The sequence below is a fragment of the Balaenoptera acutorostrata genome, chromosome 9 (genome assembly GCF_949987535.1).
Source record: "Balaenoptera acutorostrata chromosome 9, mBalAcu1.1, whole genome shotgun sequence".
Classification (NCBI taxonomy): Eukaryota; Metazoa; Chordata; class Mammalia; order Artiodactyla; family Balaenopteridae; genus Balaenoptera; species Balaenoptera acutorostrata.
This window is the reverse complement of record NC_080072.1, coordinates 10068661-10201252: the sequence shown is the minus strand read 5'-3', so window position 1 is coordinate 10201252 and position 132592 is coordinate 10068661. Positions and strand designations below refer to the sequence as shown.

At 56.4% G+C, this 132592-nt stretch overlaps 1 protein-coding gene across 6 annotated transcripts; it reads left to right on the top strand.

The window, feature by feature from the left end:
* Nucleotides 1-66633: 66633 nt before the first annotated feature.
* Nucleotides 66634-129413, top strand: DAGLA (diacylglycerol lipase alpha). 6 transcript variants are annotated; one of them, XM_007174428.3, is made up of 21 exons: nt 66640-66770; nt 93673-93812; nt 102588-102726; nt 103122-103333; nt 104720-104821; nt 105513-105651; nt 109510-109597; nt 111578-111712; nt 112314-112391; nt 114133-114257; nt 118019-118172; nt 118754-118837; nt 119000-119077; nt 119555-119635; nt 120485-120627; nt 120948-121016; nt 121352-121424; nt 122632-122828; nt 123664-123793; nt 124324-124511; nt 125943-129413. In XM_007174428.3, exons 3-21 carry the CDS (start codon nt 102632-102634, stop codon nt 126892-126894), a joined length of 3123 nt encoding a protein of 1040 aa, XP_007174490.2. In that variant the 5' UTR covers nt 66640-66770; nt 93673-93812; nt 102588-102631; the 3' UTR covers nt 126895-129413. The 6 variants fall into 6 exon arrangements, with proteins under 6 accessions (XP_057409142.1, XP_057409144.1, XP_007174490.2 ...); XM_057553159.1 differs by lacking the exon at nt 93673-93812 and having other exon boundaries at nt 66634-66770; XM_057553162.1 differs by lacking the exon at nt 103122-103333.
* The last annotated feature ends 3179 nt before the right edge of the window (nt 129414-132592 follow it).

Here is a 132592-nt window from a genome sequence, read left to right as displayed (position 1 = left end):
CTCATTACCTCCTTGGGAAACAGCCCCTCCCTGGGATCACACCATGCCTGTTAAGGCCCCATCACTCTCCCAAACTCCAGATCAGTTCCCCAGAGACTCACCTGCTCTGCCCTCACATCTAATGGGCTTCCAGATCCTTCAGACCCTTTCTCTGTGGAGCTTCTCACACCCTCATTGCAAACTTGGTGGCTGCCTGCGTAAGTCAGACACTCACCCCCTCACCCCCCGCCTCAGCGGTGGCTCCTGACCCGTTGCCTGCCTTCTCCATTCCAGTCCAGGGTCCTCCTCACTGATTTTCTGGTCATCTGATCATGCTGACCTCTGGCCCCGAGGACTTCGATGGCTCCCCACTGCCTGTGGAGTCAGGTACAAGCAACTTTGCCTGACACAGAGTACCCCCCGTCTGAGGACCTTGCCCTCCTTGTCTTGCCCAGTGCCCTGCCTTCAGCTAAAACTGTTCCTGAGTTTCTGCCCTGTGTTTCCACCCTTCAAGTCCCATCTCAAATTCCACTTCCTCCAGGGAGCCGTCCCTGATTCTTCCAGGTGATTCTCCTTCTCTGTAGGCCCATGGTACTTCTTCATCTCTACCCTGATGGAATTGTCTACTTTAATAGTGTTTGTACACCTCTCCAGTCCTGCTCTCTACCCACCTTCCCCACCCATGGAACAGATGGAGAGCTCTTTAAAGGCAAGGATAGCCCATTCCTGTCCATCTTCATCTTCCTTCTTTCATTTTTTAATTGATCCGTTCAGCTGACATTATGCTGCTGTATGCTAGGTACTGCATATTCACAACCCCTATCTGGGCTCATCCCCTGGGTAACTGGCATTCAGTGGGACAAGTACACTAATGGAGAGATGCTTTGGGCAAGCATGCCCTGGGCAAGAATGTCTCCAGGCTCCCGAATGCCAGGCCCTGGCCTAAACACTATGGGAGAAAGCAAGCTTGAATAAGACCAAGCCCGCCCTCCAGGATTGTTGATCTATAGAAAGAGGATGACATGTGCACAGATGCAGGTTTGAACAAAGTGCTCTGAGACCACAGAAAACAGAGTAATGACTTTGACCCTGGGGAAATCCAGAAGCTTCTCAAATGCCCAGTCCTTGCACCAAGTGGGGGGCCTCTTAAATCTTTGCTGAATTAAATTGGATGGGAGAAGAAAGGAAATAATAGAGGCTGAAGAAGAAAAGGAAGGTTATGGAGGGGAGGGCAGTGACGGAGCGTTTTCGCAACATCTGCACGAAGTGGCCCTGCAACCCATCCCAGTGGGATGTCTTGTGGACAAATGAGATCACAGATATGCCCCACTCTGAACTCTCAGGAAGAAATGAGTTTTATATATATATATATATATGTCGATATTATTAGTCTATCTGCATCAGAGCAGTAAGTCCTTCTCTCCAGGAAGCCTCAGTTTCCCCCTGGGAAAACCAGATGTACCCTACAACAGCTCGCTTCTCCCTCTGGGCCTCAGTTTCCCCATCTGCAACGTGAGGATGTGAGATAAGATGGTTTTGAATATCTGGCTCCTCCAAGGAGATGCTCTGTCGGACAGCTGTGTCTGACCAGGAGATGCCCTCTGTCCTCTGCTATCCTCCACATCCTGGGCTGAGAGCTCAAGAGTCCCTGTGATGTCACAAAGGCCACTGCCTGTCCTATTTGTCTTTCTGTTCAAACAAGGCCAGGCAGAATGTGAGGCAAGTGTGGACTTTTCGGCCGGACATTCTCCTGTAAATTTAGGGGCACAGGCTTCAGGCCTGTGTTCTGAAAAAGCCCCCTTTGTGGGGCCCTCCCTGCCATCCCAGGTCCAAGGTCTGGATTCCTCTGGGGAAACCCCATCCTTCTCCAAATCCCCATGGGCTGCCCCCTTGATGGCCAGAAGTGTTGGGGTGCAAGATGCCCCAGTGAAACGGCATGGAGGCTGGAGCTGGGGGAGAGAGAAGCTTGTTCTATAAACCTCCTTTCCCCTGCGAAGTGTGATCCCTGCCCATTCCCGGTGCCTGGCCAGCTCGTCACCCCATCCAACCCTGTAAATCAGACACCTCGGCTGTGTTCCTCCCACCCCGAATTGGTGGCAAGGCCTGGCCTTTCCCTGCTCCTGGCCACCTCTCCAGTCCTCCTTGGCCTCCCCGCTGTCCCTCATCCACTGCCAGCGGGTCCTCTCGCCTCTCACCAGCTTCCTCCCTGGGTCCCCTCCTCCGCCTCCAGCTGGTTCCCCTCCCACCCACCATCTATGGGCATCAAAGCACATATGTGACCATGAAGCTCAAATCCCTTCCATGAATTCCCATTGCTCTTAGGGAAAAGCTCACTCCCTGCCTGGCAGGCAGGGCCCTTCCTGACCTAACAAGAGATGAAGTGTGTGTGTGTGTGTGTGTGTGTGTGGATGGGTGTAGGGGAGGGTACATTTCAGAGAAAGCGAACAAGTGCAAAGGTGGGAGATGTGATGGAGCCCGGTGGGGGAGAAGTCCGAAACCCTCCTGGGGTGGGTGTCCAGGGGGTATCAGACACTCCTACTGTGTGCCAGCCCTCGTCTCATGCTCGTGGACAGCAGTGACCAAACAGAGAGCCCCCTGGGGAGCTGGCATCCAGCAGGGGGAGATGGGCAATCAGCAATAAGCAGAGCAAGTAAATGTCATAGTATGCTATAAGGTGATGTGTGCTGTGGAAAAATGAAGGGTCTGGAGAAGTAAGGGTGATCTGGAACGCTGGGGACGGATTGCAACCTTAAGACAGGGTGGTCAGGGCAGGCCTCGTTGACAAGGTTGCATCTGAGCAAAGGCTTGAGAGAGGTGAGGGTTGTGGCTGTCTGGGTAACAGTGTACCAGGGATCAGGTACAGCTAGTGCAAAGGTCCTGAGGTGGGACTGTGCCTGGAGGCTTTGCTAGGAGGCTTGTGGGGCTGGAGCAAAGTGAGTGAGGGAGAGAGGAATAGCAGAGGGCTCAGGAGAGGAACGGGGAGTGGGGAGGGAGGACCACTGTGAGAACTTTGGGAGATGGGAAGCTTCTGCAGTGTCTGGTGGAGAGGGACATGCGCTGACTTACATTGTAAAAGGATCGCTCTGGCTGTGTGTCAAGGGAGCAGGGGCAGGGAGACGAGAAATAATCCAGGCGAGAAATGAGGCAGCTCAGACCAGGGTAGATTCTGTGGGGGTAGCAGGGAGGGAAGTGGTTGGATTCTGGATCTATTTTGAAGGCAGAAGCAACCGGATTTCCTGATGGATTGGATGTGGGTTGTGACAAAAAGGGAACAGCCAACATCCCTTCCAAGGTTTTGGCCTGAGCGAGGGAAGGAGGGGCTTGCCGTCCACTGGAATGAGAAATCTGTGTTAGAACAACACTGCTTCTCAGCCTTTTTAAAAATTATCACCCACCCCCAAGGAGCCTTTTTAGACTTTTTCATCTAATCACCCCCTCCCTATGAAATTTTAATTCCACAGCTGTGCGGTATATACGTTTATGTACTTTGGCCCTTTGGAGAGTCACAAACCATTGCAGTAGCTAAGTGTGAGGAGAGGAGATGGTGAGAAATAGTCCCCCATTGCAATAGCTAAGAGTTTTTGTCCCCCGCCCCGCAAAAAAGCAATTTTCGCCCTCTTAGGGGAGATGGCGCCCCCATGCAGAATGTGTGTGTTAAAGCAAGTTGCATGAGTGAGAATAGGACTGACACCTGACAGATTCAAGCTGTCTCTGCTGGTGGGGGAGCGGGGGGTTGTCCAAGAGACAGTTGGGCATTTGAGGTCCAGGCTGGAGGAATGGGTTTGGGAGTCATCGGCATAGAGATGGTTGGTGTAAAGCAGTGAGATGGGTAGGATGGCCCAGGGGAGTGAGTACTGAGAGAGACCAGGACTGGAGGCTGGGCTTGGGGTACCAAGGTCTGGGAGAAGAGAAAGAACCAGCAGAGGAGACCCAGGAAGAATGGTCCAGAGAAGTTGGAAAAAACCAGGGGAGCACAACAGCGGGGGGAGTGGTGCCCAACCGTCCGGTGCTGCGGGGAGCGCCAGTGCCGCCACACTGAACTGACCCCTGGATTTTGCCATGGGGAGGCCACTGGCGATCTGGACAGGAGCACTTCCGATGCAGTGGGGTGCGGGAAGGCCAGATTGGGGTGGCTTTGAGAGAAACAGGAAGAGAGACACGGATGATAGTGGATACGGACAACTCTGAAGGGTTCCCCTGCAGAGGGGAGCAGGGGAATGGTGGTAGCTGGCCGGGGGTGGCGGGAGTGGGATCAAGACAGGTTTGTTTAAGATGGGGTAAGCTGTGACAAAGTGAGAGAGTGGCATGGACATATATACACTACCAAATGTAAAATAGATAGCTAGTGGGAAGCAGCCGCATAGCACAGGGAGATCAGCTCCGTGCTCTGTGACCACCTAGAGGGGTGGGATAGGGAGGGTGGGAGGGAGGGAGATGCAAGAGGGAAGAGATATGGGAACATATGTATATGTATAACTGATTCACTTTGTTATAAAGCAGAAACTAACACACCATTGTAAAGCAATTATGCTCCAATAAAGATGTTAAAAATAAATAAAAATAAATGACAAAAAAATAAATAAATAAAAGATGGGAGGAAGAACAGCGAGTTTGTTCACCGATGGGAAAGATCTGGCGGAGAGGGCAAAACTGATGATGCGGGAGCAAGGGAGAGCGAGCTTGCAGGGTGGGGAGACTTGCTGGAGTGATGTCCTTGAGCGGAGCAGAGGCTGGGCTCCGAGTGGCAGTGGCGGTGGGAGCGTGGGTAGTCGTGTCTCCCAGGACGAGGGAGGCCGGGCGAGTGGGTACAGATGCTGGTGGGGGCCCATGTGCCCCTGTGGATCTGGAAGCACTTCTGAGAGGCTGGATTGTCTTTGGGGAGTGGGAAACAAGGTCACAGCTGAGAGTGAGGGTGGGGGAGGCAGGGGTGGGTGTGAGGAGAGGAGATCGTGAGAAAAAGTCCCCCTCGAGCAGCGGGTGGTAGTTGGCGAAGGGATCTGCGGCAGAGAGCCTTCCCGCCCTGGGCCCAGGTCAGCTGCCAACCTCCCGGCTCCTAGGGCTCCCCAGCTCCACTGAATTTTAGGTGTTTACTGCCCTGTTTCCTCCAGGAGAGGGTCTCTTCCTAAGCATTCCCGTTTCCAGCAAGGGCTGTGCAATCAGGCAGCCAGCGTTTGAATTCTCGTCCATGACTCACTTGCTGTGTAAACTTGGACAAGTGTTTTCTTGTCCCCATGCCTCAGTTTTCTCATCTGTGAATTAGGGGCAATGGTAAGAGTTGTTGAATGGCACACAGGAGGGCTCAGTGGATGAAGAGTGAAGGCGTGACTGAGGGGAGGGGAGTTTGCTCTGGCCCCCTGCATGCCAAGGAGTGGGGAGAAGAGGGCAGCTGTCAGGTCTGTGTCCCCCTGCTGACAGAGGACTCCACCCCCCATGCTGTGGCCAGCTCCCACCATGTGAGCTGGGGGCCCTGACGTAGCTCTCAGGTGGGCAGCGGCCAACTGGGGACAGACCCCCCTGCCAGCGCAGCCCATGACAGTCCGTAACTCAGCCCTCAGCCAGGGCCACACTGGCCACTCCCTGGCGCCTCTTCCTCTGGCCTGGCACCACCCCCAGAACTTCCTGCCCAGACTGGCCCTTCCTGTTTTTCTTCCCTGGCCCCTGGAGGCCATTTCCTCCAAGGGGTCAGGACGGAACGTTGCTTTCTCTCTCCAGAGCCCAGAGTTTTTTAGACTTGTAGACTTCCAGATGTGGGCCTTCGGGACCCCTAGAAAATAGCCCACTGGCTAGCCCCTCCTCTGAGGCTGTGATGCAGGGGGCTCTGCTGAGGGCGTGTTGTGTGTGCGTGTGTGTGTGTGTGTGTGTGTGTGTGTGTGTGTGTGTGTGTATGTATGGAGGGAGGGGATAGAAGGATTCATGGGGGTAACACACCAGGGAAAGACCTTGGGATGGGAGCTGGCATCCCTAGGCGAGGGCTCACAGCCCTGGCACGGGGACCTGCTCTACCATTCCCAGCTGGGGCCTCTTGCTCCTGGAATTTCACTCATCCTCCCAACCCCCTGTAATCTGGAGGTAGACACCCTCACCCTGCACGGAGCGAGTGCTAATCACCAGAATGGGCTCTGTAGTCTGTTATGAGATCCCCAACGTTCCTTACGTTCCCAAATGCCTGGTGGGAAGGGAGCTGCTAAGTGCCAGGTGGTGGTAAGGCTGACGTGGGAGTGGGAGCCGATGAAGTGCTCAGCGAGGCCCTAGCCCTGCCCCTCACCCCCTTAACGAACCAGGCAGCATCCACCATCAGCTTGGCTCTCAGGCCGGGCTGATGCCTGGCTTCCCTGATCACTCATGTGTCCTGCAAGCAGGCAGCCTGATAGAGCCCAGGCTCCCAGGACCCTCGCAGACTGGCTACTGCCTCACTCCCATCCCTCGTGTCCAGCCCTGCCCCTCGGCGCCCCCTCCAGGTACCCCAGAGGGTAAGGGTCAGTGCCCTTAGGCAAGGCCTAAGGACCTGGAGGACTTCAGTCATCACTTGGCAATGCCCACCCTGTACTGTGGGGAGAAACCAAACAGAAAGAGCATGGGACTTGCCTAAGGATGCACTGCCATTCTTTCTAGGATGCTGGCTGCTTCCCTCTGCAACAGCCAGATTCCTCCACTTTCCTTCAGGGGACTTGGGAGTTGAAGATGTCAGCCAGAAGTAGCGTGGCACACGGTGACGATAACTGCTCCCTTTTACCGAGGGCCTGCTGTGGGTCAGGTATCGTTCTGTGTGCTGGGAACACAGTGGTGAATGAGGCCAAGTCTACCCTTGTGGGGCTCGTGTCATTGCATTAAATCCTTAGAGCACCCTATGTGGTCAGTACTGCTATCCCCAGTTTACAGATGGAGAAACTGAGGCTCAGAGAGACTAGGGCGTGAAAGGAGGTCCCATAGCCAGTGAGTGGCAGAGCAGGCATTCGAGCCCAGGTCTGTCACACTCCATCCACAGCCTGGCCTCTTAACCACTGATATACCAGGAGAGGCTGGCCTAGAAGTCAGAAGACGGGCATTGGCCACTCACTAGGGTCTGGGCTTTGGGACAGTCTTCCCCTCCCTGGGCCTCAGTTCCCTCATCCATAGGTGATCCAGAAGGTTCCTTCCAGCATTTCTGTAATTCTGGAATGTCAAAAGGTCTGGAAGTTTGGCTTCTCGGAAGATCCAGGCACGAATTCCTTATCTCCCTCCTATTGCACCCCAGTTGGTGGGACAGGAACCCAGCCCACCTATGGACAAACCTTTTCAGCACAGGGGAGGCACAGAAGCCATGGTCAGGCTTGGATCCTGACCCTGCAGCAGCCTGGCCTGGCTCTGTCACAGTCCTCAAGGTGACCCTGCTTTCCATCCCCGCCGCTGGTCCCAGCCCTGGGACAGGACTCAGAAGCCCCAAGTTCTAGTCCTGACTCTGCCTCCTTTAACTTGCTGTGTTGCCTTGGAGAAGCCCTGGCCTCTCTCTGGGCCTCAGGTTTCCCATTTATTGGATGAGACCATTTCTGATGTCCCCCCCTGACTCTGCCAATCTGATTCCATAAGCTGTTTAAGCCCTTCATGGGGGCCCAGGCTTTCCGGGAATTGAGCCAGGCTCAGTGTGTCTGCTGGTCGTGGACTCCACTCCCTCCCCACACTCTCCCTATAAACCAGGAAGGGAAGAATGACCGGTGTCAAGCTGGTCCTAGGGCTCCCCTCTCCCCGCTCTGTCCTCCTCGCCCCGACACCTACACTCCGAGTCCCCAGCCCACCTTGAGGGATGCCTTTTCCACCCCTCCCCCAGTCAGGCAGGGGGCGGGCAGCCAGAAGATCATGACAGGTAGGGCTGAGTGGTAGCGAGGGCTCAGCAGAGGCTTTTCTCATCGTGGGCACGCCTGCCAGGTGGTAGGAGGACAATTTCTTTCATTTCTTTTTTTTATCCCCATCCAAAGGGGCTGGGAGGGAGGCGGGCCCAGAAAAAGAGACTCCTGAGACAGGGGTCCACAGCCTGTCCTCAGACTGGTGGGCACGATCTCCCCGCATCCCACCGCTGTGGACCCAGGCCCCAACCCAGGCTGCACCCCCTGGCCAGGCAGGGAAAGGACTGAGTCTGCTCTCTTCTCCTTTGAGTGTCTCAAAATATTAACCATGTGGGCCTGAGGGCCCACGCACCCCCCCCCCCCCCGCCATTTAACAGATGAGGCAACTGAGGATCAGACTGGAGAAGTGACCGGCAGACCAGGGGGCATGTGGCAAATGGCCAGCCTCTTGGGAGTCCTCGGTCTGTTCAGGCAGGGATAGGAGTTTGGGAAACTCATCCAATGGGAGAGAATGATCTCCCTTTCTTTTATTAGAGGAGTGGGAAAGAGCCAGAGAATCAGGGGGCTAGCCTGACTTCTGAGAGTTTCCAGAATAAACCATGCTTCCTTTACACTCCAGACTCTGTCTGGGCTGTTCCCTCTTCCTGGAACACTTCCCTCCACCTGGCTAACTCCTACTGATCCTTTGAGTCATAGTTTAGATGTTGCCTCCTCCAGGGAGCCTTCCCTGGTTTTCCCAGGATCAAGTAGCCCTGATATGTGTTCCCGCTTCTCCCTGGGCTCTTCTCCACTAGGGATCTAATCACCTGCTATGTAGTTGTGTTTCTCCTCAGCAGACTGAGGGTAAGGCTGTGCCTTATTAACCTCTAATATCCATATCCCATTACCCAGCATGGAGCAGGGTCCACAGTTTGCCCCAAGAGCTGTCTGTTGAATAACTGAAGGACTGAATGAACATCAGTAGAGATCAACCACGTCCCAGGCCTGTGCAGGGCGTCCAGGTGTTGATAAGACCCAGCCCCAGCCCCACGGAGCACCCACATGCACAGTGGTGCAGGACACTGTCCGTCTGAGCCTGGACAGGGCGTGCTGGGGGCTCAGAAAAGGGAAGGGCAGCATTGGAGAAGGGATCTTAGGAGGCTCTGCCTGGAAGAGATGCAAGGGTCCTGGAATGACAAATAGTTTGGGTCAGGGGTTATGGCTGAGAGTGGGGAGCTGGCTTAGTGACCCAAGAGTAAGTGGCTTTGTCCCAAGCTTGGGACCGCACCCAGGAGTGGACCGGTGAAAGGGCTGCTGGACAGAGAAGTCGGGTCACATTATGGAGAGCCATTTCCAGACCAGAAAGGGCACGCCTTGTGCTCAAGGTAACACAGCTGGGCAGTGGCTCCCAGCCAGGGCTCTGCACCATCCATTGCCCTGCCCCCCGACCTCCTGGCTCTGGGCAAACAAGCTGCCCCAGGTCCCGGGGATGCAGCACCAGAGGGAGGTGACAATAAAAGCTTATCAAACAGCATGTAGGAGGCAGCCACAGATTTCAGCAGCTAAGTAAGCTGTGTCTAATGTTCACTTAGCAGAGCGCGAGCCTCTGAAATGTCAATGCTCGCGGTCTGACCCTGCAGCAGCCAAGACTGTTGAAGCTGGGGAAATGGAGTCACTCAGCGTTCCTAGAGCTCCGGGCCCGGGCTACAGTGGAGGTAGGAGAGTTTTCAGACGCCAGACCGTCCTGGCAGCCTTAGCTGGCTGCTCCCCGGGGAGTGAAGAAGCATCTTTTTCGGTCCTGGGGAGGCCATTCAGGAGCATGGAGTCTGAGCTGGCCATTTACAGATGGGGAGATGGAGGAGGCTGGTGGGAACACACCGCGGAGTGACTTCAGAGCCTGGTTTCACCCAGGAGCCTCTGCTGCTGCTGAGTGCCCTGGAGCCCCTCCCACAAGGGGCGGAGGAGAGGGGTCCTGGGCTCATCCAGCCCCCACCCCCCAGGACCATAGAAATGAGGACCACATTGGAGTCAACCTCATCTCTGAGCCCACACACAGGGTCTTGGGGTCTGCCTCTGCCCTGTCTTCCTGGGCAATCTCAGGCAAATCCCTAGCCCTCCTGGGCCTCAGTTTCCACATCTGTCAAGGGACTGGAAAACACTCCAAGATTTCGTTTTTCTACAATATCTTTCAAATGATGAATAAGGCGACCAACCCACACCCTCCCTCACCCTGCTCTGCTTTTCCTGTTCCCCAAAGCATGGGGTCTTGTTTCGTTCACTACAATATTCCCAGCGCTGCAGCTATACCTGTCACATAGTAGGTGCTCAAAAAACTTAACCTCCCAGCAGGCATGTCCCTTCCTGATTAACTGCCCCCTCCCATCCCCCAGGTTCTGTTTAATCCCCTCCTGTGCGGGGCTGCTTTGCAGACCACTGTGCACAGGTTGATATGCAAATCTGGAAGCTTCCCCTGTTTCTATTCCACCCTCTCCTTTCCATAGTGGGTGCGTGGGAGCCAGCCATGGCTTCTTTTAGATCCCCCCGGCAAGGCTAGGACGAGTGCCAGGGCCTTGGTGGTACAGCCAGTGCTCTGTAGAGTTGTTTACAGTCTGCCCATGACTCACCCACAACAGCCCATAGAAGGCTCTGCCCAGGCTTGGGGAAATGAGGCAGACGTGGTCTGAAAAGCCCGCTGGGATCCTGGAACCAGGGAGCAGTGCGCAAAAGGTCTCCTGGAATGGCCGTGGCCAGGGGAGCCACCACGGGGGCTAGACGGGCCAAGGATGGGCCAGGTTGGACCAGGACTGAGAACCTGTTCTGACTCAAGCCCACCGATTCTCCAATGCCAATCCTTTATCAGGGCCTCACTCTGGGTGCCCTGGGCTGGGACTGGGGGCCTGGAGATGAATCACCCAGGTCTTGGCCTTCGGGAACTTGCAGGGTGATCTAGAAGGTAGTAGGCATTACTGGCTGTAACGGAGGTAACGTGGGGGGTGATGTGGAGATGCCAATGAGGTTGTCATTCATTTGGTGGGCTGAGGCCACACCGAGGAAGGGCTTTCCTGGCAAAAGGACCAGCACTTGCAAAGACACAGAGACGGAGCTCAAACGATAGTGAGCGGTTAGAAGCTGGCCCTGTCCTCCTGCGCTGTGACCTCGAGCCACTCCCTTCCCTCTTGTGTTGTTTCATCTGTCAAAGTGGAGGCGGTGTTGCTTGGGTAGGCAGTTAGGGGTTGTCCTAAGAGTTTTCCATGGGCCTCTCCTGCTCGGGCAGGGATTCTGTGGGAGCAAGAGGGGGGTGAGTCGCTGACGGAGCAGGGATCTGGGCGACAGTGAGGTCCTGGTGGCTGGGCAGACAGGACAAACAAGGCTGTGTGTTTAGACAAGGAGGGGAGCTGGGAGTAGGACACTGCCAGCCAATTAGACTGTCTCTCTAGGCCCAGTGTTTGCTGATGGAATAAGGGAGACGGGTGTGTCAACAGTGGGGAATGAAGTGGCCCTGACCTACACACACACATGGGCTGTCCCTGGAGTGAGTCATGGAGGGTACCACACAGGGCGTTGGCTGGTGGGAGCCCGGGAAGCCTGATACACCCACGGAGCCCTTTACGCCCATTAGAGGAGGTGCTCAGAGAACAGGGCACAGGCTGGGTCTCCAGCCCTCTTCTCTGGCTCAGCCCGAGAAAGGACCCGGGGAGCGGGGAGCGAGGCCATCCCCCTCTGGGAGGCGAGAGAGCCCTGAGTCTCCTCCTCGCTCCTCTGGGGCAGTCCCACCACTTGGGTCTAGTATTGACTCTGCCTCCAATATGATGGGTGACCCCGGTCAGTCCCTCCCTTCTCTCAACTTCAGTTTTACTCTCTGAAAAGGAGAGGCAGGGAGAGAAGCCCATATTCAATTTTCCGACGGGACCCTATCTTTGCTTCGGCCAGAGCCGTTCTGCTTTAAGCAGTTTGCTGAGGATTCCTTCCTATACCGAACAGTTGCTGAACGTCCCCTCAGTGCCAGGTGGGTATGAAGTCTAATGGGACAGCCTCACTGAGTTCCCACTTGAGAAGGGGAGCCCCTGCTCCCAGAGCCTGCGCTGGGCCCCGTGTGGCGCTATGGCTCGGTGAGGGGGCTTCAGAGTCACACAAGTCGTGGTTCACACCCCAGAGCTGCCACGTGCTAGCTGTGTGAACTTCTGGGGCCCTTTGTGCCTCAGGCCCCTCACCTGTGGATGAGAACACCCCACCTGTGAGACCACCTGGTGTAAAGCCTTCAAAGGGTGCAGGGTGGGTTCTCCATAAGCCTCAGTTGCTATTGTTATTCCTGAGGGTCCTGATGGCTCCTCCCAGTTCTGGGAAGGGGCAGCCGTGGAGAACAAGTCATGTGATCCAGGCAGGAGGGTACTGAGGGGATTGAGGACCCCAAAGTTGGAGAGCAGCCTGGGGTTGGGTGGAGCTAACAGGTGCCTCTGCCCTCCTCCCTCTCCACTGCACCCCATCCACACCCCAAAGGAGTCAGCAGTTCAGTGTCCTCTCCTGGACCCCAACACACACAGGAGCCCCAAGAAAAACATGTCGGGAAAACACCTTCACACAGTAGGTCCAGTTGGCTGGAGAAGCCGGGAGGGAGCTGGACAGCCATTCCATGTGCAGGTGGAGACCCTGAGGTTCAAGTGTCAGGGAAATGAGTCACTGAATGTCCATCAGGGGCCAGAGACAGACCCCAGCCTCCTGAGCCCCCAGCCTGGACCCCTGGCTGAACAGGGGAACAGAGCGAGGCTCAGAGGCCCCAACACCAGGCCAGGGGAACCTCGACTCCGCCCTGCCTTTCCAGGGGCACAAGCACCCGGGCACACCCTCTGTGGAGCCTACTCCCCAGGGGGAACAGATGGTGCTGGGCCTGCTGAGAACGGGCTGTCGCGGAGCCCAGCTGTTGCACAGATGTGAGGGGTGGAAGGAGGGTGGAATGGGGGCTAGGAAGGCAGGGACCCTTGGCAGCCTGGCAGAGGTAATGAGCGGGTTAGAGTTATCACAGCTGGAGGACTCGGAGCACGCTTGCTCACCGCAGCAACCGCCAGCGAAGGGCTGATGACCGCGACTGCCGCAGCCATCACGCCGGGCCCACCTCGCCCCTGCCCTCCCATAACCTTGACCCCGAGGCAGCCTCTGTGGCCCTCACACGCCTCATTAGAGCCTCCTGGGCGTGCCTGCCGGCCCTCTGCGCAGACATCACCTGCCCCCCATTGCTCTAGCCTTGCAGGGGGGACACTGGAGCCTGCCTTGGAGCACTGGTAGGTGGGCACAGGACCCCTGTCGAGGGAAGCTGGTATAAAGTCCCCCCATCCACTTGGAACTGGGCAAGGACAGAGTGTGGCAGGGCCAGTCCTTGCCTGTCTGGTCACCTTCACCAGGCATCTGAAAACAGTGGGGGCCACATAGATCTGGGTCAGGGACACCACGGTCTGCAGTGAGGGCAGTTCCTCCTTTCCCACTGGGCTTCATGTCTTCCCATCTGCTTCCCCCCAGAGCAGGAACAGAGAACCGACATGTCACGTAGCTTAGGGCTGAGTACCAGGGTGACAGTAATAACAAATAACAGCTGAGACTTAGTGCTTACTATGCTCTAGCAGGCTCTGCTCTGAGTGCTGGACATGTTTTAATTCACTTTGTCTTCACAGCAGCCCTAAGAGGTGTGTTACCACCATCCCCATTTTATAGATGAGATGGCTTAGGCCCAGAGTGGTTAAGTAACTGACCCAAGGTCACACAGCTGGCGAGCAGTACAACTGGGCTTCAGTCCAAGAATCCTTACTCCAGAAGCCTCTCTTTCAACTCCCATGTTCTGCTTGTCACTGCACCCGCCCCAGCGCCTCTCTTCCTGAGTTGGTGCCCCACTGGTGGCCTGATCACCTCCTCTAGGAATCATCTTCTAGAAAGACTCTTCTCATCGTGCCTGTCCCCCAATCAGAAACCTCCCATGGTGCCCCAATGTTTCTCTCCTGGCTTTCGAACTCCATCCTTCTTGACTAGCCTCCCAGCCTCCCTCCATTCCCCACGCTCATCCTTCACACTGTCGAGACCAAGCTCACATGTCGCACTTCTTGTCCGCTTTCTGAACGGTCCCACCTCTAGATACTTTTGAGTGGGCTGTGCCCTCTTCCCGGAGTGCTCATTCCTGTAGGTTCTACCTGGCTCCAATGCCCCTGGCCTGTGTATCTGAGCTGACCCAGGACGTACAAGCCCCTCCAGAGGCACGGCGGGAAGAGACAGTGGTGGGGCGGCAGAAAAGAGATCAGGGGCTTTGGGGGCAGGTAAGTCACCATCCCTCTGAGCCTCAGTTTCTGCAAAATGGGAATATTCATCCCAGCTTTTCATGAGGTTTAATCACGATGCAGGTGAAAGTCCCGACACAGTAGGTCTATAACCACCTGTTGAGATAAGTGTACGGCAATCCCTCCTCCATTTGTGGAGTCCAGCAAAGACCCTCTGGTGTTGGCAATGCTGGAAAAGCCATCACCTGAGGTCCTTGTCCCTAGGGAGCCACCTACCCTCAGTCCCTCTCTGCTCTGGTCCCACCACTAACAGACTGGGAAGGGGTTTCTCCGTACACAAGGCAGCCCCCAGTGACCAGTCCTGGTGGAGGGCCCACCCCCCATCTCTGAGAGCCCAGCACCAACCATCCCCCGCTCTGGGAGGGGGTGGGCGGCACCCTCCCTCCTCCACATCGCTGCCGCCTCAAAGAGTCAGAATCCAGGGAGACGGTCTCCTGGCAGCACAGCTTCTGCTGCTCGCCCTGCCTGGGTGTCTGTGATGCTGTCACGCCCGGGGGCCACAGGCGCTCGGGCATCAGGGCTGACTAGACCCTGGGAGTGGGCCGGGGGTCTGGCCAGGGAGGCTGGAGACAGGGCCAGCCCCAGGTGTGCACTGGCCAGGGTGCAGGTGACAGCATGGCCCACCCCGCAGGGAGCGTGGGCAGGTGAGGCAGCGGTCCTGGCTGCCCCAGGCCTGTCCCACGACGAGCGAAAGCACCTGGCACAGGGACACGGCAGGTGCTCGGTGAGTGGGAGGAGATTCCCTGATGGGATTCTGAACACTTCGGGTGCCAGCAGGGCCAGAATCCCCAGGGGAAGGGATGGGCATTTGACAATGGCTGTTGGGAAGATGTGGCATGTTCATTGTTTCTGCACATGAGGGGCAGTAGTGGTGACCTCAACCCCAGGACCCTCTCGTATCTATCACATCCACCCACTGCCCCCTCAGCATGCCCGCTCTGTGCCAGCCTCAGCCAGATGTGGGCAGAATGTAATGAGGGCCGACCTGTCCTCTAGGGCTTTACACCAACTTTGGGGCCATGGCTGAGCAGGTGCCAATGTAGCTCCTTGGTCCCAACATTTTCCTGCCTTTGGGGTGGACTTGAGGTCACAGGCCTGGCCCACCCAACTCCTGGGGGTCCCACCACACTGCCCAGACCCCTGGGCCCAGCTTCTGAGGTTCCCACCCCTGGAAATATGGAGCCAAAAGCACACCTAAAGCTCAGTCTCAGCCAGGAGAGTCTAATTTTTAAAACGAATATTTAAAAAGAAATTACAAAAAAAATTTTTTTAAATAATTTACCTTTGTATTTTGAATGGGTAATGCATTCACATGATTCAAAATTCAAAAGGACATATAGCTGATTTACTTCATTGTACAACAGAAACTAACACAACGTTGTAAAGCAACTACACACCAATTAAAAAAAAATTCAGAAGGGACATACAGCGGAAGGTCATTCCTCTACTCCCGCCTGGCCACCCAGGTCCCCTCTCCAGAGAGGAGCACTGTTGCCAGCTCCCGTGTGTTCTTCCAGAGATATTCTATTCTATGTATCAACCATCACCTTCATAACCTGTTCTCATTTGCTCTGCTTTTAAAATGCATACACATCCTGCTCTGTACCTGGCTTTCTTCCCTTAAAACTATCTCTTGGTTATTGTTGTATGTCAGTTGAAAAACCGTTCCCCATTCTTGCTTTATGGCTGCATATTACCTCATTGTATGGAGGGACCACAAATTATTTAACTGATCTCCTACTGATGCACGTTTAGCTTGTTTCCAGTGTCGGGTAGTTACATTAAATATTGTAATAAATAACCGTGTACGTATGCCACTTCAAATGTGTACTAGTGAACCTATAGAGAAATTCCAACGAGTGGGATGTGGCTACAAGCAGCCATAAAGGAAAGGAGGGAGTGAAATCGCCCTCATCAGGGCTGCGTCATGCTACCCTCCCGCCAGCTGTGTCTGCATTTGCCTGTTCTCCCATAGTTTTGCCAGCACAGTGTTTTATCAAACTCTGTGAGCTTTGCCAATCAGATATTTGAATAACGGTACATCACTTTGGTTAGAAATTTTAAAACAGCAATTATGGGACTTCTCTGGTGGCGCAGTGGTTAAGAATCCGTCTGCCAATGCAGGGGACACGGGTTCGATCCCTGGTCCGGGAAGATCCCACATGCCGGGGAGCAACTAAGCCCGTGCGCCACAACTACTGAGCCTGCGCTCTAGAGCTCGTGCGCCACAACTACTGAGCCCGTGTGCCACAACTACTGAAGCCCACGTGCTTAGAGCCCGTGCTCCACAGCAAGAGAAGCCACCGCAATGAGAAGCACCTGCACCGCATTGAAGAGCAGCCCCCATTCGCCGCAACTAGAGGAAGCCCGCGCGCAGCAACGAAGACCCAACGCAGCCCAAAATAAATAAATTAATTTATATATATAAATAAATAAATAAATAGAACAGCAAATATACTGGTGGCTGTTTACTGAGCAGGAAGGCACCGTGCCAAGCACGTGTTGCATGTGACGTTATGTTCATTTCTCACAAAGAACCGTTGGAAGCTGATAGCAGTTGTCCCATTTTATACAGGAGAAAACTGAAGCCCAGAGAGGTTAGGTATTTCCCTAAGATCCCACAGCCTTGAAGAGGCAGAGGAGAGATCTGAACTCAGATTGTCTGCCTGGAGCCCATGTTCCTTCCTCATTTCTGGCTGCCATCCAGTGCTGGGCTGCTGAAGATTCCCCAGGGTGAGGACCACCCCCTCCTTGCCTTCCCCAGCCCCACCTGGGCTCTGGGCCCACCCGTGGATGTTCCTCCCCAGGAGTAGGTGATGGACAAGACCTGGTTCCCCACAGCCCTGGCTGGGGATGGGGCCTCCCTGAGAAGGACTCCCAGAGCCCCAGCGCTGCCCTTCGAGGGCAGGGGCTCAGCAGGAGGTGGGCTCCGCTGGTCCTCAGCTCCAGGCAGGTTGGCATCCCCGGAGGGCAGAGCCAATACTAGCTCCCGTGGCCCCCATGGGGGTACGTTTCGCAGCAGCAACTTCTGCGGGCGTTCAAATTCCCCCAGGCCTCTCTCTTTCCAGAGCCCTCCCCTCCTACCCTCCCCAGGCAACCCACAGCCTCAGCGGCCTGTCCACACTTAGCACTGGGTCCCTCAGCCCTGGCCCCTCTGCTCCCTGAGTCCACGCCCTCTCTCTGGCACAACCGACAACCAGCTGGTGAATGTTTCTGGATTCTCCCCAGCAGGCCCGGAGGTGGGGGAGGGAATGCACTGAGCCAGGGGTCAGGAGTCCACCTCACTGTGTGGCCCTGGGCCCTCTGCCTCCCGGCCTCACCTCACCCACACCTCCTGCAAGCAAGCGTCAAGTGCCTCCCTGATCTGCCCCCTCTTCCAGGCTGGCCTCCGTCCCAAGAAGGCTGAGGAGACTCCAGCTGCCCAGGAGGGGCAGTTGCCCTTATACCACCCACCAGGCGGCTCTGGGGAGACTGTGAGGCCTTCACTACTAAGGCCTTTTTCTCCTGCTCCCCGCTCTCAAGCCCCAAAGGCCCAAGAACAGCTCTGAACTCTGGGCTGGCCTGTCCAGCACTGTGGGGCAGTGTCAATAGGATTAGAGGCTCTAATGGTCCAGTGGCTGAGTGTGATGTGACGTGACATGACGGACGGTGGAGAAGGGCTCCCCGGGGCAGGGGTGTGCATGTGTGTGTGCATGTGCATATGTGCGTGAGGGCTGGGGAGAGAGAGAGAAAGAGAAAGAGAGAGAGAGAGAAAGAGAAAGGGAGGGAGAATGAGTAAGTTTGCAAACGAAGATTGAGCCCTGAGAAGTGTTCTGCCTGGAAGCCTTCCGAGGAGGCTGTGGACAGCCTCCCAGGGGACTCAGAGTGACAGGTGTGTCACTCAGGCAAGGATGAGCTATTATCAAGCACCCACGGGGTGTCAAGCTCTGCACTGGTTGCGGCTGAGGCGGGTGGGAGCTGGAAGAGCAAAGAGAGAAGAAGGTCGCTTCAGCCCTGGGGGGTTCCAGACACATGGAGGAGCAGGCAGGGGGCCAACTTAGAAAGATCTCTGACCATTGCCCTTGGGTCACTGCCGAGTCCGAGCCTCAGAGAGGCTAGGGGAAGGTCTCGAGGTCACTCAGCAAGCCCGGCGCAGATCGGGTCCTGAACCCAGGACTCCTGGCCCAGTGCTCACTGCAGAGTGTGACACAGGCACAGACTCTCGGTGCCTGGTGCAGGGTGAGGAGGACATCTTTTCAGGTCTTCTGGGCTAAGTGGCCAGGAGTGGTGGGGGCCGAGTAAAGCGTAGAAACCTGCTCCCTGCATGTCGGAGATGATGGAGACCCGGGTCTGAGTCCCAGCCCCGCAATTCCGTGCGTGTCTGATCTTGCCAAGGGACTTCCTTCTCTGAACCTCCGTTTCCTCTCCTGGGACAGCAGGATGATAATAACAGGATATTAGCAGGTTTAAAGGAAAGGCCCTGGCCTGTAGCAGGGCTCCACGATTCTGCCCGGGAAGGTCGGTAAAGTCTCATGGAACGGAATTGGCCCCGGACAGAATCTGAGGGAAGCCAGAGAAGCAGAAAGGAGGGCTGGTTAGGGTCCAGTTGTTCTTGTCTGGCCCCCAGGACCTCTCAGCTGTGGAGCCAGTAGAACTGGTGGTGGAAATCCCAGGCAGACAGCCAGGGTCCAGCAGGATGCACCCCACCCCAGCAGCCAGAGCAGCCCTGCCCGGGCCCTGCTGAGGCCCCTCCCCTCACCATACCCCGGGGCCCTCCTTGGGGAGGTGCCCGCAGCAGTGGGGAATCCCAGAGCTACCCGGTTCTGGGCACTGCCCAGGACATCTGTTGTGCCCGTGCTGCCCAGGCTGCTGGCTGGCATACAGACAGGCCGGCAGGCTGGCCAGCGGGCACTCAGGAGTGTAAATTCCACATTTGCATCGTGGATATTCCTGGCCCCAAGGGCTGACCTTTACAGCTGCTGCCTCGGTCCTCCTTCCCCTTCCAGGCCTCTGGGCTCAGCCTGGCTGGCTGGCCCTTGGATGCCGGAGTCTTGTAGAACAGCAGGAGGGGCAGGGGGCAAGGGTGCCAGGGGCTGCTGGGCAGGGTGCCTGAGAGGTGGGCCCCCCGCCTCTTCACCCAAGCAGGGGGAGCCCACTGTCCCCTGACTCAGCATCAGCTACCCAGTTACTCAGCCCAGTCACTGCCTGACTCACGGGCAGCTTGGGCCCCCAGATGAGCAATGTCACTGAGACATCATGCGCCCCCAGCTGGCACCTCCCCGGGGATTGCCCCGTCTGTGCTGAGTGACAGCGGTGCCGAGCACACTGTCAGCTTTTCTGGGCTCAGCAGTCAGGCCTGCCCTTCTGAGGGGCAGAAACCCTTCCCGGGCCCACCCCTACCCCTCCTGGCCCCAGAGGACTCTTGTCACGGGTGGCTTGGTCACCCAGCTGGCTGGGAAAATTCCCCAAGAAGCATCTAAATTAAAATCCGTCTAAGGCCCTCCAGGAAAGGTTCCTCTGCCCCGGGTCCTAGGAACATGGAGATGGGGATGCTGAGTCCTACCCCTGGGGGCTCACCATCAGAAGACCACATTTATTCATTTTTATTGTCCATCCCACTTACCTCTCTAGGACCAGGTGCTGGGGATGCTTTGATGAGTGTTATGGGTTGAACTGTGTCCCCGCAGAGGATACTTTGAAGTCCTTAACCCCCAGGACTTCAGAGTATGACCTTATTTGGAAATAGGGTCATTGCAGATGTAATCAAGTTAAGAGGAGGTCACACTGAAGTAGGGTGGCCCTTAATTCAATATGACTGTTGGTGTCTTTATAAGAAGAGGGAAGACGGCTGTGTGAAGACACAGACACAAGAAGAGAACACCATGTGACAACAGAGGCAGGGATTGGAGAGATGCATCTGCATGCATAGGGACACCAGTATTGCTGGCAACACTGGAAGCTAGGAAAAGGCAAGAGGGGATTCTTCCCCACAGATTTCAGGGGCACCAGGGCCCTGCTGACACCTTGACTTCAGACTTTTGGCCTCCAGAACTGTGAGACAATACATTATCGTGTTTGTAAGGCACCTAGTTTGTGGTGCTTTGTTACAGCAGCTCTGGGAAATGAATACAAAGAATGACAGGGTACTAAGCTACTGAAGCTTACAGTGTAGCAAGGGGAGATGGGACTCGTTAACAAACAGGTGTAGAATCAGACAGCGCACTCAACTAACAGTAGCTGACCTTTATGGAGTGTTAGCTACCTGCCTGGCATTGTAAAAAGACTTTTTAGATAACAATTTCAATCTCCACACCAAAACTATGAAGTAGGTACTCTTAGGATACCCATTTTACGGATGAAGAAACTGAGGGACAGAAAGTTTGGATAGCTTGCCTGAGGTCACACAGTTGGTGTATTGCAGAGAGAGGATTTGAACCCAGGCAATTTGGCTCTGGATCCCACGCACTTAACCACCACTCTACATCTCCATGTAGGAAACAGGAGGAAAATCAAGAATATGGACTTTGGGGGCGGTGTCTAGAAAGACAAACAAGGATCCTCTTAAATACAAATGGGACCATATCACCTTCCTCTTGCTCAGACCTTCAATGGCTCCCCGTTCTCAAAGTCCGGGCTCTGCTATTGGCCCCTCATCCTCCCTTCCAACTGCAGGCAGCCGAGCCATGTGGAGGCTAAGAGCGCAGACTCAGGAGGGAGGCAGATCTGAGCCTGAATCTCTGTTCTGCCGCTGACTAGCTGTGTGACTTCTGAGCCTCAGCCCCTTCACCTATGAAATGGGAGTGCAAAGAGGACCCCATGGTTGTTGGCGGGTTTCACCCCCTCGCAGCAGTTACTGCATAAGTTGTCCCCACCCCCACCGTGTGCCTCTAGCTGCCCCTCACTGGGAGTTGCAGCAAGACAGACCCTGACAGGCTGGCAGTGCCCCATGCCTTTGTTCATGCTGTCCCCTCTGCCTGGGATGCCTTTCGTGCCCTCCTTTGCTTCCTCCAACTTGAAGCATCCTCTGCCCTGCCCTCCGCCCCCATTTGGAGTTGGGTGGCCCCCATCAGGGCCTCCCAGGGACGTCTCCCAAGGAGCCTGGAGACCCAGTCGCAAGAGAAGTCCTACACATTAGCTCACTCTATCCCTGGGGCAGGGGTGTAAGCTCGGTCTTGCCTCAGTTTACCCATCCTGATGGTGCTGTGGAGCCTGGCATCCTTGCTCTGCCCCTAGCCCCACTGTCTTCTCTCACTTGTCTCTCTGCCTACCAGCTGGCCCCCCATCACCACCTCCCTCACTGGCTGCCCTGCCACCCCCTGCCTGCCAAGTGTCAGCCTCAGCAGGGGGTGGAGGAGGGGGGCCCCCCTCTCTCCAGCTGACAGGCAGATTATACGGCTGTCTCACCCAGAAAACAGTGGGTGACAAGAGTAATTAACTGCCTGTCAGCTAGCCACCCCGAGCAGCCGGCCCTGCCCCTGGGGGATGGGGACAGTAGGGAAGGCCTCCTTCATCTCCCACTATGGCCCATGTCTCTCCTCCTCCAGAACGATTCTGGGTGCCAGAGCCTTGGGGTCACCAGCTCCTGAGTCCTCTAATGGGGGCTTGTCAATGGAGTCATATCATGTTGGCCGGGGTGACAGTGGAAAGAGTTCTGCCTGTGCGCTTTGAAGGCCTGGGTTTCAGTACACCCTTGCTTTGCTGTATGACCTTTGGCAAGTCACTTCCCCCTCTAAATCCTGGTGCCCTAATATACACATGGGGGAGGATGAGCTTCAAGCCCCCTCCGTCATGTGACTTGTGGCAAACGCTGCTGACTGCCCACCTAATACCCATCGCCCCCGCCTTGCTAACCACACTCCAGTTTTTTTCAGGGTTGCCTTGTCCCCTATCCTCATGGATGGATCAAGGATTATCTGAGCTAATCAAGTTCCCCAATTTCCCAGCTTCCCCTGAGTCTATGGCTGACCAATGAGGCATAAACAGAAGTTGATTGTGGGAATTTCAGGAGAGTGTTTGCTTTTTTTAAAATAAGGGGCAGACTGGGCTGGTAGTGTTCCTTTTTATTCCAACCTCCCTTTTTCTTTTTCTAATATAAATTTATTTATTTATTTATTTATGGCTGCATTGGGTCTTCGTTGCTGCGCGCGGGCTTTCTCTAGTTGTGGCGAGCAGGGGCTACTCTTAGTTGCAGTGTGCAGGATTCTCATCCTGGTGGCTTCTCTTGTGGAGCACGTGCTCTAGGCACGCGGGCGTCAGTAGTTGTGGCTCGTGGGCTCTAAAGCATAGGCTCAGTAGTTGTGGCACACAGGCTTACTTGCTCTGCAGCGTGTGAGATCTTCCCGGACCAGGGCTCAAACCCGTGTCCCCTGCATTGGCGTGTGGATTCTTAACTACTGTGCCACGAGGGAAGTCCCAACCTCCCTTTTTCTTGCGAGGAACCTAGACATGATGCCTGGAGGTATGGCAGCCACTGTGGCACCATGAGTTTGAAAACCAACATCTAAGGATGGTAGAAGACATCATGAGGCCAGCCCTGGGCAGCTTACCTCTAGATTCCTTGTTATGTGACAAGAGGAAGCCCTGAAATGTTTAAGCCACAGTTTTTAGGTTTTCTTTGACTTGTGCCCTAATGTGTTTCTCAGAGATGCAGACTTAAATCTGTCTGTGGATGTCTCCATTGCTCTAGGCCACTGTAGGATATTTGGACCCTGTGTCTGGTGGCACTACTACATGCCTGTTGACTGACTGAGTGAGTGAATAGTAAGGATCAAGTTTATATAAATGTATGATAATAATAATAATTGTCATATCATCATCATCATCATCATCACAACCCCACATACTGAGGACTTGCTATACCCTCTATATGAAGCATTATCTCATTTAATCCTTACAGCAACACTATGAAGTAGAACTGTAACTGTTCCCATTTTATAGATGAGGAAAACTGAGGTCAGAATGGGTCACACAGCTGGCAGGTGGTGAGGCTGGAGTTTGCCCTGGGTCTGTGAGCTCCAGTGCACACTTTCTGTTCTCCTCACCTCACACCTTCAGGCTGAGGAAACCAGCTTGATCATTTTGTCTTTTGGCCAAAGAACAGTATGGGGAGAGAGGGTGGTCTTGCTAGACAGGGTGGCCTGGAGTTTCCCTGAATCTCAGCTGTCATGTGCAACTGTGCTGAGCTTGGGGAGCTGAGGGCTGGGGTGAGGGCTGGAAGTCAGGGGAGGCTGAAAGAGGGGACCTGGGAGGGAGGGTCTCAGGGAGCTCACGGTGGACCAGGCAATGAGGAGTCTGCCCCCAGGGCCTCTGGCCTCAGCGACCCAGATCATGAGGGGACCACGAGGTGCTGCCCACCTGGCCCCAGAGCCCTCTGGGAGGAAACCACTTGCTCTCAGAGATATCACCACAGAGGAAAAGGCTATGCAGGAAACCGGGCCCTGCCCCTCTCATAGCACTTTAGGGTGGTGCTTCCTTGCTCAGCCAACTTGGCCAACACCCTGTTCGGGGAAGGAACCCTGAGCCAGGCAGCAGGTTCCTGCCCTCTAAGGGCTTATCCTCTAGGTAAGAGGAGCGGGGCCAGGGGAACGTGAGAGCCACTGCCAGAGAAGAGAGAGGAGAAGGAGAGTTCCCGGGAGTGGGACCCGCATGGCAGAGGCCTGCTGGCTGGGCAGCGAGGGGGTTTCAGAACAGCAGTGTGAGGGGCAGAGGAGAGAGAGGAGGCTGGGGGATAAGCGAGGGCCAGCCCTGGGGCTTGAAAAGCCACACTGTGCCACAAGGAGGTGTGGGGTGTGGAAGTGCGGGGGACAAGCCAGAAGGGACAGGCATTGGGCTAGCTTTTGAAGCATCCCTCAGGTCTCTCCTGGCTTAGATGTTCTGTGTCTCTGAGGCCATAGTTTAGAAAACCATGCAGAATGGGTACCAGCCGCAAGGAAACATTCTTGAGAATGAACCCACAGGAATGGGAGACCCAGGGAAGGTCTGAAATTTCCCTCAGTCCCACCCTCAGACTAGGGGTCGAGAGTCATTTTCTGGTTCTTCTTCATGTACTAACTCTAGGGTCCAGCAGTTCTTGTGAATTAATGCGATATCCACAACGATGCCCGTGGTGGCTGAGGAACATTTATCTTGCAATATTTAAACAATTTCTATTACTCCTAAATCTGTACATATAAATTTAGATGTAATGTGCACGGAGTGTGATACCATTTCTTTACATTACCAGCTAGAGGGGCATTGAACACTAGAATTGCTAAGAACATTATTTTTTCAAAAATGTTTCGTAACATTTAATTAAGATTTCAAGAGATTAATAAAAATTCAGATTTGATTTTCAATGTTTTCTTAATTAGAATTTGTATTCTGCCTTTTGATTTCAATAAATATCTTTTTTGAAAAATATTGTTATATTTTTACATTTACTATAATTTATCATTTTCGTGAAAACATATTTTATTTCTTTAGTCTTTTCAGATCACTCCTTTCAGTAGAAAGCAAATTAGTATTTTTGGTGAAATGAAGGCATGAACATTTTTGTGGAATAAACCTATAATAATTTATGAATTATGTATGTCTTTATTTTATCATTTGTTCAAACAGAGCTGTTCTATCAACAGAATACCCAAACACGCCAGCTTTCAAGCACATATGAAACTTAGCTTTATACATACGCTTCAATTTTGCCACTATGGAGGTAGATTTGTCAAGGTAAGAGAAGGGAACATATTTTATTTGATAGCTTGTTTGCTTGATTTTTAAATATTTAGGCATATGGTATGTGTATCTCCATTTATGCTCTTGCAAATATTAGAGACAGATCTGGGTTGTTTTATTGAGATATAATTCACATACCATAAAGTCCATCCTTTTCAAGTGTACAATTCAGTAGTTTTTAGTATTTTCATAAAGTTGTTCATCTACAACCACCATCTTATTCTAGAACATCACCCTCCAAAGAAACCCTGCCCCCTTAGCAGTCACTTCCTATCCTCCTCGACCCCGAGCCCCTGGAAATCACTAATCTACTTTCTGTTTCTATAAATTTGCCTATTCTGGATATTTCATATAAATGGAATCATGTGTGTGGGCTTTGTGTCTGGATCTTTCACTTAGCATAATGTCTGCAAGGATCATTCATGTTGTACCATGTGCCAGAATTTCACCCTTTTTAAAGGTTGAATAACATTCCATCACATGGATACACCATGTTGATATCCATTTATCAGCTGAGAGGCATTTGGATTGTTTGCACTATTTTGGCTCTTATGAATAATGCAGCTGTGAACATTCGTGTACAATTTTTTTGTGGACATATGTTTTCAGTTCTCTTGGGTATATACGTATGAGTGGAATTGCAGGGTCCTATGGTAATCCATATCTAACTTTCTGAGGAATTGCCAAACGGTTTTCCGAAGAGGCTGCGTCATTTTTTTTGCATTCGCACCAGCAATGCACAGGGGTTCCGATTTCTTCGCATCCTCAGCAGCATTTGTTATTGTCTGACTTTTTGACTCTAGCCATCCTAGTGGGTGTGAAGTGGATCTCATTGTGGTTTCACTTTGCATTTCCCTGACGACGAATGGTGTCGAAAATCTTTCGTGTGCTTGTTAGCCATCTGCCGATCTTCTTTGGAGAAATGCTTATTCAATTCCTTTGCCTGCTTTTGAGCTGGGTGATTCAGGTCTGCTTTTAATAGTTGTAAAGATACAGCAACAGTTATTACCGATCCAACACAGAAGCCTTGTGCTTCCTTCCTCACCAGCCTGTGCTCGTCGGGATGCATAGACCGCCTTTTCTTTTTTTCTTTTTTCTTTTTTGTGGCTGCCCACGTAGCTTGCAGGATCTTAGTTCCCCGACCAGGGATCGAACCCATGCCCTCAGCAGTGAAAGCATGGAGTCCTAACCACTGGACCACCAGGGGACTCCCCAGACTGCCTTTTAGTCTTTGCAGAGTCAGTTCCTACTGCCTAGAATGCCTTCCCTTCTTACCTTCTCAGCAAAGCCTTCTTGGTAATCCTTCTCTGCTTCACAGAGTGATACCTGACCACACTGTAGTGGACCAGCATCGCTTGTAGCCCGTGGCTAAGAACTCAGGCTCTGGAGCCAACCTGCCTGGTTCGTACGTGCACCCCTAAGTCTCAGCTGTGCAAACCTGGGCAGCTAACTTCTCAGTGTCCTCCTCTGCGAGATGAGATTGCAATGCCTTCCTTATGGCCCTGTTGGAAGGACTTGCCGAGAACATACACGGAAATCCTCCTGCATGTTGTGCGTGATCAGTACTTGGTGGACATCTCCCTGGGCAGAGCACTGCCAATGACAAGAGGGTCACTACTTTCAGAGCAGGACTTGCCGTTTATGGATGATACGAATTGGAGGAAGCCGTTGGGGTATCTGGCTGAAAATCTCCTGCCTGTGATTTCCCCCCCTGCAGGGTCCTGGGGCAGCAGCCCCAGCTTCCTGAGCCTTCGAGTCTGGAGCGAAGGCTATGGGTCCCCTCACCTCTTCTGGCCCCAACTGTCCATCCACTCCTCCCCTCTGTGTCACCCACGCCTCCTCCCTCCTTCCCGAGTGGCGTGTGACTGCTCAGGGGACGGGAGAGGCAGCTGGAAATCAACACAACGTCCCTATTTACCCTTGTTCCTTCTGTATCCCAGCACCTAAATTTAGCCAGCAGAGCCTGGGCACTGGGGACCCGGCTCCTCCCCACCAAGCCCCCCACCCTCGGCAGAGGCAGGAAAATGAGCCCCAGGACAGGGTTTCTTACCCAGCACCTGCTCCTCACCGCCCTGGGGGTGGGTCAGGGACGTTGCTAAGAGGCTGGCTGGGGCACTGGGCTCCTAGAGGGATGCTTCCTGCCGCAGCTGCCAGCTGGGCCCCCAAGTCATGACAGAGCAGAGTGCCACTTGCCCACCCCCTGCCCTTCTTAATGATGGGGATGCCTGGGAGGGAGGGTCGGAGACAGCGGCTGGAGTGTTAGGGACACAGGTTTGGAGATCAGACAGCCCTGGGTTCTCAGCTTCTACTCTCCACCTGACAACTGTGTGACACTGGGCAAGTCAGCAAACCTCTCTGGGCGTGTTTCCTCATCTGAGAAATGGGGACAATCATAGGATCTCCCAAGTAATGTAGTTGTGAAATTGAAATGAGATGATGCAAATAAAGCATGTAGCACCAAGTGGGTGCCCAACAGACTGTTTCAAAGCCCACCCCCTCCAGGAAGCCTTCCTGGCTGGCTCCAGCACAGGTCCCCCCATGTTCCCCAGGGGCAGAGTGTGTCTGCTGCAGACCACGATCCCCTCCCAGGCTCCAAGACAAGTTCCACAAGGGGAGGGCTTGCTTGTTGCTTCTGTGAGCCTTTAAAGTTGCAGGACAGAGTTGCTGTGAACTACAAGTCACTGCTCTTTGGAAGAAATAGACAAAGGGGGAGCCAGCAGGTGGGACTAGAAAAGTGAGTTGGGGTAGAAGGTTGGAGCTGGAGGAAGAGAGTCAGCCGAGGAAGGTGTGCCCGGCCCACTCTGTATCCCAGGGAGGTGACAGTGGCTTCACCCCGGAGCCGGGAGGCCGGGATGTCCTGGTCGGGGTGGGGACCTCCAGGGTCGGTCAAGGCTGGGATCGACACCGCGTTTCTGGGTCTCTGGGCCTCAGTTCCTCATCTGCAGAATGGGGCAGTACACGCCAGCCTCCTAGAGGTGGAGAGAGGGGCAGGCACCCACCCTGTGCCCATCATGGGTGGGCCCCCCAGCGGGGTGGGAAATCTGGATTTAGCCTGAATGTCCTGTTTCACCTGAGGCAGGTGTGGCCCCTCTGGGCAACTTCCCTGAGTACAGCTCTCTCTCTCACACACGCATGCGCACACACACACACACACGCATGCACACACACGCGCGCATGCACACACACGAACACACACACGCACGCACGCACGCACACACACACACACGCACACACAAACACTGCTTCTTGGCCACGCTGGAGCTCCTGAGCACCATCCCTCAGGGGCACAGAGGGAGGTGCTGGGTTAGCCATCCCCCCTACTGCACTGGCTCCTGGTCTCCCCACACCACCAGGGCCGGCTGTTATCCCAGCTCATGTGGCACTGATATCTCACTGATTCATTATCCTGTGTCATCGGTGAGGAAACGGGGGCACAGAGGGGTTAAGGAATGTTCCGGAAGGACAGAACTTGGGTTCAGACCCAGGCAGTCTGGCCTCAGAGTCTGTGCTGGAAACTACTACACTCCTCCGCCTCGCTGGATGGATGAGACCTTCTCCCCTGCTGGGCTGGAGTAATTAGACAGCTTTACAAAGTGAGAGGTGACGTTTCAAGGTGTGTGCTAAGGTAGCACCTCAGGAGATAAATTCTTCACTGGAAGGTCCCTTCACTGAGGGGGCTCATTGAGTTTGAGCTTCTCTCTTGCAATATATAATAGTAATAATCATAATAATAAACTAGCGGCTGATATTCTTCCAGCCTGTTTCATACACTGTGCGCCCATCCTAAAACTTGACATATGTTAACTCATTTAAACCTCATGACAGCCCAAAGAGGAAGGTATTGTGAATTTCCTCATTGTCCAGATGAGGAAACTGAGGCTCAGAGAGGATGAATCACTGGGCGAATCCCAGAGCTGCTGGTGGAGCCGGGATCAAACCCAGGCATTCATTCATCCCAGCCCCTCTTAATCTCAGCCTCCTGCCTTCTCCTGCCATAGCTGGTGCAAAGAACCTCTCCCTTTCCCCCTGTCCACCCCCGTGTTGGGAAGCTGCATCCCGGCCACCAGGAGGGACCTTCCCCCAGCAGCCAGGATAATGAGGAATGGCCCAGGCAGTCCCCACCCACACCCCCTCTCAGGGAGGCGGGGTAGACTTGGCCCTAGTGACAGCCCCAGGTCGTCCTGGCAGAGCCCCTGCTGGCCCACCCCGGCCTCCCGCTGCAGGCGTGGCCTGGCTGAAAGCTCTGGGGGCCTCACAAGCCGCTACTGAACGCAAACATAAGTCTCAGAGACAGAACAACCTGAGCCGCGTAGCGAGGAGGAAAACGTTTTCCCAACTGCTTCCCCTTCTCAACAGGGCTCCTGCCTGGATCCAGTAAGTGGCATGACCATAAGAGCAGTGCCCAGGCCTTTAACAACTGCTGCCTCAGTCACGTAAGGAGGTTATTCCCGTAAAGGGCTCCATTAAATCCTTAGCCGAGGGCTGTATTCTCCATCTCAGCTGAGGGGGAGAGGCCACTTGACCAGTCCTCTCAGACAGAGCTGAACACTAGAGGGGCTTCATTAAGTGGCAACTTACTATCATCATTAGTTATCATTATCGTTTCATCATGGCAGAGATAAGACCACACAACCCTGTCTATTGGGAAAGGGGTTAAAAGGACCCACCCAAGCATGCCAAGGGGGCTATAACTAAAGTTTCTCTCATGTATTTACTCCTCCAACCGTGAGTGGCTCAAGCCTCTGGTGCCTCTCTGAGCATGTGACTCTCAGGCCAGGGGGTGGGGTCCCTGAGTCATGGCATCCAGAAGAACAGGTAGTCTGGCTTTCTCAGGATGTTGTATATTATCTGCAATAAAAGCAGTGAGCTTCCAAACATCTTATTGAAACTACAGGGAAGGGAGACTCTGGAAAGGGTCCAGTGGATGAGGGTTGACACCTGGAATGGAATTGTACCGTGCCTGTTGTTACTGCTTAACAGGTATAAATACCCCTGGGGTTTTCCTTTTTTGTTTTGTTTTGTTTACGGATTTATTGCAGCGGTAGAACAATTGGGTATAAGGGTTCTCAAGGTTCACTTCTGACCTGTGCGTTGTTTACAATTACGTTCTGCTGAATGAGACAGAAAAGCTCAAAGAAACAGAGTGTCAAACAATACAGAAGTCTCTTTTCTCCCAAGTAAACAACATTTGGACATATCTAGTCTAGGACTGATGTGGCAGCTTCACGAACATCAGAACCCAGATCACTTCCTTCTGGTTGCTCGTTGGGTCATCCTTAACACATGGTGTCTACCTCGTGATCCAAGGTGGCTGCTCCAGCTCCAGCAATCATATGAATAGTCCAGCCAGTGGAAAGAAGAAGAGGCAGAAATGGTGCAAACCTCTGTCTTTAAATAACATTTCTTACACCCCAGTGGTAGAGCTTATTCACGTGACCATAGCTAGCTATAAGGGAGGCTGGGAAATGTCTTTATTTCAAATGGTTATATGCCTAGCTAAAAATCAGGAGCACTATGGCAAAGAAGACGGGGAGCACAGATTTGGGGGAGTAGTTAGCAGTCTCTAGCACACCATAACGTTCTTCCATTCCACTGGGGAAGGATGGCCCTGTACTTTCTGGAACTGTGTTCCAGGCAGCCTGGGCTTGCCCTCAGCTTGTTCTCATGTGTTATTCTTGACTCCCCATCACAAAACCAGAACTACTCTGAGAGCAAGATGCGGCTCCCAGAACATAGCCCTTACCCTGGCATTCAAGGCCCTTGGGCATTGGGTTTCCTCACCTGCCACAACCCCCTACAGCCTTCGCCCAGCGACTCTGAGCCCCCCGCCTGCTCCATTTCTTGCTTAACCAGATTGTTGCCTCTGCCTGAATTCCTCCTCCCAGGCCTCCTCTGCCAGGGCGACTCCTATTCAACCCCGGAGACTCATCACGGAAATGTTGCCTTGTCATTGCAGCCTCACTGGGCCCCTCTGGAGAGAATCAGAATCCCTCTCTCCTGCCCTCCCTTGGGTTTCCGGAGCCTTCCGTCATCCCTCTATTTATAGCCTGTTCAAGTCAGGTGCCCCTGGACATGTTGCCCGGACGGAGGGAGGGGCCCGAGGCTGGGAGAGAAGGTTCTGTGACCTGCCTGGGGAAGGGCTGGGAGTTTCCAGGATGGCTCTTCTGGCCTGACATCCCCTCTCATTCATCTGTCTATGGGGGGGACGGAGCTCCCACACCTGGAGCAGCCCCGTCATGATGCATGTGGTGGTCGTGTGTCTCCCCAGCTTTGCCGCGTGTCCTGGGGGCTGGACTGTGCTCATCTCCATCCCCCGAGGCCAGAGCCCAGCCCAGGGCCTGACACTGGCTCCACCATTGCTGCCCTGAGTAACGGGCTGGGGTTAGATGTCTCCATGCTGGCGAGGGGACTGACTCAGGCCTGCTCTGGGGGAGGGTCCTGGCTGGGATGCCCTGACTGGGTGAGAGAGCAGGAGCTGGCTGTAACTTTGGGGAGGCTAGGAGGCTCTCTCCCCAGACACTCGGCTTCCTTCCTGCTTTTCCTGGCTGATCCAGGCCACCCGCCCTGGGTGGTAGAGAAGCATCCATGCTTCAGAAAGCCAAACAGGGAGAGAAGGGCCCTGCAGCCCCACACTCTGTCACTGTCACTTCCCCTCACCCAGCCTAGCCCCTCCTGTCAGCTCTGCACCAACTCACACCAGATCCGTTGCTCAACACCCTTCCCCAAATGACAGCCTTCTCACCCCCATCTCCGAAGGCCTCTCCCCACCCCAGTTCCCCAGTCAGCACCATCCTCATTACTCCCATACGCTGACAAATCTGAATTCTAAGCCAGAGTGACCTGGGGCTCCTGAGCCCGACGCACGCCCCCTCTGCTCCCACCTCCCACTTACGCACGCACTTTCCGTTAAAGATGCCGACGCCAGTGTCAAGGATATCCGCCAGCTGCCAGCTGAGTGCCTCCCCTGCCCTTTCACAAGCCTCCATGCCCGCCCCTGACTGCCCGGACCAAGGGACATTTTGGGGAAGGCTCAGCCCTTTTGTCACCACCAGGGCTCACAGGCCCAGCTGACAAGGACCTTCCTGCCTGCTGTGGGCCACCTGAAGGGCTGAGTCCAGTGCACCTGCCCAGAGCCTCCCCTGAACCAGGACTGGGCTCCGGCATTTAGAACCAGACGAACCTGGCTGTGTGGCCTCAAGCAAGTTACTAACCCTCTCTGAGCCTCTGACACTTGTAGCTGACCCCAATCTGGCACATGGGGCTCCCAAGGGACCCAAGGAAGGAACCAATGGGCCCTGTGGGTTTGAGACCCCTCTCTTTTCTCCCTCAGCCTTGGAAGGAGGCTCCTGCATAGGGGGTGGGTTGGGAGGGAGAGGGAGGACCAGTGTGCCTTCTGACCTTGCCCCAGGAGCTGGCAGTCCAGCCCCCCCAGCTCAGAGAGCACCCATTGGGCGGGGTGGGTGAGGGGGGAGACCACACCGGCTGAGGAAGAAGGTGCTGGTGCCAACCAGGAGGAGCAGCCTGGGGCGCCTCCTAGTGGACACCAAGGGAATGTCTACCTGGGCAGAGAACACTCACGGGGGCCTCCAGTCAAGCCGGGTAACGAACGGCTCTCAGCTTGGCGTCGGGGTCCAGTACTGACCCATCACTGCCAGCTCTGGCAAAAGTCACCTCTCCTCAGGGAGCCTCAACTTCTTCATCCCTCAAACGGAGCTGACGATAACAATACCACTCCTGGGACCACAGCGAGTCTTCAGTCCACCCCTCCTTGCACACAGCCATGTTTCTCAAGGTCCAGAGAGGCAGGAGCTTGCCGAGGGCCACAGCGAACTGGTGGCCAAGCCGGGGTGAGGAGCTGGGGGCTCAGACTCCTGGTCCAGTGCTCTTTCCACTCCTGGGTGCTGTTCAATGTGACCTTGGAGTCTCCAGGCCTATTCATTCCTCCGTGTGGCTCTGGGCGTTTTCAGATGTTTTAGTGCTATTAGCATGCCTGTCCCAAGAACAAGCTTGCGACCGTGTCCAATTAACCTTCCTGCCAACCATTATGGGATGTGATATCTTTTCCAGCACTGGGAGGGATATCTCTGTTCCCATCTCCTTCCCAAAAGACAGAAGCCTCACGTGAGCCCAGAGGCGGCTGTCATGTCCCTCCAGCTGGTGCTATGAGACCCCAAGCAAGGCTGACATGCTCAGCCAGGCCGCAGGTGGGACCTTGCTTCTGCTGCAGGAGAGAAACTGCGTGTGTCCGTTGTGGGGTCAGAGGAGAGAGGCCTCCCCAGGGGAGAAGCGGGATATGGAAGGGGAGACCCAGTCCCAGCCCCGGAGCACCAGTTTATTTGGTCTCTCATGAAAAGGGCCCTTCCTGAAACACACGCTCCTGAATTCCTCTACGGTGGGGCTCGGGGTGACCCTGGGGACATGGAGGGGACCGGAGGGGAACTGGGCCCAGCCTGATGCTGTGTTTGCACAGCAGGCTCTCTCTTTTTACTTGGGTTGTGTGCTTATCTGGGGGCGGCTGGAGACCGTCCCACACCCCACCCCCAGCTCCCTCATGCCGGCTCCATAATTCTGGGCCCCCAGAATCCCCTCTTTCATCCTGGGAAGGCCCTGGGGCCTCACTGAGAATCTGAAGGGGTTACATTCATACACCTGTACGCGCTGTGGCACACCCAGCTTTTAAGAAACACCCACAGGTGGGGCTTCCCTGGTGGCGCAGTGGTTGAGAATCCGCCTGCCAATGCAGGGGACACAGGTTCGAGCCCTGGTCCGGGAAGATCCCACATGTCGTGGAGCAACTAAGCCTGTGCGCCACAACTACTGAGCCCACGTGCCGCAACTACTGAAGCCCACACGCCTAGAGCCTGTGCTCTACAACGAGAGAAGCCACCGCAATGAGAAGCCCGCGCACCGCAACGAAGAGTAGCCCCCGCTCGCGGCAACTAGAGAAAGCCCGCGTGCAGCAACGAAGACCCAACACAGCCAGAAATAAATAAATTAAATAAATAAATTTATTAAAAAAAAAAAAAGAAACACCCACAGGTACACAGATGTACAGACAGGCAAAGACAGAGACTGCATGATCACATGACCCCGAAAAGACTCACACACACACACACACACACACACACACACACACACACACACACACAGGGTCCAAAGGATAGGGTCAGGCCCTTGGGAAGTGAGCTGAGCTAGGGGTGTGAGTGGAATGTTGGGGCGCTGTGGCAGTTCCAAGCAAACAGAGCCGCGCCCCTTCCCAGGCAGAGCACCTTGCAGAGGGAGGCCCCCACGGGCGCGTGGAGCAGTGAGGCCTCACTTAGGCCTGAAGCTGGTAAACTGATCCACGCTGGGCGTCTGACGGCTCCAGGAGGCCAGGGTGGAGCCTGGAAGCTCTCCCCCACCGGGTCCCAGCTGAACGGACCTTTACCTTCTCCCTGCTCAGCCCCTCACAGACCTCTTCTCCCCTCATCTTTCGCTGTTCTCCCAGCTTCCCCCGCCCCCAATCCCCTCCCCTCAGGGCCTTCCCCTCCTGGCTTTTGCCTAGCTGGCCCTTTACCCCGGTCCTTGACAGACACCAGCTTACCCTCCAAGGCCCAGCGCCATGCCTCCTTCTCTGAGAAACTTTCCTGCCATCCCCTCCCTGAAGCAGGATTAATCCCTGCCTCCTGGTGCCCCAGGGCCCTTGCACAAACCTCTGCCATAGCTCCAAAGGCTTCCTGGTGTAATGCTCCATGAACACACCTAACTCCTTGACTCTGCTGAGAAGGCTGTGCTTTTTTCTATTTTGTACTAAGGGCAACAGGAGGCCGTGCAACGGTTTGTTTGTTTGTTTGTTTGTTTGTTTGTTTGTTTTTATTTATTTATTGTTGGCTGTGTTGGGTCTTCGTTTCTGTGCGAGGGCTTTCTCCAGTTGTGGCAAGTGGGGGCCACTCTTCATCGCGGTGCGCGGCCTCTCACTGTCGTGGCCTCTCTTGCTGCGGAGCACAGGCTCCAGACGCGCAGGCTCAGCAATTGTGGCTCACGGGCCTAGTTGCTCCGCGGCATGTGGGATCTTCCCAGACCAGGGCTCGAACCCGTGTCCCCTGCATTGGCAGGCAGATTCTCAACCACTGCGCCACCAGGGAAGCCCCGTGCAACGGTTTTAATGGAGCTGTGTAGGATCAGATTTGTGATTTGGAAAGGTCACAGGGCAGTTGCTTGGCAGAAGGAGGCAGGGAGAGAGGGCATATGGGACTTTTCATCATCAGGGTGGGTGGCCAAGGTGGGGGAGGTGAGCAGATTCGGGGGACATAGCTTCCCCGCCACCAAGGGTCCCCAAGCCTGGCTGTGAACCCGATCCCTGGGGAAGAGTTTAAAAAATAGATTGCTAAGCTCTACCCCAGCTATATCTAAATAGGATCTCAGGAGTCAGGGACAGAATCAGTAATTTTTTTTTTTAATTGTGGTAAAAAACATGCTACATAAAATTTACCATCTTGACCATTTCTCAGGGTACCATTCAGTAGTGTTAAGTAAATTCACATTGTTGTGAAACAGATCTCCAGAACTTTTTTTATCTTACAGATCTGAAACTCAACAGGCATTAAACAGCTCACACACACACACCCCCAACCAACCCCTGGTGACCACCATTCCTCTTTCTGTTTCTTTGAATCTGACTACTTTAGATGCCTCATATAAGTAGAATCATGCAGTATTTGTCTTTTCGTGTGACTCTGTATTTTTTCGAATCCCCAAGTAGCTCTGATCCAGGTGGTGTGCGGCCCAGAGTTTGGAAACCACTGTCCACGTTAACCAAGCTGAAAGGGGCCCTCTCCCTGTCTCTTTGCTCTTAGGAGCAAATTCAGATCCTTGTGACTTCTGACCTTCAGGGGGTGTTCCCCTTGACCTCTGGGGAGAATTGTCTCTCAGACAGGGCCCTGTAGTCTACTAAAGTCAGACCAGATAATAACTCAGTCACCCACATTATTATTAATTTTCATGACCTATGTTTATATAATGTTTTGGATCCTGGCTCCTCGAGTCTGGTCCCAAACCAGCAGTGACGGCATGCTTGGGGGCCAGTGAGAAATACAGGGTCTCAGGCCCAGCTTTAGGGTTTACAGAGTGGGTCGGCTGGGGGCCGGGGGAAGGAGAGGTAGTCGAGAGGCTGGGGAGGTGGCCCAGGCTGAAGTGGGCTTGGTTTGTCTCTCCCACCCCACGGCCACAGTCTTGAACTTGAATAAGTTCCCCACACCAGGCTTAGCTCCTCAGTCACCTGCCTCACGGTCAGCTCTCCAGGGCCTCGGCTACAAATTCCTGGGGCTTGGCCTCCGTGTGGGACATAGTCTGTCTCCTTCGCAGCCCAGCTGTGGAATGATGCCCTGGGCCTCTTCCTTCCCTGGCCTGGCCTGACACTGACTCTTCCAGCAGGCCACCAGCTCTTGTGACGTCCCAGCAATCCCATCTGGTCTTCACAATGACCCTGAGAGGTCACGGTCGTCATAATGGCTTACTGAACACTTATTAAGCCCCAGACACTGGGAAAAGGGCTCAGGCCTCCCAGGACTCCATGAGGTTGCCACAGGGATTATCTCTACTTGGCAGACAAGGAAACGGAGGCTCAGAAAGGTGAAGTGACTTGTGCAAATTCCCATCACTCAGAACTGCTAGAGTTGGGGTTTGAATTCCCGTCAGTGTGTCGCGTCTGAGTTCCTAACAGGGATGCCTCTGTTCTTTCTGTCTTTTTACAGAAGGAGACTCTGAAATTCACTTCTGTAACTTGCCCAAGGTCATATGGCTGGTAAGTGCCAGATCTGGGACTTGAACTCAGGACCGTATACGCTCACACCCTGAATTCTTCACTGATGGGCCTGCTCTCTTTATCCCAGTAGCATCTCCGAGTGCTGGTCCGTCCACCCCATTTCCAGCCGCATCAGACCCTTCCGCTTGGGTTGTCATGTCAACGATAACTGGCACCGGCAGACCAGGGTCCCTGGAGTCACAGCTGCAGCCCAGAATGCACGGGAGCTCAGCACTGCGAGGAGAAATGGAAAGTGACACTTCCTGGCCTCATGGCTCTGTGCCTGGGCGGGGGAGCAGATCGCGCACCTGGGCACAGGAGGTGGCAGAGAGCAGCAGTTGTCAGAGGATAAGGAGGCGGAGGGAATGGAAACTGACAGCTCACCCACCCGGGCACCGCTGGGCACTCACTGCAGCTGGGATGGAAGCTGGCAGGGCCGGGGCTGCAGAGCTCCTGGGATGGCCCCTGGCTACCCAGGCAGGAAGGGGCAGGGGCTTTCAGAAGGCGCCCCATAAACATGGCAGGAGGACTAGGGGCTACAAGCATGGATTCAAACAGCAGGTGACCCCTCACAACTAGCTCTGCAACTGCAGGCAAGTTGCTTAACCTCTCTGGGTCTCAGTGCCTCATGTATCAAACGTGGATGGTAATAGTACCTCTGGCACCGCTAAGAGCCTTAGGAGTATCAGCATATATAAAATGCCTAGCAACCAGCAAACATCATCATCCAGGCTGACCGAGTCGAAGAGAGGCAGTTTACACCTGGGTGCTGTGGGGAACAGATGAATTATAAATAGGAGAAGCAAGTAGTAGCTGGCATACAGCAAGCTTTTTATCAGTAATAGGTATTATTATTAGGAGCAGGGCAGGCTACATAATTCGCAGAACTCAGTACAAATGAAAATGTGGGGCCTCTGTTAAAATATGATTAAGAATTTCAAGATAGTGACAGCAGACCATTAAACCAAGCTTGGGGCCCTGAGCCACTGCACAGGTTAGACCCCCGTGAAGCTGGCCCTGATCAGGAGATAGGACACCCAGGTCCTTACAGTGGCTCAGCGGTCTTTCTTCGGGAAGATTGCCCATCTGCTCAATGCTGGAGCTGGATGGGGGCTTCCCTGACTCTGCCTTCCACGGTCTCCAGATTATTCCAGGAGACCCCCTTGTGACCGGGAGCTCCTGACAGCCCCCTCTCATTTAGCCCAGGCCCAGATTCACTTGTCCTGCATGAGAGGAGGGCCTTGGGGCTGCCCTGGGCTTTGAACCCTTCCTGACAGCCCCAGAGTCTTTGAGTGTTAGGGCCCTTTGAGATCATCCCTGTGCCCACCCCAAGACAGGCAGGCACCTGCCCAAGGACACACAGGGCCCAGTGGCAGGATGAGGACCCGGCCTCTGACCGTCAGCCTGGGAGTTCTTTCTCGGGGAACCAGCTCAGACACAACGGGGGGTCCCAGGGCTGTGGTGGGAAAAGGGTGTGCTGGGGAAGGACATTCTTCCGTCGGGGAGGGGGGAGTTTCAGGATGGGGGAGTTTCTGTTCTCTTGGCTTCTCTGTGTTTTCTGCAATGGCACAAACTCCTTTTGTAATACCAGGAAAAAAATGAAACATAAGTGAACCTGCAGTTAAGGAAAAGCACAGCGTTCTCATAGGAACCAAGAAGAAAGCCCTTGATGCAAAGTATATTCAGAGGGAAGAAAATTTAAAAAAAAAAATAGAGAGATGGTTAGATTAGAGCAACTGATCTTGTTGTAATAGATCCTCAACGCTCACCCCGTCTGGTGTGAGGGGCTAAGACATCTTGGCCAGTCTCTGAGATTCCGGATGGGGGCCCGTCCCGTGTGTGTGTGTGTGTGTGTGTGTGTGTGTGTGTGTGTGAGTGACTGAGTGTGTGAGGTGGGGGACAGTCGGTCCCTCCAGAAACCAGGCATGAGGTGCCCCAGGGGAGATGAGGGAGGCAGATGGCCCCGGAAAGCACACAGGCTCTGGAGCTAGGCCTGGTAGAGCCAGAATCCAGACCCATCAATGACTCTGGCACTTCATTTCTCTGAGCTGCAGTTTCCTCATTTATAAAATGGAGAAAATGACGTCTGCTTCACAGGCTGGCAGCTGTGGGGATTAAAGAAAATGAGCTGGCACAAAGAGTTAGTGCATAGTAGGTGTTCAACCACCATGAACAACCCCCACTCCCAACAGAGACCCCTCCCTCTTACACTGACATTGTGCTGGACAGTTTCAGAAGCTGATCCTCACCGTCATCTGTGATCTGACCCAGGAGGGATCAAGGGGTACGGGTGGCATCCTGGAGGCCAGGGCATGGCATCCCAAGCGGTTCGCCATCTAGTCTGTGCTCAGCGGGGCGGACCCTTCTCCCAAGTTAGCCAAGGCCAGCGGAACCCTTGAGGGACCCTAGAGGAGCCATTGTGTGGAGAGTGGAGACCCCTAGTGGCCTCATGGGGGACCGCAGTCTCCTTGTGAAACCCGCCAGAAGTGGGGCAGCTCTGTCCAGAACTATCCTCTGTGGCAATATTTCTTGAGTCCCTATTAAGTGTCAAGGCTTGTGCTAGGTGCTGTGGAAGCAAAGAGGAGAGAAGCCCACCACCAGGAGAGTTGCAGAGGCTGCCTCCACCCCCTTGTACTCCCACATCCATCCACAAAAAAGAGAACGCGGGGGTCAGTCAGAGACCTGGGGCAAAACACCCCCTCTCCCACAAAGCACCTGGAATGAGCAAGATTTTTAAATTATTATGATTATTAAACGTATAAAAGGGCAAATGCATTGGGTTAGGGGTTATGCTCCCTTGCTTTTCTCAGAGCATGCTGGAAACTGCTAGATACTTGCATAAAACAAGTGCTTACGCTTATGGCATCTGTCTGATCCCTGAGGAACAGATACTACTAGCCTTTGGATGAGAAAACCGGCGCTTGGGGAGGTTTAGGTAATTAAGTAAGAGTTGGGATTTGAACCCAGGTCTACCAGGCTCCAGAGCCCATGCTCTTATGCAAGAGGTAATATGTCTGCCAAGTGAGGCAGCCTGTGACTTGTCAAGAAAATTGACTCACCTCTCTGGGTATCAGAGCCCTCCTCGGACAGGCCAGATGTTTCACTTTGTTTGTTTTGTTGTTGTTGTTTTTCAAGCTCACATGGGCACCTGTTCCGAGTCCCGGCTGTGCGTGGGATTCACTGGATTTCCTTGGTCTGGGTGCATCCAGGGCATTGGGATTATAAAGCTTCCCAGGTGATTCTAAGGTGCAAGGAGGACTGGGGAGAGCCTTGCTGGCCATGACACAGAGATTAAACTTTATTCTGCTTGGTATTAAGCCTGTGGGGCTCCCTCCAGCTCCCTGTGCCCAGTTCTACTGAATTGCCTTTTATTATTTATTTATTAGAGAAAATTCCTCCTTCTAAAGTGTACAGTTCACGGGTTTTAGTACGTTCACAAGGTTGTGCAAGCATTCCATATCAGATTGCAGGAAGTTTTCATCACTCGAAAAAGAAACCCTGTACCTATTAGCAATCCCTCCCCATCAGCTCTCCCTGGCAATCACTAATCTACCTTCTGTCGCTACAGATTTGCTTCTTCTGGACATTTTATGTAAATGGAATCATATAGTACGTGGCTTTATGTGTTCAGCTTCTTTCATTTACCTTTATAGCTTCAAGGTTCATCCTCGTTGTAACGTGTACCAGTTCCTTTTTATTGCTGAATAATACTCCATCGTATGGCTAGATCACATTTAAAAAATCCGTTCATCAGTTAACAGATGGTTTTAAGGCTCTGATGTTCTCTTGGGCAAGAGAGGTGACTTGATTTACCCAGGTGGAGGGGCCAAGAGAGGAAAAAGGGAGGCTGGACGCTGTTTCTCATTCCTGCATGAAGGAAAACCCAGAGGGGCAGAGATGTGAAAATCAACCCTCAGAAGCTCCAAGGGGGCACAGTGGGACAGAACCTGAGCAGCCGTGAGAGGTGGGTCATACCCGGTCCCCCACTTCCTTCCACAAAGATAACCAGGGACCCAGGCAAAGCTGTATCCACAAAGCTGCATCATTGCCACATAGCTGAACAGTGAAAAACAGAAATAACCTGGGTGTCCAACAATAGGGAACTTGTTCAGTAAGCAGTGCTACTTCTATTCAAGGGGATACCATGTAGTCAAAAATGATGCAGTTATCAGCTCACTTTTATTATAGTGCCAAACCCTCCTTGTACATTTCACATGTGCTGACTCACTCAATCCTCAGGGCAACCCCATAAGGTAGGTGCTCTTAGGATCCCTGTTTTAAATGAGGAGATGGAAGTAGAGAACAGTTAGGTAACTTGCCCAATGCTGTGGAGCTAGAAAGCGGTAGGGCTAAGATTTGAACCAGGGTCCGCTTGCTTAATATCTCAGCTCTACCACCTCTCCGAGGGTAGAAAAAAATATTTACCAACAAGAGAAACCGTTCACAAAATATTGGTTCAGTGAATAAATCAGATTATGGAATAGGATGCAGGGTACGAAGCAAGACTTGAAGGAAATATACCAGACTGTGGAAAGGAGAGATCTCTGCACAGCTGGAGCAAACATAATTTTTGCTTCTGCTTTGTGTTTGCATTTTCCCAGTTTCACACAAGGAGCATGTTTTCGTTTTTAGGAAGAAAAGTATTTTATTTGATTCGCTTAAAAAAATAAACGACTTTCATATATTCCTGGTGGGAATTCAATATGGCGCATTCCCTACGAAAGGCAACTTTGCAGTATTTATCAAAGTTGCAAATGCATTTGCCCTTTGACTCAGCAATCCTGAATCTACATTTTATCCTATAGGTAGAGCTGTTCATGGATGACATATGAGGCTACTCCCTACACCATTGCTTATTCTATAGCAAAAGATCGGAAACAAATTAAACATGCACTGTATAGGGGTTTGGTTAAATAATCTTTGAAAGGAATACTATACAGCTGTAAAAAAGAATGAGGACCCTTTCTAAACTGCTAGGGAAAGGGCACTGGGATATTTTTTAACGAAAAGGGCAACATTCAGAACAGTGTATTCATAACTTCTGTGTGAAAGAAAGGAACGGAGAAAATATATTTTGTGTCCGCTTGTACTTTATCATAACGATGCTGAAAGGCAAGGTGATAATGAGAATATTTAACAGCTAGTACACAACAGATTACAGCTGGCCTTATAACCACTGCTGAAGGGGAACCCAAGAAACTAAAGAAGTAGCTGCCCTTAGAGACGGGAAAGTGGGGTGCACAGGACGGGGGTGGGGACAAGATTGACTTCTCAGACTCTGCCATTTTATACTGTTTTAATTTTTGAACCATGGAACTGTATTACCTGGTCAAAAAATAATAATTTCAAAAACACCACACACAAAATAGTGGCTTTCAGTCCCTGTTACCCCACCCCTGGGACGTGAGGAAGGGGAGAGGGCTCGTTGGATTGCGTGAGCAATGGGTATCAGGGCATCCCCTGTTGTACTGGCCCAGGCATGTAGAAGACGGCATAGGTAAGGGTCAGGGATGTTCCTCCTGTCCTCAAAGGCCTCCGCAGGCTTCCTGGTGGGAGCAAAGGCCTTGGGGCTTTCTCGGCTGCCTCAGCCTGGCACAGTGCCTGGTTCACAGTAGGCTCTTAGTAAGCGTATGTCTAATTAATTGCTCCGCCGCTGGCCTGATTATTTCACCCTTTGGGTGTAGGTAAGCCTCTTACCTACACAGATCTGCCCCCGTGGCTTAAGCCGCGGAGTTGCTGGTACGCGGGGCCATATTACTTTAATCAGATAATCAGATTACTCTTTCCTCTTGCATCTGGCAGAGACCAGGGCATTACTGAACGGGAAATGAAAGCATAAAGCGTCCATCCCATTGGGCAGATGTTTATCAAGTACCTGCCATGCACGGGCCCCAGGCCTAGGTTCTGCAATACAACATGCCCTTGGACTTCCTCTCCCAGGGCAGCCGGTCTCTGTGCACCCCCTTGCGGCTAATGTCTATGCAGCACTCACACGCAGCGTCTCTCTTGGTCCTCCCCCTAGCCCTGCATGAGAAGCGCTTTCATTATTCAGTGCCTGCAGGTGCAAGCGACACAAACCAGACTCGAACTCACTTAAGCAAGAGGAGATTCCTTTTTTTTTTATTTTTATAAATTTATTTATTTTATTTTTGGCTGTGTTGGGTCTTAGTTGCTGCGCGAGGGCTTTCTGTAGTTGCGGTGAGCAGGGCCTACTCTTCGTTGCAGTGTGCAGGCTTCTCATTGCGGTGGCTTCTCTTGTTGCGGAGCACGGGCTCTAGGTGCGCGGGCTTCAGTAGTTGTGGCACGTGGGCTCAGTAGTTGTGGCTCGCAGGCTCTAGAACGCAGGCTCAGTAGTTGTAGCGCACGGGCTTAGTTGCTCTGCAGCATGTGGGATCTTCCCGGACCAGGGCTCGAACCCGTGTCCCTTGCATTGGCGGGCGGATTCTTAACTACTGCACCACCAGGGAAGCCCAAGAGGAGATTCTTATCGGCTTGTATAACTGAAGGTTAGTAGGTTTCAGGTATGGTGAGATCAAGGCTCTGGCTGTTTCTGTTTTCTTCTGTATCCCCTTTGTCCTGAGGCCGGCTTCCCTCATAGCAGCGAGATGTCACCAGTAGCAGGGGGCAGTATGTTTCCCTGTTCGTGTTCATCAGAAGAGAGACTGAGCTTTCCAGGTCTCTCTCTCAAGAATAAGGAAGATTCTTTCCCAAAAGCTTTGAGTAAACCTAACCTCACATCTCATTAGCACACATTGGCTTAGACTTTCCCACCCCATAATCCAGTGGTTCTCAACCCTGGGGCTGCACATCAGAATTAAACAGGGAGTTTTTGAAAAAATATCTGGTGCCCAAGCCCTTCTACCCTGGTCCTATTAAATCAGAAATTTTGTAGGTGGGGCCCAGGCATCAGCATTTTACGAAAGATTCCCAGGTGTTTCTTTTCTTTCTTTTTTTTTTTAAATTAATTAATTAATTTATTTATTTATGGCTGTGTTGGGTCTTCGTTTCTGTGCGAGGGCTTTCTCTAGTTGTGGCAAGCGGGGGCCACTCTTCATCACGGTGCACGGGCCTCTCACTATCGTGGCCTCTCTTGTTGCGGAGCACAGGCTCCAGATGCGCAGGCTCAGTAGTTGTGGCTCACAGGCCTAGTTGCTCCGCGGCATGTGGGATCTTCCCAGACCAGGGCTCGAACCCGTGTCCCCGTCATTGGCAGGCAGATTCTCAACCACTGCGCCACCAGGGAAGCCCTCTTTCTTTTTTAAAAAAATATTTATTTAAGCTGCGCCGGGTCTTCGTTGCGGCATGAAGGATCTTTAGTTGCAGCATGCAGACTGTCAGTTGCGGCATGCATGTGAGATCTAGTTCCCCGACCAGGGATCGAACCCGGGCCCCCTGCATGGGGAGCATGGAGTCTTACCCACTGGATCACCAGGGAAGTCCCTTCCTAGGTGTTTCTAATGCACAATGAGGGCCTCAGGATTAGGCTTGGGGAATTGTCTCCCAAGGAAGTCATCTGTCCAGTGACAGAGAGCCTGGTCTGACTGAATCAGAAAACTTCACACCTGTGGCCCATTGCTGGACCCTGCTGCCTGTCATACCAGCAGTTAATAATTTTAAAAAATCCTATAATTTTCTTGTGAATAGTGTAATTATATTGCTTAGCAATTTGTGTGTGTACTAAAAGCATTAATTTGTTAAATGTAAACATCTAAAATATGCCACAATTATCGTAAGCTCTGTTAACATGTCTTGGTTTTTTAATAAGCTGGGAGCTTCCAGAACTGGGTGTAGCCCAGGCCTCTAGGCTTCTGGGAGATTCCCAGCCTGATGTCCGGCCCCAGGCTGAGTCACCCAGACCCGGACCCTTCCCTTTTTTGGAAATTTGAAATTTTGATCCCAATTCTTCATTGCCCTGTAGTGGTTTTGGCAATACCCCTTCACAGGGGCCTTGTGGTGGGTGGGGTGCCCTCCCTGCTCTTGACCGTGAGCTTGATCACGTGACTTGCTTTGACTGGTGGGGGAATGAGGTGAACCGAGGCTTGAAATGTGCTTTCCTGGCTGAACTTGCTCCCTATCTTGCACATCTGTCACAGCCCCTGGAAAACCACATCCCAGATGCGTGGCCCCTTCAGTCTGGGCCAAGGATGAGACATGCATCTGAGCTGAGCTGGACCTGCTGCGTGGAGCAGAGCCACATAGCCAAGCCCAACCCTGCTGCAGACCCATGAGTGTGAGAAGTCGTGATTGTCCTTCTAAGCCACTGAGTTTGGGCGTGTCTTGTTATACATCACGATTGCCGCATTCATTGCCTGATACAGCTTCTCAGACTGTGCGGTGGACAGACATATCAGCCCCAAGCTCTTTTGGCCCCAGAGGACATTAGGGACCAAACATGGTGACAAGGAGAGTCTGAACAGAGAGCATTTCTCTTCTGCGACCCAGTGATAGCATCCAATGCTTATGAAGGTTATGGCCAAGCCTTAGTCTAAGTGTAGTGATTACAAGCATAGGTTAATTTGGAGCCAGTTTGCCTGGGTTTAAAGCCCAGCTCCACCACTTACATGCTGTGTGACCTTGAACAGGTCACTTAACTTCTCTGGGCCTCAGGTACCTCATCTGTCAAATGAGGATGTTAATAAGAGTACCTACCTCTGTTGTGAAGATTAAACAAATTAATTTGTATAAGATGCGTAAAGCAGTGCCTGACACATAGTATACAAGCGTGAGCTCCTATTATTAAGCACTCTCCGTGCGTTTAATTCTCTCAACATAGCAACCAGAGGATCTTATCACTGTTTTGTGGATAAAGGAACTGAGGTTAAGAGAGGTCAAATAACTTGTCCAAGGTTACATAACATGTGAGTCACTGAGCCAAGGTATGAAAACAATTCCATCTGATTCCAAAACATTCTTTTATCTCTGTATCCCCACATTTAGTGCGAACTTGGTGCCTGTCAGGAAACGATGCATGGTGATGAATGAATGAACAGGCATGGCTGGTGGGCAGCAGGCTGAGCTGTGACCGGAACTCCTTATCCACTGCTCTCTTTACTTCTCCCAGTTTTTAATTGGGCTGGGCCTGGTTGATGAGCGGGAACCTCCCCCAGGATGGAGTGGGGGGATAGGGTACCATGGAAGCTGCCCCAAGTTGGGAGGCCAGGTCCCACATTCCAGTCCTGGCTCTGCCCAATCCAGCTTTGCCCAATCCCAAGGCCAGAGGCTTTGCAAAATCTCTGAGACTCGGTTTACTCTCCGCTTAAAGCAGGATCCTGCGGGAAGGAGAGCCAGGGAGCAGCAGGGCAGCCAAAGCCAAGGTCTCCCCTCTGTCCTCTGCTGCCTGCAGAAAGGCTCTGTCCTCCGAGGGAAATCTGAGCCCTGCTGAGCTGGCACATTCTGGGGTCCAGACAGCTGTGTCCCCTTTACCCCCAGCCCAGAGTGAAGGCCTGTGCCTCCAAAAGGCAAGGACAGGCATGGGGCCTTCTCAGGGTAGCAACGTGCCCTGGGCTGGACCCATAGGCTGAGCCCAGAGGGCTCAAGGGCCAGATACACCGAGGTGTCTCCTAATGGAAAAGGGAAGGCCGAGCCCTGTGGCCTGGTGTAGGGGAGAGAAAGGACCCAGAGGCAGAGCCCAGGGCTCACATCCCAGCTCTGGTCTCTTAGCCACATGGAGCCTGAGTTTCCTTGGAATGGGAATCATAATTCCTGCATCTCAGGGTTGTGCCGAAGCTACAAAGGGGGTTCCTGGAGGGAGAAGGCCCTCTGTAAACTGTAAGGTCATCTGCTCCAGGAGGCTGCTTTCTGGATCTCAGTTTCTATGTCTTAAATGAGAGCAGGGAGCTCAAAGGATGCTTCTAGCTGGGAAGACCCTCGGCCCAGCCCTCTAAGAAATGGTGACCATAAGTCAGCATCCCTTATGAGATATTAGGTGGCTTCTGGTGTGATGCACTGCAAAGGAGACCACCACCAACCACCCTCCAGGCGTCCTTGTCCAAAATGCCTCATAACTGGAGTCCAACAATTTTCCTGGCAGTACAGGAGACAAAGGGATGAACTTAACAAGGCAAGAGGAAAACAGGGAAACAAATCCTGAAGGTGGAGCATTTGGCAAGACAACCAGTCTAGTCCTCACAAATCACTGTCATAAGAAAAGGACCTGCCAAACCCAAAGAGACCTAAGTGCAGCCAACCAGAGGGTCCTGATAGCACCCTAGTTTACACAAATCAGCTTAAATGACGTTTGGAGGACAATGAGGGAATTTGAAAATGTGCTGTGCCTTAGATAAGATAAAAATGTATTGATGGAGAGGTCGAGATTGTTAATTTAGAAAAAAAGCAGGGCTTCCCTGGTGGCGCAGTGGTTGGGAGTCCGCCTGCCAATGCAGGGGACACAGGTTCGAGCCCTGGTCCGGGAAGATCCCACATGCAGTGGAGCGGCTAGGTCTGTGCGCCACAACTACTGAGCCTGCACTCTGGAGCCTGTGTGCCACAACTACTGAAGCCTGTGTGCCTGGAGCCCATGCTCCGCAACGGGAGAGGCACTGGGACGAGAGGCCTGCGCACTGTGGCGAAGAGTGGCCCCCACTCACCGCAACTGGAGAAATTCGCGTGCAGCAGCGAAGACCCAACACAGCCAAAAATATAAATAAATAAATAAATAAATTTATTAGGAAAAAAAAAAAGACTAGGTAGAGGCTGACCTACAAGGCAGCAAGGACATTTTGAGCTTGTCTTAATAAAAATATAGGGACTGCCCTGGTGGCGCAGTGGTTAAGAATCCGCCTGCCAATGCAGGGGACACGGGTTTGAGACCTGGTCCGGGAAGATCCCACATGCCGCGGAGTTACTAAGCCCGTGTGCCACAAACAACTGAGCCTGCGCTCTAGAGCCTGCGAGCCACAACTACTGAAGCCTGTGCACCTGTAGCCCGTGCTCCGCAACAAGAGAAGCCACCGCAATGAAGAGTAGCCCCTGCTCGCTAAAACTAGAGAAAGCCGCTCACAGCAATGAAGAACCGATGCAGCCAAAAATAAATAAATAAATAAATAAATAAATTTAAAAATATATATGTATATATATTCATAAAAAGAGATCTGGGAAGACAGACAAGAAGGTGTTTACAGCGATCCTTCCCAGATGGTAGGAATAGAGTGGTTTGTTTTATTTTTGCTTATCTGCCTGTTCCAACTTTCTACAATGCACATATACAGCTTTGGTGATAATCAAAGGTTATTTTCTTTTATTTATTTATTTGCCGAGTCGTGCAGCATGTGGGATCTTAGTTCCCCAACCAGGGATCAAACCCACGCCCCCTGCACTGGAGGCATGGAGTCTTAACCACTGGACCGCCAGGGAAGTCCCTCAAAGGTTATTTTATTTAATTTATTTATTTATTTATTTTTTTAACATCTTTATTGGAGTATAATTGCTTTACAATGGTGTGTTAGTTTCTGCTTTATAACAAAGTGAATCAGTTATACATATACATATATCCCCGTATCTCTTCCCTCTTGCGTCTCCCTCCCTTCCACCCTCCCTATCCCACCCCTCAAGGTGGTCACAAACCACCGAGCTGATCTCCCTGTGCTATGCGGCTGCTTCCCACTAGCTATCTGTTTTACGTTTGGTAGTGTATATATGTCCATGCCACTCTCTCACTTCGTCACAGCTTCAAAGGTTATTTTAAATTAGAGAAGTTCTCTGCACAGTCCCTGACTCTGATGGTCCCCTCTGGCCTCAGCCTCCTCTCCGAGCTCCTGCCCTATCTGGGACCTGCTATCGACACCGATCAGACACTGGTGTCTCCCTCCCTCCCTCCCATCGTGTTTCCCCCGTGGAGGAGTGTCCATTGAATTACAGTAACATTCCAGCCTCTCCCGTGAAGCTCACTCCCTCCTTCTCCCCTGCAGAGAAGTGACTTATCTGATGGTCAAGTTTCAGAGGAGCTCTTGGGCACACCCAGCCCAGCCCCTTCTCTTTTGGAAGCCTTTACTGCATCCCCACTTGGGCCAGGGACTGGGTAGTTTTGGTGGGTGAATGTCAAATTCAAGGGTGGGATTGTAGGAAGCCCCCTTGGTCAGCAATCTGAAGTCACAGCCAGAGGGAAAAATTTTGACCTCTGTCTGGGTGGCTGCTGTGTGTTTCTCTCAGTGGGTTCCAGGCTTGGATGGGGAAGAGGAATGTTCTTTGCTGAATTCTCTAAAACCCGCATCTTGCTCTCCCTCCCCCAGTGGCCACTGCTCCCCTGCTCAACTTCAGGCCTCAGAGGAAACCCATCTTCGACCAGTGGAACTTCAGGGCTGAGTTTCTACTGAAGAGGAGAATAAGGCATCCCTGGGTGTGAAACCGTGCACCTCAGATTGGGACTTGAACCCACGTGCCGGGCCTCTAACCCAGCCTAAACCCAGATTGGGACTCGAACGCAAGCAGCCAGGACTCGAACCTGGCCAAAACCCACGGTCTTCCAACTGAGATCACACGCCTGCTTTCAGGACTTAATGCAGCTCAGGTTCTTGATATCTCATGGCAGGAAGAATTCAGTGAGAGAAAGTGATAGGGAAGAAGTGGATTTATTTAGAGAGAAACACACCCCACAGACAGAGAGTGGGCCATCTCAGAAGGCGGGAGTGGCCCCAGGGTATGGGGTTGTCAGTTTTTATAGGGGTGGGTAATTTCATAGGCTAATGAGTGGGAGGAGTATTCCAGCTATTTTGGGAAGGGGCGGGGATTTCCAGGGATTGGGCCACCGCCCACTTTTTGATCCTTATTGTCTGCCTTGGAACTGTCATGGCGCCTGTGGGTATGTCATTCAGCTTGCTGACATGTTACAATGAGTGTATACTGAAGTTCAAGGTCTGGTCGACTTGTCCGCCATCTTGGACCCATTTGGTTCTAATCCGTTTATGTCTTGTCCTCGGGCTATGTCATTTTTTCAAAGGTTGTGCCCTCCCCCCTTCCCTCCTGTTTCCAATCAGAGTTTTGATGGGTTTGGGTCCCGGCTGCGTGGGTTTGAGTCCCAATGTGAGTTGCACGGTTTCAGGTGGATGGAGCTGAGAGTGGTGGCGAGGCTCCGGCATCCAGACAGAGGAAGCAGCCTGGGCCCAGGTACAAAGGCTGGATGGCAAGGTGGGAGGGAGGAGTGAGCAGAGAGGAGGCCGTGCCCTGTGCCCAGGCTCAGTGGGCACCCTGCGGGCCAGGCTGAGGGAGTCGAATGTGGGGCCACAGACCAGTTTTAGGTCCAGATGTGGCACAGTCACCTTCAGATATTGGGACCATCCCTTGGGGCCACTTTGTGAGGACAGACCAAGGAGGAAGTGGCCTAGGAGTGAGGGGACCAGCAGTGGGATGGTTAACCCAGAACATTTACAGGGAAGGAAAAAAAAAAAAGAACATTTACAGGGGAGAGGAAAAAGAGCTGTTTTAAAAGAATAAATGATGGCAGCAGCCTCCACATTCAAGTGAGCTGAGAACTTCATTTCAGAAACAAATCACTCCTGGTTGGCAAGAGCTCAGGAGTGGGCTCTTAATTATGCAAAGGTGGGCCCTTGAGCAGTGGCTGGCAACCCCGGCAGACCCAAGCCCCCTTTGGATGACAAATATTTTGTAACTACCCCTGTTGCCAAGCCGAAATGAAATTCCTAAGTAAACACACGTGCCCTCATAAGTGCTTTTTTAAAAAAAATCAGTGTAATATCCTAACTATAATACGAAGGAGAAATTAAAGGAAAGTAATTTATAATAAAATCATTTCAGGGACTTCCCTGGTGGCGCAGTGATTAAGAATCCACCTGCCAGGGCTTCCCTGGTGGTGCAGTGGTTGAGAATCTGCCTGCCAATGCAGGGGATACGGGTTCGAGCCCTGGTCTGGGAAGATCCCACATGCCGCGGAGCAACTAGGCCCGTGAGCCACAATTACTGAGCCTGCGCATCTGGAGCCTGTGCTCCGCAACAAAAGAGGCCGCGATAGTGAGAGGCCAGCGCACCGCGATGAAGAGTGGCCCCCGCTTGCCACAACTAGAGAAAGCCCTCGCACAGAAACGAAGACCCAACACAGCCATAAATAAATTAATTAATTAATTAATTAATTAATTTAAAAAAAAAAAAAAGTATCCACCTGCCAATGCAGGGGACACAGGTTCGAGCCCTGGTCCGGGAAGATCCCACACGCCATGGAGCAGCTAAGCCCGTGCATCACAACTACTGAGCCTGCGCTCTAGAGCCTGCGAGCCACAACTACTGAGCCTGCGTGCCACAACTACTGAACTCCATGTACCTAGAGCCCGTGCTCCGCAACAAGAGAAGCCACCGCAACGAGAAACCTGCACACCGCAACGAAGAGTAGCCCCCGCTTGCTGCAACTAGAGGAAGCCCACGCGCAGCAACAAAGACCCAATGCAGCCAAAAATGATTAAATAAAATACAAAATAAATTTATAAAAAAAAACATCATTTCAGGGTGAAAACGCACAAGCCGACTGCAGAGGAGATGGGATGACGTGGCCCTGACACTTGATCCCAGTGGGACCACTGGGAATACGACAGCCACGGAGGCAGACGGACCCAGGTGGTCCTGATGGTGACTCAGACACCACGAGCCGTGCTGTGGCTGGTGGTGTGAAATGGGCAACAAGTCTTGGCAAAATTCCGAACAAAACAAAGGACAGTCTTTTCCTTCCGTGTACGTAATAGTCGTGTTACTGGAAAATTCTGTGTGTATTAGAAGCATGCAGAATTACTTTGTGTTTATATATAATAACTGGTTACACACACATTGTGACAAAGAAAAATGCCCTTACAGATTTCCCTGACCCCTCCTAACAGGGCTGTCTTGGTCTCACTGAGCATCATTGTCTTAGAGCCTCTTCTACAACGACAGCAATTGAAGCCAAAATGTAGATGCCCTGAAAAATCAACTTTGCATCTTCTGGTGGCTGAGAAGGGGGCAGAAGCCTAGGGAAGTGGGAGGAGGGTATGGAAAAGGGGATGGTGAGCAAGCCCCAAGAAATGGCATCAGATCTGGGCCAGAGGAGGCAGCGGGCTGGTGAGACACTTCCTGAGATGGGCATGGACAAGAGATGCTAAACATGGTGAGGTCCGCGGTTCAGCTGTAAACTGTTCTGCGGCTGCACTGTAATCCCCCTCCTCTGTCCCCAGACCTTCCATAAAATCAGTTATAAATAGTAATACTCAGTGGGGGATAAATAAAAATGATGGCTCATGCCCTGTAACTGCCAGGCACTGGAGGCTTTACCCACATCAACTCATGTGACCTTCAACCAGCCCAAAGAGGAGGGGCCACACCTGCCCATATTTTATAATGAGAAAATCAAAGCCCAGAGGGACAGAGAACCTTGCCCAAGGTCAGGCAGCTGTCTGTCAATAGCAGAGCTGGGCTTTGAACCTGGACAGTCTTGCCCTTGTGGTCCCGCTTGATCACCCCATCAGCAAGGGCCAGGCCTGTACTTGGGTGAAGCACAATGCAGAGAAATCGCTGCAGGGGGACCTGAGACAAGGTTGCAGAAATCTGGACTAGGAGGAACCAGGAGAGAGATCATGAGCATCTATTGGAGATTCTCAGAGACGCAGAGAAGGATGCCAGACTTCCCCAGTACAAAGAAGAGGGACTCAAGCCACTTCAGCTGGATCTTCTGGGAAAGGGTGACTCAAGGGAGGTGGAAGACTTGAAACATTCCACCTCCCCCCACATTTTGGTTACCCCCAAATGGTCATACTGGCTGACATCCAGGGCCATCTGATCTCTTTTGTTTTCTGAACTCCTACATTTCAGTTTCACCTATTCCCACCCCGTTTATCAACAGTTGTATTTCTGTGAATTCACTGAGAAAATATAACACAAAGACGACTGTGAATACTGAAAAGCTTTCAGTAAACTTGAATGTTATTAATCACAATGGGATCCACATACATTGAAAAACATTACATACGCAGAAGCTGAATGCTTTCCAGCTACAATGCTTGAGGACCTCCAGATGATGCTGGGTTAAGGGCACAGGTGGGAACCAGGGGCATCGTAGGGGCAGGCGATGCATCAGTCACGCAATTCTCCCAGGCCCCAGATCACCCCAAGTTCGGGGGGCGCTTAGGGTCACCACAACAGTCCTGATGCATATCATCGGCTCCCTGCTGGTACTGTACGTCCTGAGGAAGGGCTTTGACTGGGTGGTCCTAATGCCACACTTTTTGAGATTCCTGGACCCAATTTCAATGTGTGTGGGGGGCTTCCCTGCACCAATAAGCAATTCTGCCGCACCATCAGGGTGTCTGAGAATTCAGCTCAATCCTGACACCATCTACCCAGATAGCATCAGTTTCCGCAGGTTAAGGGCTCAGTCCCACAAGACTGCCAGTCACAAGCCCGGGTTGTTGCCTGTGCTTCTGGCCGACCAGCTATAAATCAAAAGTTCCTCCTTGGGTTCAGTTAATTTGCTAGAGCGGCTGCTCACAGAACTCAGGAAGCCAGTTCACTCACCAGATTACAGCTTTATCACAAAGGCTATTAAAGGACACGAATCAACAGCCAGATGAAGAGGGTGAGGTTTCAAACAAAGGAGCTTCTGTCCTCGGGGAGTTTGGGGCCGGGCCTGGTGGCACGTGGAAGCATTCTGGTTCCCCAACCTGAAAGCTCTTCCAACCCCCATCCCTTTTGTTTTTTTAATGGAGACTTTATTACTTAGGCATGATTGATTAACTCATTGCCATTGGTGATTGATTCAACCTCTGGCACTTCTCCCCAACCTGGGAATCAGCCCCACCTCTCCCTCTACTCATGGTGGTTCCCCTGACAACCAGCCACCATTAAGCACTTTCCAGAAGTCACCTCATTAACATAAACCCAGTTGTGGTGGAAAGGGGTTGGTTATGAAAAAACAAAACACCCATTTCACCTTTATGTATGTGGAGAGATTTCAGGAACTGAGGAAAAGAGACCAAATATTATTATTATGACTTTTAATAAAATTATTTATTTATTTATTTATTTTTGGCTGCATTGGGTCTTCATTGCTGCCCGTGGGCTTCCTCTAGTTGTGGTGCCCAGGCTTCTCATTGCGGTGGCTTCTCTTGTTGCGGAGCATGGGCTCTCGGTGCGTGGGCTTCAGTAGTTGCAGCACGTGGGCTCAGTAGTTGTGGCTTGTGGGCTCTAGAGCAGAGGCTCAGTAGTTGTGGCATACGGGCTTAGTTGCTCTGAGGCATGTGGGATCTCCCCGGACCAGGGCTCGAACCCATGTCCCCTGCATTGGCAGGCGGATTCTTAACCACTGCGCCACCAGGGAAGCCTCAAATACTATTATAAAAGATGCTCCCATTGGTCTTACTGCAAAGGAAATTCCAAGGGTTTTGGGAGCTGCGAGTCAGGAACCATGGACAAAAGCCAAATATATGAGAAATATATGTTTGGCCATCTGAATGACCAAATATATATTTCTTATGTTATCTGTCATAGCATCAAATACTCATTATAGTGTGACTTCATGGGGTGGAGCTTAGGTCAACCCCCACCAGGGGATTAACTGACCTTCTGTCCAGTCCGTATAGAGGTGCCTTCAGACTGGGGGCCAGCCCAGGGCAATCAGCTCTGACCAATGGAGTCACTGCAGGGAGTGGGAAGGGGAACAAGTTGGGTCACATTAGCTGGAAAGTTGGCTAAAACTGAAAGGAGAGACCCTACCAAATGTTGGCAAGGATGTGGAGCAACTGGAACTCTCATACATGGTTGGTAGGAGTGTAAATTGGTAAAGCCACTTTGTGAAACTGGAAGAATTGACCAAACCTAACATACATATATCCTATGACCCAGCAAATCTACCCTTTGGAATATACTCAACAGAAATGGGTGCATGCATATGCTCACCAAGACATATAAACAAATGCTCATAGCAGCAAATATCCATCAACTATAGAGTAGATAAATATTAGATTGAACCTTATGAAATGGTCTTTTAGACTGTAGATTAAAAGGCTGAAGATTTGCAATTTCATATGATTAATCCTAATAGATTGTAGTATAGCCATGCAATGGAATACTACACAGCAATGAAAAAGAATGAGCTACTACTATATGCAATGATATGAATGAATCTCACAGATATAACAAAGAGTGAAAGAAGCCAATAACAAAAATAAACACACTCTATGATTCCATTTATTTGAAGTTCTAGAACAGGTAACATTATCCATGGTGATATACGTCAGAATGGTAGTTTCCTTCATGGAATACTGACTGGGGGGAACCTCAAGGACTCTTCTGGAATGCTGGAATGTTCTAAATTTTGATCTGTATGATGGTTACCCAGTTGTTTAATAAATTACTCAAGCTGCACACACTGAAGATTTGTATGTAACTTATACCTTAATAAGAATAAAAAAGAAAAAAAAACTACTTAGAAATGGCCAATAAGCACATGAAAAGATGCTCAACATCACAAATCAAAATCACAATGAGAGGGACTTCCCTGGTGGTGCAGTGGTTAAGAATCCGCCTGCTAATGCAGGGAACACGGGTTCAAGCCCTGGTTGGGGAAGATCCCACATGCCACGGAGCAACTAAGCCCGTGCACCACAACTCCTGAGCCTGCGCTCTAGAGCCCACGAGCCACAACTACTGAGCCCGCATGCTACAACTACTGAAGCCAGTGTGCCTAGAGTCCGTGCTCCGAAACAAGAGAAGCCACTGCAATGACAAACCCGTGCACCGCAACGAAGAGTAGCCCCTGCTCGCCGCAACTAGAGAAAGCCCACGGGCAGCAATGAAGACCCAACGCAGCCATAAATAAATAAATAAATAAATGTTAAAAATCACAATGAGACACCACTTCACACCCATTAGGATGGCTATGATAAAAAATAACCAAACAGGGAATTCCCTGGCGTGCCAGTGGTTAGGACTCCGTGCTCTCACTGCCGAGGGCCCAGGTTCAATCCCTGGTTGGGGAACTTAGATCCCACAAGCCATGCCGTGTGGCCAAAAAATAAACAAAAAACAAAAACAAACAGAAAATAAGTGTTGGCATGGATGTGGAGAAATTGGAACACTTGGGCATTACTGGTGGGAAAGTAAAACGTGTAACTGCTATGGAAAACAGTACGGTGGTTCCTCAAAATATTAAACGTAAAATTACCATATGATCCACCAATTCCACTTCTGGGTGTTAAAAACAAGGTAACAGGCTCAAAATAAAGTTGCTTAAACCCCATGTCACCAAACTGAGACTTAATTAGTTCTGGCTTTCCCAGAAATGGAATCTTAAACCAGTCAATCAGGAATCGCCTGACCAGTATTAGTTAGGTCTTCTGCCTGATAGACCCCTAGCAACCCCTAAAGGAAAGTAGTTTTGCAATAACCAACCTCCTTTTTTGCCTAGTGTAATTTGCTTGTTCCCATTCCCTTCTGCCTATAAAAGTCTTTCCTTCTGTCCAGCTCCTCAGAGCTCCTTTCTATCTGTTAGATTGGACGCTGCCTGATTCGAATCAATTTTTGTTCAAATTATTAAAATTTTTAATATGCCTCAGCTCATCTTTTGACATAGGTATATACCCAACAGAATTGAAAGCAGGGGCTTGATCAGATATTAGTACATCCATGTTCACAGCACTATTATTGTTATTACCAAATAACAATATTACCTATTACCATAAGGTAGAAATAACCCAAATGCCCATTGATGGATGAAATGTAGTCTATACATACAATGGTATATTATTTGGCCTGAGAAAGGAAGGAAATTCTGTCGCATGCTATAACATGGATGAGCCTTGAAGACATTATGACCAAGTGAAAAAAGCCAGACACAGAAGGAAAAATATTGTGTGATGCCACTTATAGGAGGTACCTAGTGTAGTCAAATTCATCCGGACAGAAAGTAGAACAGTGGTTATAAGGGGCTGGGGAGAGAGGGAAATGGCGAGTTCTTGTTTAATGATACAGAGTTTCTGTATAGGGTGATGAAGAAGTTCCGGAAATGGTTGCACAACACTGTGAATGTACTTAATGCCACTGAACCGTACACTTAAAAATGGTTAAAATGGTTAATTTTAGATCATGTATATTTCACCATACACACACACACACACACACACACACACACACACACACACATTTTTTTAAACTGCTAAGAAAAGGGTGTCTGAGAGCAAAGGCCAGTCCTGAAGTTTTCTGAGTTTATCCTGCCCACTGCAACCCATCAGGTTCTGTCCCCTCTGATATCTGCCCTCCCAAGAAGACCCATCACAAACCTGCCTCCAGTGCCCTGTGGTACAAATGCTAGCTTACCCTTCTTGACGTGGCTTCAAAAGGCAAGGAAAACAACAGGGTCCTACGGTATAGCACAGGGAAATATATTCAATATCCTATGATAAACCATAATGGCAAAGAATATGAAAAAGAATGTATATATATGAATAATTGAATCACTTTGCTGTACAGTAGAAATTAACACAACATTGTAAATCAATCATACTTCAATAAAACAAATTTTTTTTAAAAAAGGTAGGGAAGGGAATTTCCTGCAGATCCAATGGTTAGAACTCTGAGCTTCCAGTGCCGGGGGCCCGGGGTTCAATCCCTGGTCGGGGAACTAAGATCCCACAAGCCACTCCTTGTGGCAAAAAAAAAAAAAAAAAAAAGTTAAAAAAAAAAGGCAGAGAAGTCTCTGAAAGGTGCCCCATCCCCTTAGAGCCCGTTGGGAAGCCATTTTCATTCATGAAATTACCACCTTCTGACTCACAGCTCAGGATGAGGATGGATGACATCGGTTTGTCCGATCAGGGGATCAGCCTTGAGTTCCTGCTCACTGTGCTCATGTCCAGCCTGGAATGTCGCTGAGACCCCAGGGCAAAGGCTCCAGGAAAGCACCTTGGCTGAGCACCTAATAGGGTGCCCAGCGCCATGCATGGCATCCTCACCACCCCCAAGCCGGGCAATGTTATTAGACTCATTTTCCTGATTAGGAAACTGAGCCTCATTGAGGGTTTTACAGCCAGGAAAAGCAGGGGTGGGGGTTGTTTAGCTGGCTCTACTTGGCTCCAAACCCTGCTTGCGGACTCTCCAGCTTGGGACTGGCCTGGCGAGAAGCAGGTTCCTCGAGCTTGGGGCCAGCTCAGTCCTTCCTCCGAGGTGAGAGGAGGCGGCGGGGAGGGCAAGGTCCATCCTGTGAAGCTCGTCCACATAGATTTCCCTCCACACCTTGCAAGTCTGTTTGGTAGAGGAGGCTTCAAGCTAGAGGGACTTCTGGTGTTTTCTACAGAATATATGTCTCCTCCTCCCTTTGCCTGTCTCCTCATCCACTGCGAGGGTCACCCTGACCCTTCCCAGAAGGGAAGCCTTGGAAGAGGATGGAGAGAGAGAATGTGTGTGTGTGTGTGTGTGTGTGTGTGTGTGTGTGTGTGTGTGTGTGTGTGTCTGTAGGGGGAGAGCTTGAAAGGAGGAGGAGCTAATGACTCAGAACAGGGCTGAGAGGGGTGGGGCGGGCGGGCGTAGAGGTGGGGCACTCCTAAGTTGTACTGAGTGGAAAGAGCCCTGGAACAGGAATCAAAGTCTTGAGCTTTAGTCCTAACTCAGCCTCCACCATGCTGTGCAACCTGAGGCAGGTCCCTTCCCTCTCTGTGCTTCTGTTTCCTTATCTGTACAAGGACAGGGTTAGAGTTCATAATTGCTAAGGGTTCATCCACTAGTCACACAAATATTCATTGAGTCCCTGCTTCAGCCACCAGCCAAGGTCCGGGAACACAGAATACAGACCTGTCCCCTGCCCTCCTGAAGCTGAGTCTAGTGGGGAAGACAAACATGGCGTGACGAGGAAGTACAAGCACACTGCGCGCTCTGGGAGAGAAGTATGAGGGTGCTACAGACACCCACAGCCGGCAGATCCAACCCAGCCACGAGGATTGGGCTCAAAGCATAAAGAATCAGCTCAAAGAACAACCTGCTTTCTGCCTGGCCTTGACCCTGGATCCCCAAGAGGCTCCCCGGGTGCTCCAGATCCCAGCAGGGGCACAAGGATCCCAGACGGGGGGGGGGGGCTCCCACCCCTGCTTTCCTAATGAGCCTGGGGGTAACAGGAACTGTCATTCTCTGAAACGGGAACTCTTCAGAATCAACCAGAAAGGGCTGAGAGGAGCTGAGAGCAGAAGGGCCTACAGCAGAGTGGTTTGCAAAGGGGAGCAGCTGAGACTGCGGGGTTTCCCAAGGCTCTTCCAGGAGACAAAGGCAGCATTATCGTGCCCTTAGCAGCCAAGAAGCGAGTTCTGCTACACAGTGGTTCTCAACCTCAGCTGCCTGCTGGAATCGCCAGGGGAGCTTTGAAAACTCCTGATGCCTGAGTCCAACCCCCAGAGATTCTGCTGTAATTGGCCCGCGGTGCAGTCTGGGCAGATAATTCTAAGGTTTTAAGTTGAGAACCAGTGTCCTGGCAGAAGGCTGGGGTCTGCTCAGAGGCTGAAGACCGTGAGTCAAGGAGGCCATAGAGGTCAGAGGGTGGCCAGCTGTGTCCAGGGGACAAACAGGTCATGAGGACTCCGGTCCCCAGACAGGCCTGCTTAGTAGTGAAGCAGGGATTAACCCTCACCCCACTCCCGCAGCCCCATTGCCAGATAAAATATAGGGTGTCCAGTTAAATTTGAATTTCAGATGAATGACAGTAATTATTTAGTATAAGTATGTCCCATATAATACTTGGGACATACTTATACTAAAAAATTATTTGTTGTTCATCTGAAATTCTAATTGAATTGGGCATCCTGTTTTTTAATTTGCTAAATCTGTCATCCTTACCCTACCCCACTACTGAACTAGGAATCAAGAGCCCCAGTCTCAGGTCCCAGCTCTGATTCTAACATGTTGGGGAGCCTTGGGAAACCCACTGCCTCTCTTGGAGTCTTGGTCATCTCCAGACTCATATATAACACCTCTCCTGCCTCAGGGGCCAGGCTGACTGTTTCCAAGGCAGTAAGTATGAGTCACAGGTCCCTGCAAAGGCATCAAGCTGTCTGTAAAGGAATACAGGGCCTTTCTCACTAAGAGATCAGCATTTCCCTCCTGAGGGTTTGATTCACATGAATAGTTTTCAAGAGTCTTCTTGCCCTGGGGATGCTGGTGAAATGAGACTGAAACTGAGGGCAGAATCTGGGCCTTGGTGGTCTCCAGGGTGTGTGTTTCTGTCTTTCCTCCTGTCTCCTTTCTTCCTCTTCCTTCCTCTTCTCCTCACTTCCTCTGACATCCTCACTGTACCCAGACATCTCCCCCTCCTTATCAAACAGAAGTTCATTCATTCAATAGGGAGGAGGTAGCTGCTGTGGGCCTGCTATGTGCCAGGCTCTGGGGCTATGTGCTAAGGACATGGGGGTGACCCAGTCCCTACCCACATGGAGCTTCTAGTCTGGGGATGGGGTCTTGGGGAGGGGATGGGGGGCAAACTCAACCACCTAAATGAATATGTCATGGCAAACCTTGACAAGTGGCCTGGAGGAAAAGAAAAGAGTGCTTGGATATCACATCAGTAACTGGGAACCTGACCTTCTTTCCCTGAGGAAGCATCCTGGGAACTGACAGCTAAAGAGTGGGGGAGGGGAGAGCCTTCCCAGCAGAGGGAACGGCACATGCAGAGGGCACCTCCGAGGAACAGCATGGCTGGCTTGCCTGATGTGGCTGGAGGGCAGAGAGAGGAGCTGAGAGTGGCCCAGGATGGGGCTGGACAGGTTGGCAGGGCCAGACATGCTGGGTGGTGGAGATCACAAGAAGAATTTGAGGCTTTTGCCCATCCTACGATCCAGCAATTCCACTCCTAAGCATCTACCTGTATTAGTTTCCTATTGCAGCTGTCATAAATTGCCACAAACTTGGTGGCTTAAAACAAATCTATCTTTTTTTTTTTTTTTTAAACATCTTTATTGAAGTATAATTGCCTTACAATAGTGTGTTAGCTTCTGCTTTATAACAAAGTGAATCAGTTATACAAATCTATATCTTAGAGTTCTGAAGGTCAGAGGTCCAGAACGGGTCTCACTGGGCTAAAATCAAGGTGTCGGCAGGGCTGTGTTCCTTCTGGAGGCTCTAGAAAGATGATCCGTTTCCTTGCCTTTTCCGACTCCTTGGCTCATCTTCAAAGCCAGCAATGGCTTGTTGAGTCTTTCTCATGCTGTCATCTCTCTGGTTCTCTCACCTAGCTTCCCTCTCCCAGTTATAAGGACGCTTGTGATTACTCTGAGCCCGCCCAGATAAGCCAGGATAATCTCCCATCTCAAGGTCAACTGATTAGCAACCTTAATTCCACCTGCAATCTGAATTCCCCTTTTTCATGTACTCGAACACATTTACAGGTTCTGGGGATTAGGACGTGGACATCACTGGGGGACCATTATTCTGCCTACCACCCAACCTAAGAGAAATAAGTGCAATATCCACCAAAAGACTTGTACAAGAATGTTCATAGCAGCCTTATTCATTAGAGCCCCAAGCTGCAAAAAGCCATATATCCATCAACAGCAGACTAGACAAACAAATCATGGTATATTTATCTAATGAAATATTATACAGTAATAAAAAGAATGAAATATTGATACACATAATAACATGGATGAATCTCACAGACATAATGCTGTGCAAAAGAAGCCAGAAACAAAAGAGTATGTCCTCTATGATTCCATTTGTAGGAAGTTCAGGAATAGACAAACCTATGGCATAGAAGTCAAATAGTGTTTACTTCTGGGGGGTGGCTATTGACCATTAAGGGCACAAAGAACTGGAAATATTCTGTATCTTTGTCTGGGTCTGGTCACAGGTATATACATACGTAGAAATTCATTATCTGTACACTTTACTGTATACCCAACAAAAATTGGGGTCTGTATTTTCAGAGCGATAAGAAACCAGAGCAGGGTTTTAAGCAGTGACATGATATAATCTGATGTTCATTTATAGAAGGTCACTCTACCTGTTTGGTGCAAAATCGAGGAGAAGTAAGAGCAGTTAGGAGACTATGGCAGTGGCCCTGAAGAGACAAGTGTGTCCTGGACTTGGGTGGTACTGGTAGAAATGGACAGAAGTGGGTAGTTGCAAAGATATTTAGGAGGAAAAATCAACTGGACATGATTTAGGACATAGTTGGGTAGACGGATGGGTGGATGGATGGAAGAGTTGATGGATAGATAGGTGGATGGATGGATGGATGGAAAGATAGGTGGATGGATGGATGGGTTGATGGATATATGGATGAGTAGATGGGTGGGTAGGCGGATGGAGGAGTGAGTGGATGGGTAGGTAAGTGGGCAATGGACAGACTGGGTAGAAGAATGGGTGAGTGGGTGAATGGGTGGGTGGATGGATGGGTGGGTGAAGAGGCAGGTGGGAGAATTAGTTGTTGGGTGAATGGGTGGATGGATGGATGAACACCCTCAAGAGTACTCTCTACTCTTGTTATTATTGTCCAGAAAGTGCAGATGAATCACACTAGTCAGTAAGCAGGCACTCTTTCCCCTGAGACATCTGTGTTTACATCCCATAGCTCCCTAGCGCCCCAAGGAGAAAAACTAGTTACTACAATGCTCATTAGGGAGCAGACACTTACAAATAGGCTGGTTTAATGAGATGCAAGGATCCCCCAATCCTCTGGGCATTACAGTGAAAGTGCTGGTGATACCCAAGTGAATGGAGGATGAGGTGGGAATGGAAAAACCCCTTGGAAGCCATCAGTCCTCTTTCTCCTCCCTATCTTCACCACCACCTAGACTACCATCACTCTCACCTCCTCCAGCATCTCCACCATTATCACTCCATCACCCCATAGATTTGTCGAGACCCTGACGGCAAATTATGCTTACTCAGGCAAAAGGTATGGGTTGTAGGCTCCCCTCTGGTGGGAGGGGACAACTTGCTTCTTGTACAGGACCTCAGCACATCCCAATGGTGGCTGATCTTTTAATCCCTGGCTGGTCCAGCCCCTACTTCCAGGCTATTTGCCCCCATGACACATACCTGTATCTCACAGCAGGAGGAACAAGAAGGCAGGAAAGAAGCTGTTTTCAGAGGGAAGGAGGATTGAAATCCTGCCATGAGATAGCCAGGATGATCCCTAGCTGGGTCCAGGTGTCCCAAACCCCAATTCATATGCATTGTCTAGACCTCGAAACTGGTTAATTTCTCTCCCTGTGGGAGTCTGACAGCTCAGCCTCCAGAGCTTTTCTCTCGCCTCCCCAGGCAGGCTGAGTTTGTGCTATGTGGGTAAACAACATTCCCCTTGGTTGTGAGATGCAAACATTTACCTGGTGGTGGGACTGAGTGATTCCTTCCCATCCACCCCGTCATGGGTACCAGGATTCTGGGTGAGAGCCAGCACCGTACAACACTCAGAGATGGGGGACCCAGCATCTGGGAGTGGGCAATGATCTCACACTGACTACTGGGAAAGTCACATTCACTATTTCACTCAGGGGCCTCCCTGGATTTTTGCATTTGGGAACAAGCCAGGCTAAAGTCGCCATGCACAGAACTATGATTTCATCCATTATCTGATACCTTGCATCCAAGCTAAAATGTAGTCATTGGATCTCCCACGGCCATAAGCAGATACTATATACTTCAAAACACTGCATGCTTTGAATTCCCCCAGCCTTAAGCCAGTATGCCACATTGGCTTTCCTTCCCTCGGGCTGTGAGGAAAGGCGGTCAATCGCTGGGACCACGGGGCAATGCCGTCAGGGGGTTGGTACCCAGCTCAGGAATTCTGCAGTTGTCTTTCTGCAGGCAGCTCTAACCTGATGCAATCACTAGCCAAGCCATCCCATCCTGCAGCTGCTGGGAGCTGAGAGTCTGGGGCAGGGCACAGCTGTGCCAGCTGTCGGAGACAGATTACTCTACGAAGCTGGGCCGTGACTCACGTTCCAGTACAGGGGAAATGAGCAAAAGTTATACACCGTCTTTGGGGGTGCCAAAAATCATCTTGGTTTTGCCTTGCAAGATGTTCAGCTTGCAGAGCATGGGGCAGACGGAGGAAGGGGGTGGGGAGGAGGCAAGGGGAGCAGATCTGTCTCCAGTCTACTCTGCCTGTCACACACCCCCCATTACTCCAATAACAACGCTCAGCATTTAATCAGCCCCTTTGTGGAAGCAGACGATGTCACACTCATTAATTAGTTAATCCACACAGCGCCCCTGGGAGGAGGAGCCATGTTATTATCCCCACTGGGACCTAGAGGGAAACTGAGACCAGAGTGGGAATTCGGCACCGAGCTGAGGGAACACAGCCTGGCAGCTGGACCTGGACCAATCTGTGGCTTGTGGCCCATTCTGGAACCTTCACGCTTGTCTCCCTCCCCTGCTCCACTCTGCTCACAACGCTCGTGGCTGTCTCCAAAGACACCTGGTCAAACTCTGTCAGAATTGGGCCTGAGGGCATTCAGAGGGGAGGACAAACATGTTGTTGGAGTGGAGGGGGAACAGCCTGGTGGCTGGACCAGGTAAGGCCCCCAGTGAATGTGTGCTCTGAACCAGACATCTGTTATGGTATGTTTCCTCCAAAGGGTCTGGGAACTAGGGATGCAGGCGGTGATGTGAGTTTCACCATTGTCAAAATGCCTGCTGTCTGCCTCCTGTTCAGGCAATTCTGAGTTTTGATTGTCTGGTGGTCTTGGAACTGAAGGGAGGAACATTTCCACCAGGAGGCACAATAACGGTTCCACTGAATTGGACACTGGGACTGCCACCTGGTCACTTGGGGATCGTCATCTCACACACACACACAGACACACACAGGAGGGATATGGGTGGAACGCAGGGTCCCTGTGGAGTACCTCCTACACCATCATGCCCAGTGGTAAAGGCAGACAGAATTCTGCTGTGATGCTTTACAGCCAGGATCACCAAAAGCTCAGGCCCTCAAGGATGGAGACTCGGGTCAGTCCACCAGGAAAATGAGACGCAGGCAGGAGGCAAGTGAACCAAGGAATAAAGAGTTAGAGGAAGAAAGTCATAAACATACCTTTTAGGAGTTTGCAACTGGTTGCAAAAATAAAGACTGCAGCCGCTACCTTGATGGTTACTGGAGTCGGTTATTTCCTTGTTGGTTACTGGAGTTGCTGAAGATTAAATAATTAACCCCTCCCCCTTTTCTTTTTAAACAGCAATGATTACCATTGAAAAGCATTTTTCATACATTTCCTTTTCCTTTCCATCCATATTTATAATAGCAGTGCTTCTCCAACTGTAATGTGCATACAAATCACCGGGGGATCTTTTCAATCTGCTGAGATGTGGGGGCCTGAGATTCTGCATTTCTCACAAGCTCCTCGATGGTGCTAATGCCACCCTTTGAGCAGCAAGAATTCGAAGGACATGTTTGTGGTAGTTAAATGCACCCTTTAATTCAGTTGTTAGATGCCCAGATGGGATCACCATAAACCTTGAGGAAAAAGAGACATGGACATCACCTTGAAGACCTTGAACTTGGATCTTGATCATGACAGCAAGTCTGGAGGTGGCCGACCAGGGAATATTGGAACACAATATTGTTTGGTGAAGATGGCTTTGGATGAATGGGAGGAAGATGTGTGTGTGTGTGTGTGTGTGTGTGTGTGTGTGTACATGTGTGAATTTGTGTGCACTGGGCAGCTAAGGGGGTAGAATGTAGCTGCTATGATTGACCATGGCCCAAGCTGGACCAACAAGATTCTTTCTTTTGGGAATCTAGAACTTTGAACCAAGGGACATTACATTTGGCAGTTTTGATTCTGATTAATTGCAATGATCTAGACAGAAGGTCCCCAAACTGCTATGCTACAGTCAGTCCTTAAAGCCTCCCTGATACCCTGCCCTTCCTGAGGCTGGGAGGGTCCAACTCTTTCTTGAATCCCCTGTGGTATCCCACCCAGTATTTGCCCTCCCCACCCCCATTTTTCTTTTTTTTAAAATAAGCCGGAGTTTGCCTTCAAAATAACCACAGGTAATACAGAACTCCTTCCAGAAGTAGGTCCCACCTGCTTCAACAGAGGGGAAGACTGCCCTGGACTCAGAGTCTCACTTTAAACCCAAAAGTCCAGATAATTTTCAGGTGGATACTCCACCGCAGGCCCCCGTACACATAGCTCCTTACGCTCCCACTTACACTAAACTGCTGTGTATCACCCTGTTTTCTTGGGGTGACAACAGGGCCCAGAGAACATTTTAGAGGCACTCCCCCTGCTGAAACATGCTACTCCCCTTTTTGCCTCTGAATTCTACTCCACCTTTGAGACCCAGCTGGGTCATTTCAGCCTCCAGACCCAACTCCCTCCCCCAAGGCTTGCTTAAGTGCCCCTCAAAGAGCTCCACCCGCCCTCTCTGCTGAGCTCCTACACCACAAGCACCCTGTACTGTGATGGTCTAGTACCCCCTAGACTGAACCGAAGGGCAGGGCCTGGGTTCTGCTTGGCTTTGAGCTCACTCACTCACGCAGCTTAGCACAAGGCACGTGGACAGTGGCGCTCCCCGCTCAAGACTAGCTCTCAGGGAAGATGTGTTAAGTGAATGAATGGATGCGTGTGAAGCAGAATAGGAAGGGCAATTTTCTTTATTTTCCAGGAATTCAAAATTGACCAAGCGCCCTCTTGGATGCCAGGCACGATGCTGGGCCCTGTAGGGGTAGAGGGTGAGGGGAGGACACAGATGATTATGATGTGCTCTGAACCCCCCCCCCCGACAAAGGAGCGCTCAGCACCCCGAGGAGGTGGAACCCATCTCTCTCTTTCCTCCCCCCAAATGAACCAGTTCTCCAGTGATCCTACATGCTTTTTTGCCTCTCCCACGCTAAACCCGGTCACGCGGGGCCTGAAGGAGGGGGACCCAGGCAGCTCCCTTCCCCGCATGCAGCGCGGCCGGTCCTGCCCCTCCCGGCCGCCCACGAAGCTGCAGCGGCGGCGGGAGTCCTGCACCCACCGCCCCCACGCGTGGAGCCCCGCGAAAGACTCCGCTCACTCCGGCCTCGGCGCCGCTCCCCTCCCTGGCACCAGAGGGCGCTGCCGCCCCGCGGTCGTCGCCATGGTCACCGCTGGCGGCGGAGTGGGGTTTACGTAAAGGACGCAGCGTCCCCCGGGGGGCGGAGGCGGCCTTCGCGCCGGCGCCGGCGCCCTGCGGAAGCGGCGTTAGTGAATTGGGGCCTTGGGGAGCCCAGGATGGAGGTGGCGGTCGCGGTGGCGGCGGCGGGTCGAGCCCTGCGGCGGGCTGGAGGTAAGGGGGGCCGCGGGCGCGGCGGGCCGGGCCGCGGACTCGGGCGCGGTGTGAGCGGTGCGGCAGCTGGGCAGTGTCCAGGGCGCGCGGTGGCCCGCCCGACGGGTCCGCGGGCGGAGGCGCGGCTGCCACGCGCGCCCGTGGCAGGTGTGAGATCCGTGGAGCCCCTGGCACCAGTGTGGGAATGGTGACACCCGTGGCACGGGCGTGGGCAGCGTGGGTCTGGCACAGGCAGCGTGGTTTTCCTGGCACGGGTGTCAGAAGAGTCACCCCCACCTTGGTGCGGTGGTGGGTGCCCAGGTGTTAGGCGGGCGCAGCCCTCAGTGCAGGTTGGCGGTGGGCACAACACTTGGACTGGTTCTGGAGTGGCGGTGGCCAGCTTGTGGGCGCATGGTGGTGCCCCTGGCAGGGGTGTGAGGAAGTGCTCTCATTAATAAGGTGTCGGATGGCTCTGGCCTTGACACGGTCTGGAGTGATGGCACCCGGGGCTTGAAGAATTCGTGTCCTCAGCATGGCAGGAGTTCCTAGCGTGACTGTGAGAAATGGCCCTGGCACAGCGTGGTGCCGGGGCAGCCTGGCCCTGCGAGGGGAGAGTCCATGGCCCTCAGACCCTGGTGGATGGGAAGGGTAAACGCCCATCCTCCCACTCTGGTGATGATGAGGGGCATTGCCTCTGGCACTGCGGGCCCACCTTTAATATCTGTTGGGTGCACTGGACTGAGGAAGGCAGAAAGCTGAGAGAAGGTTGGTGTCCTTTATAATGGACGTGAAAGAGAGATGCCTGGAGATGCTTCTACCCTGAGGACGCCGATGGTGACCCAGATGGAGACCTGTCCCAGCATTGTCCTGGGCTCATGAATTCATCCAGCTTTGGGGAGGAGAGGAGAGGTGGACGGTTCTCAGCTCTGCTCACTCTCCCTGAACATGTGTCCTGAGGAATGTGCATGGCTGAGAGGTGGGCCGTGTCGGTGGGCGGGGGGAGGTGTGTTGCTCTATCCTTCTGTAGTTCCCGGGCCCTGCCTTTTCCTTCGCTCCTGGGTGTCTGGGAGTTGCCTCTCTTCTACGATGCTTGGAAGCCTTTGGGTCCAGAGGATCATTTGGGTGATGTTTGAAAGATGAGTCTGCAGCCACCAGGAGCGTGCTAGGATTGCGTCTGCCCTCATCAGTCCTTTGGGAAGCTCTGGGTGAGGGTCACACTCAGCGTCACATGTGTTCTACTTCACAGAGGGGCGATTTACGACCCCCAGAGTAGTCTTAGGATGTGGGGGAATTTGTTAGGTCTTTGTGGATCTCTCAGGGGCAGAAGAATAAATGAGGCTGGGCCTGGTAGAAGACCTTTAGGAGTCCAGAAAGACCAAGTTGAGGGTATGGGAGACTAGGGTGGGGGTGGCAACTCACTTGCCAAAGTGGGTGCTTGGAGATGCTTCTGAGTGTCCTCAAAGCTAGAGTGTTGTCCAGTGCATGCGGAGCCAGGAAACTTGAATTCCAGTCTTGCCTGTGTGACCTTGAGCAGGTGACTCTACCTCTCAGAGCCACATCAGAAGGTGGTCGCAGAGGATGAAAGATGGTGCCTGTGGAAACCCTTTGTGAAAGGCTGTCCAAAGGTCAGGGATTATCATCAGGTAAAGAGACCAAGGCAGGAGGCAGAGGAAATGGAGGCATGGAATGTGATTGGGGAGGAAGGCAGCCGGAAGGTCGAGGGCCTGTCATAGGGAATTAGAGGCCCTGAGCGTAAGGGCTCCTGGTGGGGAAAGTGGGATCTGTTGACATTGTGAGTCAGCTGCCGAGCAGGAACCAGGCCCCAGGGCTCCCGAGGACTGTCCGAGCGTGGCCACAGCAACTGTAGCGTCCTGCAGGAGTGGCCAGAGCAAGAGGGAGCCCTTCGCCGGGGCTGCAGACGTGCTCGTGGCCGCGCAGGGCTGGGAGGTGTCCTCGGCTGACAGGGCTGGGGTACCTGGGTGGGAGCGAGACTTGGAAGTGTGCACTTTCTCTTGAGAACTTCCTTTGGCTCTGGGTTCAGAGGATGGGGGTGGGGAGCAGTCGCATCAGAGTTTTGGGGGCTGTGGCCTGGAGAAAGCCCAGTGGGTCACAGTCACCAGAGCGATGCAGGGCTGGGGGGTCCTGTGAGCGAGGTTGAGGCTGGTTGGCAGGAGGCTGGGGCCCATGGGGGGCACCCTCGGATACACGGGGCAAGGAGAAGGGGTGATGGGTACCCTCATAGGGGGTCTCTGAGGGCAGACAGGTGTAGCAGGAATTCCCCGGGACGTGGGCCCACTTCTGCCTGAAGGGCCTTCCCAGGTGGAGAAGCTGAGGGTGGCTGCCAGTTGCTTTACTTTCTGCCACTGGGGCCTAGTTCCTGATAATGGGCTGCAGAGCCTGGATTACATACCCCACGGCGAGAAGGCTTTGCACTGGAAGGCCTGATTCCGTGAACCCAGGCCCGGTTTCTCCAGTATTCCATGTGAGTGTCTGCCTTAGCCAGCAACCCGTTTCACAAGCTTGGTCCCGAGGCAGAAAGTTTCTGTCCTGTGTCCATGCTGCAGTGTCAAGCCACAAGGGGAGAAAGAGGACACGACCCCCCAGGCCCCTGCCCAGGGGTTGCCGCCTGGACACTGCCTGGCACTGCAAGTGCCTCCTCGGCCACTTGTTCCCAGGTCATCCGCGGGGTGCCCGAGGCCTGTCCCACATGCTCCCTGGGCCCCTTTTGCTGCCTCCGCAGGAGTTGCCAGCACTTCAGCTCCTGCCTGGAAAGCTCTCCTAGTGCAAGTCCATTAAGAGGAAGCCTCAGGCCTCCCTGATATGAATATTCAGCATTCACATCCCCTCAGCTCACCCTCCACACCTCCGCCTGTTTGTTCTGATTTGTGGCTCAGCCTCATGGTTTGGGGATCCAGGAGCCAACCCTTGCTCCACCCCTTTGCAGCCACCCCTTGCCATCTGCTTGGGATGCTGGGACTCTGCACAGCAGAGCTGGGTGGCAGGCGGGGCAGATCAGAGACGTCGACAGGAGGAATTGGCCTCTGTTTCCCAAAAGCAGAGCAGGGCTTTCTTCCGAGTCCTCAGGGTTTGAGGCCACAGGGAGCCCAGCCAGGTCACCACCACCCCTCGTCGTGCTGCACAGCTGCTGATTTTGAGCAGATTCCAGCTGGGGCAGGGGGCTGGTAACACAGGAGTGACCATCGAGGGCAAGCGGCTCTCTGGAGCTGAGATTTTTTTCAACTCTGGTCTTCAGTCCTATTCCTATTTCTTTGTCCATGTTTCTCCAAAAGTTGCTTAACTCAGCTCCTGGCAACCTTTCCTTCCTCAGCCACCTCATAAATCATGGTGCCCGACGGCTCAGCTTCAGGGGTGCCTGGGAATCGGGCATCTTTGGACAGAGGCTTCCTGGGCCACAGCTGAAGGCCCAGACCCTCCCCGCAGTCCCTCTCGCCGGGACCAGAAAGGGATCCCCCTTAGGGTTTAATCGCCTGTTGGCCCACGTTCCACCTGAGTTCGGCTTCTCCCTGGAATAGCTTTACATTACACTCTAGTGGACCGGATGAGTGGTGCTGGGGAAATATCAATGAGCGTGCGGTCAGAGGACGATAAATCTTTTAGAGCCGTGGAGCCCAGGACATTGTGGGATGTGGTTACATCTCAGCGGGTAGGGCTAAAGACTGTCAATGTTGATTTTCCTTTTTCCTTTCTGATACAGACTTTGGCTGGACTGGATCTCCCTGGGTGGACGGGACACTGGGTGTGTAGGCGAGGAGGATCCAGGAAAGCCCCTACCCTGTGGGGTCCTCTCAGCTGCTGAGGGGGGTCCAGGGAGGTGATGTGGAGGGGAGTGGTTTGGCCACAGGTGAGGGCGTTGGGCAGGAGTGCCCAAGTCCTCTGCAGGATCATGGTGGAGACGGGCAGGGGTAGGGCCGTTGTCACTGCACGGCTGCCGGGCGATTGCACGTGTGCAAAGCCGCATGTGCCCGTAAGCAAGCGTTTCTGTGGGAAGTGAGGGCTGAGGGGGTGTGGAGCGCCTGGTGGCGGGGGAGCTTGTGGGTTCCTGTGTCTGGCTGGCCTGGTGTCAGTGGGTGTGTGCAGTGGGGTGTTGCTGGGCCCCACGAAGCAGGAGAGAACAGTGGGAGTCAGGGGGAGGTCTCCTTCCAGCTCCAGGAGGGTGAGTTTAACATCTCCATGTGATTCTTACGAGAGCAACCTTTCTGCTTTCTCAGTATTCCTTAGAAGGACGCCCAGGCTGGGGGTGTGGCTCTCTGACGCCCATATGTACTCACCCACGCCTGCTTCCACCTCCTCCCCAAGCCCACTGGGAAGTCAGCCGGGGACAGTCCGCCGGGGTGACAGAAGAGAGCACTGTAGCCCAGAGGCCTTACGATTTGGGACTCTGGAGTCAGACAGACCCGAGTTTGAATCCTGCTATCTCTTTACACCTCAGTTTCCCCATCTGTAAGATGGGGACAGTAAAACCTCCCACAGGGGTGGTTGTAAGAATCCCACGCCTGACGAGTGGAGAGATCAGGATGGAGGCAAGCACACTCGGTTTATGTTTTTGCTCCTGCAGGCAGGATCTTTTCCACAGAAAAGCAGTTACATCATGATCTGCATACATTAGCACCGGGGGAGATGTCATAGGTCATGTCCCTTTTCTCCATAAGGAGAAATTAGCTCCACCCTACCCTTGGCATGGATGGAATCTGGCCTATCTGTTGATAGAATCACACGCAAGATAATGTTTTGGCCCCTGGGGAATGGTTCCACCCCGACTGAGTCGATAGTTATTTCTTGAGCACCCACCAAGGGTTGGGGTCAGTGAGGGCCATGAAGATGAAGTGGACGCACTAGCGCCTCTAAGGTATAGGTTCTGGTGTTCACAATCTATTGAGAAGATATGAGATGGACACAGAGGTCTACGCTGTAACGTCAAGAGGTGGGTGCCACCGGCGGTCAAAGGAGATCAGGGGAGACTTAAGTGGTGGTGACCTTTAACCTGGGCCAGCCAGGTGATTGTAGAGGAAATGGCAGCAACGGGGGATATGGCTGGGAAAGCGAGGGGCTGACCGTTTGTGGTCTGGCTTGACTACGGGCGCCGGAAACAGAAGTGATGAAAGGTTGAAATCGTGAGCTGGGGCTGGGTCCCCAAGAGCCATGACAGTGAGGCTGAAGGTTTGGCCCGTGAACGTGGGCAGTCACTAAAGTGTTCTGAGCGAGAGTCTGGCAGCCGGTGCGGGCGGGACCGGGGGGCAGGAGTGGGGAGGCCAGCTGGCGTCTCGGGCAGGTGCCGGGTTCGGAGGGCTTGAACCGGGGCAGGGGCCGCCCTGGGCAGGGCGGGGAGAGACCACCCTGACTGATTACGGAGGGGAGGTGGAGGCCCCGAGGTTTGTCACTTTGGTCAGTAGTGGCGGGGCCTGGAACAGGGCCTCTTCCCTGCCTCTGATGCAGCTCCCACACTTGACTTTCAGCTGCTTTGAGTCTGGTGGGTTCCAGGCCCAGAGTGTGAGTGGGAGGCTGTTGGGGATCCCCTGAAGGAGGCTGTTCTCGTCCCTGAGGACCCACTGAGGGGGTTCCAGTATTCTTAGCACTCACTTCCGGGTGTTTGATCATTTTCTCACCAAATTACCCCTTGAAATTTCTCCTGCCAGGAGGTTACTATTCTGGGAAGTTTCATCAAAACCCTCTGGGCATTTGAGAGCTCTCTTAGCCTGGGGGGTGGGGGGGGAGGGGAGAGGGGCGAGGGGAGAGGGGGAGAGGAGGGGGAGGGGGAGAGGAGGGGGAGAGGAGGGGGAGGGGGAGAGGAGGGGGAGGAGGGAGAGCGGGGGCTTATCTTCACCTGTGTTTTGGGAGCTGCTCCTGAGAACCAATTCCTCCACCTGGAGATGCTCCTGGCCACAGAGCCTGCAGGCCGGGGCCAGAGAGGGTGGGCTGTGCCGTGTAAGGTGAGACAGGATGCCGCCTCTAATTCATCCCAAAGAGGCCCCTTGTCCTCGCGTCTCCTGGAGCCATTTAATTAATTTATGATTGATGTTCCTGGACTTACTTGAGGTTAATTTATTATTGATGTCTCTTCATTATAGACAATCTACCCTGCACCTCCCAGCACATGGCCGCCCCTGCTGGGCAGGCCTCACGGTGGGGTGAGCTTGGTGGGGCTGCTCCTCTGGCCCCCACCCCGACCCCAGGAACAGCGCCTTGCACTTGGCTTTTGCCAAACCCTCTCAGGTTTGGGGGTCGGGAGGCCTCAGGGCATCTGTCTCCGGGAGCCTTTGCTCGGCCACAAAACAACAGTAATTATAACAATAGTTTCCATTTTGTGAATTCGGGGAACTCAACCTGGCACAGCATACAGTATAGACAGGATCCCATTTACTCCTTGTAATAGGTATCCCTCTACTCCCCCCATCCCTCTACCCCTGTCTTACAGGAGGCTCAGACAGGGTGAGTTACCTGCCCAAGGACACACAGCAAGTAGGTGGGAAGCCAGAGTTTGAAACCAGGACCCCTCCCTCTGCTCTGTGGGCCCTGCCTCTCCTTCAGGCCCACACAGACCCCCTCTCCCGTGACGCCTTTCTTCCAGCCCCATTGCACTCCAGGACTGTCCTACCTGACGTGATCAGGGGGCAGAGCGCTGGCGCCCCTCTGAGCGTGTGTTGTTAAATGTTCGTGGCTTGTTCCCCTCGCTAATCCATGTCCTCATTGAAGGCTAACAGTGATGGCAAATAGCACTTACTGAGTGCACACTCCAGGCGCCATGCTAAGCACTTTACATGCATTAGCTCATTTAATCCCCGAAACCACGGGAGAGGCAGGGGGTATTAACCCATTTTATAGGTGAGGTTTAGAAATGTGCTCTAGGCACTCAGCTAATAGAGGGCAGGGCCTCCTGGACTCCAGCGGCCTTGAGATACAGGGTGCTGGTCTCGTTCTTCTTGTAATTCTCTTCTCTCTCCATCTCCTCTGGCCTGTATATCAGATATCTGTATATTTATCCAATGCCTCAAACCTTTCGCCTGTCTGGCCTGATGTGTCGGGCACCCTCCTTTGCCATGGGGACCAGGAGTACCCACTCCTGGGATCCCAGGATGGGTGATTTTAGGGAGACAGCAAGGCAGGTGGAGGGTGCTGGGCCTGGATTCTGCCCCTGACTCTGCTGGGCAACTTCAGATGAGTCACTCAGCCTTTCTGAGCCTCAGTCGCCCCGTTTGTATAAGAGCAACAATGATACTCTCTCTCCTTCATGGGCTGTCCCCATGCTCAGAGGTGATGCTGGATGGGAAAGACACTGTACTGATCAAGGGTTAGAATTGCTTGTGCGTGAGATTCAAAGCTTCAGGAGCTGGCGTGAAGGCCAGGAATGCTTAAGACGGGGCATAGTCCCGGGCCGGGGCATCTGCACCCACCCTCTGAGTTGCCCGGATGGGCTAGTGAATTCCATGGTTTGCCAGCTGGAAGGCCTTGCTCAAGGACCCTGTTGGGCCAAGAGCTGGGCAGGAGGTCCCTAGAGTGGGGGCCAGACCGCTGTCTGGTGTCCCGGTTGGCTGACCAGTGCCTGGGCCCTTGGAGGCCGCCCCACCTGTGCTGGGGCCTTGGGTTGCGTGGAAGTGCGTGGGGCCCACCTGGGGTTTCTGGGCCTCACCACCCTTCTGGTCTCCCACATGCCCGGGCAGCCTGACCAGGTCGCTTCAGGCAGGGTTTGGTGAGGAAGGAGGATAGCTCACCACGCAGCCGCCGGGACCTCTCCTCACCCCTCAAAATATGTGGAAAGCCTGGTGAAGAGGTGAGCCCTGCGTCTGTTCCGGAAAGCGGTGAGACTGTCAGCCTCTCGATGGCAGGCTTCCCAGGGCGTTGGCTAGAAACCCTCTGCTTTCTCATCAGCTTTACTCCGAGCACGTTTCAGCGCCGAGCTGGGCATGGGGAGCGCAGCATGTGCTTCCAGGGCTCCTCCGGGCCCCGGAGAGGAGGGCAGAGGCCTCAGACTGTGGGTAGGGGCGAGGCCTGCCTGGCATGACTGTTGGAAATCTGTGGCCGGGCTGCAGTGAGGTGACGGCTGGTTTCACTTCCCAAGTTTCCACCCTCTGCAGGCGGGGATTACATCAGGCTCCACTTCATCCACGCTCCTGCACTGCCCTGGGACAGCTGCCCTGCTGCAGCTTCAGGCAGGACCTCCCGGCAGCCCTGGGCCCAGCAGCCGAGGGCACTGTCCTGGCCTTTGCAGTCTCGCTGGATGTGCTACCTCCCAGTTGGCACTGCCCACCTGGCCCGCCGGGTCTCCAAGACGATGCTGCCCTTTCGTTCCTCCCATCACCCACCTCTGATTCATTTTCTTTCTCTTTAAACTCAGTGTAACATAGGCCTGCAAACATGGACTTCAGCGTAAAGCTCCATTCGAGTCCACTACTACTTGGGCAAGTCACTTAACCTCTCAGAGCCTCAGTTTCCCCGTCTCTGAAGTGGGGGATCTAGTGGAACATGGCACACTGGGCAGCTGTCGGGATCAAATGAGACGCTACCTCTTCGGAAGTTCCGCCCAGTGCCAAGAGCACTGTCAGTGTTACCCGCTGTCCACTCTTCTGTCCCCCCAGGCGGTGCTAAACTGAGAGGACCCTCCCTTTCCTGAGGCTGCGTCCTGCAGCCAGGCAACCCTTGCACCACCCCTGGCACTTGTCAGAGCTGGCAGCGTCTCACCGTCCCTCTGGCACTGACCCTGTTCCCGCCCCAGCGCTCTCTGAGGCTGCCCGTCCCTCTTTGGTTCCTCTCCTAGTTTGGTTTCCTTCCCTTTGGCGCCTCTTCCATCCGGCTGCCTTTTTTTTTGGTCCACCTTTTCCTCCCCTGAGGCCTTCGGGGGAAGCCAGGTCTTTCCTTAGACACTCTCTGACCCTCCCTGTGCCAAGTGGCAGCCCCCCAGCCCCTCCCGCTCCCCTCGGCTGTGGGAAGATGGCCTGTGGGTGAGCTTGTGCATCCCGAGCATGGCAATCATGGCTTGGCCTCACAGCCAAGAACACTGGCAACCTTGACAAGTCCGGAGTCCCGTCCGGTCCGTTCCAGCCCTGGGAGCCTGTTGGTTGGGGCAGTGACTGGAGAAGGAGGCCAGCCTGCGGGGCCACAAAGCCCCACCTGAGGCTGGAGTTTCCCGTCACAGCAAACCCTCCCTGTCCTCCTCGGTTCCAGGGACGTGTGGAAGGAGAAGGCCAGAGTCAACCCCAGTGTCCCGGAGCCAGAAAAACCAGCCGCATCTGGAGTCTCTTTCCTCCTGGGAAGCCAAGGAATTTTTCTCAAGAGGTGGTTTCAGCCTCATACCTTTGAGAGAACTTGGTCTTCTGCCGACACCGTCCCTGGGACTGGGGCCAGATTGCAGAGCAGGGAAGAGTCCTGCCGCTTGTAAACTCCCGTCACCCGTTCTCAGGGACACTCGTCAAGCAGCTTACTGCACGCTTAACTCTGTGCCTGGAGCTGAGAATAAGAAAAGTTACCACCACTTCCTCAGAGAGTTCCCAGGTCAAGGACTGACACATAAACAGACAAATGTAACAACAGCAACAATAGCAAAGCGAGTCCTCTCTGCCAGGCACCTTCCTAAGTGCTCTATGTGCGATAACTCATTTAACGCTAAGGATAGCGACCGCTCTCGTGCGGCGGGCGCTCACCGTGCTCTGTGCTGGGGCACTGCCCTGGGAGGGAGGCGCATGTGTTTGACAGCTGAGGGACAGGTTGAGGATCTCAGCTTCCTTGGAGAGCTGAAGGGACCTGCTAGAGGCCGTGTACCTGCAGCTGGCCGGCTCGGCCTCGGACCCCCGTTTGTCTGGCCCCTGCTCTCGGGGTGTTCCTTCTTGCTCCCCCATCTCGCATCAGGTTCAGGGACCCCGTGAACCACAGGAAGGACAGACAGGTTCCTACAAAAGGAAGACCCCCTATGGCCACCCTGTTGCTGAGAGGACCAGCCTGCCCACTCCTTTGTCATTGCCCATGTGTGGGCCCGTCTGTGGCTCAGACCCTGCACCTCGCCGCCCTGGCAGGCAGCACAGGAGGCTTCCTCTCACCCCCATGCCCCCTGCCAGCGGTGCTGAGCTGCTGAAGATTGTTCTCCTTGCTGCCTGCCCGCTCTACCGTGCAGTTTAATAAACGGCTAACAGAGGGCCCCCGTGCTCTGGGGCCGCCTTCTCCATTTCTTGGCCCCTTCAGAGAGCCTGACCCACCCCCCACCCCAGGTGAACCCCATTCAGCAGGCTTCCGACGGCGGTAACTAAGCCGGGCGCCCAGCCCACCACCTGCTCAGTACTTTATAAAAGTTTAACCTTAATGGTGTAACGAACTCCCATCATAAAGCAGCTGGAGCAGTGCATCCTGGGATGTATAAATTATAGGAGCCCTCTGAAGTTGTAATTGGAAATGGCAGCAAGTGTAAGGTTGAAAGGGGCCGGCCTCGTTGGGCTGAGCACGGCTATTCTCTGCTGCCTTTCAAAAGGCACACTGAGCTGAGTCTGGCTGTGAAGAAAGAATGTCCTCAGACCAAACTGAACTCCTGGTTGCTCCGCCCCGGTTCCCACTTCCTGCCCCCGACTGTGTCCGCAGAGCCTGTGGGCTTAGGAGGCGGAACCCCTACCCCGGCCTGGGCCGCAGATGGAGTGGGCCGGGAGGGAAGAACACAGGCGTGGACGCAGCAGACAGGGAGGCCCCCGGCCCGCCGTTTCCCGGGGAGCGCTTCGGAGCGGTTGGTCTGACTCCCCCGGTCTCCGAGGTCTCATCTGTAAAGTGCAGAGTCGGAGGCCACCTGTCACAGTGGTTGTGGGGCTTGAACAGGAATCCGCAGGGGGTGTTGTGATTTGGGGTGAGGGGCTCTGGAGCTGGACCGACCGGCTTCTGGTTGCAGCTCCTGCTGGTGGCACTTGGGAGACCTTAACCAAGTCATTTAACCTCGCAGCTGCAGAATCTCAGCTGGAAAATCAGGGGAATCATTGACCTGCGTCTGAGGAGTGTTAGGAGGATGGGGTTAAGGTCTCAGCAAAGTGCTGCTTTAGGGACTTCGCTGGCGGTCCAGTGGTTAGGACTCCGAGCTTCCACTTCAGGGGCCATGGGTTCGATCCCTGGTCAGGGAACTAAGATCCTGCAAGCCTCAAGGCACTGCCAAAAAAAATAAAAAATTAAAAAGTGCTGCTTTAATGGGCACACAGATCCCCAGGGAGCTTGCCAATGCAGGTTCCCGTTGAGGCTGGATGGGACCGCAGTTCTGCTCCTCAGGATGTGGCTCACGGAGCACACCTTGAGCGGCCAGGGCACAGTGTTCAACCCATAGGAAGTGCTTTACTAAGTGCCAGCTGTGATCGCCCCTCCAGGCACAGTGCCCATCGCCGGCACCTGCACGTGGTACCCACACGGGTTTAGTTGAGCGCTCCTGAGTGTGGCCTATGAGCCAGCAGCAGCACCTGGAAACAGGTTAGAAAAGCAGAATCTCAGGACGCCCCTCCCTCCCTCCCTCCACTGAATCAGCATCTCTGGAGTGGGGCCCAGGACTCTGCAGTTTAACCAGCTCCGAGGTGCTGCCTCTGCTTGCTCAGGTAGGAGGAGCACTGGTGGGCTTCATCCTCGAGAGCCGGGCTTCTCGGAGTGCAGGGAGGTTCAGAATCTCCCGGGGCTGGCCATGCTGGGGCTTGCTCAGCCATAGGCTCCTGGGCCCTACCTTGGACCAGCTGCTTCAGAATGTCTGGTAGGGCCTGGAAGCCTGCATTTACCCATCTCCTCCCTGCCGATTCAAGTTTGAGAGTCACTGGAAATCACTCACTGTCTGAGAGCTGTGGAGAAGGGCAGGAACCCCCATCCCTACCCCCCTCCCCACGTTCTGCACAAGGCTCCGCCTCTGCTGGGGGAGAATGAACCCCAGAGAGAGCCAGGAGCCCCGGGTTCCAGCACCGCCCCGTGGGGGCCTGGAGCCGCTCATCCTGGGGCCCAGCTGCGGGGCTTTTCTCACAGCGAGAAGAGGGAAACAGCCTAAGGGCCACCAGTAGGGAACTGGTTGAATAAACTCACATACCCCATGTGCATGGACTGCTCCACAATAATGAGGGAAGGTAGGGCTGGAAAAAGGTTAAAGGAGGAGAAATGTTCACCTTCTCTAGCTCAGTGAAAAAAAGCGGTAGGTACGGAATGATCCCATATTTGAACAGGGAAAAAAAAAAACTAGACAGATGTTAATAGTTAATAATTTTCCCAGAGGGATCATGGATGATTTCTATTTTCTTTCCCTTTCTCTTTCTCTTTTTTTGGTTTCTGTTTTCTGTGGAGAACATGTACTTTGTGATAAGAAGGAAAAAGTAGGCATAGATAAGTATGTCTGGTCCAGGGTCCTCAGGACACAGGTGCCAGTGGCAGCCCCAGACGCCCAGGACAGTGTTTCTCTTGCTCAACCTACCTGCTGGGGTCTCCTTCACCTTGGACCCTCTCCTCCAGTCTGTGCCCAGTGTTCCCCAGTCCTTCCTGCTGTTTCTCCCACTTTCTCACTTCCTCCCTGCCTTGAGTCTTCCCTAGTGATGGCGGGGTACATCCTCCTCTTTACACAAGAGGAATGAGTGGGGAGGGGAGAGCCGAGGGATGGGAGGCCCCCCGGCTTGCAAGCCTCTGGGGCAGAGTTCAGTTTTCATCAGGGCATCACCTAGGAGGCTAAGCCTAAGTTCCAGAATCTAGGCACATAGCATGTGCTTGAGAAGTAATGGTTGAATGAATGAGGCTTGGAATGCAGCCAACAAGAGGACAAGGACCCATAGCTGTGTGACCTTGGGCACATCAGCGCACCTCTCTGGGCTTAAGAGTCTTCATCGCTAAGAGTCAGGGAGTCTTGAACTCTGATTTCCCCGGGCCCTTCCAGCTCTCATCTCTGGTGAGTCACATACCTTCCCACTCCTGCTCCTTTGCCTGATTTTCTAAGCAATTTGTGTTGTCCAGGAAGACCCCACCTGTCCGTTCCAGCTGCCCCGTGAGAGTGTGTGCAAAAGCAGCTGCTCAGGGCAGGGCCCTCAAGGCAAGGGACAAAGGGAGGAGCAGGAGGAAGGGAGACCCATGGTGCTGAGAAAGCCACCAATAGTAGAGGGCTTGAGGGCATTTGAGCGTTCCTGGATCTGATAGTGGCCTCCCACGAACGCTTCGTTGCCTGTGTGTCATTTTTTATCTTCTCCTGACCAAAGCTGCCTTTATCCCAGTGCCTCTTGCCTGGCTTTGCAGCTGAGACCCAGTTTCCATCAGGCCCCAGCAGCCCCGAGTGTGGCCCTTTGAGCTGCTGTTTTCTAATGAGTGGCTCAGTGGAGAGAAGGGGTGGGAGAAATCCATTCAAGCCATTTGTTTTTTTTTTTTTTTTTTTTTTTTTTTTAATATTTATTTATTTATTTATTTATTTATTTATTTATTTATTTTTGGCTGTGTTGGGTCTTCGTTTCTGTGCTAGGGCTTTCTCTAGTTGCGGCAAGCGGGGGCCACTCTTCATCGCGGCGCGCGGGCCTCTCACTATCGCAGCCTCTCTTGTTGCAGAGCACAGGCTCCAGATGCGCAGGCTCAGTAATTGTGGCTCACGGGCCCAGTTGCTCCGCGGCATGTGGGATCCTCCCAGACCAGGGCTCGAACCCGCGTCCCCTGCACTGGCAGGCGGACTCTCAACCACTGCGCCACCAGGGAAGCCCAAGCCATTTGTTTTAAAGACATTTCAGTAAACTCATGGGATTTGTGGTCACATCTTTTCAGTGTTCTTTCAAAGAAATGGGTGGGTTTCTGGGTCTCTCCAACCACCAACTCCCCTTTCTGGCAGCAACCTAGAGGCAGGAGTTGGGAGCTAATGGCGGTGCTCAGCACAGAGCGCTTCCAGGGCAGAGGAGAGGGAGACAGGCTCTGTGCTGGCTGGGGCACAGCCCCTGCACAAGGTGCATTGGCCCCCGAGGCTTCTGTGTGCGGGGGGGCAGGGGCCTGGTTTCCCCCCTCTTTCTGCCTGGTGGTGAGCTCCTGCTCAGCTGTGAGCACCCTCCTGGAAGCCTTCTCTGTCTGCCTTGGGCTAAGCAGCTCACCTTGCTGTGGGGTCCCTGGCATCAGAGCCTTGTACTCCCTGACCTGCGTGTGGATTTCCTCCTCATTCTGCACTGTGAGTGCCTCAAGGTTGGAGCTTGTCATCTTCGCATTCATAGCCCCCGAGGCTCCTTCTTTTTTTTTTTTTTAATTTATTTATTTTTTAAATTTTATTTTTGGCTGCATTGGGTCTTCGTTGCTGCGCACGGGCTTTCTCTAGTTGTGGTGAGCGGGGGCTACTCTTCGTTGCGGTACGTGGGCTTCTCATTGCGGTGGCTTCTCTTGTTGTGGAGCATGGGCTCTAGGTGCGCGGGCTTCAGTAGTTGTAGCACATGGGCTCAGTAGTTGTGGCTTGCGGGCTCTAGAGCGCAGGCTCAGTAATTGTGGTGCACGGGCTTAGTTGCTCCGCGGCATGTGGGATCTTCCCTGACCAGGGCTCGAATCCGTGTCCCCTGCATTGGCAGGCGGATTCTTAACCACTGTGCCACCAGGGAAGCCCCCAGTGGCTCCTTCTTAAGATCCTATTGAGCTCATCTGAAGCCTCGGCTGGGCGGGTCTGCTTCCCCACCTGAGGCAGTGGGTGGGGCGGACTCAGAGCATCACCCTCCCCTTACCTATGCCCAGAAGGTGGTCCTACCCGGGCAGGTGTCAGGCTGGAAGGGATTGGAGTAATGGAGTAGGTGGCGTTCAGCAGTGAGGCACCGGCCCGGCAGGACCTTGCCCACCAGGCCCCCTGCACACTCAGGCAGCCGGAAGCAGCCAACCGCCAACCGGTCTGGCGGGTTTTTGGGACCTGGCCGGGTTTCTTGAGGGATGGGATGTCCTGCTGGGAGCAGGCTTTGTGCCTGTCCTTTCTGTCTTTACCCTTTCAGGCTGCTCCTCTCCTGGCCTTGCTCTCCTCTTTGCCCCGCCTCCCTCCTCCTGGGCAGAGCCTTGACCCTGCCCTTCCTGGGGCTCAGGGCAGCCTGTAGTGGAGGTGCCCAGGCAGGAGACTAGCCAGGGCCCCACAGGAACGAGGTGGCCCCGTGAAGGCCTAGAGGCACTGAGACCCTGGGAGGCAGGATGCCCAGTGGCTGGGGAGACAGGCACGGGGCCGGAGCTGGCAGTGGCCTTGGCGACCGAGCTCCCACCCCCTTCCTCACTGCTGCATCAAGCATAAGGGACCAGAGCCCCGAAGAGGCCCCAGGGCAAGGCCCAGGGCCTGAGCCCTCACTTGTAGGGCCCCTCTGAGCCCTGACTCCTCCCTGCCCCGCAGCCAGGCTCCCCTCTCAGGGAGCAGGAAATGGGGGTGTTCTCTCGCCCTCTGCGGGAAGGGGCTGGGCACCCCGCTCCGTAGGTGTCAGCGGAACTGTCACCCAGCGGTGGGTGCGGGTGCCGGGATTTCCCTGGCTGACTCACTCACCCCGGCCTGGCTGTGCCTCAGCCCAGGCAGGAGCTGTTTGTGAAGGTGTCTGGGTAGCGAGAGCGGCTCACACGAAGGGAGTCCCAGGAACCGGGGGAGTGGGGGCCGGGGGGAGGGCGGCAGTTCCCTCCACGGAGCCTCAGGCCTCCCTCCTGCCCCACGGCACGCCCCCCGCCCCTCCCCGCCTAACCCCACACCTCCATCACGCACAGCGACCCCACTTCCCGACACGGGAGGAGCCTTGAGGCATCGAGGGTCCTGAGCCCAAAGAGCGGGCCTGGCTGCTCCCTGCCTCCCTGAAAGGTTCCCCCAGGGGTGATGAAACGCCCTCCCTCCAAAGGACAGAGGAGCCATTGATTCCCTTGATCCCCAGGCATTTCACAGACAGGGTGACCAATGGGGGTGCTGAGAGGCAGGAAGTGGGGTCGGCACAGTGACCCAGCCCAGGGGCCAAGGACCCCTGGAGAAGGGGTGAAAATTGTCGGCTCCCCTCCAGAAGAATTCACACAGGCCTGTGCGCAATTTCCGGGCCCACAGATGCCCCAGAGCACAGCTTCGGGCCCTCCGGGCTGCCAGTGGCCTGTGCCGCCCTCCGGAGAGCAGGCCGGGGGACGCAGGTGTCGCAGTTACAGTGTGTGGGGGGCAGGGGAGGACCGAGCAGACAGAATGTGGAGCGCACGGCTGGAGAGCGGGCCTGTGGGGGCGGCAGCAGCAGGGCCGCGTGGGGCGAGCTGGGCTGGGGGTGGGATGGGATGCACAGTTCTGGGTGATTGCCCCAGAGCTCCTGCCTTCCACTTGCCGAAGCGAGGGGGAGTCGCCCCCTGACCTCTCTGGGCTGGAGTGGCAGGAGCCGGCAGCCCCCCACCGCCCTGGGGGCCAGGCTGCCAGGGCTGAGGTCCCTGGGCGACATTTAGGACCCTGGCACAGTTCAGTCTAGGTGGGCAGGCTTCTCAGCCCCCTACCCACCCTCCTGGTCTGGTGAGAGATGCAGCGGTTTTTGTTGGCTGGGTGCCGGCGGGGAGCTCCAGTGTCTCTGATGAGCGAGCTGCCTAGCCCCCTGGCCAGCATGTCCAGCCTTGTTGGCCACATTAACCCCTCTGTGAGCAGGGTCAGGGCAGGGTGGCCCGGGGAATGAATGGGGTTCGCGGGCCCAGCCTCCAGAGCAGTGGGGCTGCAGGCACAGCCACGAGGGCAGGGCTCTCTCTCCCCTGCTCTCAGCTCAGCCCCCTGCTGCGGTCGGGCACGGAGGCTGCCGAGCAGGCAGGACACGAGGGAGGCCTGGCCCGAACTGGGATGGGCCCTCGAGACAGGGCCAGCACACCTCAGCCCTCCAAGGGCAGCTTTCTTTAAAGGCCAGAGGACAGCCCTGCACAGGAGCCTGCAGAGGCCCTGGGAGCTGGGTTGCAGGCCAGAGGTCATGTTCTGCTCCCGACCTGCTGCTGACCTTGGTGTGGCCTGGGGCAGGTCTCTGCATCCTTAGCCCTCACTTTCCTCCCTGAAATGAGCATGTGTGACTCAGTGGCCCAGAAGGTTCCTTCCCACCCAGATGTTCTCCTGTTGTTCACTGAGCCCCCAGCTTAGAGACTGAGGGAGGGCCCAAGGACCTTCTCCTGATGGGCCTAGGTGGCCAGGTGCCCCCGCACCACGGAGCAGGGCAAAGGTCCTCTCTTGGGCTCTCCGTGTCTCCTCCCTCCTCCCTGGGGTGATGGGCTAAAAAGTGAGATAATGGCCACAAGCTCCCAGTACAAGACCTCTGGTAGGTCGTTGGGCTCTCGCTAAATAGTAGTTGGTATTGTCACCCTTATTATCATTATGTTTGAGATGTTATTACTGTGGTGGAGTTGGCTCCGCAGAGCCTGCAGGGGGCTCCCTGGAAGGGGTGGTGTGGCCCACGCCCTGGGCTGGCATCCGGGCCCCCGGTCTGCTTGAGAAGCAGGAGGTCAGACGGGGGCAGCTGGAGGGTCTGGGCAGGCGGGAGGGGGCCTGGCCCCTTTCAGGCTTGGCTGAGCCACCGGCTCCCATCTGCAGAGGGGCGGCCCGCCCTCGGCGAGTTGGCTGGGAGACCTCAGAGCTGAGGAGTGCGTGTTCTCCAAACATCTTGTTCACAGCAGATGGCAGCCACAACTCCCTTTCTCCCTGCAGTTCCGGCTGCACTTCCCTTCCCTGCGCTCGCCCTCCTGTTAACTTTGCTTTCTGCTTTTGGAGGTGGAGACGCAGCCTGCAGCCCCCGAAGCCGCCTCTGACTGTGGTGAAGCTTGGTGCTCAGAGCGTGGACAGTGTCCAAGGGAGGGGAAACCTCGAGCCCCCATCTGCTCCGTCAGGGAAGCTGTCTTGCCCAGGTTCCCACACTCTGTCTTAAGTCTCTTTGGCCAAACAGGCCAGCAGCGTGATCTCAGAAGAACAAGGGCCTGGGCCTGGTTTGACTTTTCTTGGGCAGCTGCTAGGCACCAGGCACTGCCTGGGTGCCAAGGACACAGGCAGGAGGTGCAGCCCCGCCCTCTAGGAGCTCCCAGCCTGGTGGGGAACCAGGGTAACTGGGGCAGGAATGGAGGGGCGCTGATCAGGTCTGCCTCGGGGTTGGCAGGCTTCTGTGGGCTTCACTGAGGAGGTGGTGTTTAGGCTAAGCCCTGGCGGGCTGAGGAGTTCCCAGGAGAACAGGATTAGAAAAGGCATCCCGTGCAGCGAGAACGGCCTGTGCAAAGGCACGGAGGCATGAAGAGCTCAGACCCTGCAGAGCGCTCGACTGTGGCGAGTAGTAGAGCAGATAAAGGCCAAGCTGCTTCATCAGCGTGCCCGTTCAACCCCAGGGTGGGGTCTGCGAGGAGGAGGAGACAGTGCCCCTCTGGCTGCTTGTGGGGCAGGGCCAGCCTGAAGCAGGAGCCCTGCATGGGGACCAGTGGGGCCCTAGGCAGCTGGAGGGAATTCTGGGATATGACTTATGGCTGCCCTGAGTTTGGGGCCAGCAGGAGCATCCCCTGCTGGTGAAGCAGCCCCTGCTGGTGGAGCAGCCCCTGCTGGTTGAGCCATAGGTTAGAAGTCTCCCCCAGGGGCTGAGGCCAGGAGGCCATGAATGAGCATGCCCTCGGAGGGTGTGGTGCAGACTTCCACGGTGCTGCCCCTCGTTCTGGGACCTGTCCCAGCTTCACCCCACATCCATGTGGCACTGGACAGAGCCCCCATGAATTGAGACCCTAGTCTATGCCAAACTGCGCTAAGTGCTCCCACGCGGGCCTCCTCTCATTTAACCTTCACGAGAGCGGTGCACGTGGGCATCACCCCAAGGTCCTGAGACTTGTTCAGAGTCACCCAGCCAGGACGTGGCCAAGCTCCAGGCCCAGGTCAGCCTGACCCTCCCCCTGCACGCCTCCTGCAGGGTTTCGTACCCTGTCCCCTAGAGAAGTCTCGAAGTGCAGGGTTGGGTGGGGGTGACCCACAGTATTTGCTTTTCCCAGCCCTGCTTTTGCTGCGCGGCCAGCACCTGGCTGACTGTTTGCCCAAGGATTCGTCCTCCAGGAAGATGGGTGGGGCTGGACGGGGCTGGCAGGCAAGTGGTCTGCTGCTTCTGGGCTTCCAGCTTTTCTGCATAACTGAGAAGGGCTGCACTGCCCATAAGCGCCACACCCTGCAGTCCGCGATGCTGCCCCAGCAGTGCCTGGCCTCGCCCACGCGGAGCATGTGACTTTGCAGTGCTGGGCCTGGCATGCCTGGCGTGCCAGGGCAGCAGTGGCAGCGGCAGCTGGACAGTCAGCAAGGAGCAAGAGAGGTCCCCAGAGCCCTTGTGTCAGGGCACCAGTGTGGAGGCGAGGGGTGGCATCAATGGGACTTTTGTGTGGCCAGGGGCAGAGGAGCACATGGCCCAAGCCAGGAGCGTTCCACCAGACCCCCTGCCCCTTCCTTTCCTGGGGTTGCTGCGCCTTTCCACGGCCCCTGCCCTTCCTCCCAGCGAGGAGAGCCTGCCTGCATTCAACCAATCCCTGGCCTGCCCTCACCCCCTTTCAGAAGAATCAGCCCCAGGAACTTCCCTGGCCCTGGGCCCTCCCCTCCGCCTGCCCTCCTGAGACTGGCTTTCACTGACCCCGAATGTGCTGGTGGCTCCCTGAGGCCAGGGGCCTGGTCCTCGGGGCCAAGGGAAACAGATCAGGTAAACAGAGGCTGGGAGGGCCTGGTGTCCCAGGGGAGAGGGAGCCCTTTCTTCCCCGGAGCTGGGACCCCAGGGAGACGCCTGCATTAGCTGGGCAGGGAGCCGGCACCTCCCTCCCCGCAGGCCTGCCTGTGGCTCGGGTCCTGGGAGGATGAGGAATCTCGCCTCACTGCGGGGTGCCCACCTTGCTTTGCACTGTGGCCTTTAGCAAGCCCACTGCTGTGGCCTGTGGTCACTCCACCACTTGGTAGCTGTCAGACAAGCGGTGAGGAATAGCAGGCTGTCACCAGGAGGCTGTACTGCACCCACCATGGGCAAAGAGCCCCGTACACTGAGGGAGCCAGGAGAGCGTCCTCGCTCAGGCTTGGGGACAGCCTTCGCAGGTGGGCGCAGCTGCAAGAGGTTGTCCAGTCACCCATGCTGGCCCTTGGGGGGCCGGCTGTGTGCTGGGGCTGGGGAGCAGGACTGACATGGAAGAGGGGAGTGCCAGTCTCCTTTTAGATCACAGTGGCCTCCAGGCCCTGCCCAGCCCTCTCTCCTGCTGCTGGTCAGGGATGGGTGCCCGCTTGGGGATGGACACAAAGTCTGCAAGCTCGGGCGGCATTGCAAACAGCCCCATCCTCAGGCCTTTCATCCAGAAGGAGGCTCCTTAACGCACCTTGTGCTCAAGCAGCCCCTGCCAAGCACTTGACTGTCACCCCCAGGAACGGGAACGCGAGCGCTGTGAGGCTGGTACCCTCGCAGTCCCCGTTTGCAGGTCGTACTTTAACCACTCAGATCTTATCTCCCACCCCTTTTACAGGAATCGGGGCTCCAAGAGGTTGCAACTTGCCCACAGTTAGTAGCGGCCGAGCCCAGTACCAAGCCTGGATTCTCTGACAGCGAGCCCCATGCGTCTACCCCTCTGCCCCCGACTGAAACCAAAGTGCTAATAAATGAGCACATTGATACATAATTCATCCCACCTTGGATCCCTCTGGCCTTTTTTCTCTGAGGAACTCTGAGCCCTTCCCAGACGTGATCTCATGTGTCCTCCCAAGGCCCAGAAGAGTTGAGAGGAAGCCAGGCGCTGAGGGTGGTGGAAGGGCCGCAGAGAGCGGGCCACGGGGCCTAGAAGCCAGCCTGCCCGCCGTCCAGGTCCCCTTTAGCCCTCTGCCTCTGGTAGGGGAGATGCTGGGGCGGGGACGTGTCTCCCGGTGGGCCTGCGCTCTGCCTCTGGTCTCCCGATTGTGCAGGTGTGAGCCAGGAGGAGGAGGGACGCTGGGACGGCGGGGGTGGGGGAGGGTGGTGGTGGAGGGGGGATGTCGAAGCCCAGGGCTCTGTCTTAAAGGGAAGTAATCACATTGTGAGGCTTTTTATAGTGCTTTCCTTCTAAGAAGCCTCCGCTCTGTCTTGTTTGTTCTCCTCACATTCCTAGGAAGTTGGCAGAGAGCAGATGAGGGTCACGGGGAGGAGGCAGAATGAGAATCTGTAGGGCAGGCCCTTCACCAAGTCGTCTCCCGTCCCCCAGCAGCCCAGGAGGCAGCCACTGTTCCTGTCTCCGTTGTCTGGAGAGGAACGAGGCTTAGAGGCTCCAGGGTCACAGGCAAGTCACTGACGGCCTAGGTTTTGGCCTTGGTTCTGACTGATTTAAAACACTGTGCCTAGAGTGGTCCTTCCTGGCCCATCTCCCTCCCAGGGCAGCCGTTCAGTGGCGTCGGTATTTCAGCATCTTCCCTGGCATTGTGTCCCCCAGGCAGAGGCCGAAGGCCCTTGGCAGTTGAGCGTTCAGGGGAATCAAAAAGCGAGTCCTGGGGAAACGGGAGATCGCTGAGGCTCTAAGAGGGGAGCCATTCCCCAGGTGCTCCCTTTCCTCCTTGCTGACAGCGGGCCCCAGGATCCTGGGGAGCCCCCCTGGCCACCCGGGCTGCAGGCACATGGGTCCCTCAGGGACCCTGTGGCTGGGAGGGGACTCGAGTGCCCGCTGCGTCCCGAGAGCACGGCCTGCGGTGCCCTCCCCGCTGATGTGCGCCCGCCCCCCAGTGGCAGGTGGGCACTACGAGCCGCCCTCCCGCGGACAGGAGGCCGGGGCGCCCGCTGGGAGGCCCAGAGGAGCCAGCTCATCAAGGCGGTGGAGGCCCTCAGCGGGGTGGGGCTGGGGTGGGTGGTTGCCAGCAGACAGAGACACCCTCTCTCCGAGCCTGTTCCCCCTCCTGTAGGGGGTTCGCATCAACTCTGAGGTCTCCTCTGCCTGAGTTAAGGCCCCCTCCGCATGGCCGTATCCGTGGTCAGAGCCAGTGGCTGGAAGAGTAAGGAGTTGAACATTGAAGGAGAAATGCCTCCAACCTCTAGCTCATTGTGGGGAGCCCTCAGTTGTGGGAGCAGAGCCCAGGGACCACCCCTGAATGGGTGCCTGCTGGACCGACACCCCGGCCTGTGGCACACATGAGGGCAGGACTGGGCCGAGCTGAAACTCTGGGGAGTGCGTTCCTCCAGGATCGGGGGAAGCAGGGCGTGGTCCATCCTCCCCTGACGGCAGGAAGTGCTCCAGGCTCCAGAGCGGGCCGGCCCCGGTGTCTCAGGGATCCCAGGGCTGGTACAGTGCCGGCCCCTCCGCCTGTCCGGTTGCACGGCAGTCAGCCTGGGGCATCCTTGGCAGCGCCCATCCCGTCTGTCACCACTGCCTGCTGAATCTCAGTCTGAGCCCTGCTCCTCTCCCCACCCCCGTCGTGCCCGCCTTGGCCCGGAGTTTCCCACTGCCCCCAGGATGAAGCTTGGCTCACAAGACCCCAGGAGCGTCTCCAGCTTGGCCCTCCCCTCTGCTCCCGTCTGGCCGGTCTGGTCTTTAATCCATCCTCCAGGCTCTGCACACGGGCCTCTTCCATGTGTTCCTCCGCTACCCTCTCTCTGTGGCCGCCTTACTCCATCTTATCCTTCAGATCTCAGCTCCGGCTCCCAGTTCTTAAGACAGCTGCCCCTCACCTCCCTGCTCAGGCTCTGACATGACCCCTCTTCTGAGCACAGGTCGTAGAATTTTTCACCATTGTGTGTGAAGATTAGCTTGAAACCTCTTTCCTTCTAGCCTGTCAGCTCCAGGAGGGCTGGCCCCACCTGGGCCTTTCGTTACTGCCGTGGCCCTTGGCATGTAGCGGGCACTCCGTGTGGCGGAGGGTGGAGGGTGACTGCGTGCGTGAACTTAACTTCTACTAGGCTTCACGTGTGTTCACACCCCCAGGCCCCACCTGGGGAGCTGTTCCCAGCCTCTTCTCGCCTCACGTCCCGGCGCCGCACTAAGCCGAGGAGTCTGAAACCAAACTCTGGCCACATGTGAGGGCTGGGGTCCTCACCGCTGCCAGGCCCAGGGCCGCCTCATGTCCTGTGCTCCTGGGTCAGCCCAGCCTGGGGTTTGGGACCCGGGTCCGCCTGGGGTCTCTTGAGGAGGGAAGGGCTCACTCAGACGCCTGCCACCGATTAGAAGAAGGACAGTCACAGTCGAGTGCATCCAGGGAGGCTTCTGGGGAGATGGCAAGTTTGGAAGCCAGGTGGGGTTGCCGAGGAACCGTGGACTGAGGAGGGGGCGGGGGGCCCGGGGTCAAGGGGCCTTGGAGCCTTCGGGCTTGAGGATGGAGGCTGCGGCGGGTGGTTACGGGCCTCACCTCCTGTCTCCTCTGTGGGTCGGCCAGGCCTTTGCTCTGTGGGGACCCAGTGTCCCCGGCACTTGCCACCAAGGTGGTAGAAAGGACGGTTGTGGGAGACTCGGGGTCGGGAAGCCGCAGCCGTCCCCTCAGTGTCAGGGTCTTCCCAGCCCTGGCGGGGGCCCCGCTCGAGGTGGGGGTGGGCTGTCGGGCAGCAGGGACGTTCTGGTCGGGCAGCTCCATCTGACGCTGGCAGGGAGGGGCACCCAGGAGGCCCCAGAGCCCACGATTCTAGGTCACCTCCTGCACCATCCAGAGGCAGGAGTGGTATTTATAGCAGCCAGCAGCCGCCGAGGGTGGGGCAGTCAGCAGGAGCCGTGACGCAGGCCGCCCCCCTCTGGTCCCCTAGCTCTCACCGACTCCCTCACCCCCCCCTCCGCCCCACTCCAGAGCCTTCCTGGGCAAGCGGCGAAGGGCTGGGCCTGCCGAGGGAACAGGAATTGTCGCACTCCCCCCCGAGCCCCAGAGGAGACAAGGTGCCACTTTCTGCCTGGCAGGAGCCTCGGCCTCAGCCGGTCTGGCCAGGACCCTGTCTGTCTCCTGAACCCCAGGTGGGCATCCCTTTAGCACTCAGTGCCCGGCCCTGCTGGTCTCTCTCGATGGCGCCGTCGGCTCTTGTTGAAAGGTTCATCCCCTGGAGTCACCAGCAGCTTTGCCGACCTCCCCAGGGCCGGCAGGTGCAGTGAAAGGCCTGTCTCATCCCTACTGGTAGTGGGCAGTTAATGGGGCCACAGGCACCTGCCCCAGGTTGACTGGGAGAGGCCCCGCCAAATGCCCATTAGCTCCCTGCCGTGACCTTGTTAAGTGGTTGTGGAGTGCCACTCAGGGCTGGAAGGACGGGCAGCTGTCCAGCCCTCGGTCACCAGGGCTGTGCCGGGCAAGTGGCCCCGGCTCCACCGCCTGCCACACCCAGGGAGGAGGCCGGGAAGCAGAGGTCACAGAAGTGACAATGTGACGAGGCTGGGGCCCCAGGCCCTGAGGGTGAGTCCCCTGGGAAGGAAAGTGACACCCAGCTCCGGAGCCCGAGGTCGGGCGCTGCTCTCTCCGAGCCTTCACCTGCCCAGATACGGGGCAGGACCGAAGGGCGTGAGGAGGCAGAAGGCTGACCTTTATCAGGTGCCTGATGGGGTAGCCCCCACTGTGGAGGCCAGTGCTCCCCCCATTTCCAGTCTATGTGGCCCCGAGCCTCTGGGCCCATCCCCCAGGCCAGGAGAGAAGCAGGGGGAGGCCAAGGTTTCCTCCTTGGGCGCCTCCAGCGTAGCAGAGAAGGTGAGGCAGGAGCGCCCGGAGCCTGCAGGAAGGTGGGCTGCCACTTCACTGGTTAGCCACAGGCTGACCAGCCAGGGCTGGGGCTTAAGGCCAACTGGACAGGCCCTGAGCTTCGCCGGGGAGGAACCCCTGAAGTGAGCAGGCGTCTGGAGAGCAGGAAGCACCGGGCAGGGCCCGCTCCATTGATGAGCAGGAGATGGACATGGGAGCAGGAAACGGGCTTGCCCAGCGGCAGGGCCGGCGGGGGGGCTGTTGGTAGAGAGCTTTATAGCTAATGGTTGGGAGTTTTAATCTTATTTAAAGGGCAGCTAGGAGCCCTAATGCACTTTTGAGGAGGGGGTTGATTTAACTAAAACTGTAAACGTGTGTGCGTGTAGCTAATGCTACCAAGCAGCGCCCCCTGGGCCGGACCCAGCTCTCAGCACTTCACAGCTTTGAACTCACTTTGCCCTCTTCCACGAGGGAGGCGCCGTCATCACCATCCCGTTGTACCGAGGAGGAGGAAGCAGTGGTTGATTCGTCTTGGGAAGTGACTCCATGCTGTACTGTACTTGGAAGGTCGTGGCCCAGTGCACGTTCTGTGAGGGGACAGAAGCACTAGGACAAAAGCCGGGTCCAGCCCTGTCCTCCATCCAGTGGCCTTTGGAGCCCGCACCGCTTCCTGGAGGCCTGTGGTCACGTGCTTGGGTCTGGCTCTGTCATGCCTGGGGAGGTGCGAGGGGATGAGGGGCCTGTAGGAGTCTCTGAGCACCTGGCTCAGTGTTTCCTTTGGCCCCTTGTGGCTCAGGCCAGGCAGACACGTGTGATGGTCGAATTAGCTTGGGCTCCTGAGTGGAGCCGTCCTGCACCAGAATAGCAAGTAGAACTCTAGAAGTCAAGGCCAGAGTGGACCTGACAGGTCATCCTGTCCAGAGCCTCTCAAACGTTTTTCAGCACTGAGACTGTTTAACTCAAACACAGTGTTACGAGGAGCCCCAATATGTAAAAGAGGTAAAAGCTGCTCTGACCATCATAGCCTGCAAACCCTAGCCTGCTGTGACCGTCTCCCCTCATCTGGGGGTGCCTCAGGGTTCCAGAAACCCACTTGAGAGAGCACTGCCATCCGCTCACTGGGCACAGGAGAGGAGGGCCACAGAGGGGCAGGGCCCGGGCCGAGGCCTGAGGGCCGTTGGAAGCAGCACCTGCCGCCTCCAGCAATGCTCTGCGGGGGACAGGGGACGCTGGCCCTCCGGTCGCACACGGGAACTCTGCAGACCTCCTCCCCCGGGAAAGAGCTTGTGTTACGCAGTCACTCGATCCCTGCGTGCTTCTGCGATGCCCAGGGAATGGTTGAAGTGAAACTCAATAGCCTGAGTGCGGGCCTGTGCCCTAGATGGCCGTGCCGCCCGGGCAGGTGGCCCCTCCGCGGATCCTCCGTGGCCCACGCAGCCTCCCGGAGTCTGGAGAGCGTTTCCCCCAGTGCAGGCAGAGGAGGCAGGCGCGATAGGACCGTGGTGGCACAGGGTATGCTGGGCGTGGGGGTGGGTTCCCAGAGGGGAGGTGTCAGGCTAGGTGTGCCCACTTAGCACCCTCATTAGCAGCCTCGCTCGGGGGCCCCTCATGAAGTGGAGGGTGCTAATTCCTCTCAGAGGTGTTGCCAGCACCTGGAACAGGGAGTCTCTTCTCGGAAGCTCTTGGGAAGCCGGCCAGAGCATTGCAGATGAACTGCCTTCTAGGGGCCCCCAGGCACTGGCTCGCAGGAGAGCAGAGGCCCTGGGGGAGGCGAGGGGCGAGAGGGCCTGGCGGGGACTGCCAGTAGGATGCAGAACTGGGCAGATGGGCATGAGCAGTGGGCTGCTGCCCCTCAGGGCATCCAGAGCCTGAGCTGGGAAGGGGCCTACAGTGGGGCACTGGGAAACTCAGAGACACAGACAGACAGGGGCATTCCGCAGGAGCACAGGTGTGGCCTTGGGCCGGAGCTCCCCAGTCCCAGCTGAGCCGTGGGATGGTGATTCCCATCTCAGTGGCTCTTCGTGGATTAAGGAGGCAGGGCCAGTGAAGCCTCAGCCTGGCAGGTGGGGCTCCTAGGAGAAGCTGCCATCCCTGCCTGAGAAGGTAGGTCAGGGCATTATGTCGGCTGGCACGGGTGAGGGCAGGCACGTGTCAGCCTGGTGCCAGGGGTCGGGAGCAGGGCCTTTCCGTGTGGGAGGCTTGACTTCCCTCACGGAGATCAGCAGCCCCGCCACAACTCGGGCAGTGAGGACGAGGTCTACGCACTCTCAGGAGAGATGATGGATAAATAATAATGATGTCAACTAATACTTCCCAAGAGCTGAGTGCTTTATATGCATTATTTCACTTACTCCTTACGACTCCCTGTGAAGCGGGTACCTCCATTGTCCTCTTTTGCAGATGAGGAAACTGAGGCTCCGAGAAATGAAGGTCACAGGCAACTAGAAGTGACAGAACCAAGATTCAAACTCGGGGCTGTCCCACTCCAGGGCAGGAGGGAAGGCAGCGGCAGGCTCCTTCGATGAGCCATCACCCTCCAGGTGCACGCATTTGAGAGGGTGGGTTCCAGGGGAGGCGGGGTAAAGACATCTTAGCGCGTGAGGGAACGTGAGAAGACCACAGGGGCAGCACAGAAAGGACTCCGCCTGGATAGAAACAAACCTGGGATGGGTGCCTGCATCCATCCACAGACAGACGGGAGGAACTGGCCAGGGGCTGGGAAACCCAGGTGCCGCGAGTGCCCATCAGGAGGCCAGCAGAGCCCGCCTCTGTGGGCCGCTCCAGGACACCTCTTCCCCGGGCACCAGAATGAGTGTGGGACAAAGGCCATTCCTAGTTTCAGGAAAATAAACAGTCTCCAAGGAAGAATTCAGAAATAAAACCTGGCCTGGCCAGAGGGGAACCTCTTCCACTATGGGAAACAGGTCCATTCCGGCCCAGGACTAAGTAAGCCCTGGTGTAACCGCACCCCCCCACCCCCCAGGAGAGGACAGGGAGGGCTGCCGAGTAGCCACGGGAGGGTCCTGCTGCCTCCCGGGCCCTCCCTCCTCGTCCCCCCGCAGCCAGCCACTCTCCCAGAACAGCTAGTTGATTCCAGGGGAGCTGGCTGGTGTCAGTGACAGCGCCCATGGCAGATGGCAAATTCTGCTTGTTGTAGATGAGTGGAAAATAATTAGCGTGAGAACGAGAAGCTGGAGCCTCTGTGATAAAGGAAGCCCTGATGAGGGCTCGGGAGGGGCTGAGAGCACGGCCTGGAGCCTCGCGGCCTGGCCCTCACCAGCTGAGTGACCTTGGGCAAGTTCCTTAACTTCTCTGGGCCTGTTTCCTCATCTGTAAAGTGGGTTAACAATAGCACTTACCTCATAGGGTTGCTCAAAGGATGAAATTAAAGTAGGTAATATCTGTGAGCTGCTTGCTACTACTGTACCTGGCATGTAGTAGATGCCACGTAAGAATTTTTTAAAAATAACTGGTGATAGAATAATTGTTGGAGCTATTTCCAGGTCCAGCCCAGCATGACCATAGCCGTGGCCCCCAGTAGTTGGGGCTGCTCCTTTTCATCCTCTTCCCTGAACTCTGTGCCCAGCTCCCAGATTGCTCTTTCATGGGGAGGGGCTCTGGCCAGCAAACACGTCGATGTGGAGAGAACGCAGCCGAGAGGCCTGGCTTCGAAGCCTGACTTGGCCTCCCACTCCCTGGGCTATTTAACCTTGGAGCCTCGGTTTCCCCATCTGTGACATGAGAACAGCCATACCCACCCATGGGCTCATGGTGGGGAGGGCCGGGAAGGGGCTTGCGAGTCTGAGACTCTGCGGGGGGAGGGAAGCAGAGGCAGCAGAATCCCCCTCCTGCCCCCACCGGTTTCAGGCCCACCGTTTCAGTCCCAGGGCCTGGGTGTGTGAGGACCCATCTCTTGCCGAAATCCGGCCTCAGCCCTGGGCTGGCTCGGCTCTGCCTTCTGCTTCGGCACAGCTGACGTGTGAAAAGCAACAGCTTTCCGGCCCCTAACTTGGGTTGCATGCACCCAGGCCCAGGCTGGCTGTGCATGCGGCCCCCGGCCCACGTGCTCTCCTTCTCTGTCGCCTCCCTCGCTGCCCTCCCCCTCCCCATGCCTCCCAGAGCCCAGCTTCCGTGTGGGACCCCACACCTGGGAGGGAGAGGGACTTGAAGGGCCGAAGGAACATGTGGGAATAAGGAATCGCACTGACGGGCAGAGGGTTTTCCTTTTGAGTAACTCAAGGAGGCTACTTTGAAATCCCAGCCCTGCCTCGTCTTTGTCATGGGATCTTCAGGCAAGCCATTGCCCCTCTGTGACCTCGGTTTCTCCATCTGTAAAGCCGGGGTGGTACCCCTACTCTCTGATGAGGCTGGAATAAGAAGACACATAAAGTTTCTAGCTCTGGACCCAGCACCCACGCACCTCCAGGCAGCCCGTGGACCCCCCCCCCAACTCCGACCCCCGGACTCAGTTGTCCTTATCTGCAGAGTGGGGCCGATGCCCACAGTCTCCCCGTGGTGGTGTGACCAGGAGTCTGGAGCCACAGGAAGACCTAGAGAGCCCTTTGTGGTCCCTGAGGCCATGGCCCCTCACTCCATGGGGGACACGGGACGCCTGCTCCTGGGTTCAGAAACAGGCCTTTAGCTGAATCCTGCTCCTCAGAAGCAGCAGTTAAGACACGGGCTCTGGAACTAGGCTGTGTGACCTGGAGCAAGTCACTTCATCTCATCTGTAAAACGTGGTAATAGCAGTGCCTACCTCACAGAGTTACTCTGAGGATTAAGTGAGTTATGTTTGCAAAGGGCTTAGACAAGGCCCAAGACATGGTAGGCAACTGACAAATGCTGGAGGGAGCAGAACAACTGGGTCCCCAACTTCAGGTGGGCTGAGCTCTCCTCCATCACCCTGGAACCGCCCTGCAGCCTTGTGAAATGATTCTAGTTAATACGTGCGGATCCCCTCTCTCTGCAGGTGCTCCCTCATTTAAGCCTCACAAGCCAGCGGAGAGATTAACTAGGTCTCTTAACTAGCCACACAGCTGAGAAGTGGAGGTGCTGGGATTTGACCATCCCCGAAGCCCGTGCTCTGGACACGGCTAAAGAGGGCAGGAGCCGTCTGCCAGCCCACGTAGGCCAGAGGGCGGCCCCTGGTGAGCCCGCCCCAGCTGGGACAGAACCTCTGGGGGCCGCCACTCGCCCTGCAGGCTGCCCGGGGTCCAGTCTCCCTGCAGTCAGTCCCCCAAGTCAGATGCACCCCTCAAGACTAGTCAAGCTCCAGCGCCCAACGCAGACAGACCCAGAGGGTCTAGCAGGCAGCAGGTACCGGTCCCTTTCACTGTTTTTGGAGCATCTTCTCATTTCAAAGCCCTGTCACATGGGGCATCCCATTCATTATGGGAATGGGAGTCCTGGGCCCTCCCCTCAGGGCCCCAAGGATTGCAACACCTTACAGAGCTAAAAGAGTCCTTACCCAATTTCCCTTTTAACTTTGGCCACCAGGAAGCATAGAGTCTAATGATAGTTTTACATGTAGCTCCTGTGAGGGCCTTTACGTCTTAACACATGTACAACAATTTCCCCAACCTTCTATTTTAATCTACTTACTTTTTGTTCTGAAGTTTGTTTCTACATTTATAGTCCACCTTTTCATTGTTTGTGGTTCCTATACAGGCACATGCAGCCTTAGGTGTGGATGCAAATAAATATTAACAAATACAAAAATACAAGCCTCCCCTTAGTCCAGGCTCCTCATTCTTCAGAAGAGGTAACTGAGGTCTGGAATGGTGGTGACTTTCTGGCCTGGGGATGCTGCCCTTGGTCTGAGACTGGCAGCTCTGGCCCAGTCACCAGGCCTCAGCAGGTAGGGCTAAACAGGGTCTAGGGAAGGTGGGCTTGAGGCTGAGGTGTCCTCTTCTTCACCAGCTGAGCTGCAGAGTGATGGAGACCCCACCCGCCAAGAGGTGGAGAGCTAGCCACTGATGACTCTGCATGAAACCGTACAAATGATTGATGCCTTCTTTCGGGTTGATCTCCAGCGAGGGAGCTCGTGTGGATTTTGCCGGCTTCCAAGAGAGTTATGTATCAAGAGTGCAAAAGAGAGGATCTCAGCCCAGGCTCCCTGGGGTGACACTCTGCTAATGGGAGTGCCTCTCGGGGAGTTCGAGAAGGGCGTGCTGTGAGGAAGGGGAAGGGATGGGCCAGCTTGGCGACTCTGACTGTGTGTTCAAGCACCAGGTGGGGTGGAGGTAATGGGAAAGCTGGGAGCCTCTGGGGCCTTTCTGAGCCTTGGTTTACTCACCCATAAAAGGGGGCCCCAGGACTGTTTCCAAGGCCCCTTCTAACCCTGACGTTCCTGCAGTAGGTGTGGGCTTTGGATGGCAGAAGGAAGGACCTGTGTCTCTTGCCTGCTCAGCCTCCTGCTCCTCTGAAGGTGGGGGGCAGAGTCTCTGAGCCTCAGCCTCCTCGTTCTTCAATAGAAATATTTAGCGGAAGAGCCAGATTCACTGAGCACCTAGTCTGTGACAAGTGCTGGCTTAAGTGTATGACTCATTTAACCCTTGTGACAATTCTGAGGTAGCTACTGTTCTTAGCCCCACTTTAGACATAAGGAACCATGGCACAGAGAGGTTAAGTAACTTGTCCAAGGTCACACAGCCAGTAAGTGCAGAGCCAGGACTCAGCCACAGCCTGTTTTTAGAGCATGTGGAGTGAGAGCGAGGCTGTCACCCTGCGTCACTGCTGTGAGGATAGCAGGTGATTAGTCCAGGACATGGGAGGTGCTCAGTTGATGTCAGATGTATCCCGGTGGCCTGGACCTGGCTGTCATCCCTTCCTTCAGGCTCAACTTCTAGCCCATTTTTGGCCCAGATGCCTGAAGCCGCCTCTGCCAGGTGGGAAATCTCATGGGCTGACGTAGAGGCTGCTGGTGACACTGGACGGGCCTCCTACAGCATATCATCCTGTCCTCTGTGGTTCACACTGACCCTGGTGTCCTGGCCCCCCTGCAGGCAAGCGAGGTGACCTCCCATGTCCCACCAACCCCGAGCTGGAACTCTCTGTCCCGGAGGCAGCCCGTGCCTTCCTCCCTTCCCTGGGAGCTCTCAGCACCCCACCAGCTGGGACCCACTGCCAAGGGGCACTTCTCCCTGAAACCTGCTCCCTGGACCAAGCCCAAGGGGACCTTAGGATCAGGGGATGAGCGCCCAGCCCAGGGCGCTTTAAATAGCAGCCCCCCTGCTCAGGGCCTGTGGCGGGAGCAGGTAACCCTGTCAGGGCTCATATGTGCTCAGTCCGGCCCTTACTGATCAGCTGGAGCCAATCACGGGCATCAGCAGCACCTGCCCAAACCCTGGCACCTGTCGCAGATCACCCTGCCACGAAGTCCCCAGAAGCCCCTCAGGAGCCCTGTTGATATGATGCCCCCCACCCACCCACCGTGAATGGAGCCCTGGGCTCCGCCAGGACCTATGCAGACCTCCGTGACCTCGTCCCAGCCAGCTCTCGCTGCAGCCTTCCGTGGGGGTGACGTTGTCCCTGTTTTTCAGCTGAAGAAACCAAAGCCCTAGCACAGTTAAGACAGCCAGAGGAGAGGATGGTCAGGGAGAGCGCTGGGGAGGGACATTTCCCCAAAACTGAAGGATTTGAACGAAAACTGGAAGGAGCCATGCCTCCAGCGCTTATGGCAGCTGCTTCAGGGGGATGGAGCAGTGGTTTGGAGGGGCCAGGGCTGCCCAGGGGGAGAGGGGCTGTGAAGGAGAGCAATGCTGCAAGGCCCCCGCCCTCCGGGACTCTCGGTTGAGCTGGGACAGGGATGGGCAGCAAGGAATCAGCAAGTTTAAGACAGTGCCCAGGGCTCCATTGGGATGTCTATGCCTGGGATCCTTAGGGCTTGGGGAGTATCTTCCTGCTCCAGGACTCAGAGAGGGCAAGGCACCTGCCCAAGGTTGCACAGCCTGCCTGCCAGTTACTGAGACCCTTAGCTGCTGCCTGAGAGGCTTGGACTTTATCCTGCAGACAACTGGAGCCGTGGAAGGTTTTTAAAGTAGGGGTCAGCATGTGCATTTTAGAAAATAGTTTTGCATTTTTAGAGAGAGGAACTCCGAGAATGGTTAATACTTAACTCGGGGGCCTGAATCTCCATCAAGGAAATTGGGCTTTGTGGGTGGAGGAAGGGGGCCTCGGAGTGCCACTCAAGTCATTCCATCCACGTGTGGGGGGGTGTCCTGGTGCCCCCCTCACACCTGCCTCTGTTGGGGGGGGTGCCCAGCCAGGGGCATGGGAGGCACCCAGCAGTGCCCCTGTTCTCCCCCGCCCGCCGGAGGGGGCGCCACACCTCCCCTGGAAGTGCCCCTGGTCTGGGTAAGGAAGGGAGGCTGTGCGCTGCCCCCACTGAGGTTACTGAAGGGCACGGACCCTGTGCCCTAGGGGAGGAGAGCCAGAGGTAGTGCTTTGTGGCAGCCCCAGACCAGGAAGTAGCCTCTGCCCTCCCCCATCCTGAGACATTTCCTCCGGATGAAATCACATCCCCAGCAGGGGAACAGGCCCCCATTGTGAAGGGCTGGGGTCTCGAGAGAAAGGGCGTCTTTCAGGCCCTTAAAAATAGCAGCCCTGAGATGTATGAATCTGCATGGGGTAGAGTGGCCCACCCTCCCCCCAGCAGCAGCACAGGCCCTGTCGCCCCCCAGCCCACACCGTGACCTGGTGGTGACCAGCTGGAGAATCCACTAGCCCGGGCCGGGGAGGGGCGGCTGGTCCACCGGGTTCACACACTCTCCCTCTGCTTCGCCCGCCTGAGCTAAGACCGTCGCTGGCTTTGTCCAGCACTGCTGGGCCCTCTCGTATGGTCCGCACTAGACCCTTAGCAGGTGGGGATAATCGACACTTTACAGATGAGGAAACTGAGACACAACTAGTAAGTCATACCTTTAGTGGGTGACGGAGCCCGTGTTGGAAGCCAGGCAGCGCTGGGCCTAGGATTCTGCAGTGGTGGGCTGGGCCCGGGTGCAGGCTGGAGGGCGCGGGGTGTGGTCCCCAGGCCTGTAATGGGGCACCCGGTGGGGTCAGCCCGCAGCAGCCCTGCCACGTGACCTCGGTGGGACTGGCACTGACCACAGCTGTCGGCTGGGCACTCCCTGAGCTGGGGGACAGAGGCTGCCACTGGCCGTATCACTCCAGGGTCTTGACAGATCTTCGGCCACTTCTGCAGGGGTGCCAGGCTCGCCCCACCTCTCCTGTGAGAGCAGGGAGGGCGGGGCCGCGTGCACGCGAGGTTGTTAAGTGAATGATACGTGTGAGTTGAGGGAGTTTTAGCCATTCTAGACTCCAAGAGGTGAAGGGCGGGTGTGAGAGCAGGCGATTGGGAAGGGTTCACCCTTGCATCCCTGAGAACGAGATGTTCTAGGCTCCTGGCAGGGCAGCCCTCACCCGCCAGCCCCTCTGGGACAGCCCTCCCCTTCCTCTGCTGGGGTCTGGCCTGATTAGAGCGGCGCTGCAGCACCTGCTGGGACCTCTCAGTCATTTCATCTGTGTGAGGGGCCCCTGAGCCCAACCCCATGCTCCAGCTCACCCTCCGTGGGCCACCTGGAATCAGGGAAGGGCTGTAGAGAGCTGGCGGCTGAAATACCAGCTGTTGGCAGCTCTGTCCTTCCCAGCCCTGCTGCCACCCATGGAGTCCCAGCCCCTCCCATCCCGTCCGTCCTTTCAAACCGGAGCCGGTGCGGTCAGCCACTTGTCACAGACACAGGACTGGAGCCCCGGCCTCCTGCAGTCCCAGACCCCCACCCCCGGACACCCCGCCACGCAGCTCCGCGCTCTCCATCCTTCTCCCGCTTCCCAGAATCCGTGCTCCGACTCCTCCTAGGAGAGAGTGGGATGATGTCACTTCCTGAGGGTGGGGGGAGGAGTAGGCACGACCCCAGCAGGCTAGCCCGCCAGCCTGCCCGCCAGGCCGCCACCTCTCTGGGAGCAGCCTGGCAGCGGCTGGATGAAGTGGCTGCACCAGGGAGAGGGCGACCGAGACGGGCTGGGCTGGACGTGCTGGCCGGCCACCTGGCTCCACACGCCGTCGCCCACCCTGAGGGCCGCGCCCACCGGCCGGGGAGACTTGGCCACTTCCCGAGTGATGCCGGTCTCCGCAGACACTCTTTTTCCCTGGAGCCGTCACCGGGGAGAGGAGGACTTGCCGCCCACCTCTGGACCAGGTGCCATGTAAGCCTCTGCCAGCCTGGGGGCAGCTGCCCACCAGCACCCAGCCTCCCGCAGCAGGAGTTCCTCCGCACAGTTGAGCGCAGGGCTGCCCCGGAGCCCCTCACCCGTGTCTCCCGGGCCCCCCCTGTGGGGAGCCAACCAGCCGGCGCCCCTGCCCTGGTTCCTGGGGCTCTAGGGAGGGGGGGCCCGGATTCCTGGGCCCTCCTCCCTGAGCTTGCCTGTGGCTAACTTGAATTCAGCTACTTCAGAGAGTTGGGATCTGGGCGGTAAAGGCTGCATGGCCCAGGGTGGGTGTGGGAGCAGTGGTCGCCAGGAGGATGGGATACCAGCTGGGCTTGCCCACTGCCCTTCTGGCAGAGAGGCTGGGCACCCCAGCTACGCTCCTGACCCCCCATCTCAACCACGTCCTTCCCTGCCAAGAGGCATAGCTGTGGTTGGGAATTCTTTCTGACGGGTGCAAAATCAAGCCGTGGAGCGTGCTCCCAGCATTCCAGCAAAGCACAAAACGGAAGACATCATTCAACAAATATTTACTGAGCACCTACTATGTGCTGGGCGCTCCCATCCTCCATGTGTGCCAGCCCCACGCATGCCCTCACCCCCACCTTCCCCAAGGCCTTCAGCCTTCCACCTGCCCGGCTCGGCTCATGCCGGGAGACAGGCTCAGGCTTGGCCTGGGAAGCCCTCACCCAACCCCAAGGACAGCATGAACTGGGCAGCAGGCGGTGGGTGAGGGGGTTCCCTGATCCCACGGAAGGGGAGGCAGGGGTGAGCCTAGGTCTTTAAAGGAGCTGAGCAGTTCCTGTTGGGGTAACCCCAGGCAGAGCTGATCCCAAGGGGTCTGTGCCAGTGTTGTGGGGAGGAGAGTCCTCAGGGGTAAGGCTGAAGCCAGTGTCTGGCTGCTACAGTTTTAGATGTCGGCTCCAGGGGGTGGATACGGTGGGGGATGGATACGGTGGGAGGTGGATCCTGCCCAGGGATGGGCCAGAAAGGCCTGGGGCTGCAGGGCCTGGGAGAGATGCCTGTGCGGCTGGGCACGCCTGAGCAGGAGCGCGGTGGCCCCGGGTGCCGCAGCAGCCCGGGCAGCCTCAGGGTCCTCTGCTCTGTTTCAGGAGGTGAGCGCCAGGCCCGCTGAGCCTCTGCAGAGCTGCCAGCCATGCCCGGGATCGTGGTGTTCCGGCGGCGCTGGTCTGTGGGCAGCGATGACCTCGTCCTGCCAGCCATCTTCCTCTTCCTCCTGCATACCACCTGGTGAGTCTCGGGGCCATGCCACAGGCCTGGAAGGAGGCCTTCTGGCCATCTGTCCCAACCCTGTTGCGTTCCCAGCTCCCCGGAGGTGGTGCTGAAATGGCTACGCCTTTAGGGCGATACCCCCGTGGAGCCCAGAGACCCCGCCTGGCCACCGCCGGACCTGACCCCAGCACTGGGCAGAGCTGCTGTGCTGTCTGCCCACGGCTGGTGGCTGGGCTCCCTGCTCTCGCTCCCCTGTCCCCAGATGCCCATGTCCTCAGAGGGACTTGCTGCCAGGTAGACAGTGGTCCTGCTCCCAGAGCAGTGAAGCCCTCAACCCCGAGTCCAGGCTGCCCGCCAGAGGCCATGGGAGGTGCGTGGGCCGCCTGGCCCCTCTCATGTGCACGTTCCCCCAGGTTTGTGATCCTGTCCGTGGTGCTCTTCGGCCTGGTCTACAACCCGCACGAGGCCTGCTCCCTGAACCTGGTGGACCACGGCCGCGGTTACCTGGGCATTTTGCTGAGCTGCATGATCGCTGAGATGGCCATCATCTGGCTGAGCATGCGCGGCGGCATCCTCTACACGGAGCCCCGCGAATCCATGCAGTACGTGCTCTACGTGCGCCTGGGTAAGGGCCCCCTGCCGTGGGTGAGGGGGCCGCTCCGGCCCACCCCCACCCCCACCCTCCTCCTGGGCCCAGCGTTCTTTCAGCCACACACGATGGGCTGGGCCCTGTGCCAGCACCGGGGCCAGCAGCGAATGGGCAGACTTACTGGGCCCGCTTCTGGACCAGGGGTGGGCAGACTGCGGCCTGAGGGCCAAGTGGCAGCCCCGCCGTCTGTTTTTTAAATAAAGTTTTATTGGAACCCAGCCACACTCATTCATTTAGTACTTATTGCCTCTGGCTGCTTTTGCGTGACCGCAGCAGAGCCAAGTAGTTGTGACGGACGTTATGACCCACAACATCTAAAAATATTATTTACTCTCTGGCCCTTTACAGAAAAAGGTTGCCGACCGCTGCTCCATCTAGGCTGTGCATATCTCTTCAGCTGCTTTGTGATCTTTCCCCAAACAGCCCCCCACCCTCCCAGGGAAGCCCCTCAGGGGCCTGGACCAGCTCCCGGAGGACCCGCCCGTCTCCTCTTCCTGGGCTTGGGTTCCAGCCGCCTCTCCCAGTCACTCCTGGTGGACATTCTTGTGCTCCTATGGCCTGTGCTAAGTCCTCTTCCTGTGTTAACTCGGGGAGGAGCCATTGCTGGTCTCATTTTGCAGATGAGGAATCTGGGGCCCAGGGAGGTTACTTTGCTCTCTTAAGGTCACATGGCTAGTAAGCATATGAGTGTCAGAGCTGAGATTTGAACCCAAGTTGTCTGGCTCTAAAGCCTGGGCTCTCGGCTGCCACACCGGGATGCCTGTAGAGCTGGGGCTTCCAATGCTGCCCCCTGGGGGGGCCGTCAATTCTCCCACCTGCCTCCCTAACCCCACCTCAGCCCTGGGCCCACTGCTCTGGTCTGGGCAGGGCACCTTGGGCAGCTGGCTGCTGGGGCCCCTTCCCCCTCCTGCCTCAAGTGCCAGAGGCCTCCTCCTGGGAATAGCAGTTTCCATGAAATGAACACCCCGTCACCCAGTTCTCACAGCCCTGTACCATGGACCTTGTCACCCCCATTTTACAGACGAGGAAACGGAGGCTCAGAGAGATTAGGTAACTTGCCTAAGATACGTCTGATCCCAGAATTCATGGGTATAGTTCTAATTCCTGAACGAACAGAGAAACGCCTCTTCGTCATGCACCTTTGCAGTCACCTTCTCAGGGAGGCGTCGGGGCCTGAGGGCACATGAGTAGAACCGGTGGTGGGACAGCCACACTCCCTGGGCCCTCTGCGCCACGAGGCCTGTGGGGCAGGGGCGGCGGGCAGTCTGCTGCCAAGCTGGCCGGGCATCCTGTGGCAGGAGGAGCCGGGCCCAGGTTCCAGGGCCTCTCCGTCCTTCAGCTGGGGCCCTGCTCTCCTTGCAGCCATCCTGGTGATCGAGTTCATCTACGCCATCGTGGGCATCGTCTGGCTCACTCAGTACTACACCTCCTGCAATGACCTCACTGCCAAAAACGTAACGCTCGGTATGTTGGTCGGCCCGGGGGTGGAGGGGCCGGGGCCAGCCCTAACCCTAACCCTAACCCTAACCCTAACCTGGCGTGGAGGGCACAGGGCCAGGTTAGACAGGGCAGCCCCAGGATGGAGGGGCCGGGGCCAGCCCTAACCCTAACCCTAACCCTAACCCTGGCGTGGAGGGCACAGGGCCAGGTTAGGCAGGACAGCCCCGGGATGGAGGGGACGGGGTCAGCCCTAACCCTAACCCTAACCCTAACCCTAACCTGGCGGGGAGGGCACAGGGCCAGGTTAGACAGGGCAGCCCTGGGGTGGAGGGGACAGGTCAGGTTAGAGAATAGGAAGCTCAGGCATCGTGGGAGGGAAACAGTTTCCATGAGGACGCCGGGCAGGTTGCCTTCATCCCGCAGTCTGCCATACCCCCTTGGGGAACCCTGGGTTTCGGGGGGCAGCAGCAGGCACAGCGCTGCCCGGGGCTCCGGAAACCCACACAGCTGTCTGCTTGTGCCAAGGATGGGCCTTGGGGGTCACGGCTCAGCCAGGGGACGGCTGTGTGGCCAGAGGCTAGGGCCAGGGCCTTTGGAGCCTTGCTGTTGGGCCCCAGAAGCATTTGGGGGTAGGGAGGCTCCCGTGCCCCTTCCTCAGAGCCAGAGAGGCGTCCGCAGCACCGTGACCCTTGGCTTCCCACGGCCGCCTCCACAGGGATGGTCGTCTGCAACTGGGTGGTCATCCTGAGCGTCTGTATCACTGTCCTCTGCGTCTTCGACCCCACCGGCCGCACCTTCGTCAAGCTGAGGGCCACCAAGAGGAGGCAGCGCAACCTGCGGACTTACAACCTGCGGTCAGTGGGCCGGGCAGGTGGGCGGGCGTCCCCCGCGGGGTTTGCTGACCGTGGGCAGAGGCCGGCCCCGCGCCTCCCTCCCGGCGTCTCAACCTGTGTGAGCCCCGGGCGCCGGCCAAAGGCTTACCTCAGGTTCCTGGTCGGTAAAGTGGGAACCGCAGTAATTCCTGCCTCGTGCTCTGCTGTGAGGTTTAACAGAGTGATTAACACCGTGCTCACGGGAGGTTCGTGCTCGGTAAATGGTAGCCACTGTCATCACCTTCAGCGCTACCAACACGAGAGTAATGGTGGGAAGCGCTCGGACGGCGAGCCAGGAATTGCATGTATTAACTTACAGTAACTGCCTGAGGTAGCTGTTAGCGTCATCTCCGTAATATAGAGGAATAAACAGAGGCACAGGGAGCTTATGTGACACAGCTGGTAAATGGTGGGGCTGGGGTCAAGCCGAGGCAGTCTGGCTTTAGAGCCCTTGCTCTTAAGCACTAGGTGAGGCTGCCTCTAGGATTAAGGGGGCTGGAGGAGGTTAAGCAAGGAAGGCTTCCTGGAGGGGAGATGTTTTGCACAGTGTTTTGGAGAAGGGGGGAGGCCGTGCCATGGCAGAGCAAATGCGGGAGGACGTGCAAGCACATTCACAGGGCTCCTGTTTATTGAAAGAGAAAGAGAGGGGCGTGCTTCCAGGGTGGGTCACAGTGACTCCTGTATATTGAGCTTCTGTTCTGCATTAGGCCCTGCACTGAGCCCCTTCCGCCATCAGTCTGTTTACATTTATTTTTTATTTATTTTATTTATGGCTGTGTTGGGTCTTCGTTTCTCTGCGAGGGCTTTCTCTAGTTGTGGCAAGTGGGGGCCACTCTTCATCGCGCTGCGCAGGCCTCTCACTATCGCGGCCTCTCTTGTTGCGGAGCACAGGCTCCAGACGCGCAGGCTCAGTAAACTGTGGCTCACGGGCCCAGTTGCTCCGCGGCATGTGGGATCTTCCCAGACCAGGGCTCGAACCCGTGTCCCCTGCATTGGCAGGCAGATTCTCAACCACTGCGCCACCAGGGAAGCCCCATCAGTCTGTTTAATCCTTTTGCCAACCCTGGTGCGGTTGTGAGCCCCATTCTACAGATGAGGGGTCCAAGTCCCAGAGAGGGCAGGTCACTTGCCCCAGGTTAGGCTGGTGGGGAGTGGAACTGGCACTCCATCCCCAGCCCAGGGCAGCAGGGTCAGGAGCCCTCAGCCAGGGGAGTGTGCTGCCCAGGCCCCCACCCCACCCTCGCACGCCTCTGTGTCCCAGCTCCCCTGGGCCCTCCACGTCAGCTAGGCACTGCAGCCAGAGCCACACCCGTGCCTGGGCTGGCCCCCTCCCAGCCCCAGATGCCAGGTTTTGGAGCCAAGGCCCCAGAGCCTGTTGTTCTTCCGGGCGCAGCTGGCCACTGCCACCAAGTACCATTTTGCTCATTCCAAGCACATGCCCCCACCTGGCCTGGTTTTTGGGCTCCTGGGGCCCTGGGGAAAAAACTCTCCCCTCCCCAACTCTGGGTAATTGCCTTTGGGGCCCAGGGCAGCCAGCGCCTTTGCAGTTGGGGGTTGTCGGTGGCTGTCATCTGAATTAGGAAGCTTTCCAGTGGTGCCAGGCCCTGAGCGGTAGTGAGAGTCCTCAAGCTCACAGGTCCCCACCTGTTGTGGTTTGTCCAGCTCTTGAGCGGGCTTGGGAGGGCAGCCCAGGCCACAGCTGGGCTGCTGTGACCACCTCTCAGGCTCTTCCCCGCTCGCCCTCCCTCTGCTCTGAAACCAACAGACAGTTTTTCTAACAGGGACGTTTTCAAGCCTGCTGACCCTTCATCCGCTTCCAGGTTTGGGGCTGTGCACAAGCCCTACTGCGTCACACCAACGGGTTATTTTAGTTTCTGGGAGTCAGGGAGCTGTTTAAGTCCTTTGCTCTTTCTCCTTCCAGTGAAATCTGGTGGGGTTTGGGGTGGGTTCTTCCCACCACTACTTCCTAGGAGCCTGACCTTGGATCTTTGCAGAAGGAGTGTCTGCCCTCCCTTCGCTTTAGTGAGCCCCAGGGCGGGGGCGTGCTGGGTCCATGAACTTTCTGTCCAGACTTTTTTAAAAATTTATTTATTTTATTTATTTATTTTTGGCTGCGTTGGGTCTTCGTTGCTGCGTGCGGGCTTTCTCTAGTTGTGGCAAGCGGGGGCTACTCTTCGTTGTGGTGCACAGGCTTCTCACTGCGGTGGCTTCTCTTGTTGCGGAGCACGGGCTCTAGGTGCGCAGGCTTCAGTAGTTGTGGTACGCGGGCTCAGTAGTTGTGGCTCTTGGGCTCTAGAGCGCAGGCTCAGTAGTTGTGGCGCACGGGCTTAGTTGCTCCCCAGCATGCTTCCCGGACCAGGGTTTGAACCTGTGTCCCATGCATTGGCAGGCAGATTCTTAACCACTGTGCCACCAGAGAAGCCCACTTTCTGTGCAGATTGAGTGTGTCTCTCCCTGTCTTGGTCTATGTAGCCTGATGCTTTAGGCCAAATGTGTCATTGGCGCCATCTGCCCCCTGGTGGGCATAAAGGGTACTGCAGTAGAGTATACAGCACTCAACATCTGCTAGAGGGAAGGGAGGAAGTTCTCTTCGAATGTTTAAAAGCCAGTTTGGTTAAAGGGTTAAAGAACGTGATGCTCTGGGAACTCAGCTTGGCCAGCATGCTGTCCCTTCATCAAGTCCCCAGTAGGGGGGACGTTGGCTTAGGATGTGAGGCTGCCCAAGTCCCTTAGGGCTGGCAGGTCCCAGAAATAGCAAATCCCTTGCACCGTTTCCTAACCCCCTCCTGTAGCCCTGGAAGGCTCTGTGGCTTTCCCTGTCCTTGTGGCCCATGGCCGGTGGAACCAGGGTTGGGAGCAGGAAGCGGCCCTTAGCTGCAAAGAGGAGCCGAGAGGCAGGGGAGGAGGACCCCGTCTGTCACTCCTGATGGATGCTAAGTGCCTTGCAGGCATCCAGGGCCACCCGTGTCTGCCCCTCCTGACCACCCAGCACCAGGCTCTGAAGGAGCTGATGGGAGGGCACATGTCACAAAAGCAAGCCAGCCCCTCTTGCTCAGTCTGGAAATTTACATTTTTAATATTGGATCTGTTATCTTTATGCTCAAAACACACCGACTTCTGGGCACCCAGCATTGGAAGGGTCTCTGTGGATAATCGGTCAATTGCTCTCCCTTTGGGTGCAGACTCCTGGGTACCCTGACTCCCCATCAGAGCAGCCAGACCCATTGGGGCTGGGGTTGAGGGTGGAACAGACAGGGGCCAGCCATGCAGATGAAGGGCAGGGGCCCTCTCCCCTCTAATGTAACAGATCCAAGGAATTGAAGAATGCAGAGCCTCATTCAGCCCCTTAAACTTCCCCAAGTACAGACAATGTGAGAAATCCTTTCTGAGAGGGGAAACAGGTCTCTCCGGCAGGTCTACTCCAGGCCAGGAAACAAGTCGGCAGAGAGGCCAGCACCCTGCCGCCATCTCCCAGGGCTCTTGATTTGAGCTTTTGGAGTGGGCCGCAGGGCAGCCCCTAGTTCGGGCTGCCAGCTCTGAAGCCCCCAGAGTGTGCTGTTGTCAGTCTGCCAGACGCTGGGAGCGTAGGCCCTGGCCTCAGCCAACAGCACACCATCTTAGGCCAGCAGGAGCCCCCCAGGGAGAGCCCTGCTGGCTGATAGGCAGGTCATTGGCCACCCAGCCTTAGCCGGACCCAGGCCTATTCTCCCCTAGACCCTCCTACTGGGGAGCCCTTTGCTGGGGTCCTGGGAACAGGCTGTCCTGTTTCTGTAATGTCTGGGCCCAGCTCTTTCGGTCGGGCCCTCTGACCTCACACATACCAACTCTCCCCCACTGCAGGCACCGCTTAGAAGAGGGTCAGGCCACCAGCTGGTCGCGCCGGCTCAAAGTGTTCCTCTGCTGTACTCGGACGAAGGACTCCCAGTCAGTAAGTACTGGGAAGTCGCCGTCCTGGGGCTCACATCCTGCTGTCGGCGACTCAGGAGCCTTCGCTCCTCAGCTCTGCCGGATGGGGCAGGGCTGGGCTTTGAGCAGGAGCGAGGTGACAGCCTCCTCCTAAGAGGACCTGTTATTATTCACTGAAGGACTCCCTCCAGCATGTGAAACAGCCAACCCCTTGCTTTGTCAAGGAGACAGAAAAATGTGAAGACCTTTTATCCAACCCCTTGGAACTCAAGAGCTTAGTTTAGGAGAAAAGATACTCAAATATCAGGGCAACCTGAAGACAGAGAAAAGCAGCATCTCAGCAGCTGCAGGTCCCTCTGGAAGATCCGTCGGAGCCGCGCGGTCAGTGCGGCCCTCAATGTGCAGTGTTAGCCCTACGCACCCGCCAGGGCGCTGCGGGTCAGTGGTGGGTGGCCCCCAGGTTGGGGAGGGGAGGCAGGGCCCTGGGGGGGGGCCCTCGGCGGAGCCCCCCCCAGTGCTGGCAGGGCCCTTAGGGGTCATCTAGTCCCACCCCTCGTTTTGCAGATCAGGCAGCTGAGGCCCAGAGAGGTGGAGTGACTTGCTCAGCATTCCACAGCTAGTTAGTGGCAGAGCTAGTGAGGTCAGGAGACCACTCCTCCCCAAGCCAGACAGCGAGTGCCCTCCATGGAAGCCACTGGAAGCCTTGAGTGGCTCCTACCCGCTAGCAGCCCCTGGTGAGCGGTGGAGTGAGTAATCAAGTGTAAGAAAGTCCCTCCCACCCCCAGAGGTTCCCTGGTGGGTGGGAAGCACCCCCCCGCCCGGGGCTCTTGGGGGAGTCTGAGGGGTCTCAGCCCAGGGCGTGCAGAGGACACACCCACCCCTCCTGGCAGACAGCTTCAGGGCTGGCGTTGGAGCCTGGGGAAAACACAGAACGTCTTTTCTCAGAAAGGCCAGGGGTCCCCAAAACTTAGGTCCCATCAATCACTGACGGCCTGGGGGGTCAGGTCAGGTCAGGTCCAGCCCAGAGAACGTTTTGATCAACTCATGCTGTGTTGCTTAAAAATTTGAATTGGTTGCCAACATTTAAAAATCGGGGGAGTTTAGGTAAAGTTCAGTATTTCTCGATTTGCCCAAGGTGGGCCTCTCAAAGCAGTAGCAGGCTCTGTTTGGCCCCATCAGGCTTTTGAGTTTGTAGCCCTTGATTTTTCCTCTCTTACATGTGCCAGACACTCAAGGGTGAAACCCAGCGAGAGAAAACCAGTTACCATGAGTTTCTTCCCACCACAGCCTCTCCTGACCAGTTAGGGAAGAGGTTCCAGACTTCAGCTTGTCGTGAGGCAGGGAAGACTGCACACTGCTAGCAGGGCTGCGTCTGTCTGCCTTGCCTCCCGCCCCCAGGCCCCAAGCACGGCTGTCCTGAGAACAGAGCTGGCAGGACAGCCAGGGGGGCCAGTGGCCCCAGGTCACATGCCCCTTCTCCAGGCACATGGTGGGGGTCCCTGAGCCTACAACTCTGGACAGGTTGGGGAGGGGGCCTGAGACCCAGGGCTCCATGCAGCCCTTAGCAGGGCAGGCAAGGTCACAGCTGGTGGGAGGCGGGAAGAAACTCCGTGAGGGGAAAGCAGCCAGGAGCTTAGTTTTGGCTCCTCTGCTAGAGAGAAAGGCCGAAGGAGAAACAGGCCAGGACCAGGCCTTGATTCCTAGTCCTGGGGAAAGAACAGGAAATGGCTCCCGGGGGCATCTGTGCAGGGTAGACGGTGCCCGGTGAGTGCCGAAGGAGAAGGGTCAGCGGTGTCTGGGACAGCTTCTGCCGGGTCTATAGGGGCCCGGAGCCCAGGACAGGGCCCTCAGGGTCACGGCTGCAGAGAGCCGCATGTGGGGGGCTGGGGGGAACTTGCACAGGGGACCCTGAGCAGACACCCAGCCCCGGGCATTCACTCCCCGTATCTCGTCCTCTCTCCTGCTCCCCTGCCACCGCCTCCTGCCTCCCTGGACCTCGTAGGACGCCTACTCGGAAATCGCCTACCTCTTTGCCGAGTTTTTCCGAGACCTGGACATCGTGCCCTCCGACATCATCGCTGGCCTGGTGTTGCTCCGGCAGCGGCAGCGGGCCAAGCGCAACGCCGTGCTGGACGAGGTGAGCACGCGGCCATCCTCAGGCCGCCTCCCCGCACCACCCTCCTCCCGGGCCCTCCCTGCCGCCCCTGCTGCCCCCCGGGTTCTGCCCACCCTCTTGGCCCAGGAGGCCACCCTTTGACGTTCACTCCCCTCCCTTCCCCAGCTCACCCTTCACCACTCGTGGCTCTTGCTTGAGCGACTTCCCTCTGCGGGGCCGCAAGGCTGCCTCCAGGGCCCCAGGGGACGTCTAACCACAGGGGCCCAATGAAGCATCCAGCTCCGCGCTGCAGCCTCTGCGCTTGCCTCTCCACCCCACCCCAGCCAACACACCAGTCCTAGTTGGGGTCTCCCAGCATCCCATGCAAAATACGTTTTCTCCCGGCCTGGGCTGGCAACATCCCCGGGGATTGATGCCTTGGGTGGAAGGGGAGCAACTGGAGACATGAGGAGACCTCAGATTTTGGAAAACTGGCCAGGTCACGGAAGAGCTAGAAAGCACATGCTCCTTTGGGCTCTCAGGCCCTGGGGAGGCAGGCAGGGTGCAGAGCTGGGGGCCTGGACCCCTTTCGCAGCCATGCAGCTGGGCCCGGGGCAGTCACCCTAACACGCCTGTCTTCCAGGCCAACAATGACATCCTGGCTTTCCTGTCTGGGATGCCGGTGACCAGAAACACCAAGTACCTCGACCTCAAGAACTCGGTGAGTCAGAGCCACCCCGCCTCCACCCCGTGCCGGCTCCCTCTCTCCCTCTGCCGGGGCGACCCGAGCAGACCACCTGCCCGCTGCCCTTGCAGCGTCGACCCCACCTGCTCAGCCCTCCAGGCGGTCCCCCTTCCTCCTGAGTCCGCCCCCGCCAGCGGCCCCACCCCCACCCCTGCGTCACGCTGGTTCTACAGAAAAGACCCCTGAATCGGCCTCACGGTGCTCAGATTGCTTGGTCCTGGCCTCCTGAGATGATAAAGGGCTTCAGGAGGGTGAGCTGTCACCATTATTGCCATGGTTGTTACTGTTACAAAAGGCAGCAGGACACAGCACTTTGGTCTCCAAGCTTTTCTGAGTAGCAGAACCTCTTAAGCGCCTTTAGGAGAAATCCGGTGTGTGTGTCCCAGTAAAGGAGCTCCTCACCCAGGGCTGAAACTGCAGCCGAAGAGCCGGCCCTGCCCCAGAAGCAAACCGATTTAGTGTAGCGGGGTGGGGGTGGGGGGCTGTGACCTTGAGCAAGTCCCTGATCCCTCTGAGTCTGTTCCTGCAGCAGCATCAACGGCGCTGGGCCTGCCTTTCACCCAGAGCCCCGGTGGGGAGGGGATGAGCCATCCTGAGCCCCGTTCCCTGCACGGCGCCGGTATACAGTGGTGCCAGTCGGGACAGTGTGAGAAGGATGACAGTGTTCATCCTTCACATCTGAATCCCCTGGAAAAGCCTGTTCTCCGTTTGCCCCCGCTCCCCAAAATGGGCATTTGTATCCCTTCTTAAAATAGCCTGTCCATAGCATGTGCCCAGAGCGGCCGTCCCAGCCTCCCAGGGCTGCCCTGGCTCGCTCTCACCATGCCCTCTCTCGCCTGTGGGGGGCAGGGGAGGGGCAGCTGAGCCTCCAGGTGCCAGCGCCCCGCCCTCCGGCTTGAGCCGAAGAGGATAGCTACCTTCTCCAGTGCTTTCCTGGAGAGCAGACAGGGCAGCCAGCGGACAGTTCTACCCCTCGGGGCCCTGATGAAGGTGCTGTTTATTTCACTTCACAAGATGACTAATCACCCTCTTCACCTTTTACAAGGTGACTAATTCCCTCTAAGTGCAGGAGTCCCCAGTGCCTGGGGCACCCGGGACACTGGAAGCCGCTTTGCTGGGATACCTGGGCCTCCTGCCTTCCTGCAGCCGTCAGGCTGATAACAGCCACCGGCCTCAGACACCAGCTTTCAAACCGGCGCCTTTCTCAGAGATCCCAATCTGCCCAGACGCCCTGACGGTGGGCCACTGGTCTGGTCCCCAGCATGTCCATGTCTCCAGGGCCGGCCCTGCTGCTCTGTGGCCTGGGCAACCCCCTCCGGAGGGTGCGGGCCTCTCAGGGTTAAATTACCCTTCTCGGGGGGCCTGATCGCCGAGGTGGGCGACTGTCGCTGTAACCTCCCCCTCTCGTCCCTTCTCGGGAAAACGGGCAAAGAAATCGATCCAGTGCTCTGAGTGTTTTTCTGTCCCCAAATCATTACTTTCTGAGATTGGAGCAATGGGACAGGTCTTAGGAGGATTCGTGCCCTGGTTGCATGGAGATAATTAGGGAAATGCAATTATCTGGAGGAGCAGGTCCTCCAAGGCGGGGGTGGGGGTGGTCTGCAGCCTGTTGGGAGGGCAGCTCCTGCCTCCATCCTCCATCGAGGGGAGCCCATGGGCCCTGAGGCTACAGGCAGGAAGGGCAGGAGGTGACCGCCCTCTGCCTCTTCTCTTCCAGCAAGAGATGCTCCGCTACAAGGAGGTCTGCTACTACATGCTCTTTGCCCTGGCTGCCTACGGATGGCCCATGTACCTGATGCGGAAGCCGGCCTGTGGCCTCTGCCAGCTGGCCCGGTCCTGCTCGTGAGTATACCGGCCCGTCCCCTTAGCTAGTGGCATGTGCAGAGGGGCTGTGGTCACGATGCTGGGCCTGCCCGTGGGGGGCTCTCCCTAAACGGACTGTACCTGCTACCCTGCCCCCTGCGGCCCGCGTTGCTTCTCTTCTGCACCATCTCTGGGCCTCAACCTTTCTAGTTCGGCGTTATCCCTGGATGGGGAAGAGCGTGGGCTTTGGAATCACACGGTGTCAGGTTTGAATCCACGCTTTGTCACTGGCAGCCTTGGGCAAGTCGGTCTACCTCTGCAAGCCTCAGTTTCCTTATCCGTAAAATGGGGATGGTGATACATACCTCCTGGAGTTGTTTTGAGAGGACAAAATGAGACGTTGCCCAGCATCTGGCTGTGCAGCTTACCCCCGTCCCATCTCTCTCCCTGCCCCCTCAACTACCCCCCTCTGCCCGCATCTTCCTTCTCCCGGCTCCCTTCCTCTGCTCTGCCTTTCTGGAAGAAAGGCCTTTCCCAGTTGAGGCCCAATCCATAGAAGCCTCTGGAAGGGCAGCAAGAAGGCCCTTTGTGAAAGGCTCCAGCCCTCTTCACAAGGAGTTGGCAAGGCCTCAGCCGGGTGCCGCCCTTAGCCCACTGCCGGGGGCCGGGGTGGACTCTGCTTTCCTAAGTGGGCCAGAGGAGGGCTCGGCTCCACGAGGGCCCCTCCCCTTCTTTGGTGTCTCCATGCTCTGCCCAGGCCGGGCAGAAGGAGGACAGCGCCCTGGGCTCCCTGTTCCGGAAAGGCTGGCATGCTGGGCGGGCAGCTTCTGTTCTATGACACTACCGCCCTTGGGGCCCAAGTAGCCACTCCCTCCTCCAGCATCCTTTTCCCAGAAAGCTGGGGGGCCTCTCAGGCTTGTTCTCACCATCCCCCAGCGACTGACACAGCTGACCAGGGCATCCCCACGCCCCTCCCCATCTTTGCCAGCCCGCACACTGCTTCTCCCCGCCAGCATCCTTGGGAGCCCCTGCAGCGGCTGAGAGCCTTCTCCAAGTGAGCACTGGCCCAGGAGTCCTGAGACCTGGGCTCCAACAGCCCTGCTCCGTTAACTCAACGGGCAGAGTGGGGACGTCATTTGTACAGGCAGGGTCCGTCCTGCCCACCTGTGGGGTATTTCAGAAGCCGGGGAGTCACTGGCAGCCTGGGCACTTGAGGGGCTCTGCAGACAGGAGCGAGGCTTCTTGATGCTGCAGGGAGAGGAAGCAGAAGGACCTCAGGCCCCGTGAGGGCTCTGTGAGAGCCCGGTGCCTTGCGGGGCGGAGAAGAGGCAGGCCTGAAGTCCCGGCCTACGGCCAAGGGTGTCGGAATGGAGGCCAGAGGGCTGGGCTCCCTTTTCTGAGTCCCAGCCTGTCCACAGCAGCCCAGAGTCCCAGCACTGGCTGGAGAAAGGAGGGCAGCCCACCAGCCTCAGGCCCAGGCCCTTCACCTGGAGTGGTCCTCCCGTCCCACACAGAGCATGGCAGGCCACGCCTGCCTATGGCCCCGCCACCCTGGGGACACCCCACTCGGCTCCAGCCCTGCCCTGGACGTGTGGTCAGTCTCCTGTGGGCAGGAGAGGCCCTGCCATGGGCCAAGCGGGTCCTCAGGCTCCCAGGACCTTGGAGCCCCTCAGCGCCCCAGCCTCCTCCAGGCGGGAGTGCTGGCCTCGGAGGTGCCGCGGGCCCCTCCCTTCCAGGCTGCCGGCCCCGCTGCTCTCATCGGTTCCCCTGGCCCTCAGGTCACCGACTCAGGGGCAGCCTTCTCCCTGGAGAGAGGGAGAACCACCATTTGTTGGGTGCCTGTTGTATGCCAGGTGCTTCCTGCACCACCATTTATTGGGTGCCTGTTGTATGCCAGCTGCTTCCTGCCTCTCGGGCCTTTGATCTCACCCCAGCCTTGTGAAGTAGCTGTCAGCACCTGCCCACCAGGCCCTCGCGGTCAGGAAGGGCCACCAGAGCAAGGATTCAAGCCCAGGTCTCTGTCTCCGAAGACTACGTACACTTTGGCAGCCACGTGCTCGGTGCTGGAGGGCGGGGCTGAGGTTGGAGAGGGGCCACAGCTGCCTGGAAACAGGAGCCTGGCCCACAGACCCAGACCTGTCCCCACTTGGCCCAGCAGTGGCGGGGGAGGGGTGGGGGGTCTCCCAGAGTAAATGGAGGTGGTTGCCCACCCCAGGCCTGGTTGCTTCCGAGACTTGGCTCGACCCTGGGTTTTCTCAGTGAGGCCCCTTCCCATTGGGAGGTACGTATCAGTCCTTCAGGTGCTGCCCGAGTGAAGACAAACCTCTCTGCATCACCAAGATCTAGGATTCTTAGTATCAATAAAATCTCAGCAGTCAAGCCAAGAAAGCAGGCAGACACAGGTCACATGCTCTCGGGGCTGCAGGGACCCATCTGCTGGGTGCTGGCTCCCTCTGGTGGCCCGAGGAGCAGCTGCACTCGAGCTGGGTGCCCAGCTCAGCCGCTCACCCGTTCATTTTGGGGAATCCTGCTATGTGCCTGGCGCTGTTTTTGGTGCTGGGGACATAACTGTGAACCAAGCAGAGCAAACCTTTCCCTGTGGAGCCCACCGCCTGGTGGCAAGGCACAGACAAGGAAATGCAGCCCATTGGAGCACATCAGTGTTCTGGAGAAAAATTAGGTTGGCTGTGTTGTCAGGCTTGGCAGGGGCTAGCTATGTCAGATGAGGTGGCCCAGGTGGCGGACCTCCCAGAGCATAACATTTGAGCAGAGGCCTGAAGGAGTGAGGGATCCGGCCACACACAAACCACGAGAAGAATGTTCCAGGGAGAGGGAACCACGGTGCAAAGAGGCTGAGGCAGGAATATGGTCAATGCATCCGAGGGGAGTCGGAGGCAACAGGCCAGAGGACCAGGGCCAGATGGGGCAGGGCCCTCGGCCCTTGCAAGGACTCTGGCTTTTATACTGGACAGGAAGGGCAGCATCGGAGGGTTTTGAGTGCAGTGATGTGGCTTGACGTATATCTTAAAGGGTCGCTCTGGCAGCCACGTTGAGAACGTAAGGGGCGAGTATAAATGAGGGAGACCAGTCAGGAGGCCCCTGTGACACTCCAAGGCAGGGATAAGGTGGCTTGGAGCAGGGTAGGGGGTGGCGGCGAGGGCAAGCGTTCGGAGTCCAGATCTGAATTTGAAGGCAGAGCTAGCGGATGTGCTGACGGACTTGATGTGGGATGTGAGGTGGGGTGAGGACCTGATGGCGATGACGCTGAGCCCTGAGGGGTGGGTGTGGGGACTGCCGGAGCACAGGGGGCGGGGCCTCGGGGACTGGGGCCTGGAAAGGTTGCAATCCTGTGGGACATCTGGGAGGAGGTGTTGCACAGGCAGTTGAATGTGAGCAGGTCTCTGGGGCTTATTGGCGCATAGGTGGTATTTAAAGCCCAAGACTGGATGAGGCCCCAGGAGCGAGTGTCGCTAGAGAGAAGAGGAGCTCCAGGGCTGACCTCTGGGTCCTCAGTGAGAGGACGAGTACGAGGAGGCTGCCCCTGAGGGAGAAGCAGCCCAGGAGAGAGGGTGCCTCCAGCCGAATGGGGAGAGCGTTTCAAGGGGGAGGGCGAGTCCCACTGGGTCTTGTGCTGCCGAGAGGCCGAGTAAGATGAGGGCTGGGCCCGGGCCGGGCCGGTGGAGCTTTGCAGGGGAGGCTTTGGAGAGGGGGTAGGGCTGCAAGAACCAGTTCCAGAGAGGATGGGGGAGACCACTGCTCCGTCGGGGTCCCTGGCCCTGAGCCCTCTGCCACCCGCCCAGGTGCTGCTTGTGTCCCGCACGGCCCCGGTTTGCCCCTGGAGTTACCATCGAGGAAGACAACTGCTGCGGCTGCAACGCCATCGCCATCCGGCGCCACTTCCTGGACGAGAACATGACCGCGGTGGACATCGTCTACACCTCCTGCCATGATGCGGTGAGGGTCTGGGGCGGGCTGGCCAGGCAGCATCCCCCCGGCCTCGGTCCTCCACAGGCCACAGGAGGCAGGCAGGCCTGCGGTCTGGGGTGTGTACGCTGTCCCCCTCAGCAGCAGGAGCCCTTGGCTTGGCTGGCATGGCTGACCGAAGCCTCCAGGCCTCCCCTCGCTGGGCAGACCAGAGATGGGTCTCCTCCTTCTCCCCACATCCTGGCCTGCATCCGCTCTGGGGCTAGGAAGTGGACCCCAACCCCGCACCTGGCACTGGGGCTTCCTGGCCCCAGCCTTTGGGGGAAGGAATTGAGAGGGAAGAAGCAGGAGGCACTGGGGAGGGGGCAGCCCCTCAGGACTGAGCAGGCAGGACGGCAGCACTCAAGGGCGCCCGGGTCAGCGGAATTAGGAAGGCCGGGTAGGCCGTGTGCTGGGTTGGGAGGGACCTACTGTGACCCTTGCAGGCGACAGGGGCCCAGTGGCCAGTGGAGCCAGATTCCCGGGCCCTGAAGGAGACCGGCTTCAGTCACTTCCCCAGATCTGGCTCCACCCTGGGGGCCGTTCAGGCTCATGAGCCGCCCTTCTCCTAGGTCTATGAAACCCCCTTCTACGTGGCAGTGGACCACGACAAGAAGAAAGTGGTGATCAGTATCCGGGGAACCCTGTCCCCCAAGGTACGCTGCCCCCTCACAGCCCCCGCGGGTGCCCGCCTCCTTTTTCCTGTACGCTGCCCAGTGACCCAGCCCACCCCGTGGACCCCCTCACAGCCCCCGAGGGTGCCCGCCTCCTTCTTCCTGTTCTCCGTCCCGCTCCTCACCGTCCTCTCTCCCCACAAGGATGCCCTGACAGACCTGACCGGTGACGCCGAGCGCCTCCCTGTGGAGGGGCACCATGGCACCTGGCTGGGACACAAGGTACCCCTCCTCGTGGGCTCCCCCGGCGGCCCCTGGCCTTCTCCTCTCTGCTGCCAGCACGCAGGCCTGTCCTATTGGGGTGGGGGTTCCTCCGGGGTCGCTGGGCTCACCAAGAGAGACTGGTCAGAGAGGTGCGGATTCGTCTGGAAAGTCCACTGCCCCCCACTTGCCAGGAACCCCACAGCCCTGCCCGGCACAGATCCTGTCCCACAAGAGCTCAAGGAGGCAACTGGGAAGATATCTCACGGGTTCCTATTAGGCACACCATCCCTCTGAGCCTCAGTTTTCTCATCTGTGAAATGGAAATGATGTGATAAAGTGTCCACCAGCCCCCCCCCCACAGCCAGCTTGTCATGAGGACCAAAGGGGGAAATGGGAGGGACAGGGTTAGTGGGCTTCACATCCCTGTGGTTTTGCTGGCCCCTGACAGGCCTCCCTCCCTCCCTGTGACACCCACCTCTGCTCCTCCTCACCCAGGGAATGGTCCTCTCGGCTGAGTACATCAAAAAGAAGCTGGAGCAGGAGATGGTCCTGTCCCAGGCCTTCGGGCGAGACCTGGTGAGGCGTTTTCCATGCCATGAGCCCTTGCCACACCCAGCTCGCCCTCCCCCAGGGCAACAGACTGGGGACAGGACAGGTGAATGACGGAGCCTCCCCTGCAGGCCAGGCTCCTACACTCTCCTTCCATCCCTGGCTCCCAGCCCCCTCCTCACTTGCTCAGTCCCTCCCACCCCCTCTGGCCCTTTCTTCTTTTGTACCAGCTCCTCTTGAACACCCCTGCTCAGCCCCACGCAGTTGTGAGCACCTGCTCGGTGCCAGGCACTGGAGGCTAAAGATGGCTCAGTTCTGGGGCTTCCAAAATGTTGGGCAGAATGAACATAGAAAATAATTGCAGAACAGATAGAAGGGGTGCTGCTCTGGTTGAGGGCGATCTGGGCCCTGCCCACTGCCCACTCCTCCCTGTGCAGGCAGGCAGCTCCTGAGGTGCTCCCAACTGCCCTTCCCAAAGCCAAGCAGTCCCTGGCCTCAGGAGACCCCAGTCTAGTGGTTGGGGCACAGGGATGGGAGCAGGTGACCAAATGATTATAATAGAGTGTAATCCTTATATTTAAAGGTCTATCCTAGGTGCAGATGCAGTATCTAGGAGGGAGCAGGCCTCTCCTGGAAAATCAGGAAGGGCTTCTCCAAGGAGGTAACCTCTGAGCAAGGTTTTGAAGGATGAATAGGAGTTTGTTATATAGTCTCCCCAAGAAGTTGCTCTGTGGGGGTCTAGCTTGGCTCTTCCTCTGCCCCAGCAGCCACACAGCACAGACATGATCCCAGGACTCTGGGAAGCCCCCTCTGCCTCCCTGGTGTCAGCTTGGCAGGCAGCGGGGCAGGACTCTCAGGGCTTCTCTCGGTCCCCAGGGCCGCGGAACCAAACACTACGGCCTGATAGTGGTGGGCCACTCCCTGGGCGCAGGCACTGCTGCCATCCTCTCCTTCCTCCTGCGCCCCCAGTACCCGACCCTCAAGTGCTTTGCCTACTCCCCCCCAGGGGGCCTGCTGAGGTGAGCAGTCTGGGGCCTCAGACTTGGCTGGGGGCGATGGGTGGACAGTGCTGGGAGCTGGCTCCATCAGGAGGCTGGATTGGGCAGTCTGGGTTCCGATCATAAGGGAACCTGGGAATGGCCTGGAGAGTGGAGTTGGGGGTTCTGTCAAAAGCCAGGTGGACCCTGGGATCTAGCCCCTGCAAAGCCTTGCTGACGGGATAGGCGGGCAGGGAGCAGGCAGCCCCGCTCCCCAGAGGGTCTTGGAGTGCTGGAGCAGAGCCCCCTCGGGAACACCACGCCCCTCCCCTGCCTTAGCACCCCCTCGGCTTCCCTTGCAGCGAGGACGCCATGGAGTATTCCAAGGAGTTTGTGACAGCTGTGGTCCTGGGCAAAGACCTTGTCCCCAGGCAAGTCGCTCCCTCTCTCCACCTGCCTGGCCTGGGCTGTTCTCCCACCTTGGGGCCTCACCCAGGTGCCCCGTCTCTCTTACTCAAATTCCCACCTCCTCGAGGGACCCCAGAATCCCCCCGACTCAGGTGTCCAGGGTGAGAGGGCAAGGTGGGCCCACCCTGCCTGGCCTCCCCTTCCTGGCTGGGCCCTGCCGAGCTGCAGGCTCTTCACCCACCCTGTGACCCTGATGGCCTGGTCTTCTTGTTCCCGGGAGGCCTGCTGCCCCTCACCCCTCCCATCTTCCCGTCCCGGCCCAGCTCAGGCTGACGCCCCGACTTGCTTCCTTCTCCAGGATCGGCCTCTCCCAGCTGGAAGGCTTCCGCAGACAGCTGCTGGATGTCCTGCAGCGAAGCACCAAGCCCAAGGTGAGCTCACTCCCCTCCCTGCCGCCGGGGCACCCTGGGCTCTGGGCTCCCCGTTTGTCTTCTGCCCCACCTGTCCCTCGGCCCCCCGCCACGTGAGGCCAGGCTGGGGTATGGTGGATGTCTTGGGGACCTCAGGCCATCAGGCCCCCAGCATCTCCGAGCTCACCCCATCCGCCCCCTACCTGTCCTTGTGCAGATGGGGAAACGGAGGCCCAGGGTGGGCAAGGGACTTGCTTTTGCTCACACAGCAAGTCGTAACGCAGTCAGGACTGGAACCGAGGGCTCCTGAGTCCTGACTCCTGTGGCACAGAGCTGCCTGCAGTCAGGACAAAGCAGTCCCGAGGTCAGTGCTCCGAGCGTGACAGGACGGCCTCCTCCAAAGCCCACTGCGCTCCCCAGGCTCAGGGAGGCTGGAGGTCGCCTGGGGAGGGGGCAGTTTGTTCTGGTTTTCCCTGCGGCTGAGAGGAGAGGACCAGCCCTCCCTAACCCCTCCTCAGGCCTGCAGAGGACACTGGGGGCTCTTCCTGTAGCATGGCCTTCAGCGTTCCAGGCTGGGGGTGGGCATGCTGCAGCCAGGCGCCCTGAGGCGGGCAGGGGGTGGCCGGCCAGACCCAGCAGGGCCTCTGTGCCCCCAGGCCCACCCTCACCCCATTCACCCTCTCAGCCCAGTTGGGACAGTTCCCAGCCTTGGTGCCCGTGACCGTCTGGCAGGCAGGGCACCAGGTGCCGGGGTGAGCAGGCAACGAAGGCTTAGGAGGAGCCTAAGGACATGGAACTGCCCCTCTCAGACCCAGTCCCGGGTGCTTGTCAGGCCCAGGAGGCAGGTGGCGGGGCGCCGACCCCGATGTGGCCGGGCCTGGTGGGTGCAGCTGGACTGAGCTTCGGGGTCTGTTCTGCCTCTGACTTATGAGACGACCTAGAGCAAGTCCCCTCCCTTCGCTGGGCCTGTTTCCCCTCCGCTAGATAAGGGGTTGACTGGTGTTACAGCCCTGAAATTCAGCCATTCCATGTCATCTGTCCTTGGCACCTTTTTGGCCATCGTGGCCGCTGGACACCTCAGCCCCCGCCTCTTCACTGGGCGCTGCCCTTCCCTCTGCCCCATGGCCATCCCAGCTCCCCACCATCACCTATGAGCTCTCCTGAGCACCCCCTGCCCACCCGGGCAGCGCCCCTCAGCTCCATCCCCCTCTTCTCCCTGTCCCCACAGTGGCGAATCATTGTAGGGGCCACAAAATGCATCCCCAAGTCGGAGCTGCCCGAGGAGGTGGAGGTGACCACCCTGGCCAGCACGCGGCTCTGGACCCACCCCAGTGACCTGACCATCGCCCTGTCAGCCAGCACCCCTCTCTACCCGCCCGGCCGCATCATCCACGTGGTCCACAACCACCCAGCGGAACAGTGCTGGTAGGTGCTGCCCGCGCCCCGGTCAGCTGGGAGGTGGCGGCAGCCAGGGCACGGGAGTGGAGGATGGGGCCAGTCTTCATTCTGTCACCCTCGGGGCGTAGGTGCCGAGGCTGGTGACGGTGGCCCAGGGCGCCCACAGCAGGGTTGCCCCAGCCTTGGGCCCTGGAAGTGCAACGACAGGCCGATCCAGAGCAGGACTCCAGGCTCCTCTCTTGACGGTCCCGGTCTTCGTCCCCAGTGTCACCCTTCCCTGGTGTCCCCCAGGACAGCTGTCCCCACTCGCATCCATTTAAAAGCGGACGCCCTGGAGGGTCACCCTAAAGCCCTGGCCAAGCTCACGCCTCAGCTGTCACTTGGCATCGCGGCTGGGATGAGTTGGCAGACAGCTGGTGGGGGCAGGAGAGAGAACAGGAGAGGGCGGGTACGGCGACCTCTCCCACCTCACCCCCCGACCCCTTCCAGCTCTCTCAGAGGGTTGGGCTGCCTCCTCGACAAATGGCTTGTGAGCCGGGACCCTCCCTGGGGTGGAGCAGGTATGGCCCAGGCCACAAGCAGGTGAAAGGCTATGTAGGGATTGGGGCTGAGGCTCAAGGTCAGGCTTTCTGGCTCCATTTGGCATAAATGTTCCTGGCTGGGGAGGGGGTGGTGGCGAGGGCTGAGGTGAGGCAGAAGCAAGGAGCCCGGGGACACAGCCCTGCTGGTCCAGCCGGGCAGGGCGTCTCCAAAGCCACCCCACCCCCACCAAGCCAGGGCAGAGAGCAGGGCCAGGGGCCTGGGGGCCAAGGCCAGGCTGCCCCCCGCCCGCCCGCTTCCCTCTGGCCCCTGTGCCCCTCAGCTGCTGCGAGCAAGAGGAGCCCACGTACTTCGCCATCTGGGGCGACAACAAGGCCTTCAACGAGGTGATCATCTCGCCGGCCATGCTGCACGAGCACCTCCCCTACGTGGTCATGGAGGGGCTCAACAAGGTGAGCCCCACGGCGCCTGGCCGGCCGGGTCTCCGTCCCCATGTTACACACAAGGGTGCGACGCTCAGAGAAGTGTCTGCTCCCTGGACACTCAGTGGGTCGGGGAGCCCACTTGTGTCCTGGGCTCCACACCCTCCTCTGTCCACACCACCGTGTGGTCCCGTGGTGGGTAGGTGCTAGGAGACGCCCAGGAACCTGTCCCTGAGGCAGGCTGAGCTCAGACCCTGAAGGCCGCCTGGCACTTGGCGGACGCATGGCCAAGCAGGGGCAGCCTTGGCCATTGCCCGGCCATGGAAGGGCCGACCACAGGGTAGGAAAAGTCCAACCTGTCCCATCTGTGGGGCGGGCGAGGCACGATCATGGGGCCCGGCCCCGACCTTCCCGGAGGAGCCGGGCCCTGTTGGGGGAGGAGAGCAGGCCTGGCTGACCCCATGAAGCTCTGCTGGGCCTGAGAGGCCTGGCCTGCCGCCCTGCCTCCACACATGATTGTCACCCCTCCGCCACCACCAGCTTCCCCGTCCTGTCCCCAGGTGCTGGAGAACTACAACAAGGGCAAGACGGCCCTGCTCTCTGCTGCGAAGGTCATGGTGAGCCCCACGGAGGTGGACCTGACTCCCGAGCTCATCTTCCAGCAGCAGCCGCTGCCCACGGGACCACCCGTGCCCGCCGGCCTGGCCCTGGAGCTGCCCGCCGCAGACCACCGAAACAGCAGTGTCAGGTGAGCGCCGTCGCCCCGCAGCCCCGCCCCAGAGGGTGTGTGCAGCGGCCACGCGCGTGCTTTCAGCGCGCAAATGTTTGTGCACGTGTGCATTCTGTGTACGCACCGGGCCCTCGTATGTTCACGCCGCTCTGTACACGTGCTCGGGGTCTCTCCTGCTCTGCCCCCACTGTCCACCAGCCTGCCACCACTGAAGCCCATGTGGGCTAGTAGGCATCTAGGAATGCACAGACCCCTGACCACAAACACACAGATTCACTCATAGCTGTTTAGACCCAAACAGATGGACACCCGTGCACTTACACGCACACACGTATTAAAGCTTACACGTGTATATACATGTGTTCACAAATAGTAGCTCTAAGTGCACAGAGCCCCATACAGACAGACTCACGTATAGGACACACACCAAGACGGAGGCCAAGACGCTTGTACACAAGGACACGCTTGCGCGGGCAGCCATGTGTGTAAATGATGGATGCACCTGTACCCAGACCCAGCCTCTCAGACACACGGGCCGACTGACATACAGACGCCTAATACGCATGCTGCACGCAGAAACACAGGCGTGTACACGCTTCCAGACGCAAACACACCCCACATTCACACGCACTCTTTTGGGGGTTGGGCTCTGAGGCCGTGGCTCCTGGGGTGGGTGGGGATCCTCCTGCCTGTCTGGGACCCTTCCCGCCCAGGTCCTGGGTCCAGGTTACAGATCCGGCCTAGAGGCTGCTGAAGAGGGTGGCGGCGGCTTCCTGGCCCTTGGTGGGGACACCTGGGCTTCTCTCCCTACCTTACAAGCATTTCCCATAGCGGCTGCACGACCAGATGGGGGAGCCAGCGTCCCTTCGCAGCTGCAGTGACTCCTGCGTCCCCCACCCCGGCCCTTCACTCACTCCCTGCAGGCCGGTGTGCGGAGACAAGGGGCTCCAGGGCCCCATCCAGCAGAGGGCTACACCCCATGGGAGAGGTGGGAGAAACCCCAGGGTGAGGAAGGAAGTGATAGGAGCTCAGGCAGGGGCACAGAGGGGTGCTGGCCCGGAGGGTGGGGTCGGACCCAGCGGGGGCGGCTCTGGGCCATGCTCTCTCCCTCCCTGCCTTCCCTCCTTTCCTCTCTACCCTTCCACCTCTGCCTCCAGTGACCTGGGGCAGCGAGTCTCTCTGGGCCTCAGTCTCCAGGTGGGTACAGCGACGTCGGTGCAGTGATGGGCACCAGTGCAGACCCCCGGCGCCCTCTCCCCAGCTCAGCCCTGCATCAACTCTCTTGTCTTCTATCTTGGGGTCTCGTGAGCTGGTTTTTTAAAATGAGGGTTCCCTGTCCCCAGACTGTTCAACCACTTTCCCCTCCTCCTCCTCCCCAAGTTCCCTCCCGCCGGGGAGCTAGGGGTGGGCTGCCGCCCCTCTGAGTCTCACCCCTCCCTGCCCCCTCAGGAGCAAGTCCCAGTCTGAGATGAGCCTGGAGGGCTTCTCGGAGGGGCAGCTGCTGTCCCCTGTGGCCGCGGCAGCCCGCCAGGACCCAGTGGAGCTGCTGCTGCTGTCCACCCAGGAGCGGCTGGCGGCCGAGCTGCAGGCGCGGCGGGCGCCGCTGGCCACCATGGAGAGCCTCTCGGACACGGAGTCGCTGTACAGCTTCGACTCGCGCCGCTCCTCCGGCTTCCGCAGCATCCGCGGTTCACCCAGCCTCCACGCCGTGCTGGAGCGCGACGAGGGCCACCTCTTCTACATTGACCCCGCCATCCCCGAGGAGAACCCGTCCCTGAGCTCGCGCACCGAGCTGCTGGCGGCCGACAGCCTGTCCAAGCACTCGCAGGACACGCAGCCCCTGGAGGCCACCCTGGGCAGCGGGGGCATCACCCCCGAGCGGCCCCCCAGCGCAGCCGCCCACGACGAGCTGGAAGAAGGGGGTGGCGGCGGGGCAGCCCCCCGCAGCGGAGAGCTGGCGCTGCACGACGGGCGCCTGGGGGACTCGCCCAGCCCTCAGGTGCTGGAGTTCGCCGAGTTCATCGACAGCCTCTTCAACCTGGACAGCAAGAGCAGCTCCTTCCAGGACCTCTACTGCATGGTGGTGCCTGAGAGCCCCACCAGCGACTACGCCGAGGGCCCAAAGTCCCCCAGCCAGCAAGAGATCCTGCTCCGCGCCCAGTTCGAGCCCAACCTGGTGCCCAAGCCCCCAAGGCTCTTCGCTGGCTCGGCCGACCCTTCCTCGGGCATCTCGCTGTCGCCCTCCTTCCCACTCAGCTCCTCGGGCGAGCTCATGGACCTGACACCCACGGGCCTCAGCAGCCAGGAGTGCCTGGCAGTGGACAAGATCCGGACTTCCACCCCCACCGGCCATGGGGCCAGCCCCGCCAAGCAGGATGACCTGGTCATCTCGGCACGCTAGCACGCCAGGAGTTGCTGCCAGCTGAGGCCCGGGCCAGAGCGGGTGGCTCCTCAGGCTCCTGGTGGCTGCCCCCCCCCAGGCCGGGCAGCTTTGAGGAGAGGCCCCCACGGGGCCAGTGTAGCCTCAGGCATTGGGCATTGCTGCTGAGCTGGGGGTCCGCATCCCTACCTCAGCTTTGGAACCCCCAGAGCCAAGGCAGCTGGGATCTGGGCCCCCCGGATAGGGAATGACAGGGGGGGGGGCGTGGAGCAGGGAGAAGCCTGGGGCAGCCTGCCGGGTGGACAGGGCAACACTCCGCCCTCTCAGCCTGAGTGCCCCCCACGGGGGCATCCTGGCACCTCCTATTCCGGGACAGGCCATGAGTATGCTGACGCCCCATCACTGCCCTCTGGCTGCTCTCCCAGGGTGGACATGGAGAGCGGCCCCCTCCCCACATATTCTCATCTGTGGTCCAGGCTGGCATCTGCCCTGGCCACCCCCAGATCTGGTGCCTGCTGGCCAGCCCCCTGGGGTGACCCCCCCCCCCCCCACGAAGGTGGCCCGCAGTGCTGTGTATGTTTACAGAAGCTGCTGGGCTGGGCTCAGGATGTGTCCTGGGCTTGCAAGCCCCCTGACCCCCGCTGCAATCACGTGTTTAGTAGCCCCCTTCTGGGCAGGCAGGTGCCAGCCTCCTCAGGGCCCAAGGCAGCCATGGGGCCTGGAGGGGCCTACAGGAGGGTGGGGTCAGGACCGCCCCTTCTCTGCTTGATATCCCTCATGCTGATCCCTCTGTCGATGGGTCCTGGGTACCCAGGCCTGCCCCATTACTTCCTGGCCTGCCTTCTACCCCCGGGGATCCTGGCCACTCAAAGGGTGGAGGGCACAGGTGTGACCACCCCTGCCTGCAGAGTCAGTGCCCTGGAAGGAAGGAGGGCCCCACCAAACCCCCTTTTAATCACCTCCCCCCAGGCCTGGGCACCCCAGGCCCTGGGCTCTGCAACCAAACACGCCTCCACTCTGCACAGCTGCCCCTCCCCGCTGGCCTGGGCTCTCTCCTGGGAGCGGGCCTCTCTTCCCTCCCACCCCCAATGTCCTGTTGGCCCTAAGTGGAGCCAAGCATGGGGTATTGTGGGACCCGGCTAGAGACCCAGGAGGGCCAGGGGCCCTGGGGCCATCCCAGTTTAGCCTGAGGCCTCCACAGGCCCCACTTGGGAGGGTTCCTTCCCTGCTGGGTTGGAGAAGCAGCGGGGAAGTGGAGCCCCTGCCTGTCCCCAGAGGCAGAGCGGCGAGGGGGCGCATGCCGGCACAGGGCGTGTGTGCGCATGTGCATGAGTGTGTGCCGAGGAAGGGGCTGCTGGGGCGCCCTCCCCGCCCTGCCCGCCCTGCCTGCCTGCTGCCCCCCCCAGCCTGCCAAGAAAACAGGCAGCAAACATGATGGGCACCATGCGGGGGGGGGCCGCGGGACGAGCTCGGCTTCGGACACGGCCCGTCCCCCTCATCTCGCCGGCTGCTCTGACCCCTGGTTTGGAAAACTGGTGTGTGCCGAGGCGTTGACCGCCCCGCTTGTGCCTTCATTTCCTTGGAGGCAAGGTCCCCTGACTCTGGGCCTGCCCATGGCCTCCCTGGGTTGGCTAGGCTCCCTTGACCGAGACCCCCGTCTCATGATCACTGGTACCTGGGACCCCTGCCCACCCTGACGCATGGGGACAGAGACCTGGGAGCTGGGCCCCCCTCACCCTCTGCGACTCCCAAACCTCATCAGCCCCATCAGGCTTCTGCCCCTGCTGGGCCCACCCCCTTTCCCGCACAGAAGCAAGATGGAATCAGTGGCTCTTACAGTTTAAAGAAAAACAAAAAAAAAAGACAAATAAATCAGAGTAAAGTTCCAACAAGCACCCCAGCCCGTAGCAGGGAGACTTGGGGTCTGGCCTTTTAGTTCCTCCTCCACCAGGGTGGGCCTGGGATCTCTGAGGGGGCGTGGTGCCCACCCATGCCCAGGACTGAGCCATCAGGGACAGACCCCCCCACCCCCAAGGCTGCAGCCGCACAGGGTTACAGGCTTGGGGCTGGGGCAGGCTCGGACTCAGCCCTGGACGCTCCAGGGTCAGCCCACATCTCACCCGCCCCCTCCCCCACTCTCCCCTGCAGGATGGGCCTGCTGTGTGTCTCTCCCTTCCTCTGCACACCACACTGGGGGGGTCTGAGCCACCCCCCTCAGCCCGGCTCAGCTCAGACCGACCCCCATTCTGTCCCCCAGACCTGCAGCACAAGGTTTCCTGGCCGTACGCTGGCCTGTCCTCCCAGGGGCCTGGGCGACCTCCATATGCAATCGGTAGTGAGCAGCTGGGCCCCGCAGACACTCATGCACTGTACGTGCCATTCTCCCATGACTTTTTTTGTACTTAATGTATGAAAGATCCAAACTAATATTGCTGTAAAAAGGAGAGACAAATTAATATAGCTTATTCTATAAATATATCTGTATATAAAGTTTTCTGTATATTGTATAGAGCTGTGTATAAACTGGATGTAGAAGCACACTGGCCGCCTTGAGTGACCTCTCTTCCCCGCAGGTGGGGTGGAGGCTGGGTCTGAGTGGCAGAGTGGTGGGAGGGGCCTCTGAGGTTGGCTGTCACCGCTGTCGATGCCCTGGTCCAGGACCACACTTTGAGTCACAGCGAGAGACTGGAAGACCCTCAGAGCCCCATTTGAATGGGGGCAGCTCCTTGTTGAGCCCTACCTTCGTGGGGTACATGCCAGGGGCTCCGTCTGACCTCATTAGGGCCTTGAAAGATGGGGCTTCTTAGCCCCTTCTCCCTGAGGGGTCTGGGGCTCCGAGAGGGTAAGTAAACTGCCCAAGACCACAGAGGTAGTGATGGGGTACCAGGCAGGTCTGACAGTGCCCGCCCCTTCCCCCCAATGCTGAGAGCCAGGGTGGGGTGAGGGCACTAAAACTCCCTGGCTGGGTAGCACTGGAATGCAGGGTCCACTGGAAGTCTTTGCTGAGGGCTTCTCTAGGAGGGTGCAAAAGACCCGGCCAGGCCCAGGGCACCCCAGGGACGCCCTCCCAGCCTGGCCCCGGGACAGTGAGGCCAGGGGAGTGGCTGCAAGGCCACGGTGGGCAGGCAGCTGGGCCTCCAGCCAGCCCCGTGCCCAGGCCTGCCCCCTCCACACAGCAGATGGCGCTGTTCCTCCAGCCAGTCCCAACGGGACCTGCAGCGTGCGGCCCAGGCACTGACCCAGCCAAGCTGTGACCGGACCTTGACCTTCCCCTCCCCACACCGCCCACCCTCCCAGCCCTGAGTCCAGAGTGGGGAGTTGGAGAGGATGATAGAACCGTTCTGTCTTCACCCAGGCCTCTTTGAACGGAAGAAATGGAGGCTACATAAGGGTGGAAACTTGCTCAAGGTCACTCAAGCCTGGGGACAGATCTAGGACCAGAATCCAGGCCTCCAGGCCAGGACTCCGGCCTCCACCCTCTCCTCATGGTTTTCAGAGGTTCTTCACACCCTGTAGTCTCATTTGGTTTGCATATTATCCTATCTAATTAGTGGAGCAGAGGCAGAAGAAGCTGAGGACCAGAGAGGTTCTGTGACTTGCCTAAGGTCACACAGCCAGAGCGAGGAATGGGGAGGGCCCCTCGTGAGGAGGAATTCCGGGAAGGGCTGGAGCAGCGCTTTGCCTCCCAGACCCTCGGATGTCCCCTTCCGTCTCCGCTGGGAGAGAGGTGGGAGAGAGGTTACCCTGCAGGGTCCCCAGCCTCACTGACTCCCTGGGTTCACACCCACCACCCTTTGGGCCCTCCTCTCTTCCTCTGCAAAATGGGCAGATGCCAGGGCTGCGTGGGCCCACGGGAAGCCTGGAGTCCTGCGGTAGGGAGGGTTCTGTCCACAGAACCCCACCCTCTCCTGGGCTGGCCTCCAGCCCGTTACTCATTAACTCTCAAGTCCCTGCCCCCCTTTCCCCAGGGCTGCCTGCTGAGCTGCCGGCTCCTCCTGGCCCTACTGGAACTCAAAGGCCAGCACTGGGCACTGGCAACTGACCTGGAATCAGAGAAAACACCATTTATCAGTCACTTCCCTGGTGCTTTACCTACACCGTGAGGTGGGAATAATGGGCTGATTTAGAGATGAGGCCTCCAAGGACCAGAGGACAGGGTTTGGAGAATGGCGGAGCCAGCCCACAGGGACAGCCGCGTCTGCCGGGCCAGGACTGAAATCTCGGTCCCTCACTCATGTGGCTTGGTGGGGAGGGGATACCAATGGGGACCTCTCTCCATGGATGGGCCCCTCAAGGTCCTGATTGTGCAAGGCTCCCTGGGGCTCCCTTGCCAGTCTCCACCTCCTTCATTATGGATTTGGGGGTGGCAGCCTTGACTCTTAGCTGAGCCCTGGAGTCTGGGACCTTTCAGCCACCCTTCTCCCCCAGCCCAGAGATGAAGATCCCTGGGGACCGTTGCTCCTTTGCTCAGTGGCCCAGTGGAGTCAGGGGAGACGGCAGGGCTAGAACCTCCGAGCAAGGCCAGCTCCCACGGGATTAACAGGAGGCTGCATCCCACCCCGCGCAACTTCAAGGCTGACCCAGAGACATAGTAATGCAGCCTGCGGAGTTGGGTGTTGGGAACAAAATATGCATAGCCCACCCACCCATGGCAAGGGCAACGCATAGCTCATTGGGATGGCCCTCTAATGCTGGACTTTTTGGTACCCTGTAGGATGTGGCAGAAAGACCTGCTGGTGGGGGAGGCTTATAAAGAAGCCGGTTTCCCAGCCAGTAACTGCTAAAATAAATTCGTTTTTTTATGAATTTAACTGGGCAACTGCTAAAATAAATTCATTTTTAAATATCACACGGCGTAGGCGGTGTCTACTGTGTCCACAGGCAGGCCTGACCCGGGTGTGGGAGGGGGCAGAGCAGAGAATAACAATTGTCTTAAGGGAGGCTGCAGAGGGAGAAAAACCTCTGGGGTGTATCAGCTGGAAAAGAATAGGCGTCTCAGTGTGGCCCTCTCCCCCGCCCCCCGCCGCTCGGCCCGGCCCCTGCGGGGGGAAAACTGGTCAGCACACACAGCTGGGGCCTCCAGCAAAATCCCATTCTATATATCTAAGAGCAACAGCTCGGAGAGCGGCCCCTGGGGGACAAAACCTCATTGTGAGGCGCCCGCTGGCCTGGGCGCCCCCTCCCCCAACCCCAGAACTGTCGTGGCATTGACCCTCCTCGGCGGGCCACCGCAGGCCTGCTGACTGGGCCACATCTGGGGCTCAGGCCCTGGCCGTCCCTCCCCCGTGGCTGGCCGCTGGGGAGGGGGAGGGTGGCCTGGGAGGAAGCCGCTTTGCAGGCTCTCACCCCCACCCCTACCAGGCAGCCCAACTCGTACCCCACTCTCCTCTGGGGGGCCACTGGTGGGCAGAGTTGAAAGCTCTGGGCTGGCTAGGCTGGCATCTTGATCTGCCAGTGAGTCCTCCCACCCCCCCAAGGGCCTCAGTTTCAGTTTTGTCTTCTGTCAAACAGTTCTGGGGTGGGATGGGTTTTTCCAGCTCTAACCTGCTGTGTCTGAGGACCCAGGGAGGCTGTGAGCTGAGCCACTCTGTAGCGAGATGATTCGCTGGGTCCGGGATTCCAGAATTCTCTGCTTCCAAGGTTTCAGAGGTCTAGGATTCTGCAGTGTGAAGCTGCCACCATCCATTCATTCATCACATATTTATTGAGCACCTACTGT

What these genes read in the sequence shown, in the direction of transcription:
- DAGLA (XM_057553157.1), top strand. Translation starts at nt 101,140, where the DNA reads ATGATGTCACTTCCTGAGGGTGGGGGGAGGAGTAGGCACGACCCCAGC. An exon ending in ACACCTCCTGCCATGATGCG is followed by an intron (nt 118,173 to 118,753) that starts GTGAGGGTCTGG and finishes CCCTTCTCCTAG; the next exon opens with GTCTATGAAACCCCCTTCTA. An exon ending in CCCCCAGGGGGCCTGCTGAG is followed by an intron (nt 120,628 to 120,947) that starts GTGAGCAGTCTG and finishes CTTCCCTTGCAG; the next exon opens with CGAGGACGCCATGGAGTATT.